General features: G+C 43.3%; 2 protein-coding genes across 3 annotated transcripts; both read left to right on the plus strand.

Annotated features, from left to right (window-relative positions):
* Positions 1–3,021: 3,021 nt before the first annotated feature.
* On the plus strand, positions 3,022–26,454 carry LOC308297942 (coiled-coil domain-containing protein 149-like; the record flags this gene model as incomplete). The annotated part of the gene is made up of 12 exons (XM_080741506.1): positions 3,022–3,137; positions 4,284–4,445; positions 5,512–5,550; positions 7,637–7,744; positions 8,713–8,829; positions 9,726–9,898; positions 10,983–11,055; positions 11,765–11,843; positions 13,950–14,094; positions 16,092–16,168; positions 23,148–23,252; positions 25,862–26,454. Exons 1-12 carry the CDS (start codon positions 3,078–3,080, stop codon positions 26,452–26,454), a joined length of 1,731 nt encoding a protein of 576 aa, XP_080597632.1. The 5' UTR covers positions 3,022–3,077.
* A 14,268-nt stretch (positions 26,455–40,722) lies between these two features.
* Positions 40,723–109,545, plus strand: dhx15 (DEAH (Asp-Glu-Ala-His) box helicase 15). Of its 2 annotated transcripts, none has more exons than XM_080741285.1 (14): positions 40,723–40,850; positions 45,866–46,208; positions 48,077–48,270; positions 48,781–48,940; positions 52,583–52,801; positions 64,004–64,171; positions 78,630–78,716; positions 79,274–79,423; positions 80,900–81,008; positions 97,497–97,688; positions 102,229–102,351; positions 105,094–105,284; positions 108,022–108,191; positions 108,632–109,545. In XM_080741285.1, exons 1-14 carry the CDS (start codon positions 40,846–40,848, stop codon positions 108,747–108,749), a joined length of 2,229 nt encoding a protein of 742 aa, XP_080597411.1. In that variant the 5' UTR covers positions 40,723–40,845; the 3' UTR covers positions 108,750–109,545. The 2 variants fall into 2 exon arrangements, with proteins under 2 accessions (XP_080597411.1, XP_080597410.1); XM_080741284.1 differs by lacking the exon at positions 40,723–40,850 and adding an exon at positions 40,913–41,061.
* The last annotated feature ends 34,634 nt before the right edge of the window (positions 109,546–144,179 follow it).

Below are 144,179 nucleotides of genomic sequence, written 5' to 3' on the forward strand. Positions count from 1 at the left end.
TGATTGTGAACCTGCTTTGAAACGTTTTCCCCTTCCGTCTTACATCTCTTTGAAAGAAATGAATGTTGATATACAAAACTACAAACTGTACATATGTGAAAGACTGAAATGGCACTACCAGATTGTCATTCTGTACCACGCACACGCACACGCGCGCGCACACGCACACACACACACACACACACACACACACACACACACACACACACACACACACACACACACACAAAGAAACAAATATTTGCACTTGACTTTGAAAATATCCCTGCAGCTTGCAAGAGCATGCCCTTCTAAACAGAATGTTCACCATATTGTTTTTTTTTTTTTTTTAGATATGACTAACAAACTGAAGAATTCTCAAAAGTGCTTCTACTTGTTTTGGATGGAAGGTGTTGCCAATCCATAGCTGTCAGGTGGAAACCTTGTATGTCCAAAAAACTCTCCTTTTCATTATTATTATTAATTGTGAAAATAGCTGCATCGTTGCATCGCGATGCATTGCGAGCTTTTTGATCTGCTATTTTCGCTACTTTTGTGCTATAGTCTTATGATGAAGTAGGGCATCAATTTATGAAAAAAAAAAAAAAACATAGTTGATATTTGGAGATCTAAGGTTTCTTCCAGACAGCAACAATATGCAAACTGCATATGAGTCTTTTTTAAATATGCTTTTGCTTTAAAAAAAATATATATATATATTGAATGTTACTCTTAAATTATATTGTAAGCTTATTCCATTGAGTACCAAAATAAAAAGTGTTAAATATATTCAAGATCCAATATTGTTTGTCTCTTTAAGCAGGATATCAGTGAGTCACAGCCCAATCACCAATCCTTTCCTCAATGACTTAGAATTAGAAAATAAAATAAATATCCCAAATCAAGAAAGTAATAACTAGTAACGAAGTACAACATTATATGGTCATTGGCACCAGCTTATTTCATTAAACAGGCAGTCAGTTTCAACTGACACCTTTTAATTTAGTTACATCCATTTGTCATGAATGACATTAAATAGTTGAGAGAAAACCTTTTTTCCTTTGCAGAGTGACTATCCATTATAAAGCAGTTGTTACAGTATAGATCATAGACTGTAAAAGGTAGGCTATAGATGCTGATGTGAACATTAAACTGTAGCTAAATTTTATTTCCCCACATTCCTGCTAATGATTTTGTTATGACCTGGCTTTAGTCATAGATGTGAGACACACTAAGGTTGAGATTTAAACAAAAGAAATGTAAATCTGCTATTCTCTATATAGCAGGGGTCTTCAACGTTTTCAGGCCAAGGACCCCTTAGTTGAGAGAGAGATGAAGCAGGGATCCCCACAACCTTTTCATGGATTCCATACAGTTTCATCGTTTGACAGCACAATTATCAGTATTTTGGTTTCATGTCAATTTGTGTTTTCAGATATTTAATCACTTGAACCGTCAATAATTACTAAACTTGACATTTTACTCTGTTCTTAGTCTGCTCTTTTTCCCCTCTACACCAAACCTCTTTGCCGAAAATAGCCGATCTACAATCTCACAACGCCTCGCGCTGCGAGGCGTTGTGAGCTTGTAGATCTGCTATTTTTGGCTACAGTTCTCAGAATATGGACACTATAGGGTTCAAGTTGTTAATATAAAAAGGATTGGAAGATTTGGAGGACCCCCTGTAGTAACTCTGACTCTGAGGACCCCCTAGGGGTCCCGGACCCCCTGTTGAAGACCCCTGCTATACAGTAATCAGTAACAGGGGTCTCCCCATGTCTGCAGCTCTCTAGTAAAATAACCAGGAGGATACCAATGTTATCCAATCAGGGGAGTAACTCATCAGGATGAACAAGTGAAATTGGAAGTGATGAAACAAATAAAAGCATAGACAAAATTAGAACTGGGAACAATGACATTAAATCAATAATAATAATCATTTCTGTTCACTAAAAACAGCTGGAGACCTCTGTTGCTGAACAAACACTCCATAGCAATGGACCAGAAGGATATTAACATTTTAACAATAAGCTTTTAACCAATTATATCACTTACGGCCTACTATTAACTAATTGCACTATATTGACCATCCTGGTGGGTGATGTGTGGTGAGTGTTTGGTGTGTGTGTATACAGCAAATACCACAACCATGTGCCTGTAGAGAAGAGGTTTAGGTTTGTAGACTAGACAGGACCTATTAAACAGACACTTCTAGTACTAGTATAGGAACACACACGTATAGCCTACCCCAGGTGTTCCAGGTTATACTAATGTGAAAAGAGACAACAGGTGAATCACCCAGCTATAACACAAGATGATAGCAGGGGTCATCACAATTCTGTTGTAGTAGGCTATACATAGGCAGCCGCATAATACATTTGAACAATTATCATGTATTAATCATTTACAACATAATAATTGTACCATATTTTTTCAAATATATATTATGTATGTACAGTAAACCAATATGGCCTAAATAAATACATTGAGGCTACTGGCATTTTGTAACAAAAGCAGCTGATATGCTGACATTTAAAAAAAAATATTATTTCGCAAAATTAGCTTTAAATAAATTAAATACATAGAAAATGGTACAAGTGTCATGCTGTCATCTGGAGGATAGCCTCAGCTGTAGCATAGTGACAGACAGTGGTGTACTCATATTTGTTAGGCTACTTAAGTAAAGGTATCAATACTACAATGCAGAAATACTCTGTTACAAGTATGTCTGGTATTCAGAATTTACTTGAATAAAAGTATAAAAGTATTGGCATCAACATGTAATGTGGAGTAGAAGTAAAAGTACTGGAAATTGGAAATACTCCAGTAGTAAAGTACAAATACCTACAATGTTACTTATAAGTACAGTACTTAAGTAAATGTACTTAGTTACATTACACCACGGTGTAGTGCACGGCACGCCCCCGCAGGCGGCCCGCCCACCTTTTCACACAAACCGCATGAATGACGTTGCCTGCCGAACCAACAGGGATAAACAAACTGTAGGCAACTGGTCTGTCTGTCTGGTGGGAAGAAATAAGAGACGAAAACCCCCATCCTGATCATCCTGACACTGCCTGGAGATCCTCTGTCTTCTGATGACGACGATGGAGTCTTCCAAAAGGAGCGAGAGTGATTGGCAGGGGCTTGTGAGCGAGGTAGGTGCAGCCTGAAAGCATAATGCTGGCTGTTCCATATGGCACAGAGCAGAGAGCTTTCATCTGTTGAGTGCACTGTTTACTTTACACATCCCTGTTTTGACTTATACCCGTGTGTTGTCTGTACTTAATGATTCATAATGACATTACTCTGAACCCGATGCGACTCCCATCCACTTAAACTGTCTAAAAATCCTTTTCCTTTTCTCAGACAATTCCAGATGAGACACCTGTGTGTGCAGCAGCTGCGTCCTCCATAGTGCAGTGTCTGTAGCACAGTTTGCTCGTTGCTTGAGGCCAAATAAATGCAGCTTATTATATCCTACAAGAAGACAATTGCACATGTTCTATAGATAGATGTGGGTTTAATGTTGTGTTTATTGGCTAGTATGACTATGAAGTAGTGTTTCTAACAGCCATGGATGGACTGTCATTCATGCCTATTTATAATTTTAGCCCAGTGTTACTGCTATTTAATTTGGTTATGGTGATCTGGGTTGCTGTTAAGATTCAGCCTGCACCCTGGGCTGTGTGTTAGCTATCTATCTTTACTCTTTCTTTGCACAGCAATCTCCCATTGTTTACTATTCCTACTGGTGGATATGACCTGCACCAAAGGTTGACGCTATACTATGAAGATGAAGAGGCATAGAGAGAGGAGATTGTGCTAATGGAATAGCCTAAGTCTCAAGCCTGTTACTTTTATTAGTTCAGTGACCACTCTGACCACAGCTCATAGCCTATCACAATGTCAGTTGTGATTCCTAGCACTCTCTGCCTGAAGTATTATTGTATTATTGCGATACTGTGGTCTGTCTGTGTGTCTACGTTATTCATTTGATAATACCATAGTCATAGGCTACTATAATATGTTTGGTAGCAAGCAGTAAAAGAACATAAATCATCAATCTGTGATTTTCTATATTATTTTCCTTGCCCTGTGTGCTGTAGCAGACTGGGAGTTGTCCTTGTTTGTCCGTGTCAGCTAATATAATTCTTCATTTGACATAGCCTTCCATTTTGCTCTTGTTCTCTCTCTCTCTCTCTCTCTCTGTGTGTGTGTGTGTGTGTGTGTGTGTGTGTGTGTGTGTGTGTGTGTGTGTGTGTGTGCGTGTGCGTGTGCGTACGTGTGCGTGTGCGTGGTAGTTCTTGGTGTGTAAGCGTAAGCTGGACAGTAAGAAGGAGGCCCTGCTCATCCTCTCCAAGGAGCTGGACACCTGCCAGCAGGAGAGAGATCAGTTCAAGCTGATGGCCAACCAGCTGAGGGAGCGCCACCAGGGACTCAAGAACAAGTACAGGGAACTCATTGTGAGTTGACCACAAACTCTACTTTATCTTTTTGTCAAAGTGACTATGTCGTCCTTTTGCCAGTTCAGTTGTCTGTAGACCCAATGACGTCTGTTGCTGGCTGTACTGTACACTATATTCACCTATACTCAGTTCTCAGATGAAGCACTGAAAGACTGTATACTGTAGGTAGGGGTAGCCAGTAGCCACCTGGATTCAAATGCAGAAAACTGGTCTCTAATCAAATGGTCTTCAACAGGGGGTCCGGGACCCCTAGGGGGTCCTCAGAGTTACTACAGGGGGTCCTCCAAATCTTTGTGTGATAGAAACCTTTTCTTCTCCTTTTTTATATTAATCACTTGAACCCTAACGTCCATATTCTGAGAACTTTAGCCAAAAATAGCAGATTTACAAGCTCACAACACCTCACAATGCGAGGCGTTGTAGATTGGCTATTTTCGGCAAAAAAAAGAGCAGACTAAGTGCAGAGTGAGAGGTCAAGTTTATTAAGAATTGACGTTCAAGTGGTTAAATATCTGAAAACACAAATTGACATGAATCCAAAATGCTGTACACTGATGATTGTGCTGTCAAACTATGAAACTGGGGGTCCCTGCTTCATCTCTTTCTCAGCTAAGGGGTCCTTGGCCTGAAAACGTTGAAGACTCCTGCTCTAATCTACTGGCCAGGGGTGATACTGGGCTTCTGGGATAAACCCTTCATTGTATCTCCATATTTCAACTTTTCATGTTTTTCTCTTTTTTTTTTCTTCCCCCAAACATTTTGAGAGTGAAAGTAAGTAAGTGTCTGGGTTATATAAATATTGAACCAATGAAAAGTATCAGCAAAAGCAGGTGACTAAATAATAACTGCATTAGATCCATTAGAACACAGGTTTTTTTTCCACACTTTTTTCACACCAAGAAGCAACAACGTGTGTGTGTTGACTGGCTGCTTAATCAAACCTGGACTGGCATAGTTTCTTCATCCATGTTGCGGTTGTGTGTTCTAAATAGCACATCTTTATTATGTATGAGTAACCAAAAGGGGTAGCTAATCTGTTTTATGTGAATGTGTAATATTTCAGGATGGTGACCCCTCTTTGCCGCCGGAGAAACGCAATCAGGTAATTCCTTCCTTGTTGAACTTTCAAATCAGTGGCTTATGAATGCATTGTACTGTATACTGTTGATGAAGGAACCATTCTACTCGTAGGGAGATGATTGATTGATTGATTGATTGATTGATTGATTGATTGATTGATTGAAGACTGATTGATTGAAGACTTTATTAGAAGTTTGCATAGGAAAAGGTACAGTTTCATGACGGTACAGTTCACTGGTACAAGGTCTACTAAAAGGAGATCCATGAAAAGACTAAGCTTATTTCCACTGGAAACCATTGAAGTATCTCATATAACATTGAATGACAGACAAATAGAACACAGTACTATGCAGTAGATATGTAAAGAAAAAAAAAAAAAAAACAGTAAGTCTAAATAAACAGTATATACAAAGAAGGGGCAGGGGAGGGTAGGGTTGGGCTAGGTTAGTTTTTTACCAGTTGCGAATGGCTGCTGCCTGTAAGTGATTCTTCAGGGCAATTTTAAAGGATGCTAGTGATCCACACTCCTTTATGACCTTCGGTAAGGCTTTCCACATTTTGGTGGTATAGCAGAAAAAAAGAGTTTGACCCTTTGTTGGTTTTGACTCTGGGTTGAAAGTGATCTGTGGCGCTGCCTCTGGTGTTGTAATTATGGACATCCTTAATGTTTATAAAGTATTTTGACAGGTACTTGGGTATCATAGTGGTATCATATGGTTTTTATTGTTTGCTTTTATTTGCAAACAAAACTATTCTGTGAAGCTAAATGGGAACATCACCTGACAGGCAGTTTACTGGAGGTTTGGACATTTGGTTATTGAATGTGTTAAAAACCGTTTCCCTGTGCCCGGCTGAGTAGTTAATGGTTTGATCAAGATAGTCACTACAGTTGATGTAAAGCATAATGTATCCCATTGATAATTCTATAGAGTATTTCAGTGTTATAGAACTTTTTTATATTATAAACTAAAGTTGTACACCATGGCACATTGATGGCATTTATTAAAAATATATTGAAATTTTAAAAATGTTGCCTTGACAAGATTAGAGACAGGAGAATGATGTAGAAAGAAGAAGATTGTTTTTCTTTCTACATCATTCCCCTGTCTCTAATCTTGTCTAGCCTGGCAACGCCAGCACACACATTTCACTTTGCTGATTGCAAGTCTGGAAAGACTCACAAGGCTGTTTAACCAGCCAGAGCCACAAACCATGTCATGATCTACAACCTGCAGAGTCAATGGGGAAATCAAACTCTTGCCAAACCCAGTTGGAATGCCATCTTTCAGGCTGCAACACTTTTTTTTTTTTTTTTACAAATTGTTTATTAATATGTAATATTCATGTTGTTTAAGATTTGTCGCTGCTCGTAGGTTGTCATCTTTAAGACCCTCAATGGGAATCCAGGTAGGGAAGCCGATCTGTCTTGCTACATTAGCGACTCCTACTCCTACTATCTCATAGTTCAAACTGAGCTTGTGAGATTCCGGATGACTATGCAAGGCTAAAAGAAGTTCTTTCCAAAACAGAGTTTGGCAAGGTAGTAAGAACAAAATTACATCATTGCGGAGTTAATAAACGAATGCAGTGCCTTGCCGAAGTTCGTTTCAGCACTTCTTCTCCAAGATTTCCTAAACGTGTGAACAACAGCATTGAGATTAGTAAGAAACACTAGTACGGTTGTGATTTATTTATTGTTTTGTTTGCTGGCAGGCTGCGTACCATGGATAGTTTTGTAGAAAGGTTTGCTGTTGAGGTTAGGAGGTACTGTATAAGCTATTTGAGGGACTACAAACATAACCAGATGGCAATTAATTAATGGACAGAGATAGCTCACACATTGTCCACTGTGTGCCAGAAATTGAGAAATCTCAGAAACAAGTTATGTCAGATCGGAGGGTGACATACACTAAGAGCGGAGATCCAGGTGTCAAAATCAACCATTACAGCACTTTATACATTGGGAGGCATTCAAAGCAGAACCGCATCAAGTAAAATACTATTTTGTCAGCAGAGAACTTGTTCGGTTTTCAGCAAGCCAACATTTATTTTTTTACTTCATTTGATGCACCCTGCCAGATAATTCTACCACTTCACTTTCTACCCAGGTGAACCTGGCTCAGCTGTTGAGAGACTCGAGGGAGCGAGGAAAACAGCTCGCTGAGGAGGTGAAGGAGCTGAATCAGAGACTGGCTGAGGCCCAGGGGGATAACAAGGTCTGCTGGTGTAACAGGCACATATTACACAATCTAGACATTAGGGCTGGCTGGGCAATTAACTGAACATACTGTATATCAAAATGGACATTTGGAACCAATAGCCTTATACTGTAGGTTAATCGGATAATCGAGAAGTTAGTTTTTGATATATTTTATTTTATTTGGAATACATCAATGTAAATTGTATAATTGATGGTTTATTGCGACCGTAGATCACAGTTAACTGATCTCTATATAATTTTCTATAGCTGACATATGTCATCACATTGTTGTTACATCACATTGTGACATCACATTCCGTCCTTGTCCCTTGTATGCCCATATATGATGTCATCAATATGCTGTCAGACGTCAGTCATATCCATATTTGGGAAAATTCTTAAACAACCAACCGAAACTCGAATCACACTTGCAAATGAGATCTGCTATTTTCACTTTTCTTTATATATTACGCACAAGGCAGAAGTGTTAAATAATCCATATTGATTTGAAGTCATATCACCCAGCCCTACAACACACACAATCCCACCTTGCCTGACGCTTTTGCAAATTTCTCCTTTGAACCGGCCTATCGCTCAGGAGTAAAAAACTAAAGAAATGTACAGTAAAATAACAATGGGGGTTTCAGTGAAGTACTTGCCTGAAGGACACTAACTTATAATGTAACATTGAGAGATAGGTAAAACACAAATCCTTCCCTTTTTAAACTTGCCTGTCTATACAGTAAAAGCAACAGGGTATCTATTCACTGTACAACATGGCTTCAAAACCTTTCAGAAAATGGTCAAATCTCTGTATCAGGCTTTGCGTCTTATGATGGACTGACTGATCTGACAAATTCAAAACAAAACACCCTCCAATTAAATACAGTGGCTGTTACTCTTCACCTCTAACATTGTGGCAAGTATTGCATGTCTGTCTCAGGACAGCATTGAATATAACACATCCTCTACCCTTAAACACAGCTCCTGAGAATGACCATTACCCGACAGAGACTGGGCGATGAAGAGGTTGGGTCACGTCACTTCCCAGCGCACGAGCGAGAGGACTTGGTACGACAGCTAGAGAAGGCAGGATTACAGGTGAGTTAGTTATAAGAGGGTACTAACGGTCTTACATATGACTAGATGGATAGATATATTGATCCCAATTGGTGAGGATTAGTCTTGGTCTGTGGCTGAATGTGCTCCCCCCTATCACATCATAGAAGGGATGAGAGAAGTTCATCAGGACAGAGTACAGCCTCCACCTTGTCCTCCACTCCGCAGCCACCTCCAGATTGTCCGGTTTAACTTCAAGTACGGAACTAGCCTTCCCCACCCAGCTTGTTCAGTTGTTTTAATGTTACCCCCAACAGACCACGGCAAAGAAGAGGACACTGACTAGTCTACTACAGACTGGTAGAACATGTGCAGCAGCCTGGTTCACACATTGACGGACCTGAGTCTCCTTGCGAACAGCTTGCTCTATCCCTTCTTATAGATGGCCAGTTTATTGTTCATGTGTACTCCCAGGAACGTGTAGGTGTCCACCATCTGCACCTCCTCCCCCTAGATTGTGATGGGAGTTGGGGGGCCTCATCGTGAGACCCCAGTAGTCTGCCACCAGCTCTTTGGTATTTCTGAAGTTGAGCTGGAGATGGTTGTTATCATGGCACCCTACAAAGCTCTCCATCAGGCCTCTGTGCACCGGTAACACCCGTGTTATTCACCGGTAACACATGTGTTACTCACCAGCACACCAGCACAATTCTTTGTCGTCGACTTAGACACCCATGACTTTATGCCTTGTTAGAAGAGAAGAACATAAGCCCACAAGGAAGGGTCTATTTTATTGCCTCTTGAAATGTTGGAGAGTACTCCGTAAGCAGCAGTGATGCCCAGAATATTGAGTTAAAAAAAAGGTTTAATGGGTCTCCATTTTCTGTTAGTTTTTCCAGCTACTGTAGCTGTCCGCCCTTTTTTCCCCCCCCCCCAAGATGGAGGAGATGGAGAACACCATAAAAGCTGTGACTGACGAACTACAGGACATGAAGGCAGAAGGTGGCGTGTACAGGGAGAAGGCACACCGCCTCAACCTGGAGCTCAACCACATCCTGGGAGGACACGAAGGGCGCATCATTGACGTGGACGCACTTTGCATGGAGAACAGGTTGGTGGCAAGCTAGTCTCGCGTAGCTAGACAACTATTCCACAATCTCCGAATGCTATATAGAGTCTGGAACTACAGCTCCCGAACATTTAGGTTCACAAAACTATATTTTTAAAATATCATTTCTGATAAGCAGCAAGCTATGTATGCTTAGATAATCTTTTATTTATATTAGGGTAAATGTGCGTGACTGTAAAAATGAAACGGTGGGAAGGAGGCTTCACATCCGCTTTATGGCTTCTTGTGCCGGGTCAACAGTCTGGCCACGCGAGACTTTTGGCAAGCTGAATGGCACTTTTAAAGACAATGCTTTAAGGCAGGGGTCTTCAACAGGGGGCCTGGGACCCCTAGGGGGTCCTCAGAGTTACTACAGGGGGTCCACCAAATCTTTGTGTGATAGGAACTTTTTTTCCCCTGAGAACGTTAGCCAAAAATAGCCGATCTACAAGCTAACGACCCCTCACGCTGCGAGGCGTTGTGAGCTTGTAGATCGGCTATTTTAGGCAAAGGGGTTTAGTGTAGAGGGGAAAAAGAGCAGACTAAGTACAGAGTGAAAGGTCAAGTTTATTTTAGTATTGACGGCTCAAGTGGTTAAATATCTGAAAACACAAATTGACACAAATGAATCCAAAATACACTGATGATGTGCTGTCAAACCATGAAACTATATGGAATCTATGAAAAGGTTTTGGCGGTCCCTGTTTCATCTCTCTCTCAACTAAGGGGTCCTTGGCCTGAAAACATTGAAGACCCCTGCTTTAAGGGATTTCTTCTTTTTAACTGAAGTTGGGACAGTGAAGAGAGAAAGGAAAAGTGAGGATGGAGACAAGTTCCAAACCATCAACCATCAGGGCCGTCCATTGGGCATGTCATAATATGAACATTCTGGGAAAATAGCGGCACTACAAGTGATGCGTTTTGAGCTTGTAGACCTGGTTACTGTTTATACTGTAGGTTAGGTTTGAACTCAATGCAATCACTGTGTCATTCAGTTTAACATTACATCCATATACTGTACTGCTAGCATAGTACACTGTTGATTGTCTTGTAGCTGTCATCTGGTTGTGGTTCTGACCATTGCTAGGTATTTGCATGAACGTTTCAACCAAGTACAAGAGGAGGTCAACCTGCTGAAAGCAAACATCATGAAATACAAGGTAGAGATGGGACCCCTTCATGGCATTGTGGTGTGACAGAGTAAGGGTTAAATCACAACAATAAAGTACTGTAGAGAAACATTTAAGTTAATTATCCCATTTAGGCCTGAACACATTATGACGCAATATTTTATGCTTTAAATATTAAAATAAATAGCAGATATACAAGCTCACAGCGCGGCACCGAGTGCCGCGCTGCGAGCTTGTAGATCTGCTATTTAAATCGTGAAAATTAGAATTTTGACACGATTCTATAAGTGTCTTTTGAATCCTTCTAAGGTTTTTTTGAAAAACCCATGTTTCTATGTCAGCAATCTGGCCAGCCATCGTCAAAGAAAAGGTCCTTTTCACTTAAATGGAGCTCAGTTTGTCTGTTCTTGAGAGACTACTATGTCAGTGGTTCTCAAAACCTTTCATGTGAAGGACCCCCAAAATTATATTTATTTGGCCACGGACCCCCATCTCAAAATATTTAGTTCCAGGGACCACCCAGCAAACGTTCGCTTTGAAAATACATATATTCAAAGATTTGCACACATTTTCATGACTTTTTCAAAAATAGCAGATCTACAAGCTCGCAGCGCGGCACTCGGTGCCGCGCTGTGAGCTTGTATATCTGCTATTTTTCACTGGTTAAAGCATTCAATAATTCTAGGCCTAAATGGGTTAAACATGCAGGCTTTATTTTTTTTATTTTGGCTTCCTACAGACAGCTCTGGAAAGGAAGAAGAATATATATGGAAGCTCCCACAGTCGTGCACTCACTGGAGTCCTGTCTGCCAAACAAGGTGGGAATCTATATAAGAGTTACATTACCTGATCTAGTGGGTGTGTATCTACTAACACATCGGATGCCCACGTGATCTCTGACGTCTTATTTGCTGGTGCCCATGGCAACGCGTCATTTTACCTACCGGCGAGAGTACTGGCGAGAAAAGTAATCCGAGTAAATGTAATCCGAGTATGTCCTGTTTATTTCGCGAAAATCTTTTCTTTCAGTCAGGACCGTTTTTTATCATTTCTAAGCCACAGTGTTTGTGTTACGGCATGTAGAAGAGGCTGCCGTTTTGAGAAAAAAATGAAAAAAGGAAGAGAATCCGGAGAAAACAGCATTTTTGTGCAGCCGGTAAACAGGAAGTCAACGAGCCACACAGCACGTCCGGGTGACGTAATTGCGCGCTGCATGTTGGGAAATGGAGTTGTTTCATCACCGCGGTAGCCAAGTGCAGTAGCTACAGTACAGTATAGTTTACTGTACAACGCGTCAAATGCGTCGTTGGGCACTCGTAAAGATCAAAGAGATTGACGCGTAGACACCACGTGGGCACCCGATGTGTTAAGGAGCATGCTAAACCATTAAAGATGGGGTGCCATGATTTCTTTCCCCCCTAAAACATGATGATAGATAGATACCTTTATTATCCCAAGGGTCATCAGGTATCATGATCAGGTAGGGAGGAAGATTCTTTTCAAAAAAAGGGTACAGAAAGTGTTAAAATTATGTTTTTATGTGGCCACACTCACCAGTTCATTAAATATGCCTGGTTGTCAGGTGGGTGGTGACCCAGCTGAAGTTAGCCACACCCACAGTGTTGGGCTGGGCAAATAGTAAAAGAGGAGGGGATGAGTTTATGATGTCATTAAATCTGTGTTTTTCGACTGGGCCTTTTGACTCTAGAGGCTTTCAGCTTTCAGGAAGAAACCAAAAATAGACAGGGAAGGCACAAACACACCTGGGGGTCTATTAGTGTAATGTTAACTCCATAGACACATAAAAAACAGAAAAAGGACAAAACTATGGCACCACCTCTTTAAAGGTTGACCGCTTTAAGCCTGGCATCCCTATGTCGCATGTCGTTATCAGCTAATAGTTATGGTTATTTTCAGAAGTGCATTAGTAAAAACAGGCCATAAACTATGGGATCGAGTACAATTCAGAGAAATAAATCCTTGGTAACCTTTCATTTTCTCAAGTAACAAGTCACGACACTATGTGACTTGACAATCGATCATGTCACTTTCTGGCATCTGATAATTTTATCACATAATGGTGTGATTTCTCACAATTTATTCACCTACATACTTATCTTAGTAGGTGCATAAAATACCATGCACAATTTCAAGTTTACATGTGGACAGTTTTGTTAATTTGGTCAAAGTTCTCAATTTCCCACCTCCCAATTTCTCACCTCCCATATCTTTACGCATTAAAGTCCATATAAATTATCTTGTGCATAACTTTCAAACCGCCAACAAGGGACACACAATAGGGTAGTAATGAGTGTACAGTACAGTGAGTAGGTGGCATTCTTCCATGTTGACTCACAGTGGCAGGCAGGAGCAGCACAGTATGGTTCAGAGTCAAAGCTGAATAGAGATAAGAATGACATATGCTGTATTTCTCTGTTTCTCCTTAACGCCTCTCATGCTGCGTCTTTTTATTTCACCTCTGTCTTTTATTTCTTTCCTCTGACCCATGCCACCTGCTCCCCATACCACACAAAATAGATTAATACATAATGTATATTGCAGGTGTAGTTTGGCAACTCAAGAGATATACATACACACACTTTTTGTTGTGTGTGTCGTCTGACGTCAGCGCAAATCACCATTGTTATTAGGCAACGCTTTCGGTCGTGTGTGACATCAGACCAGAGCTTGATCAGCGAGAGGGAGAGAGAGAGAGGGAGGGGGAAGATGAGAGAGAGAGGGAGACCCACACAATAACCCGGACAACGTGGGGTACTGTAGCCTGAACACTTGCCCGGCCCTCTAGGCCAGCAAAGGCACCACATTTCCTGTGTGTGTGTGTGTGTGTGTGTGTGTGAGCACGCAAATGTCGCTCTGTCCGACGGCGCTCGTAACTTTCTCCTTGCCTCTTTCTCTTCCCTCAGTCCAGGAGCTGTTGATGGAGGAGCAGGGCTGCAGCCTGCCAGCCACCCCTCAGTCCATCGCTGACCTCAAGTCTCTGGCTACAGCTCTGCTGGAGACCATCCATGAGAAGAACCTGGTCATCCAGCACCAGAGGCACACCAACAGGTGGGACCTGAAGCACATGGACACGCACGCACACACACACACACACACACACACACACACACACACACACACACACACACACACACACACACACACACACACACACGTCACGCACAGACACACACACTCACACACATGCACACACACACGCACACGCACACACACACACACACACACACACACACACACACACACACACACACACACACACACACACACACACACACGTTTGTAATACTTGTGGAAACATGCTGGCCCAAGCCAACCTTAACCACAACCACTCCTAACCCTAACTATATCCCTGAATCCTAACTCCAATCATAACCCCAGTCTGAATGTTTTCATAATTGTGGGCCATAACCATGAAGACGTCCCTTGTCCCCATGGAGAACAGAAAATCACACTCGTGTGAACTGAAACAGCGCCCCTCCCTTAACATGTGTGGTCAGAAAAGGTACTGCAGGCTACATACAGACACGGACGGACGCATACCCACACACACGGCCACGTATAGGAGACGGTGTGACCACCGCTCAAAAAGCTCCCCACCAGATACACCTTGAGGGGATTGAGATCCCATGATGGTGAGGACAGTAATAGATAAACTACACACAAATGATAACGATGATATGGTATAACTCAATTCAAGTCAATATTGTATTTGTCATTGCGACCGTCAGGTCGCAGTTACTATTAAAACCTCCACTGGCTGTCTGTCTGTCAGCCTGTCAGTCACACGTCACGTCACACTTTTGCCCTACTCATATCTCTGCCACGTTGCCCCTATCCATGCCAAACGTTGCACACACACACATTGGTTGCCAAACCACAACCTCCACCCCTCATTTCTCTCATGGCCCTCTTCTAGCGCCACCATGAGGCCGATTCTTGAAAAACAAATTTTTGGACACTGCTCCTAAAATCACGCAAAGCGGTACACTACACACTATCTCTAAAGTCATGCCATCAGCATGGATCTGTCCCATTTCCCATATTCCCTCCTAATTGGCTACCATTGCCTTCTAAAGTTTGTGTATGCGACCTGACAGTCGCTTATCTCCCGATTTAGGGAGTCTTACTGGTATCTCATACAGTGTAAGTACACAGTAACATTCTTGTGTTTCTGGGGGTAGTAGGCGTGCGTGCAACAACCAGGTTTACGAACGCGTTGTTCATAAAGCTGGTTGCCTGGTAGAAGTGTTTGTCTCTAGCCTGCTGCTCCGGGCCTCGAGGCTGTGGAACTGCTTGCCAGACGGTACTAGCAGCTGAAACAGGTGACATCTCGTGTTACGACCACCATTACCACAGCTGGTGCAGGTGGCAGCTAGCTCAGCACATTTCTTCTGTTCCCATTTCCTCGTCTGGCGCATACGTGCATAGCCGATGAACTTTGCAACCTACTGTCTCCTTCCCCATCACAGAGAGTACATTCCTGTAGACCAGGGACGTGCAGAGACTGTTAGAGAGGCAGGGGCTGGAATTTCCAAAAGGGCCTTTTGGTGGAAGCACCGAAAATAGCAGACCTTTCTATTTATTAGAAAATAGCAGACCTTTATTTTCGGTGTGTGAAACCACACTGAACTAAGCATAACCAAGTCAATACTGGAGATGTGGCGTAATGGCATAGATTTCTACACAGAGAGGGCAATTCCTTCAACATAAGATGCTGCATTCAAGTTCAGGAGAGTTTTGACAAGGCAATTCTATTGAATGCTGCCTTCTGGTATGACATGGAAAGAGGGCATTTGCATTTCTTTCACCATAGTAAAAATTGCATAAAAGGGCAGGGGCTCAAGACCCCTTAGATGTCTTTGTGTGTGCCTGCTGTAGACACACTTGAATTATAAAGCCACCCTTTTTAGACTCGCCATCATAATCCCCCGCTAATGTTTATCTACCTGTTGTGAGAATCCTCCTCCGCCTCCAAGTCAAACACTAAGGCACACAACATGCATGCAAACATATTAAGTAACATGAGTTGACGTGTGTCTCCATAGGATTCTCGGAAACCGAGTTGCAGACCTGGAGAAGAAGTTAAAGACCCTGGAGCTGTCAGGCCTGTGGAGTCTTCCAGGTGGGTTTCAGGTGTAGGGTTAGCTCTGTACAGGGGTGTCACAAGCAGATATACAAGCTCACAGCGCAGCACCGAGTGCTGCCCTGCGAGCTTGTAGATCTGCTATTTTTGAGAAATCGTGAAAACGTGTGCAAATCTTTGAATATATGTATTTTTCAAGCGAACATTTGTAACTCAAATTTTGCTCCTGGGGGGGGAGTCTCTGGAACTAAATATTTTGAGATTGGGGGTCTGTGGCCAAATACATATAATTTTGGGGTTCCTTCACATGAGAAAGTTTGAGCACCACTGACATAGAAATATCGTTTTTTCAAAAAAACCTTAGAAGGATTTGAAATATTTAAAGACTTGCACAAATGTCACGTTTTTCAAAAATAGCAGATCTACAAGCTCGCAGCGCGGCACTCGGTGCCGCGCTGTGAGCTTGTATATCTGCTATTTTTCAATAGTTAAAGCACCCAGGGCCCTGAATTCGGTGCGACACCCCTGGCTCTGTAATGCCCAGTAGTAGTGCCCAGACGACTGTGACGCAGTCTCTCTGTCTCCGCCTTGCAAGTCTTTCAAACTTAATTAGAAAAGAATTATAACATGGCAATCTATCCAGTTTATGAACCGGAATTTGGCCATTGCCATTATCATCGTCTACAATCTTGGTTCGCAATCACTTTGAGATGTGTAATAATATGTTAATATGAATACGCTGTCCGTCATCGTAGCGAGACCGTGAGGCTCTAATGAAGAATACGTCAGTTCATTCAATCCCCCTCGTTACGCCCTTGCCATGCGGGGGTGTAATGTGTAGCACGGCCTCTAGGGGCAGCTAAGCAGGGCTTTTACACTGTTAGGCACAAAATAGACCCAGATGACCCATTGCCTGCCTGACAACAGGAGGGCCATAGCACCAAGGGTACTAGACACTAGACAGTGATAAACTTAAAAAAAGTTAATTCTCAGACAGAGCACCGTCACTCCCTCAGTGGATCGCCTCCTCATTTACATTTTGTAATCAAACAACTGTAAGCTATATCCTTGTTTACCCTGTTCTGTGTGCAGCTATGAGTGTGATGCAACATTGTCTTATCAGGATGCCATTTCCTTGTAATGAGACACTGAAAAGAACATGTGACCAACATACCAGTAACAAACATTCGTGTGTTGAGTGTACATGGTTCACAAGGTTTTGCATGAATTAGACCAGTGGTTCTCAAAGTGGATTCCGGGGACTCTGTGGGTTCCTTTAGGGGGGTCTAAATTGACCCATACAAGTCTGTAACTCTGACAGTTTACAAATGGAACCAAATGAACCCTAACGGGTTCCATTTGTACACTGCCAGAGTTAAGGGGAGACCTTGACATTTTAAGGTTTGAGAAACGGTGAATTAGACTAAACAAAATTATCTCCTAAGTACCATTTGAATTTACGTATTAGTAGTAGTAGATTAACATTTCTTTTTACCTTAAAGTTTGAACTGAAAACAGATACTTAGCTTTCTTCGCCAAGTCCTCGTCAAGTTAGTTCAACTGTCGAGTCACACCTGAAAACAATGATTCCTTTTTCTGCCAGCAAATGTCAGATGTTGTGTCATTAACGAGAGTGTGTCTTTTCCCCTCTACGGCTGCGTCTCAGGCTTGACCTACCACATATCTCTGGGAATTGGGAGTATGTGTTCCTCCTGCCCTACTTACCCCATCCATGCCCTCCACTATGTCATGCCAGCACAAACCTGGGCACTCGCCCAGAAAGCGTGCCACCTCATGCCCACCTTTTCCAATGTGTCCACTCCATTGACCACCCATTTGTTTGTGCTCGTGATATCATTTTCTACTCAATAGGCGGACTGCCAACACGGATACTTTCACGGGTTGTAAAATACCTCTTGTACCTCTTATATTGAGAGATTGAGTCAGATGCTATGCTAACTGCTAAATGGGATGAACAATAATCCCAGGCCTTGTGAGATCTAAATGGCATTCTAAAATGCAAATATGCAATACGGCACTTTAATACAACTAGTCCTTACCCGTTCAAAGATATGAGCTCCGAAATGATGTGCAGTGTGTGGGTTATGGGGTGTGCACTGTGCACACAGTATATGAGGGATGGAAAGTAACTTTCTGGTGCTTGCATGATAATATGTAGGAGCATCAATGTAAGAAATACCCGGTTCGTTTAAAGGCTACAGAGATACTGTGTACCGATCTACATGACAACATCTGAAAGAGGGCCAGCCCACCCGCCTGCACACACACCCGCCTGCCTGCACACACACACACACACACACACACACACACACACACACACACACACACACACACACACACACACACACACACACACACACACAGACAACATCTGAAAGAGGGCCAGCCAACCCGCCTGCACACACACCCGCCTGCCTGCACACACACACACACACACACACACACACACACACACACACACACACACACACAGAGCTGGTTAAACATTTTGCCTCATGCTAGATGCAGAATAGATGTGCCTCAAGCTAGATGCAGAATAGATAGTAGATACACCATAAAAATGCTAATATACAGCATACGATTTGTGAAAGTGACAAACGGGCTTCACAGTTATGTCAGGTGTGTTCATATGCTTATGGTGATGCGATTTCAGATCAATTGCTCCAGCCACTGAGGAGAAACGCTGTGACAGACAGACACTCACTCAGACACTCACTCAGACAGACAGACAGACAGACATTCGCAAAATTATAGTATAGATATATTATGTGAATTGAATTAAAGTTATCGTATTAACATATTTAGATAATTACTTACCAAACACTTTCAATGCAGCATCCCCATTCCAGGGAACATTTTCAAATATAGCGAGTCAACAAGCTCATGATTGTGAGCTTGTAGATCGTCTATTTTCACCATGTGACACCATTGAATGACCAAATACAAAATTAATTGGTGGCATTACTGGTGCTGTGTATGTCAGTAGTGATATATGGAAAGCCAAAGCAGGCTATCTCTAAATCTCCAATACGACCCATTAATAATTCTAACTGTTGGGCCCTAAAAAGCATTTCATACAGCTGGCAGAAATAGTCATTTGTAAGTATAATAATCTCCTCAGAGACATACTGATGCCTACTTTAGAGTAGACGGCAGAACAAATTATGGCATAAGTGAGTCAAACAAATGCTGAACCGAAAATGCAAGAAAACTGTCAAGTCACCAAACCTCACTTTCAGCCAGAAAATATCTTCCCACTGAAACAATTGTACCATCTCAAAAATGTTGTTCTCCTCTTGGCCACTGGAGGGCGATGTTACGCTGACAATGAGCCACAGCAGAGAAACGGAGAGGTGGAGGGGCTGCGGCTGGATGGAGGTACCCTGTCATGAGACCGTCATTCTCACAGCCATAAAACTGACAAGCATCCATTACTGAAAATGATTGCCCACATTACAAACACATTTAGGGGAATGTGCCGTTATTAGGGAATTTGTAGACGAGGGCCCAAAGTGCCTCACAACCACGCTGTCCACCAGCGAGAGAAAGAGACAGAGAAAGAGAATGCCAGTCGGCGGCCTTGATGAGATATGGAGTTGTTGGACTGGTTGAAATAAAAGCAAACAGGATGGCACTGAGGGCCATGGTCTATTACTAGAAAGCCAGGATGAGAGAAAACGAGAGAATGTATTGGAGCGGATAACACCGTCAGCTGACTCGGATAGAGTTATGATAGACTTCTATCCTGTCCCCCTGCCAAAGGAGTGTGCGCCGAATGTATAGCGCACTCAAAACCTGTAGGAGCAGACAGAGGCGTGTGGCAGGGCTCACACACGCATGCTGGATACTGAATGCATGTGCGGTACCGGTGGTCAGGGACGTGCTGGCCATTGGGAAAATCGGGACAACTCCCGAACGGCCGGTTCATTCCCGGCCGGTCCAGGCCGGCCATTAGGAAAAAATTAAACTGTTTGCACAAAAGTAAAAATGTAACTGTTTGCACAAAAGTAGTGAAAACAGCAGATCTACAAGCACAGGTTGTGTGCTTGTAGATCGGCTGTTTTTTCGACTAGTTTAAAATCATTTTTATGTGCTTGTAGATCGGCTGTTTTTTCGACTAGTTTAAAATCATTTTTAAAATGATAAATACAAAACAAACGGTTTTGGACATACAAGGTTTCCACCCGACAACGACGAAATAGAACTCATGTAATTGGCCCACTGGCTTGTCACTTTGTCCCAAATCTTTGAGTAGCAGCAGCGCTATAGAGAGAGATCTCTCTCTATAGCGCGCAATGAGGGCCTCTCCAACTCTTTTTCCCGGGCTGAATCAGGGGCCCAGCACGTCCCTGCCGGTGGTTGTATCATTGCAGAGTCTGTTGTGGTCGGATGACGCAGCTTTTGTGTTGTCTTGAACAGTGGACTATAGACACACAGCAGTGCGTGTGAGTGCTTACTCATAACCTGCCACGACGAATAGTTGACAGTTGAGTGTACCTGCTTCCTTTTTGTGTCCTGGGCTTTGTAATGTAAAATATGAGGTTGCGTTTGTGCGTGCGTGCGTGTTCAGTTCCTTCTCACTTTCTGTCAGTATGATGTACCGTGCGTAGGGTTGGGTGAAATGGAAAAATACAATATCACGATATTTTTCCAAGCGGTATCACGATACACAATCTTATCGCGATTCTTTTTCATGTTGGTTTTTATGGTTATTTTTCAAGTTATTACAGTACAACCACCTACAAGGTAAAACAACTAAAAGAAAACAATCCTTTTGTGAGGTCTAAATTGACCCTTACAAGTATGTAACGCGTCCATTTGGTCTGTAGACTGTCAGAGTTAAGGGAGACCTTGACATTGTAAAGTTTGAGAACTACTGATTTAGACCAAAATGCAGATTCAAATGAATTCTGCAATGAAACTCTGAATTAACAATTCAACAGGATTTTTTTATAAGGCTCCCTCATTTTATCACGATATATACGATATCTCTGAAAAGGAATATCGTGGAGACATTGTATCGCCTCAACGATATTTATCACCTTTATCGCCCACCCGTGCGTGTGTGTTTATATTAGTAAACTGTGAGTGTTCAAGAGAAGGCTGGACGTTATGGACTGGCAGCTACCACGCAGCTGGTCTCTGGGCGCTCCTCACGAGCGCTGGGCTGGTTCATGCAGACTTACTGCTGTGCTCAGTCTGCACCCCGCTCTGCATACCTAATCACCGGCACTACCTATAAGCTTTACAGGGCAGGCTGTGGAATTCAACAAACTGTGAGAGCTGGGCCGTGTCTGGAAGAAGGCTTAAAGCTATACAGACAGCGATCTATTTGTTCACCGAGGGAGACGCGCCGAGATTACATCTGAGAGATTTGACATCTGTTTTGAATGCATAGGCCACGATGTATAGACGGCCTGACACTCAGCCTGAATTTTCATTTTCGTTTTCACACGCTAAAATGCACCCTAAACAGAAAGGGTGCTAGATGGCACTAAATGTGGTTCTTTGGCTTGTAATCATAGGTGCTACATAGCACCTTCATCAAATGGTGCTATATATAGAACCAATAGAGGTTTGGAGTCTGCATAGCTGGATAACAGGCAGACATGTCTCCTTTAGGTGCCCTGGAATATTTATTTGGCGGGCAAAAATGTTGAGAACTATTGTTTTAGTGTGCTAACCCCAGGAAATACATACTCTATTTTATTTTAAAAATATATTTCCGCAAATATACTAAACTAAGAGGGCCTCTAAAAAATATGAAGGAGATTAACCGGTTCTTATTAGGGCATTGGTGCTATATGCACAGTACAGTACTGTATATAGCACCCCAGCCACCCTACAGCTGCTGAAGAACCACCATGTTTTGTGTGAAAGGGGGTCATCTTAATCCATCCAACTAAGTATCATGACATGTGAGTAAGGTGACAGTTGTTGTGAATTAATTAACTGTACTTTGAACCATAATGCCAGTCACAGCCACAGGACGAGAGACTGTCGTCTGTGCCAGAGTTATAAACCACTGAATTATACAGCTTTCATTCAGCTTGTCATCTTCTATCATGTCAATGTCAACCAACTTGTGACCTGCATATCAATGGTTACTTATTTAAACAGAAAGGTTTTCAACTTCCAATGATTTAAAAAAAATATTGTCCAGAGGAGTGAGATTGAGCAACCATCAGCTCAATCTGAGATGTACTACTAGCTACACTCCCACCCCCGTGCCTACCAACATTTCTTTGTCAATGTAAGCGCTGTGCATTCATAACTATGTGGCCAGCATTCATAACAATATGGTCTCCATTCACCATTCATGATTTTCACACATTGTGTCATCTAGTCATCCATTTTCTCATTCTTCAGTTTGTGTCTGTGTCTCATGGTTGACTGGTCACAGAAACTGGGGGAGGTTTGCCTATTCACATCATTTGGGAGTGCAAAGTCCTACGTGCATGCTTGCAGGCTTGTGTGTGTGTATGGGAGGCCGTGTGTGTTTTTGGTGTCTAGTATATAGTGCACGGTCCCCTGTGAGTAGCATATGGCGTCAGCCCAGGAGCCGTGCAGCCATCACTAATGAAGACAGATGACAGCGGGCTGCAGCCACTTCCTGTGAGCACTGCTGTGCGCACACGCACGCCTATGTGTGTGTGTGTGTGCGTGCGCTGTTATAGCTAATTTATACTTGGTTGCGCAATGTGACGCACATCGACAATAGACGATCTACAAGCTCACGTGTCGCGCTGTGACACGTCGTGAGCTTGTGATTGTGCTGTTTTTGAAAATAAAGTAGGCTACAGGCCTTGGTTGTCTGTGTGCATGTTTCATGGGCTTGGATTAGTTGGTCTTCATCAAGTAACATGCAACTTGCATTCAGTCATTTCACCACCCACCAACCTCCGAAAGCCACTTTGTGAGACTCTCTCTTTCTTGTGCATTTGTTCACAAAAGTGACGGTGGTCTTTCTTCTTTTGGTTGGGCTGGGCTTATACAGTGGGCCGAGACAGCATCACCCTTACCGAGAACCTGCGGACCGAGCTGCATCCAGCAGGTGCTACACCTCAGCCCCGCGCACAGCCAAGAACGCAGCCAACCAAAGGTGAGTGTGTAATTGCGTGTAACAGGATTCATCGTCAACAGTGCCCACACCCGATGGTGTACACACTGTAATTAGCTGGCGCCCGCTAAACAATTCCCGCCGTCCTCCCTTGTTTTTTGACCCAGGATCCATTTTTCCTCGCTCATCCTCTTGGTCCTGTCGGCTCCTCGGCGGTGCAAGCTGTCCAAATGCCGTGGCATTTTGGAAATGTGAAAGCAAATTCTCGCCCGCTGACATTCAGAAGACTTCTGCCGTGTTCTCTGTTAAAGAGAGGGGGGGGGGGGGGCATAAATATGGATGCTAATTCATACAATGTTTCTCTCTGTTTCTGTGTGTGTGTGTATATTCTGTATGGAAAGGTGGGGTGCTGGGTTTGGTCTATGAGCAGTCTTTAACCTTTTTGGCTCCACATTCACAAATATGGGTCAGTAGTCCCCCAAGTGAGAGCTTATTCCAGCGTGGAGGCAGAACTAAGCTGTTGCCGTCACCAAGATGCGGGGCGTCACGCTTTGTGTCCCCTTGTCTGGGGCGTAGGTGCTATATTTAGCCTGTTGCCATGGAGGCACTTCTGTCATAAAGTAATTGAAGTGACTCTCCGCTCTCAGTGGTCAAATTCCAGAGGAGCAATGTTTTCCCTCTTGCATTAAATCAAATTTCATTTCTCTCGTGATTTAAAGCATGGCTTTGGTGAAGCACATCCAGAGACATTCCGGAGGTACAGTCAAGGCCAACCTCTTCAGAAGAGCTACAGTGTCTTGGATTACCCTGTTTACTGTTTATGGGGTTTATGGAGGTAGCCCCCTTCCCCAAGAATCACCCAGCTAGCATTAAAGACTTTGTGAAATGAAAAATATGTTTTTCACACTTTTAGAGCTTATCCGTGGTACACTAGATGCCCAGAAAATTGAAAATAAACAATTTTTGTGTATTTTTATATCAAAAGTCCCTAAATAGCCCATTCTTAATTATTTCCTTTGAACAGAAACATGCTGCTTGATGACATAGGACAGGTCTTCTTGAATATAAATTAACCTTGATTACATTCACCTGTTTGATTCCCATTGCTGCATATTCCTCCAAACACAGCTGATTTTAATTAGAGCTACTCTGTTTTGAATCTCATTCAAGGTGACGTCCAAAGTTAACTATGTACCGGTATTACTCATTTTGTAAACTTATAAATTATGTGTCTGTAAACATTATAGGTTGGAATAATAAGCAACTTGGTAACAAACGTTCTATACTACTGGCCCACTGGCCGTGTCCCTCTGCCTGCCGTTTGCAGGCTAATGGAAGCTACAAACACAAACATTGGGCATACATGAGCCGTCCCATCGCCTGAAGGGCTGGTCCCTTCTGATTGGTTCAGAAACTGACAGGCTTGCATTTCAGACAATAAAATAAATGCCCCAAAAGGCCATTTCACTAGGTCTTTAACTTCAGCTCTAAGGAAACAGGATAAATAACTGTTTTCCAGTATTGTTTTTGACAGCAAATCTTGATTTAGTTTTAGTCATAGTCTTTTGAATAAAATGTCATTTAGTTTTAGTCATAATTTAGTCACCTGAAAAGTTTTAGTTTTAGTCTAATTTTAGTCGACTAAATATCATAAGTTGACTAAATCTACAGTTGATTTAGTCAACTAAAATGTATTTTGGCAGGCCTTGATGGCATCGTAATGACAGATTTTACACTTGGTTGCATGCTGAAAATAGCCGATCTACAAGCTCACAACGCGTCGCGCTGCGACGCGTTGTGAGCTTGTAGATCGGCTATTTTCAGCAAGCAACACCTGAGAGCAACCAAACATAAAATGACTTTCTCCTCCACTAGTCCCTCCCTAACGTTTTAGTCTAGTTTTTATTTTGTTGACGAAATTGTCAATATATTTAGTCTTAGTTTTAGTCATCACAGCTTAGTTTTTATTTCGTTTTATTTCGTTTTCGTCAGTGAAAAAAAAAACGCAGTCGACACACATTTTTCGTCATAGTTTTAGTCGACGAAATCAACACTGCTGTTTTCCTACAGTATGTGAATGTAGGACTAGGTGAGCTGTAGGACTATTCTGGCGTCTGGACGTTTAGATCGGCTATGATTCACGGAATACTCGACATTAACTGCCAACCATTTTCCAAAGCTTTTATTTTATTTCAGGAGAATCTTGCAGGGACTTAAAACTTGCTTGAGATACACTATAGGTAATCCAAGTATCCAACGACACACAAAGTTTTATTGTGCAATTTGAGTTTGTCAAAGTTATGTTGCCATTGGATTTTTATGCATAGATTTATTTGAAAAGTCTAGCCAAAAATGGTCCCTGGGGGAAAGATTGATTTACAGACGGTATTAAAATGTCCATCACGTGTTAACAGTCAATGTCTCACCAAATTGACTGTAATAATTCAGACAAGTCTGGGAACATTTTAACGACTATGGAGAATACATATACAAACATTAACTACATTTTATAATGTAATGTAATGGGAAAATGGTCTATGTTTACATACAATGTATGACTGTGTGAATAGACAATGACATGTATTGACAATGTCATGGGCCTTTTTAAAATGACCGTGCTCTCTCATCTCCCTTCTCCCTCTTGTATCAAGATGACAGAACAGGAAGCACACATGTGTCGCCTTGGGAACGCAACGCAGCTGGCAGCGGCGCCGGGGCAGATGGCGCCGGCGACGGGGAGGAGGACACACCTGCGCCGTTTGACGAGCCCCGAGAGGGAGCCGAGACGAGCGTGATTGACAGGAGAGGGGCGGAGACGCGCGCGGAGCAGCGGGCGGCTTCGGACCTGTCGCAGGGGCGGAGTCCCGTGGAGGAGGAAGGACACGAGGTGGACGGGGACGAAGACGACGTAGAACTGGGATCCACGGTGGAGGAAGGGGAGGAGGCGGCCTTGGCGCTCGACGCCCCGCCCACAGAGGCGGACATGGCGTGGCTTTCGGTCATGCAGGCCGCGGTCGGTCACTCCCAAGAGACCGGTCCTCTGCCCTGCAACTCGCAGGAGGAAGGGACCGGTCCTGTGCCCTGCCATTCCCAGGAGGAAGGGTCTAATGGCAAACCTGAAGGTAACACGGTCTCAGACTCCTTTCCCGTGCGCCAGACGCCAGACTTTACCAGCACAGAGGGGTGGGACATTCACTGTCAGTCGAGACAAAGTGACAGCTGCCGCGGTGACAACTTTGCGTAGTCACACCACGTTTTACTGAAATATGCTGTTAAATTATTTGAATACTTTTCTATTCCTATTTGGTGATGGCATTGCACTATTGCTTCCCACACATACACACTAGCAATCCAATTAACTTCCAATTAACCTTTTAGCTCAAAACTCAAAAGAGAAATTAGACGTTTGCCCACGGCCCAAACTAGTGAAAACAGCAGATCTACAAGCTCACGTTGCATCGCTTCAATTGAGCTTGTAGATCAGCTACTCAGCTAGAAGATCACTACTTCTATTTTATGGAATTCCTCTGATTTTTCTTTGATTTCTTCATGAAATTACTGAAAGAAATCATGAATTTAGTTTTTAATTCATCACTGAATTTTGTTTTTAATTCATCTTTGAATTTTGTTTTTAATTCATGAAATGGGATTTATTTATTTATTTATTTAATATTTTGAAGAATAATAATTAAAAAACTAAATGTAGGAAACAAAAAACAAAAGGACCCCTTTAAAATCTGTCTGCAACCCACAAATGGGTCCCGACCAGTCCCGGCGTTTGGGAACCAGTGCACTAACACACACCTTGCGACACAGCTCACGCATCCACTGCGGGCAGTTCTGTTTTAGTCAATGTGGTGGATAAAACTCTTTTTCAGCTGCCTTTGACAGAGCCCGAGGTGCACTTTGCATCCAAACAGGCTTGTTGCTGCGCAGACCATCTTGAAATCAATCCAGTTACACGCTTTTGTGCCCTACGGGAGGAGTTTAGCAAATAAAATATCAAATATGGCAGCTTCCACTTGTCCAACCCTGCTCTCTCCCTCTTCCATTCCTCCTGTGATGAGATAATCCCAGTTATTTGCTTTCTGCTTCTACCGAAAGCCACATTTTTACATTATTGTGTAAAGGCTTAGGCTTCTGTGTCTTTGATTACTCTTGTATGGGATCCAAGAAAAAGTTCTTATGAATCTTTTGTGCATGGGTGTGTAGATGTGCCAAATGTCATCAGTTGCGAGTTGCGACCATAATATACCGTGTCCAAAACATTATTTTATTTATTATTGTTGATATTAGAATGTGCCTTATGCATAGACATTTTTGAATCATAAAACGAATACATAAACCTGAAGCAATGTTTGTTCTTTTTATTCTCCAACAAGTGCAACTCCACAGGTAGGATATTCTGCCTAGGGTAGAATCATATCAAATGATGCAGAGACGGTTATTCAGAAAATTAGCATTTCACTCAAGTCAGGAAAAAAAAGGTAGAATAGAGGGATGAGACATAAATTCTAGCTTCTCTTACTAACCTCAACGCAACCTTCCTCACACCCACCCAAAGTTCTATCAATTATTCATCAAAATAATCTGGTCTTCTCCCAAAGCTAGAACTCAGAAACCCAAGACCTGTATCGTTTCTGGTTTCATTAAAAGACGAGGCTGCTCCACTATAGCAATCAATGGGAGGCTGACTTTGAGCACTCATAAAATGTTAGTTAGGAGCTTTCACGCACAAATGGGGTTTATTTACCTGGAACGTTCTGAGACAGAAAATGCGCCCATAAAGCCAGAAAATCACCCTGAACAATGTCATCATGACCAGTGTTCTCAAAGCCATTCTCCCGTTAAGTGTAATTGCAACAGCTCTGGGTTTATTTTTTGGTCATTTGACGACATTATGGATTAAATTGGTTAAACTATTTTTCTTTTCTTTTCTTTTCTTTTCTTTTCTTTTCTTTTCTTTTCTTTTCACCTTGGGCACTGACTAAGATTAAGTAGCCTATGGTGCGGACCAACACAAATTCTCAAGCAGGCCCGGGGTATATTTGCTTTTGACCTATGGGAGTGATAAGTAATTACTTATTGAACAGGAGGGAGGTGCGCTTGTCATCTGTTTCACATTTAATTGCTTTAAATCCACAATTGAGTCCAAAGACTCTTTTGTTTAACTGCACATGCTGGCACTAAAGATTCTCATCTCACTTCCATAACAAAGGGAGTAATGCCTCCCAGAAAAAAAAGCAAAATAAAAAATAAAGTTTGTAGCTTTGTAAAATATATTATACGAATGGACACACCCATTTTGTCTTGTAGCCAAAGTCCTAAACCTGCTGCGTACGGGGAATCAGTGTTGAGCCCTCCACTCCCGCCATGCAGGTGACAGCTGGCCTCTCCAGGCTAACACAACGTCAAAGCCAGAATCCATGAACTGCTTATTCTGCAGAAGGCCACTTGCTATTTTTAATCTTTGACACAAAATAGAGGCAAGGGGGGAGAGAGAGAGGGAAAAAATAACGCTGGGAGGCAGTAGTATACACTGTGTCGGCCCACTGCCAGGCAGCTGATTTGGGCTTTCTGCAATGAGTCTCTCTTTTTTTCTTCAATGAATTTGATAAGTTTATAAAGCAGATGGAATCTGAGTTAATGAAGTTGTAAGGGAACACCATTGTGCCAGTTTGGACACCTCATAAATGTCTAGCCCTGTTAAGTTTTTTTTTTTTGGAGGGGGGGGGGGGGGGGGGGGATGAGCATGAGCGTGAATATTTTCGTCAAATTAGTGAGCTTCGCTTCTCTATCTGAAAAGTCAGGACATGACAGAGAGATGTATTGTGTGATATAGCGGGGTATATGCAGTTTTTCACTGCATTATGCCTGGCAATACAACAGACCGACGCTGTTCTAGAAGCGAACAGGACTGGCTGCCCTCCTGGGGTTGTTTGAGATGTGATATGCATTGAAGTTGACAATTCTTTCTCTCCCTCTCTCTTATTTTTTTTTCCTTTTTTTTTTTTTTGCTCTGTAACAGACTAGCGCAGAATATTTCAGGGATACCTCGAAACCATTCTCTGCTAGGCTGTTTACAGCCTGCCACTTTGCACTGTGGGATGTCAGAGTTCTCTCTTGGTTCAGCCTGATTTTGCTTTATTGTAGGCCAATTAACCACATTCAGCCTGGCATCCCTGTTTTGGGTCATGTCATTAGAGGCAAACGTTTCAAAGAAATGTACATTTAATTTTGTTCTTCCTTTTACAAATTACAATCTAGATGTTTGAGGTAGGTGCTCAACTCCTTATACAGTACAGTACAGTACACACACACGTTTGTGTCAGTGTGCATTAGGGATGGGACGATATGTGATATTATCGTTTATCGTGATAAAAAAACACTCATGCGATAATCGTATCATGGAGATTTTAATTTATTGTGATATCGTCCTCCGTCATGCACTGGGATCAATTCACCTTTTATTTTCCGAGCTGCATATCCGGTACCACTTAAACCCTCCATTAGTAAAACATATTTTTAATATACCGGTATGTACTTGATACAGTCGTTTTTTTTTTCACTCTCTACCTTATCTCTTTGCCAAAAAATAGCCGATCTACAAGTTCACAACGCGTCGCCTCGCGACGCGTTGTGAGCTTGTAGATCTGCTATTTTTTGGCAAATGTTCCGCCCCAGGATAATGGATGTTTTGGGACATTTTGATTATCGCGATAATATTGTAAATCGCAGGTCTCTTTTGTCACATTAATCGTGATATGACATTTTCATATCATCCCATCCCTAGTGTGCGTTTGCATACGGCACATTTCTTTTATGCTCGTCTCTGTGTGTTTAGTAACTGCATTTTTTAGTATTAGCTGGTATCCTTTTATGCGTTACAGTACATCATCCATCTGCTAATCTTATCCTTGGGGCCAGTTTCGCTGTTTAATTCCCAGCCCCCACTCCTCGCGGAGCCATGGATGCGGTGAGACAGCCCGTGCAGGTCACACAGCAGTATCTGCTGACTCTAATAAGTGTGATCAAAGAGCCACGGGGACTGCCAGGTGTGGGACGGTTTGACACCCCATCAGCTCTGGGGTCCTCCGAAAGAATCAAGGGATGGGGTTGAACCGGGGGCACTGGGAGCCACCGGTTTCCAGGCCAACCACTTGGTGAGGTTAATTACTCTACCAACCAGAGTACCCAGCTAGAGGTGACCTGTAACCATCCCCCCCATGACCCACCCTTCAGTCTGTTCCCTTTGCTTTTTACGCTTACCTGAGTTTTATCATGAGGTGTCTCATGGATGCTCAAGTTCACCAAACCCAGCGGGCTTTGCTCTCTTGGCGATGTGATTTTGAGCGCTGTAGCTTTCCACTCCGGTGCGTGACAGGGCTGTTATTATCTCAGATAAGGTGAATACATTTGGCAAAGTGTGTCAGTCATCTTGTTTCCTACCCATTTCTAGTGAAGGTTATAATTTTGATGCATCATGGATGCTCAATGCATGTTCGCATCATTTATTTTTAGTATATACAGGCACCTGGGTTTAATGACATGGCAACTACTTGACTGCTGCACATTTTTTGATCATACATTTTGCATTGGCCTAAACCCATTGCAGATCCTATGAACCAATGGTTCTCAAAATGGATAACCATTTTACTTTCATGCCACTATTAACAACAAATCAAGGTGGCAGGTTTGTAGCGATACAACATAAAGACACAATGTTGATGCAGAGGTTTGTCTAAAAACTGGTTACATAAGGGAATAAAGTATTAATCAACAGAGCAATATATATTATGAATAGATAAATACAATGGGAGAATGTTTCGGTGAGTATCTAAAATCAGTCATAAATGAGCCTCAAGATAAGTGAAATTGCTAGCATCTCTCCATGGTCTTCTCATCAATTAATTAATCAGGAGAGATCTAGAATTGCCACACTTTAAGGGAATGAGAAAACAAATAAACTAATAAAGTGCACAGGCTATTTGTGGTTTGTATATTTTGAGTGTATGAGATCAACATTTCTTAGCATTCATTCAACAGGACTAAAGCCCTGCTGGCACCACTTTGAGGCTGTGCTGAGCCTTATGCACAACCAGACCTAGTGGTGTGAACTGACCAACGTTGCCATCCCTAGAGCCCCATGCTCTCACAAGTAGGGACACAAAGAAAAGAAAGGAAAATGAAGTGTTATAGAGGCAGAGTGGGGTGGACATAATATAGTACGTCGTTGTCGGGTGAAAACCTTGTATGTCCAAAACCGTTCGTTTTGCATTTATCATTTTAAAAATGATTCAAACTAGTGAAAACAGACGATCTACAAGCACACAACGCCGCGAGGCGTTGTGTGCTTGTAGATCGGCTGTTTTCACTACTTTTGTGCGACGGCCTTGTATGATGAAGCAGGGCTTTACTTTGCGAAAGAACGTACACATTTGAAACTTGGATATACAAGGTTTCCACCCGACAACAACGATAAGTACACTGAAGGAGGCACTGGAGGGAAGGCCATGAGGTCACCAAAATCAGTTGGGTTCATCTTCCAGGAAGCACAAAGGAACCGCAAATTCCACGGACGGACGGACGGACGGACGGACCGACATCGCCATCCCATAAAGAGAACCCTTGAAGCAGGTTTCCACGATGGTGCCGACACTGCCACCTAATAGTCCTTTGTCACTTTTGACCTACCTCGGTAGAGTCCAAGTTTAATGGAGGAAAAATGGATCCGGCAACAACACGGGTCCCTGGGCCCCGCGCTGAGAAGCAAGGCCGTTGAAGTCGCATGATGCTGGAGGTGGGAGAGCTTGTGGATGGATGATAAGCAGAAAGGCCATGCTCGGGGTCAGCACGTAGCACATGGCGAACAGTCAGATCTCTATTAAGATAGGAGATGGTGGGCCAGCGTGATAAGAGCAGACAGGGCCTGGTGATATCAGCGATGGGACGGCACAGCAGCAGAGCACGCCGCTGTCCTCTACCAACATGGGGGTTCGGCCTGAACTAAATGTGTTCACAGTGTTGCTACCGTAGATGAGGTGGCCCGCGGTCAACCTGCTAGAAATGCCTCTGTATTTTCCTTTTTGCAATGACAGCCATTTTGCTCGGTTGCTTTAATGCCGTGGTTCTCGAACGTACTATCATCAATGACCACCAAATTAATGTATTTGGTCGTGGCGAAAATAATGTTGTGCCAGGAACCCCCATAATACAAGATCTGTGTTGTTAAAATGTTTCAAACCATATTAAGATTCTTTGAAAATAGCAGATCTACAACGCATGGCGACAAATTATCCAGAAGGGTTATTTTCAAATAGCCAATGCATATGGGTTAAAGTGGTTAAAGCTTGTAGATCTGCTATTTTTGGAAAAGTTGTGAAAATGTGTGCAAATCTTTGAATATATGTGTTTTTAAAGCAAACATTTGTAACTCATATTTTGCTTTTGGGGGGTCCCTGGAACTAAATACTTTGAGATGGGAGGTCCGTGGCCAAATAAATATAATTTTGGAGGGTCCTTCACATGAAAAAGTTTGAGCACCACTGACAAAGAAACATAGGTTTTTCAAAAAACCTTAGAAGGATTTGAAATATTCAAAGGCTTGCACACATTTTCAAGGTTTTTCATTTAGCAGATCTACAAGCTTGCAGCGCTGTGAGCTTGTATAGGCCTATCTGCTATTTTTCAATAGTTAAAGCTCAAAATAATGCATTTTCCCAGTCTAAATGCATGGGTTAAACCCCCTCCCGCTATGAAGAACATTCATGGGGGGCCCGCAGTGAATCCTTGTACCCAGGGCCCAGAATTTGGTACAACACCCCTACTCATTTACACTGGTGAATGATGACTCAGAGGTTTTCTCTTTTGATGTTTTCATCAGTCCTGACCTTTTAAAGCTACCAAATGCAGGTAACTTTGTCATTTGAACTTGCAGATACAGTCAATATAATATCACTTTAACACAAACTCTGCAAGTAAGCATTGTAGCTTACATTTACTTTCAAAGCACCAGAGAATTTGTGCTGATCACATTTCAGTTTGTTTATGTAAATACATAGAGGCATGTTTTAATGAAAAACTTTATTCAGCAACAAGCTGCTTTAATGTTTACGTCAATACGAGGCCAAAGCATCAGACGGATTGACACACATTTTACCAATAATGTGAAGTAGTTTGTCTTTATTTATACAATGCATTATTAATTGCTTGATTTCAGATCAGTATGTTTGCAGATTGGTGCATTAAACTGAAGCGACGGCAGAGAAACACTTAAATTATTTACAATTATTTACCACAAATCTAAGATTAGCAGAAATAGCCAGAAACGATATATGATGAGCACTATAGAGTGTGGAATGGTACAGTATTGTAGCATACAGAAGGTAGATAACAAATGTTGGACAGGTTTAAAGAAGAAGGTGTAGTTATATACACATTCCACAATGCATGAATGAATAAAATGATTGCTCTTGTTTTGAGTACAAATCAAGTATACTACTTCTCACACAGAGGCTATACTATACCAGTATACATTCACTCATACACTTAGTGCTTCCCTCTCATGGAGGACTACTCAATGTCCCGGTGCCCTATACGACTCCTACTGTAACAATTTGTGGACATGGCCATGACAGGAACCAAAGTTGCCCAAATCCCCTGGGTGTTTGGGATGTTGCTGAATTCACAGTCGTAGTTTAAGTGCAGTCACTACCGAAGTGGCCAAACTGGAGGAAGTGGATAGCATTGTGTAAAAATGTCACTGATATGAAAACCTTGGAGTTTGACCATTAATTGCATTTGGTTTTGTGGGTAGCCTTTCTGGAACAGGGCTGTCCACACTGTGGTCTCCATTTATATGCAGTAATTGTAAGATTGAAACAAGCCCAAAAGCTTTCTTGTGGTGTTTATCCTTTACGTTGACTTTGTACCAGTGAACTGTAATGTCCTGTACCTTTTCCTATGCAAACCTCTAAAAGAATCTTCAATCAATCAGCTACGATGGGGAGGAAGTAAAACATATATTGAATTAAGTTTGCAATTTCCAATATTCAGTACTTTTACTTATACTCCATACATCTCTGAGGAAAATATTGTAATTTTACTCCACTACAATTATTTGAAAACTTTATAGTTACTAGTTACTTTATAGATTTTGATTACCCGTAATTGCTGGACTATAAGCCGCACCTGAATATAAGCCGCACCTGCTACATTTAGAACAAAAAACAAATGTTTACATAAGCCGCACCTGACTATAAGCCGCAGGTGTCCTTCCTGCTTCCTGCTAGAGCGCCCCTGGTGGCCGTTAGCTGTAAAAATCTATATATAAATCCTTGTTAAAGACAATTATAAAACTAACTAACTGGCCGTTAGCTGTAAAAATCTCTATATAAGCCGCACCGTTGTATAAGCCGCAGGGTTCAAAACATGGGGAAAAAGCCGCGGCTTATAGTCCGGCAATTACGGTATTATTACAAAACATACATTAATCACTTCAACCATATATACATTTCGGCCATTTGAAAATAGCCAATGTACAAGCTCACAATGCGTCAAATTTTTTATACATTTGAAAACTTGAAATGGGATATAATGATACCAATACTTTTGTACTTTTACTCACTACTAGTAAGACGCCTCAGGGCGACAAGCCCTAAAGGGCGAGGTCATATCTTGTCATTTGCCATGCCATATCTTGGCCATCTGACCAGGGATGTATATCGGACCAGTTATATATGGAGACCCATGGTACCCATATATGGAGATCCATGTCCTGTATATGGAGATATGCTGTGAGAGCCCAAACATGCGTACTAGGTTATTCGTTATGTGAAAGTCCTATGACGCCTATGACATATGACATCATACATACAATCCATTTAATCTCCATACATGGAGATACCTGTCTGTAGAACCAGCCACACAGATATGGGCTGTCTTGGCCATATATGGATTCTGTTAGTGTGGTATGTGGCCGATGTGGCCTCCATATATGGGCATTCCCATATGAAGCTCTGTTAGATATGGGCTTAAACAACTCACTCACAGCCATTTACAATATGCTTGTGCGCCTATACTGCCAGGAATATTATTAATTTTTCAGAGTCACAGTAGATCTCCCTCATATGCATGACATTTTGGTAGGCTGTAGTCTATATAGTGTACACTAGATGTCGCCAACGATTAAGGTCTCTGGCGATTGCTAGAAGGCCTCAAATTAGCAGCCAGACCATCCACTTAGCATTAGCGTTAGCATGGAACAGCGCGGGACCCATGCACGCCATACGCGCGCTTGATGGTCTAAAAAACTTAGCGACTATGTGCCTTAGATGCGCAATAGACGCACAGACACTTCAAACCGGATCAAAATCCGACGTTTTGATGCTGAGATAGAGCGGAGTTGCTGTAATGGCTTCCAATGTAAAAAAATATGGTTGTTTACTTTGGAGAAACGCTCGATTTCCGGTTTCCGGCGATGACGTCATTTCCATCGCAAAATCATTGCTTAAGCTTATATGTTTTTGCTCTAAAAATGTCAAAAAAAAATACCCAAAAAATCAGAAAATGATCAGAAAGGCGAGGTTTGGCGATCTGGCTGCCTCAGCCCCCCCCAAAATGGCGATTTTTGGCGATTTGGCTGTGAATCAGTTAATATTGATGACATCAGGGAACTCCATATATGGGCATAAAAATAATTCTGTTTGTGTGGTTCCCCTGACATCACAGTGATGTCAGAGCGTGATGTCATAGCGGCAAACCCATTCTATTAGAGTGGTTCCCCTGACATCACAGTGATGTCAAAGCATGATGTCAGAGCGGCAAACCCATTCTGTTAGAGTGGTTCCCCTGACATCACAGTGATGTCAAAGCATGATGTCAGAGCGGCAAACCCATTCTGTTAGAGTGGTTCCCCTGACATCACAGTGATGTCAAAGCATGATGTCAGAGCGGCAAACCCATAGACCATAAAAAGGTGTACACGTCTGTCCAGACAGACGGAGTCAGGATGTGCCGTTTCACATACTAAACTGCGACCTGGTCGCAATCAAAACCTGAACCTCGCTAGGATAAAACATGCTGTTGGGTCAAAGAGACTCCAAACTAAGATAAATCAATCAATCCATATTAGTCTTCGCAGCTTCTCACAGTGTGGCGTGCTACTTACAGAGGGCTGCTGAATGATAAGCCTCATAGCCTCTCTCAGCTATGCTGCATTTTTTACATGATCACATACATACAGCCTTGCCTCTCACTGAATTCCCCTCATCCGACCTCAGGGTCGTAACAAGCTGGAATGCAGAGGACTGACATTCTTGTTGTGCGGAAGAAAACTGAATACATGGTTTCTGAAGAGAGTGAAGCAGAACTGGCAGGTATTCAACTGTGGCTTGGGCAAAATATTTGACGAAACTTTCAGCACCATGGACAGCCACCCTCAAGAGGCCTTAACAAGGGGGGGAGTGTGTGTGTGTGTGTGCGTGCGCGTGCGTGCGTGCGTGCGTGCGTGCGTGTGTTTGCGTGTGCGTGCGTGTGTGTGCGTGCGTGCGTGTGTGTGTGCATGTTTGAGAGAGATAGGCAAATGAGATAATAATCAAGAGACAGACAGAAAGAGAGAGAGGGAACAAGCGATTGTAGGGGGTCTAAGAGATAGAAATAAAAAGTATTAAAAGGGGGCGTAAAGCAAGAGGCATAGAGTTCATTGAGTCTGCCTTCACTTTCAAAAGTGAAAGCAGCCGCCTCACGACAGCCCCTCCCCATGCACCCCCCAGTCTACCAGAGATAAAAATAAACTCCCCAAAGTATCAAATGGGGGTCCCGAGGCCTAGTGCATATTAAACTGGTGGTTGAAATGAAAAAAGGTTGCGATTCCCTGAGTTATGCAACACACAGTTGTTTGCATATAACATTACTTTTGGCTTAATTACTGATATCATAGACATTCCCATTGTATTTAACATCATTATTTCTGTTTCATCAGGCACCAATTCACAATGTTATCAAATGAACTTATTTTCATTTATCACATTCCTCCTCTAGAGAACAAAACTCAATGAACCAATGAAGGAGGTATGTATGGACAGCAAAACACTGCTTCTACTTAATATCATTCTCTATAATGAGAATTATAGTATCATAATGCAGTCTTCTAACTTACGTTCATTTTAAACTAGAGACCAAGTTCCAGTTCCTATGTGCAACAATATAAGTGCATAGTCCTTACTGACACACTGTTTGGCAGAGCCATTTCACACACAATTGGACTGTTATTTAATAGCCTGTGAAAGAGAGACAGATAGAAAAAAGGCTGGTATTTTAAATTATCTTTGAATATCAGAGCATTAATATGGCTTTGTTGTACCGCTGACTTCTCCTTAGCCATCACCATCAATCCCTAGCTATAAGCAATGAGCCATTTGCCATTACGCAGCTTGTTAGCAATGTCCAGGCTGTGTAATTACCTGTGTCAATGGCAATGATTGTCTTCAGTGACAGATTATTCATCACATTATAATCGTAGAGGCTGAAAAGGGGGGTTTAAACCATTCCTAGAGCCTTGAATCATCACTTGCAGTCGTATATTCTCTCTGGTATTCTGTAGACCTGGCCAGATACAGGAAGAGTGGGCACATAAAAATTGTGGGAACCTCAAAGTGCCAATTTCTTCCAAAATGTAAAAAAATTAAATAAAGAATTTGGAAAATAGTCTGAAGCAATGCATGATTTGAACATGCATGGACTGGTACATAAACTTGGTTTATACCAAGACATTGGCCTTAAATGTCAACTATTCAAGCATGTTAAAATATCGTCTGACCACTTTACAAATTCTTTATTTTGGAGAAAATAATAATGAATTTAACATAACACACACTCTTCTGGTTATGGCCAGGCCTACCTTTTAACATTTTCAGATTTCTTTAGCTGTACACCATGATAATGAGTAGCGCCGTAATATCAATGACACAGTCATTATGCCATGCACATAAATACCACAACTAAAATGCAGGCTATAGTCCCACATACATTTGTGGAATATTGATACAAATAACAGACTACTATTCATAAGCATACCATTTGACTTTGATTGGAAATGGTGGTCGTTATGTTGCTCAATTAAATCTCTGGCAAGTCTTGTTTTGTTTTTTCTGCCACAATGATATGTATGTGTATGGTCAACATATTCTCACCTCTAAAGCGTCATACAACCCACAGACGCTCACACTCCCAAGACCTAGTGTAAAAGCAAAACACAACACATACATACATCCTACTGCAGTGAAACTGAAGCAGCGAGGCACAGACGTGTGTCCCAGTGTCTGTGTTGATTATCATCCACCAGTGGTGGAAAAGGTACACACATTTACTTAAGTAAAAAGTATCAATACTGCAATGTAGAAGTAATCTGTTACAAGAAAAGGCCTGAATTCAAAATGTAGGCCTACTTGAGAAAAAGTGTGAAAGTGTTGGCATCAAAAAGTACTTAAAGTACCAAAAGTAAAAATACAAAATGTTTGAAAATAGCAGATCTACAAACTAGCCTATATACCAGCCTATTATAATTTATATCTGCAAAGTAACAAGTAACTAAAGTTTTCAAATAGTGAAGAGCTTTGCAGACAGCTTTTAGGGCTAAAAGTATAATATTTGAATCCGAGATGTAGTGGAGTGGAGTAGAAGTAAAAGTATTTCCAATTTTCAATACTTTTACTTCTACTCCACTACACTACTTGCCTGGTGTTGCCAGCCTCTATCACACACTTCGTTTTGGGAAGAGAGTCTGGGATTTCAGGAAGAGCTTTCATTTCTACGTCATTGCCCCAAACCACGTGCCCCAAGCCTATACAGAAACCACGTGCCCCAAGCATACAACCCTGATTGGCCAACCCTTGAAGCTGGTTGAGGAAATAGAATCTCAATCGATTGGTCTGGGTGCCAGACCGTACTACAACACCACTACCGCCAGGGGGTGGTGTTGTGTTCGGTCTGGTTTAACCAGGCAACTACACTACATCTCTGATCCACCAAAGTACCTATGAGTGTGGATTCCCCATTCCGCCAAATTCCAATGCATTTCAATGGGAAGGGGGCGGTTTCATACCACTATAGAGGATTTCTGCAAACAACAGTCCATTCTCAGTGAAATACATTGGCGGAACGGGGATTCCACTCTCATACAGTAGGTACTTTGGTGTGGCTTCACCCCCAAAACATTTTTTTTGAGCGGTGGTCACAACGCTCCTATACGTGGCCGTGTGTGTGGGTCTGTCTGTCTGTCTGTCTCCGTGTCTGTCTGTCTGTCTGTAGCCTGCAGTAACCTTTTCTGACCACACATGTTAAGGGAGGGGCGCTGTTGCACACACACACACACACACACACACACACACACACACACACAGACAGACAGACAGACAGACAGACAGACAGACAGACAGACAGACAGACAGACAGACAGACAGACAGACAGACAGACAGACAGACAGACAGACAGACAGACAGACAGACAGACAGACAGACAGACAGACAGACAGACAGACAGACAGACAGACAGACACACACACACACACACACACACACACACACACACACACACACACACACACACACACACACACACACACACACCACCGCTCAGTTCACACGAGTGTGATTTTTTTCCTATTGATTAGTCACAACATGGAGACTAGAGTTCAATAATATTTTTTTGTATTTGTCGCATTCCTATGACGAAATAAAATGATTATAGTAAATGTACCCCCATTGATTCTGGATGGGGGTACATTTGCATAGGCCTGGATGGGGACCCAAATAATGCCCTGGAGGGGAGGGGGACCCAAATGCATTTGGGTCAGAATCAATGGGGGTAGATTTATTGACCCTTGACCCTAAATTTACCCCCATTGATTCTCACACAAATGCATTTGGGTCCCCATCCAGGCCCATGTATCTGGGTCCCCATCCAGGCCCATGTATCTGGGTCCCCATCCAGGCCCATGCATTTGGGTCCCCATCCAGAATCAATGGGGGTACATTGATTGATTGAAGACTTTATTAGAAGTTTGCATAGAAAAAGGTACAATTTCATGACGGTACAGTTCACTGGTACAAGGTCAACTGAAAAGCACTTGGCTGATTTACACAGGAAACCATTGAAGTATATATAACACTGAATGACAGACGGATAGAACACAGCATGGACATTTACTATAATCGATTTTTTTTATAATAATTGTCTTAGGAATGCGACAAATACAACAAAGTATCAATGAACTCAAGTCTCCTTGGAGTGACTAATCAATAGAACACAATATATTTTGGGGATGAACTACTCCTTTAAGTACAGTAGGCTACTTAAGTAAATGTACTTAGTTACTTAACACCAGACCCGGCAGACCGCCTGCATCATCATCATCATCATCATCACCACCAGCAGCAGCATCCATCCCCAACCCGTGCGTTCAGGAAGGACCACCACGTACATCAGGATGAGGATCATGTGCCGCACACACCAATAACAACAAAGAGACCGCTCTCACGCACGGCGCGCGACAGAGACGTCTCTCTCTCACATCATCATCACAGCTTCTCCGCAGAGACAGTCGTTTTAGCAACAAGAAGGTTAATAATAATAACGATGAGGTAAGAAGAGCTTCCGGTCGCCATTTTGCCGGTGTAGTGTTTTTTAAGCGGGGTGATGAGAGCATAAACTGCATGGTTATTATTCACACAATCAATCATTGTTTATCTTAACACTCCGGTGGAGAGTCGGATGATCGAACATGTCGAAGCGACATCGATTAGATCTGGGCGACGATCACGCGTCGAATAAAAAGAAATCGTCCTCTGACGGGTATGTAATAATAAAGCTCTCTGGAGTGTTTGTTGTTGTAGCCTAGCTCTGGTTCATATTGCGGCTAGCGAGGTCTCTCTGACGCTGTGCCAGGGACGCGGCTCAGATACAGGACAGGGAATACCACGGCTCGACTTCAGTAAGAAGAAATAAACAAAACTACTTCACTACTCGCCTAAACAATGGCAGTCTTGTGTTGTTGAAAGTCTATTCTCCAGGGTGGGAACTGGGAAGCCTCTCGGCACCCCACCTTCTCTATAAAATACACCTTTTGAGCAGAAAATAAATTATGTCCGCCAGACGGAAATTATTCTGTTTACGCCACAGCGCCCCCTACAGACTATGGTCAATGGTAATACACATTGACGGTGTCTCTAGGGGGCGCTGTGTTGCGGTGTGAAGTAAACAAAATAATTTCCGTCTGACAGACATATTTTATTTTCTGCCCAAAGTTTTTATTTTACAGAGAAGGTGGGGTGCTGATAGGCATGCCACCCGGCAGAATAGACTTTCAGCAACGCAAAACTGCCTTTTGTTTAGGTGAGTAGTGCAGTAGTTTTGTTTATTTTTTGTACTAAAGTCAAGCCCTCGTAGGGCAGTGGAATTGCTTGTCCTGTATCTGAGCCTGCTCCCTGGCAGAGCGTTAGAGACCCAGACACCAGAGCTACTGTAGCCTCTGTTGCTTGCCATGCTAGCTGCAGCTATTACCTGGTACTTTAGAGACAACTGACAAGCCACACACACTGCTGTTTAATGTGAACAATAACTACAGTATTAACAATAAAAACACCCAGTGGTTGTTTCAGTTTTTGAGCATTGCACTTGTTGGGATTGGATTAGCATGCTAGCAGCATTGTGGCCGGCCTACACGTGGCTACATGGTAGCCACAAGGCTAACGATGCTAATATGCATGCAGACAGTATAGTGGAAAAAGTACTCGCATTCTTTACTTAGGTAAAAGTATCTGCAATGTAGAAATACTGTTACACGTAGAAGTCTGGTATTCATAATTTACTTAGGTAAAAGGCATTTAAGTGTTGGTATCAAAATGTACTTAAAGTACCAAAATTAAAAGTACTCATTATGCAGAATATCCCATTTTCAAGATTTCAAATGTATAACAATCTTTTGAAAATAGCAGATCTACAGGCTTATGGTGTCGCATCGCGAGCATGTAGATCTGCTATTTTCAAATGGCCAAAATGTAGGCCTATATAGGGCTGAAGTGGTTAATATATGTTTTGTAATAAAAATCTAATTAGTAATATGTGTTGAAATGTAATGTAATGGAGTTAAAGTACAATTTTTGGATCGGAGATGTAGTGGAGTAAAAGTATTGGAAATTGGACGTGCTCCAGTAAAGTACAAATACCTCAAAAATACTACTTTAATAAAGTACTTGAATAAATGTACTTAGTGACTTTCCACCACCGCAGTCTCTTGTGTTATTCAAGTTATTCAGCAAAATCTCAAACATAATTTACGGGTGGAAAAACTGCTGTGTTTTTAAAGTAGTTCCTTCCTTAATCTAGTCCAGTGTTTCTCAAATGGGGTTACGCGGAGGTACTGCAGGGGGTACTCAGAGAAAATGCCCCCAAAAAAGAAAAATAGAAGTAGACCTATAAATCACTGTTATGTTTAATGATGACACTTGGACAAACGTGAGCCTGATCATTTCTAACCCAAATTATGGTACCAGGCAACTGGGATGTGTTTGAATGTAACTTATTGACATGAAAACTGGACTGAAATGATATGGCCACGGTGTTGAAAATAAATCTGTTCAGGAGGCACCATTTGAAACTCTCACCCCCTCTCTTATTTGTGATGGTTTTAATTGCAGTTTCATAAGGAAAACATTTTTGTCGGGTAAAGGGGGTACTTGGATTAAAAAATCTGGGAAAGGGGGTACTCAAGCCAAAAAAGATTGAGAAACACTAGTCTAGCAACAAGCTAAACTAGTTAATGTCAGATTGCTGTGACGTCTGACTGTTTTTAACCAATTAGAAGAATACTGGAATGGCTGTCTTTGACCAATATAAATTGTGTAATATCACAGTCGTTGACCAATCAGAATGCTGGAATGGCTGCTTTTGACCAATCACAATGCTTGGCCGTGGACTACCCCATTGCAGGTTATGGAAAACAACATTTTGCCCAAAATGTAATTTAATAGTTTTTTTCTATATTGAACACCATCAGAGCCAAGAGGGAGTGGTTGTACGTTTATGTAAAGTCTAGGAATAAATAAGACTCTTTTTGACTGTCAAACGTTTGTTAAACTGATCCCAAATATAATGTGACACTACACAAGACAACCTTTCTCATCAGTTCTCTGAACCAGTCCCTAGGGCTGGGTGCAATAGCCGCCATACTGCGGTTGTGTAATGCATACCGCGGTGTTGAGTTGATAACCGCCATTATATCGCGTTTATTTTTTTATTCACATGCATTTCTATTAAAAAATATATCATTCAAAACAACCTTTTTAGGGAGAACGCAATACCGTCGGTAAACAGTGAATTATTACCGCGATAACTGAAAATCCATACCACCACTGCCCTACCTGTCCCCTATGCAATTACCTGACCTTAACACCGAACCTATCATATTTTCTATTAAAAGTTTGAATAGATTTGAAAGTGCATTTATTCCTAATTTCCTATAGCTACACCCGAATTTAGGCTGTTTGTGCAGTAAGTAAGTAGGTCGGAGAGTCTTATTGTTCGTATCAGCCGCGAACAGTGCATGGTAGGAACAATGCTGCTGGTTCAGTATCCAGGCTCAGATGTCACGTTCATTGATTGTATGTTTTAGCATGAAACCAGGATTAGACTTAGTGTCGAAATTGTATAGTCGCATATAGCCTACTACATTGTTACTTTAAAATTAACTTTATTTTGCCCTCTTCTTTGTCACATCATCAAGGAAGTTCTTATAACATCATGGCTTCCCTGTGAATACGACCTTGAGTATAAATGGAAGTTTAAAAAAGTTAAAAAAGAATAGTCACACCATGAGTAATAACTACAAAAGAAATGGGAACTTATTTCCTTAAACCTACTGGCATCGTTCACAAGAAATTTGCGGCTGATCAGTTTGTCTGCAGCTAGACTAGACACACGCATAGGGCTGTCGCAATTATTCAACATAATCGTGATTATATTTCATAATCGTCATAATCGTTTCCATGTAGAAAAACGTTCATATATTTAAAAAAAAAAAATCAAAAATAGTGGAAATAGCAGATCTACAAGCTCGATGCGACGTGTTGTGAGCTTGTAGATCAGCTATTTCCACTATCAATGTTCTTTTTTAAGTATAAAGTAGTCCATTTTTGTTTATTTAGGTTATATGTCATATCTGCCTTGTGCAACTTCAAAGCCTACAAGCCAAACAGAAATGTAATTGTCAACAACAAAAACACAATTAAATCGTTAATCGCAATTATTTGAGTGACAATTAATCGTCATGTTAAAATGTCATATCGTGACAGCCCTGCACACGCATATACGCACATACCTACTCACACCCACCGCAGACTCCTAGAGCTTATTTAAGACGGTTCAGGTTTTGATTAGGTCCTTATCCAATCTGTTGCTCAGAATGCTCACACTTGTTATATTAATATGATGAACAGACCTAAAGGCATGGATTTTAAGAAGTAAAGGTTTCCCTATGCGCTGTCTGGCATAGACTTGTTGTTGGACACTTACATTTAACAGTACAGTATCGGTCAAAATGCATGGCTTTCATGCGGACACTATTGTTGTTGGGTTTCTTTGTTTTCAACACCTGGGGAAAAAGATTGAAGTCCTCATGTGACGTTGTGACAGACAGTGTCCTCAAAGAGAGATATTTATGGTTCAGATCAGTAACGGTTGATGTAAAATGAAGCTTTGTCTACCAGTTGTTATTGATACAGTAGCTTCAGATAACATCATAGATTAGAGGCCTGGTTCTTCTGAGACAGAAAGCTTTCTTATTATAGAGACTGGGAGTAAGAAGTGTTCTTTTTACGTGATTTACATTGTAGACAATTAATTTTGTCTTGACCTTTGTATGCTGCACTTGATTAGGCTCTGTCTTTTCCAGCATGAATAAGGGGATGTGCAGTAACCTTTTCTGTTTGATTTGAAGGCAAGGAATTGACATGGCCTAACATTTGGGTGCAGTCTGCAGTTTGCTGCTTCCTGTTTCCAAAGCAGATTTCCCTATTTTGTCCCCTATTTTTCTATTTTTATTAACATTTTCACATAAAAAATGTCAGGTGAAAAGCCCAGCCCCAGAGTAGTAGTATCTGCTTCCCCGGCTAATGTTCCCCGTCGCCTTGATTAAGTCATGGGCCTTCGAGTTTCATTCATTAAGCAATGTTTTCCTGGGACTATTTTTGTCTGGACTTTTCAATTGAATCAAATCTTGTACCTTCAACTGCATTAAAATGCAACGATAATGTAAGCTCAACTGACTAATAATAGAGGTGTATTTATGGTGTAGTTCACTCTGTTTTGAGAAAGTTTCAGGAATCTACAAGTTTATCTATGCATAAACAACAAAAAAGGTATGCCTTCGGCTTGGCAGTAATGTAAACTATACATGACTTCTAGATAGTCAATGGGCTAAAATATCCCCTCTTAATTGTTCTGCCTTAGTCTTAAGTAGCCTAACCTAGTGTTTCCTTTCCTCTTTGTGTATGTTTTATTGTTGTATACTGACTGACTGCCTGTGTGCCAAAGACACATTTCCATTTCATGTACAATTTGATGGACAATAAAGTTTTCTTATCTTCTTGTCTCATTGCAGGCGTGACCGCGACAGGGACCGAGAGCGTGATGAGCGTCCGAGGGACAGGGACCGAGACAGAGATCGCGACAGGGACAGAGACCGGACCATAAAGCCGCCTGCTGCTGTCACGATGCCCATCAACTCGCCCATGAGTGTCGGAGTGGGCTTCCTAAAGCAGACGGCCATGCAGCAGCAGATCAACCCCTTCACCAACCTGCCGCACACGCCGCGCTACTACGAGATCCTCAAGAAGAGGCTGCAGCTGCCCGTCTGGGAGTACAAGGAGACCTTCAACGAGATCCTGGCACGCAACCAGAGCTTTGTGCTGGTGGGCGAGACGGGCTCCGGGAAGACCACGCAGGTACAAAAGGGACAAAGGGGAGGGCAGTGGTGGTCTGACGGGGCACTTGCCAATAAATTACCTGAAAAATACCTAAAAATGTCTTCTAAATCCTAATGATTTTCTGAAAAACCTATGTTTCTTTATCTGTGGTGCTCAACATTTTTAATGTCAAGGACCCCTAGAATTATATGTATTTATCATGGACCGCCATCTCAAAATATTTTGAGTTAAAAATGTTCGCTTTAAAAGAGTATATATTCAAAGATTTGCTCAAATTGTCATCTTTTTTCCCCAAAATGACAGATATGCAAGCTCATAGCTCAGCACCGAGTGCCGCGCTATGAGCTTGTATATCTGTCCTGTTTTGCAAGTTCAAGCTGGAGTGCTTATTGTTGTGTTTAGGCTAATAAACAAGGCCCTGAGGAAATGCATGTAATAATGTTGTTAATGATGAATTAATGTGAAATATTTGTATCTCCCTGCCGTCACTTAAATCTGATGTTATAGTTTAATTTTGCGTGCTTTCCTCCTGATGGGTTGACGTTCCAAAGACTATGTTATGTTTGCCTTGTACTACTGGCAGTGAACCGTCCATAACCCAAGCCTAATAGCCTGGAAATAAGATTTTTCTCTAACTTTAGACCTAATCAGGCCTGCTCTGCTTTTTAACTGTGAATAAGGGACCCCTGCTGTGTGTGTGATGTCAGGTGGAAAGAGAAAAACTTGCAGATGTGGCTTTAAATAGATGTTGGCTTTGCAATTAGCAAGTAATCTGTGTTTTTATCCACTCATATGCTGTTGGAAGTAGCATATTTGGGGTTTGTGGATTTGTCAGAATCAGATTGAAGTGAAAAGTGATTTCAAAGTTGTGTAACTACAATGTACAGGATATATTGGGAATAGGGTATTTTGATTTAGTTATGGACTCTCTTTGAACTCTTAATCTGCATAGAGATGCTGTTTAAATGCCACTGGGAAAATGAGGTGCTCTCTCCTACCCAACTCCTTGTGCTATACTCGATCCCGGGCAGTGCCAACTCAGTGTATGAGTAGCACAGCACCTTGATGTCTTCATAAATGTGTTATCAAATTGGAAATACTGCTGCTGCCATAAGCCAAACCATGTTGCACAGTGATTGCACACAGTCAGCGGTTTATCCTCCACTTTTTTGTCAGTGACGTAGGTAACATAAAAATCCATGAATTCTGATATATGCTGCGGCAAGGATTGATCCTTCGATATGTGATATGTGACTGTGTGCTCTGCTGGGTGAGCTACCCGGGTCCGCCCCAACACTGTGGACTCGTTTGTTGAAATAGTCTCGCATCACACTCCATTGTGACGTTGGCATCGCGCAACTTGAGGATATGAAACTCCTGTAGCGCACACACAACCAGACGAGTACTCGATTACACCGTTTCGTTTCCCATTTGGAAACCGATAGCTTCTGTAGTTTTTAATTTCAAATTTTCAAATTTGGAAAACAGTTAAGTTTCAGAACGTTTTGAATAGGAAATTCAAAAGTGGAATCCATTTTTGTTCCATTTGTACACTCTCTGAGTTATAGACTGATAAGGGTCCATTTGGTTCCCAACTATCATTTAGCTGGGAACCCCCTGGAACTCCCTCAAGGACCCATTGGGTCCCTGGACCCCACTTTAAGAACCAATACCCTTAGACCAGTGGTTCTCAACCTTTTCAGGCCGCGACCCTCAAAATAATCATATTTTTAACTGGGGACCCCCCCACCCTGACGAGCACCAAGAGTTGAGGTATAGAGTTGAGGGATCCACACCCACAGGTTGAGAACCAATGCCATGGACAGTCAGACATTTTTGCTGTTTTCTGATATATACTGTACCACTGTCTGTATCTGCTTCTTCAGATCCCCCAGTGGTGTGTGGACATGGTGCGGGCCATTCCAGGTCCAAAGAGAGCCGTGGCTTGTACCCAACCCAGGAGAGTGGCAGCCATGAGTGTGGCCCAGAGGGTGGCCGATGAGATGGATGTCATGCTGGGCCAAGAGGTGGGCTACTCCATCAGGTTCGAGGACTGCAGCTCGGCAAAGACCATACTCAAGTAAGGAGAGTCGTCCACTTCCTGTTGTCTCAAACTAGGGCTGGGTGATATGGACAAAATCAAAAGTCGGAATATAAAGTACCTCTATTTCACTATTGTGACGATAATATCATTTTCCCAACAAATTCAGGATTAGCACATCTACGTGCTCACATTGCGATCTTGAAGCTCTGCTATTTTTGACAATGTTTCTTGAATTTTGAAAATATAAATATTGGCGGGATGTCTTGCTCCATTGATTTGTAATGTGTATATATTCCAAAATGTGTATATATTCAAAAAAATGTCTCTTTAACTTGCATTAGACAGTGAAACAGCTGTCAAAGTCACTCTTTTAAAACATGAAAGAGGGAACACAAACGGCACAAAATCCAGTACATTATGAATAATTAAAATGTTTGAATATCGGACCCGTGGATCCAGTCATTCTTCCTAATACGAGTAGACGAATACGAGTGCAGAGATTATATGTGACAAACGTATGATCTGGCTCCTTGCACTGTCAACCAGGTACATGACAGATGGAATGTTGCTGCGTGAGGCCATGAACGACCCGCTGCTTGAGCGCTACGGCGTCATCATCCTGGATGAGGCCCACGAGCGCACGCTCGCCACTGACATCCTCATGGGGGTCCTCAAGGAAGTGGTCCGTCAGAGGTCTGACCTCAAGGTAAACCCTGACGCTTGTCTGTTTTGTCTTTTGTATATTGTCTTGTATGTCTTTTTGTGTGTCTTGTTTAGTCAAGTCAAACTTGCTAGCGGGTCATATCATTTCAAACCTTTATTTAGGCATGTATGTATGAGCAATGAGGTTATGCTCAATGCCTTGTACTGATAGAGCTGGTTTGATTTCTGATTTGTCTGGTGTACAAGCTTAAACCGCTTAGATTTTATATAGATTGACTATTAGTGTGGGGATTTAAGGGGAGCAAATGCTAATTTCGTGCAAATTTGTCTTAAAGCGCACAGTTTTGCACAGATGTAGCCCAGGGCTTGCTCTAATGATTTAGCTAGGGCGCCCGAGCCGACGACCTTCGGGGTCGCCACAGCGGCCAAATCAAGTTGGGCTCCCATTGACTTTCTATACAGGAGGAAAATACCCAGAAAAACCTTTTTTTTTCCGGGGTATTTAAAGACGGGGTGAAATCAAAAACATGTTTTTCACACTTTTAGAGCATATCTGTAGTGATATGGCCATACCTAACACTAGATGCCAAACAAATAGAAAATAAACCATTTTTGTGTATATATATATCAAAGGTCCCTAAATAGGCCATTCTTAATTACTTCCTGTGAACAGAAATTCAAAAAGTGATGACATAGATAGACTTTTTGAATATAAATGAACCTTTGGTTACATTCACCTGTTTGTTTCCCATTGCTGGCTCCCATTACTCCCATTACTCAGATTTTAAATCCCATCGCCTAAAGGGCTGGTCCCCTCGGATAGGTTCAGAAACACACAGGCTTCCTTTTCAAACTGAAACTTCAAAATAAAATACCCAAAATAGTCATTTCATTGGGTCTTTAAGTACGATCTGAGGGGTCTAACTAGGGGTTTGTCATGATGCTGAATCCATTGCAGGCATTTGTTTTGCACAAAAAACATTCCTTGGGCTAGAAATGGCCTCAGAAAACGATGCATGTATGGGTGAGCATTCATGTTAGTCGGAGGCCTTAGGGTTTTTTTTCTCGTGCTAATCAGTCTAAAAGTGCACAATTTTGCACAGATGTAGTAGCCTAGTTCCAGACCCTGAATCGCTAGCCACACCCCTTTAAATTTTTGTTTTGGCGATTCAGGGGTCTAGAATCGCTCTCATTGAAGAGGCCTTCCTCGTTTGAAAATCCGTACGGCGAATCAGCGTCTTGTGATCAGCGTGGGTGGGGGTTTCCCAGAAATCATGTGCGTTTCCAAGTAAACCAGCGCCGCCGTACCGTACCGCGCATCGCGTCGCGGTAAATTGTGGTAAAATGCGATCGCGAACCCTAAGGCCTCCGACTAACATGAATGCTCACCCATACATGCATCGTTTTCTGAGGCTATTTCTAGCCCAAGGAATGTTTTTTGTGCAAAACAAATGCCAACCCCAAGTTAGACCCCTCAGATCCTACTTGAATACCCAGAAAAAAAAAATGTTTTTCTGGTATTTTCCTCCTGTATAGAAAGTCAATGGGAGCCCAACTTTATTTGACCGCTGTGGCGACCCCGAAGGTCGTCGGCTCGGGCGCCCTAGCTAAATCATTAGAGCAAGCCCTGGGCTACATCTGTGCAAAATTTTGCGCTTTAAGACAAATTTGCATGAAATTAGCATTTGCTCCCCTTAAATCCCCACACTATATACTGGTAAACGTTATTATGAGTAGCTGGCAAGTAAAAAATTGTCTACAACAGCAATCTGCATTGTCAACATCGCGTTTACTTACCGACGACACTAAATAAAGCTGTAGAATTAACGGGTCTAGAATACATGGAGAATCAGGGAATTGATACAACTAAATTGGAAGAAAAAGGAATTTTCAGCAAAAATGAAAACACATTTTTGTGCATGTGACTTTCAGTACCCAGTTGGACTTTCTTTTTGTTAAGTTTTTTTCTAATAGTCTAGACACTCTGCTCTAGTTTGCCACTGGTTTCTCCAAATCCAAGCCTCCCTGTAATTGAGTACATTGCAGTGTTTCTCATTCACAACAACCCAGTTCATTCCGACAGAACACATCGTTCTATCCCAAAGTATTACTTCTCCTAGCGTGAACTTTTGACAAACAACGCTGTTGTCGCTCTCCCGTCTCGCCCCCTATTCTTCCGTTCTGTCACCTTTTGCTTACACTCACTCTCTGAGGCTGACGGCCGGGTGTTTGTTTGCGAAAAGATAAACGGTGTCATTCAGCCCGGAGATGCACAGCGAGTCCCCTCGGTGACAGCAGTAGATCCTTGCTCCTGGGGTCAGGCCATTTTAACCCATTTAGGCCTAGGATTATTGACTGCTTTAACTATTGAAAAATAGCAGATATACAAGCTCACAGCGCGGCACCGAGTGCCGCGCTGCGAGCTTGTAGATCTGCTATTTTTGAAAAATCATGATTTTTTTTTTCAAGTCTTTGAATATATCTACTTAAAAGCGAACATTTGTAACTCAAATATTTACTTCTGGGTGGTCCCTGGAACAACATATTTTGAGATGGGGGTCCGTGGCCAAATACCTGTAATTTTGGGGGTCCTTGACATGAAAAGGTTTGAGAACAGCTGATTTAGAGGAAGGATTTAGAAGTCGGGTCAAAGATCGGGTCAAAGATATTCAAAGACTTGCACTCATTTTCACGATTTTTCAAAAATAGCAGATCTACAAGCTCGCAGCGCGGCACTCGGTGCCGCGCTGTGAGCTTGTATATCTGCTATTTTTCTAAAGTTAAAGCATAAAATAATGGTTAAAGTGGTTAAAATCTAACACGACTCGGGCGCGTTCCAGGTGTTTGAGAGTTAAGGCAGCCAGACGGGTCGGGGTAATAAGAGTGTCGTGGCGGGGTGTGCAGAGGCAGGCGTGGCTTTTTATGGGTGGAATGTGCTGACCACAACTCTCATAAAGCAGATGGGCAATGACGGTGTTGTTTGTCAGTGTGGAATCAAAGGTTAGACAGTCATTTCGGGAGGGGAACTGATGAATGTGAGGTTGAGGTTATGGGGAATGATCTCCCCCCCCGTCCACCCCGTCCACCCTCTCCATCGCTCCCTCCTATACAGTACCTCCCCTGCCCTCATTCCTCTTTCCAAATTTGCATGTTTAATTTGCCCTGATTAAGAGCCATTATGATGTCTCTCGGAGCGTTGAGTGAAATGTCGAGACACTGTCCCCTGCGAATGTCCTGAGATAAAATATGAGGGATACGCATCTCGCTTCACAATCCTAATGGGGCCGGGTGGGGGGTTGTGTACCTGACTTCAGCAAGGACTATCATGGTCCTGTATAGGTCAAGGACTCAACGTTTAATGTTAAGTGATACAGTAGTTTGCTCCAGTGCCCCTGTTCTAAACACTTCCTCGCAAGCACAGTGCATTCTTCTTTTACCCTACTTTTGTCATTCCAAACTTGGTTGCACAGTCATTCACGTCTCCTCTCCACTTCCAATGTGCCCTCATCCCCTTTTTAGTGCCACCATCGAGCCGTATCAAATGCCGTCTCATTCCTCACGCCAATGCCCACTCCCATAACACCCGCATTTACCCTTGGCTGTTTGTAGTTTCTTTTTTTTCCTCCTTTCTCACCAGAATAAATAAATGTTCTCTCTCCCTCCCCCCCTGGTTTTGATCCATCAGGTCATTGTAATGAGTGCCACGCTAGACGCTGGTAAGTTTCAGGTGTACTTCGACAGCTGCCCGCTGCTGACCATCCCCGGGCGAACGCATCCCGTGGAGATCTTCTACACGCCGGAGCCCGAGAGGGACTACCTGGAGGCGGCCATACGCACCGTCATCCAGATCCACATGTGCGAGGAGGACGAGGGAGACCTCCTTCTCTTCCTCACCGGACAAGAGGTAACGTTTTTTTTTTTTTTTTTCTTGTTTTTTTTGTCTGTCCGTGCTTTTTGTTGGCCTCCGTCGTCTTGCAGATGCCACCTGGGAGAGGGTTACTTTCTTTTAAAAGTGCTGCTGTTAGCAAAGCATAGATAGTTACTTTGGTTGGGAGGCAGAGTCAGGAGATGATGGTCACTGGAGGAACCTTTCGTTGGTGTTTGTTTAAGGTAGAAGTAATCATACTTGGGTGAATTGATGCTAAGAAAAGAAATACAAAATAACCACTTAAACACTATACTTCTTTGACTGGGGTTGTTCAGGGGTCTATACTTGACAGAAAGGAGGGTGTCACCCTCCTTTTTTCCCCCTCTACACCAAATCTCTTCCTTGAAAATAGCCAATGCAAGTTGCACGTGCCTATTATGCCGTGCCCAGAAAAAGGATGCTAGGGTTAATCTAAATAACTGTAAGTAATTAGGTCGGAGTGGCTTATTGTCGGCATCAGCCACACGAGTGTGCCTATCCCCCATTCAATGCACGATACCCCTGGGAGATGGAATTCTTAGGTGATTTGCTACACCCACCATCAGCTCCCATTTTAGTATTTCAGCCGATTTCAGCATGCTACAACTGGTCATATGATGCAAAATGCATCATATGACCAGTTGTAGCATGCTGAAATACTAACATATCTAAAAACACAGATTGAACACACAAAATTATTCAGGATTGTGTTGATCGTGTCCCACACAACAATAAAATAAGATCTGGTTGTCCCAGAGGTGACCTGGTCCTTTAATGCACAACTTGGTTACCCAAGGAGCTAGGGCTGCACGATATGGACAAAATGTAATATCTCGGTATTCATGCCAAATATTTCGATATAGTTACGATATTACCGTACAAATTTCATATTTATAAAAAAGTGTTGCAACAGTGAAAACTAAGCATTATTCAGTATAATACAGTAATAATAATAACTAGAAAAATATTGTTCCTTCGAAACAATTGTGGGCTCGCTTCAAGCCAGAAAACAATGGCTATAAAAGTACAAAATGTCAAGATCGCAGGCAGTGCTCTCTTTGACGTTACTGACGTCAAAGATTGGTCCATTTTGTTCCAAAAATGTGTTGTGCAAAAGTTGACCCGCTGGTGGCGCTATAACAGGCCAATGTAAGAAGGGTGGTATCTGTTCCTTGACCTATTGGGAATGTGCTTGCAAGATTTCACGCACATTGCAGGCTGTGTTCATGATTTGAGGTGTTTTTGGCTTTGGCCACTTTATCGCTGCTTGCAGCTATATTCATTATTATTATTTTTTTTTGTGTGTGTGCACTTCATAGGCATATTAGATAAAGGTCCTTAGATTGTGTGTAGAATGTTTCATGCAAATTGCAAAAAAAAATCCTAACGGGTTTAAGTGTTTCACAAACTGCTCAAAATGATATAGCGCCCCCCTTTGGCCAATTGGGGTAAGATTGGTTTTAGTGATATTTGGACTAACACTCTACATCTTTGCCAAATGCCATGAACATGTTACTTTGCATGTATGATTTAGAGGCAGAAGAATAATTTGCATAAAACTGCAATATTCATTGAATTTATTTTAAAAAGCATGTTTCAATTTTAAAGAAATCCGATCTGACAGATCTTTAGATATCGGTCCAAAGTTCACGTAAAAAAAGTTTTGTGCACGTGGAGCGAAAATTCCAGAATAAAAGCGGGTTTACGCGTTTTACAAACTGCTCAAAATGGCGGAAAATCAAAGGGCGGAGCTTACTTAACAACGACACAGATGTCTTCCGCTTGAGTCAAAGCACGCGTGTAACAAGTTGCATGTCTTCAAACGAAACGAGTCATGACTTATGCCCGTTTGAAGTTTGAATTTTCAAACGCTTCGTATAGCGCCCCCCTTTGGCCGATTGGAATAAAATTGGTTTCAGTGATACTTTGACTAACCCTCCACATCTTTGCCAAATGCCATGAACGTGTAACTTTGCATGTATGATTTAGAGGCAGAAGAATAATTTGCATGAAACCGCAATATTGATAGAATTATTAAAAAATTATATTTCACTTTAAAAGAAATCCGCCGAGATTAGTTTGACCGTATTGGTCCAAAGTTTATGTGAAAAAAGTTTTGTGCGCGTATCGAAAAAAACCCAGGAGGAGATAGATTTTTACTGTTTTTCATATAATTCCGAATTGTGGGAGACCTAAAGGTCAGAGGTCAAAAGTTAGAGGGTAAAAGTTGTTCGGCATGAGGAGACGCATACGTGTATACAGGTTTCATGACTGTAACTCAAACACAGCATGAGCTATACCTGTTCAAAGTTCGCACTTTCGAAGGCTTCCTACAGCGCCACCATTTGGCCGATTGCTATAGAAAATAATAGCACACTTCGCCACTGTAAACTGAACACATTGATGTTTTTATTTTCATTTTCTCACTAAGTATGTAGGAGTAGAAAGGAACCGAAGTTCCCGTCTACAGTATGATATGACTGATAGATAAATAATGACAACATCTAAAGTGTGCTCGCCTTATAGGCGAGCCCACAATAATAAGTCAATATCACTCTTGATTTTAAGTGCTATTGGGTTCCCACACTTGTTATTTTGATATTCTAAGTGTAGCAAAAGGCAGCGATATGGACAACGATATGGGCGATATGGGCAACGATATAGACGATGTATTGCCCAGGGCGATATACGGCGATATCGTTGCCTTTCGCGATACTGATATTGCGCATTGGTCATTCCTTGATAACAACACGATAACGATATATAGTGTAGCCCTACAAGGAGCTGTGCTACTCATGCTGAGTTGGCCGGGCCCGGGATCAAACCGAGAAGCTTGTGGTTAGGGCTGTCACAATTATTACATAATCGTCTAGCCGTGATTATTTGACATAATCGTGATTATTTTTCATAATCATCATAATGTTTCCAGTCAAAAATAGTGGAAATAGCAGATCTACAAGCTCACAATGCGACGCGTTGTGAGCTTGTAGATCGGCTATTTCCACTATCAATGTTCTTTTTTTAAGTATGTCAAATATGTCAGTAATTTCTTTGTATATTTAGGTTATGTGTCATATCTGCCATGTGAAACTTCAAAGCCTAAAAGCCAAACAGAAATGTAATTGTCAACGACGAATACACAATTAAATCGTCAATCGCAATTATTTGAGTGACAATTAACTCATACAGTGCCAGGCGACTTTTAGAGCAACTTTCTCACTATGGGCTTCCCTGCCAAGCGACTTTGGGCGACTTTTACTTAGAATTTTTTTTTTTTTTTTTTTTTTTGACCCCATTAAATCTAGTAAACATGATTTCAATCGCGATTTTGCATGTTCCACCCCCATACAACCCCATCTTTATACAGGGCAGCCATCTTTGTTTACATAACATGTAAAACATAATGGCTATTATCTCAAGAATGCCTGAACGGATTTCCAATCTTTTTTTTTTGTTTGAAAGCTGTGAACAGCCTGCACAAATATGGTGCATGATCTGTGCATGGATGTGCATGATCTGTGCACTACAAATTACATGGAAGTCTATGGAGAGGGCTGGCACTAATGCCACTCGAGGGCATTTTTAATTGGCAGTAAGTGAGTTAATCGTCATGTAAAATGTCATATCGTGACAGCCCTACTTGTGGTCAAACTGCGAGTGCTCCAAAGACTGAGCTATCTGGACAGTGGACAGTCAAATGAAATTACATCTTGTATTTTCCATATCTTTTATTTTGAGAGATGGGTAGGGGAGATACAGGAGGGAATGCTTTCCGGGCAGGGCAGAATTCAATCCCAGGGCAGGTTGTTGCGCCCATATGTGGGTCCACAGGGAAGAATGACATCATTCTTGTATTGCTATTGGTTTGTTACTTTGTTCTCTGTTTTACTTTAAATAATTCTCCTGAGTAGCGTTCATTACCATACCTACAGTAACACACACACGTACACACACACACACACACACACACACACACACACACACACACACACACACACACACACACACACACACACACACACACACACACACACACACGTACAGTACAGTATAAATTAACAATGGCGAGGTTGATAGAGATGTTTAATGCATGTTTCCATGCCAGCTTGGAAGCCACCAGATTATTTCTTTTCTGACCCAGATCCCCTTCCACATGCGTCCCTGAGATTAAGTCATTTATTATTTTTTCAAAACTCCTGCAAATGTTGTCCACTGATGTGTAATGGAGGGCGAGGTTCAAGCTCAAAATGATGAATTTGGTCGCAGCTGGGCAGGCAGAAATGAACACACACACACACACACACACACACACACACACACACACACACACACACACACACAGCGTACAGAAATGTTTCGGTAGCCTGATCATGGATACTGACAGCTTGTTACACCCATTGGTGCCTGTGTTGGTGTGATTACATTCTCAGGAAATGGTATTTAGGTTGGTTGATTGCTTGCGGTTGAGAAAGAGCCCCACATTGGTGTGAATACCACAAGCCTTATTGCTCCCAGGACCTACCCCACTTGTCGCATTGTTCTTTTCATATTTAGATTTGTTTTCCCCTCATGTTTTTTTCCCCTCACACATGGCTCCTAATTTTATTCAACCACACACAAGCCATCTGTAAAAGGAAACCACATGCTTGCAGCGTGTGCCGCCTCTACCCTATCAGACAATACAGGCTGTCTTATTCATGAGCAGCAATTGCTCGTCCAAGCTCCGACGTCCCGGCAGCAATTGCGCCTGTGCGTATAACATACGTTTTCATTTGCCAATGTGAGATCGATGACTGCGAAAAGGGATGAAGTTAGGGACAGTGTTTTCCTTCGATGGCTTGTGATTGATTTTTCTTTAGTTGTACAGGAACACCTACAGCTTTTTGAATGTTTAGGTTTTTTATGTTTTTCATACGCCTGCGCCTCCTTTCCTCAATAGCGGTTAGAGATGCAGTGATCGGCATTTTTCACTTCCGATCCGATACCAATATGGCAGCATGCCGGATCCAGGGCCATCTATTGGAGAGTTGTGGGGGGCAGAAAACGGCACCCGTCACATGGTTCATATGCCCATAGACTCCAGTGCTGTCCGTGAACTTCCGGTTAGGTGCTTTGTCACTATTCACCGATGGAAGTCTACGTAGAAGACCTGGCCTGATGAAGTGAACGGAACAGAGGTGGTGCAACTCTCCAATAGACGGCTCTGGCTGGATCCAATGTGCAGCTGGATAGAAGTGCTGAAGCAGACCTCTGAAATGAAGTGCATCGGAGCGTTCGATCAGTCATTTTCGCTGCAGTCCGACCCGATCTGTTTTTTGGCTGGTATTGCTTCGATATCCGATAAGAAGATCGGATCGCGGCATCTCTAATAGTGGTGGGTCCGTCGCTTCGAGCGTTCATTAACACGGCCCTAATTGGGTTAACTGAGTTAATGTGGTGTTGAACGGTGTTCAAAGGGTGCTGCAGCACACCCTCGGATGTTTCTTAACCCTTCCACTCTCCTGGCAACTTTGATGTTGGCTAATGATCCAGAGGCAGATCTATGGAACAGCCTTTTCATCCAGCCCTGTTTAACCACATTAACCCTGGCATCCATTTTGGGCACAAATTGCATATCTATAAGCTCACGATGCATCATATCAGCTATTACCACTATTTATCGTATGGCAAGTATGTAGGATTTAAGTGTTTAATAAAATATGGCAGACGAAAGCAAAGGATGGCCAGGGCTCTTTACCTACCCTATACAAACTAGTAGGACGCCTCAGGGCCAGTGATGTATATCGGACCAGTTACCCATATATGGAGATCCATGTACCTATATAGTACCTTTATGGAGATCCCTGTCTGAACCAGCCGCACAGATATGGGCTGTCTTCCTCCTGTTAGACATGGGCTTAATATTGATGGCATCAGAGATCTTCATATATGGGCATTAAATGGATTCTGGGGAATACGCATATATGGACTTTTACATGGGTGATGTCACCTGTGATATCACCTGATATCACCTGTGATATCACATTGATGTGTCAAGGGAACCGACCCATAGACTGTAAAAATGTGTACACACACGGAGACAAGCTGTGACATTTCTCATGGTAAACTGAAACCTTCGGTCACAACAAAACCGATGTGCTCCATAGACGAGAACAAATCCAAACCTATCGCAGCTGTCGAGCTCTGATAAGTCCTAATATTAAGCTGCCCCCACAGCGGCTAACATCAGAACACGGGGATTGGCAGGGGCCGCGCTGCTTGCTAGTTGAGATGTGTAGTCTTCCTTAGCTGTATTTGTGCGGGGCTTGGCTGTAGATTGTTGCTCCCGGGTGTCTCTGCGAACGCCTGTGGACAGGTTGGTTGCCGCCACTGGCCGACTGCCTCTGCTCCTCGCGCTTCCCCCATCTCTCTTCCATCGGGAGGGGGACAGCCAGCCCGCTCGCAGCGCTCTGGCAAAACGGCCCCATTTTTCATGGCAGCTGCTGCATCCAGGGGCTTGATGGGCTATTAATACACAGAGTCATTTTACCAATCCATTCAGATTTGCTCTCTTCCACTCCTGACGACTTGTCAATGTGTTGATTAAGAGGCACATGCCCGTCAGCTGGGTACGAATTAATGCTGTGAACACAGGGACGGTGCCAAACCAGAGGACAGCCGGGAAACGGAGCGCTTTGTACTTTTTGCGTGTTGAGGCAAGTGGATGTTGGCTTCGAGTTGTGCATACAAATTACATAATTTCTCTCTCATACACACACACACACACACGCACACACACACTCTCGCTCGTATACATATATACAGTTTATACTGTATACACCGTCCGCTGCCAGCTAAAAAGTCTAATGCAATCGTTTCGGCGAACGCCAGCAGCAAAATAACAATAAACGGACGATTCGCAAGCTTGTTTATTTCGTTGACACACCGCAGCCCGACAAAGCAGAAAGCAGCCTCTAAACGGGAGCTAGTTGCTGAATGGCTAACCGTGAGGAAACGAAAATAAATAGTTTCGCGGTAAGCCCTGGCCTGGCCAAAGCATCGATTTGTGTGAATAAACGCTATATAGTCGGAGCAGTTCTCAAAGAATATCTATAAATCCACAAATCCCCATACAAAGAGATCCCTGATGTCGTCAATATGCTATTATAATACTGACTACATAGAATAGCCTCACGATAATGCGTATAAAGTGCTCATATATTCAGAGCCACATGACGTCAGATCGTGTGCACTACGCCAGGGGTCCCCAACCTGCAGTCCGTGGACCACTGGAGGCTCATTTGCTGGTGGTCCGCAACGCCAAGGAGTTTTATTTTATATATAAGATTCACGACCAATACATACACATGTATCTGTTGAACAGCCTCCCTCAGTCATCTCTGACTCTTAAGTAAGCCTACTGTTTTGTTGCGAGTAGTTTAGCGAAACAAAAGACGATAGTTAACAGTAACCTAGGGTTGTCATGATTAGGAATTTCTGGAGACGATTAATCGCATACAAAATAATCGCGATTGACGAATATTGTCTTGATCAGTGGTGTAAAGTAACTATTAAGTACATTTACTTGCAAACTTTAGCCCTATTTATACAGTGGTTATTTGAAAATAGCTCATCTACAAGCTCACAACGCGTCGCGTTGGGATGCGAAAATAGCCGATCTACAAAGCTCACAACGTGTCGCGAGGCGTTGTGAAAATAGCCTACAACTGCAAAAAAAGCCGACTAACTGAAAATAGTGACAATAGCCGATAATGTTTATCACGATCTAACATCTATACTCTAGTCGCCATCTGTGTGATCATCATCATCATCATCATCATCATCCCCTCCACAGCAGAATAGCAGCGCTAAGGCATTGACTCCAGTCCTCTGTGTTGAAACGAAAGCGAAAGCCTTTTTCTGTATGTATCAAAAGGAATATAGTCCCGGGAATGCGTATGGTAGGCCAGGCCTACATGTGTCTGTTCCGACCGTCTGGAAAAAGTAATTGATCGGATCGGTTGAAACAAACTTTTTAAGCATGTTTAGTTAGCCAGCCAGCCTGCCTGCTGTGTGACTGCAGTCAGTGCGGCGGAGGAGGAGCGGCCGGGGACGCATGGAGGAGGCGCATTCAAGAATGCAAATGTTGACGACGTGAGGTTTAAGAATGGTTTTATTGTCAAAACACAATACTTTTTTTAATTAAATTGGATAATTGACGATAATCGTGTATATGAAAAATAATCGCGAATATGAAAAATAATCGAGAATAGACGATTATGTATTAATCGTGACTGCCCTACAGTAACCCATTGAAACAAATTTTATGCACCAGTGTTGATTTCTTTGACTAAAACTATGGCGAAAAATGTTTGTCGACTGCGTTTTTTTCACTGAGGAAAACGAAATAAAAACTAAGCTGTGATGACTAAAACTAAGACTAAATATATTGACAATTTCGTAAAAAAAAAAAAAAGAAAAAAAAAAAAAAACGTTTGGGAGGGACTAGTGCTGAAGAGTCATTTTATGTTTGGTTGCTCTCAGGTATTGCCGATCTACAAGCTCATGCGCTGTGAGCTTGTAGATTCAGCACGCAATCAAGTGTATGATGCCATCAAGGCCTGCCAAAATACATTTCAGTTGACTAAATCAACTGTAGATTTAGTCACCTAAAATCTTATGATATTTAGTCGACTAAAATTAGACTAAAACTAAAACTTTTCAGGTGACACAATTATGTCTAAATTACATTTTATTCAAAAGACTATGACTAAATCAAAATTTTCTGTCAAAAACAACACTGGTATGCACCTCCCTCCTCCTCTGTCAGTCAGTCTGTCCGTCCTGTGTCTCAACAGGGTGCTAAATGGTAATATTAAAGTTGTACCATGTAACTTTTTTTATAAAACAAATCTTAAAATTGTCCTAACTGTTAAATCGCTAAAGTTTTAGAACACCCACTCCGTTATTTTCAGCTTCTGAAGCCTTCTCTTTATATGTTTTCTATGATCCTGGCCGTGGACCGGATTTCGCGCAAAATTGACGTAATCTGCATCATCTGTATACGTTGTGTATACGTTGCCCAATCACATCGCCGATCATGCACACATGGTACACTACCGGCCAATCACAGCGCATCTTGAAGTGGGGTCGCCATATTTGTAGTCGCCCGTGTGTCTCTTTACTCAAAAGGTAATCTCGCCTACCAGGCAGGGTGAAGTAGTCCGTTTCTCCGGAATGCCTGAACGCACAGGAACCAGGGACCCCTCCAAAGATAGCTCTCGGCGTTGTGGAGGCAGACGCGGGGGTGTGAAGGTACGAAAAACGGGCGAAAGACGCGAACGCGACCGCGGTTTGCTATAGGGCTACTGACCACTAGTTGAGAATCTTACACAGTATAGCTTTAACATGCGCGGCCACAACAAACTTGTTACAGAATATTACAACGTGCAACCACATCGCCCATCTGTGCATGTCGCTCATATATAGAATATTGGAATATGACAGGTACAATGACCAAATTTAACGGCTGGAAAGTGATATATATATTCATTTCCAAGTCTTCACTCAGCGCGATGGGAGCTATAATTATTCACAGCCGTGCGTAATGGTCACGCCGACTCTGCGCATAATGACACCTTTCCTCTAGTGCCAGTTATGCAATGATTTGTATAAAACCAGAATCAGGCCAATGTGAAGCTGAAAAAAATTAAAATCAACCACATTAAAGCACACATGCCCTTAACGCATGCCTGATTGAGTAGCATTGTGAGGACAGTGATGCAGGATAGGAGAGAAAAGCAACTGAATTTAAGTTGGTGGACAAAGTGGCTGCGTTCAGAGCCAACTGGAGCTGTGGTGGGCGAACAGGGGCATGTTTGATACGTTCCAAACATTAGCAGGGATCCTGTGAGACTGACTGAGACCATCCTTCTCCCAGCTGGTTAGAAGGATGACCGTTTCACTTCCCAACAACCACCACAGACCCACCAAGTGCAGACTTTTTAAATGAAGAAGGGACAAACCAGTGACATTATTTTCTGTTTTTGGAGTTACACAATATAGGCATAAGCATAGAGAAGAAACAAAGTAAAAAGCCAGACAACAGGACAACAATGTAAAATATCCCTATTATAAGTACAAAGAATAGGTACAGCACAATTCTACAGTATATTATATTGTGGGTTAATAAGGAATAGCCATGCAGAGGTCATTTCAGTTGGACCAGCAAAAATATTGACTTCTGAAAAGTGGTCCTTGGTGCAAAACAGTTGGGGACCTCTGCACTACTCCTATTGGCCTGTAGGTGGTGCAACAGTACAGGCTGTGTTCTGGAGCTGATTACAATGGGGCCCTGCTGTGAGGATTTGCATGTCAGTTCAGTCTGGTATCTTTGAAACAGAAAATAGAAAGTTGCGCTTACATTGGTTATTGGAATTGTTTGAAAAATAAAAGGCTTATTTATGTATGTTTTATGTATTTAAAAAAGCCTGACTGAATGTCTTGTGTGAAGTAAGAATAACTCGCGTGTCAGGCTGACTTTTAATACGTTATACTGAGGCCATCTGCGGGGTATGGGTATCTATTTTGTGCCTTTAAAAAATATAAATGTTCTTGTACTGGTTGGCTTCATGGTTGTCATCATGTTTTTCCTCATTCCTGTCGCCTGCTCAGGCCCTCTTGTCTGTCTGCCAGCCCACCGGCTCTAGAACGTTCAGCTTCACTAAACTGATCTGCCATGATTTGCCGGCGGTTATGCATCAGTGCTGCAGTCTCATCTCACATTCCCCCCTTCTTACAATACTGCACTGTGGAATAATGAACCCTGTTTGTGTCTGTCTGGCTGTATGTGTGCGTGTGTGTGAGTGTGTGTGAGAGAGAGAGAGAGTAAGTGCGTGCGCGCGCCGTGTTTTCCATGATTGCTGCATTTGACAACAAAGCCACGGGGAGCTCGGCAAAGCACACTGCAGTCCAGGTTTAATTTCCTCCGTCAGATGGAGCGATAGGCAGAACAAATGTACTGTAGCAGGGAACCACCGCTTCCCTGGCCGCCTCCCACTTCGCTCCCCCCCTGTCATCGAGATTCACCTCCGTTGTTTCTCCATGTGTCGTCTGAAGCTGTTTGCGTTGCGTCGTGCCTAAAGTAACGACCGCAGTTTGCTGACGCCTGGTTATTTATTTTGGTATTTTCTTTTCCTTTTTTTTTTTTGTTTCTTTTAGGAAATTGACGAGGCCTGCAAGCGAATCAAGAGGGAGATCGATGACCTGGGGCCCGACGCGGGCGACATCAAAATCATCCCGCTGTACTCCACGCTGCCTCCTCAACAGCAGCAACGAATCTTTGAGCCGCCGCCGCCCGCCAAACCAAGCGGTGCCATCGGAAGGAAGGTATAAACGAAAACCCTCTTAAAAGTCTGAGTCGTGACTGGAAGTAGGGATGGGTCGGCGGGGCAGGAAGGGACACATTGAGAGTGAGCGACGGACACTAGTCGGTATTCCTAAACTGAACCGGTATCATCAAGTAAACCGATCGAACCGGTAAAACCGGAAACCGTCACAAGGCTAGCGGGGGGGTTGAAAACCTTTCTACCCCCCGTCTCGCCAGCTTTGGCGCAGAACTGACTCATACAACATATGCTGCCTTTGTCAGCATGCGATTCCCTGCTCTAAATTATAACTGGGGTATTACTCACAACCTCTGAGGCTAAGGAGAAGGCACTGCATTCACAGTGGTGTTTTATCTCTCCAGTACTGGCTCTGGCGCAGGCCCTGCTCCCAAGTCACTCGGAAGAGTAGGCCACAGTCCTATTGACTTCTCAAACTCGAGTCTGATTTATACTTGGCTGTGAGTGTTATGCACCGGAAATAGCAGATCTACAAGCTCACAACCTTTGTGTGTGTGTGTGTGGTCTTATGCCTCAGTTTGTAGATTGGCTAATTTCGGTGCATGACAAGATGCACAATCCAAGTACAAATCGGGCATCAATGAACCGTTACGGTCAGTTACGGAACCAAACTGAAAGAGTCTTTGTTTTTGTTTGTTTTTTCGTCCACTGCTGTCAGATGATGGCCAAAGAGCAGAGGGGAACGATCCCCAGTTATTATTACTGACACATGGACTCGTCTGGCTTTTTGTCTGACGACATCTATTCAGATGGTCTCATCACCACGGTGGTGGCGCCACCTGGCCTGCCTTTCAGGTGGCTGGCCTGGGATCAGACAGAATATCAGAGCCCTTCCCCGGCCAACTGAATTAGAAAACATTCACCGCGACAATCTGATATAGGTGATTTGATGAGCGACTCGTCGCCGCCACCATCCTCCCCAACTGTGCATGATCAGGCTGTCACCAGTGCACTGTGTGTGTATATGGTCTTATGCATTAAAACATTGAATGCCAAAAACTTCTACCAAAAGGCTTCTAGATTGGCAATTTTTGGCAAAGACATTTGGTGTAGACTAGAACGGTGGTTCTCAAATTATTGTGGGGGGTCCCCAGATGTGTATAGAGGGTATCTGCATTTCTAAAATGACAATTGAAGGACTTTTTAATACCTCTAAAATGACAAATTAAACATTGGCCAAATTGTCAAATATTGGAGGCAGACATTTTGAAAATGGGTTCTATTTTCACAATAGAACCATGTTATACAAAATGTAGTGCCTCAACTCTTAGTGCTCGTCAGGGTGTGGGGGTCCCCATTTAAAATAAGATTATTTTGGGGGTCGTGGCCTGAAAAGGTTGAGAACCACTCGTGTAAAGTAACTTAGTACATTTACTCAAGTACTATACTTGAGTACAATTTTGAGGTATTTGTACTTGAGTGTTTCCAATTTCCAATACTTTGACTTCTACTCCACTCCACCTCGGATCCAAATGTTGTACTTTTACTCCACTACATTTATTTGAAAACTTTAGTTACTAGTTACTTTGCAGATATGCATTGCTGTGCTGATGCATTGTGGACTTGCAGATCAGGTCTGCTATTTTCTGCGTGCAACACTGGCGTGTAACTAAGTATAAATCAGCCTTAAAGGGAGGGCTCCTGAAAGAATCCGCTGCAAACTGCCGCCACGCATGCTAACGACTGCATTAAGCATCCGTCAATTATCATAACGCACTCATTCGTCATCTCTCCATTTCTCCCTGAAAAAGCCACTGATCTCCCGTTTTCTGAACAGTTTAATGATTTAGAGGCAAAGCTGCAATTCACTGTAATTACTAACAAAGACTATAATCCCTGCTCTGTCGCTTCCTAGCGCATCGCAGATTGTCTCTGACAAATGGGCTTTGTTCGGCAGGCTAGGTTTGTTTTGCGGCATTCTCACGTTTTAGATGCTTCTCCCCCCCCCCAAATGTCAGCGCCGGACCCATCCTGCTATCCATTTCAATGAGAGGCTAATGCGGACTGTTGGAGGCATGCTCTCTCCATTTTTACCAATCAGAGGGGAGGCTTTATTTGTCAACAAGATGTCTCTCACGGCGGGGTGGGTGAAAGATGGCCTGTGTTAGCCATAGTGCCAAGGCCCCCCGCACCCCCCCCAACCCCAAACTGGTTAATAACCCAGAAGTAACGTGCGGAGATGATGCCCTAATGATATTACTGATGAAGAAAGCTATATGCTCACCCGGTACACCAACAGACTGGAAGGAGCCAGCCAGCCAGCCACTGCTCGGTGTAATGGGCCCCAGCCCTGCGTATGCCTTCAGAATCAATGCCGGTCATTGAGCCTCTCTCATATGATAGTGATGAAATGTGAGAGGGGCTGCCATGCGTGGTGTCCGTCAGGGGCATCGGCTGACCCCTCGCACGCAGGACAGTGGCATCTTCCCCACAGCTCCTTTTTTCAATAGGACGGGCGTGCGTCTGTGCCATCTACTCCTCGTGGGCAAATTGTTGGCTCGACTGACAGTGTCTGTTGTGAGACATCACCAGTCTCTTTTTTTTTTGGCCAGTCACTTAGCTTCCAGACTGCGACAGTGTGGCTCATTGACTGCACAAAGATGTGATGATTCCCCCACACCTATGGGCCACTGAGTGTAACTAATAGCCTTCAAGCAAGCGGTTGGCTTTGGTTAAATTCCAATGTTGACCAGGCTGTTTTCTCAGGGTCTCTGCAATATTACTAGTCTTAATCTTCAATGTGAGAGATTGTATTTACATGAATCGCATATAGAAAGAGGGTTGTAGTCAAATTCCATGTAATATAGACCTTGGCAGGGTCTGGAACAGTTTTGCCTGTGTGCTCTACTGACGATATATTTCTATTATGTGGTTTCACATATTAATAAAGTGGAATAAAGTGGCCTGAAATGTGCCTGGAGCAGAGATTTGTGTTATTGATGGGATTTGTGAAAATTTAGAAATGAGTACAAGATGCGTGTATGTGATTCCCAACAAAACATTTTGGAGAGGTAATCGTTTTTGGTTCAAGTAATGGAGCCTCTGCCTGATGACCAAAAGTCTAGTATCTCTCCCGCCCAGGGGGAACTCCCCGCTAGTGGATAAGATTTAGGCTTTATACCCGGGTTCGAATCCCTGGCACCCATCTGCATATGAGCAGTATTACTACAAACCTTTTAGACCACTTTATGTTCGAGAACAAGTCCTTATGTCCCTTGTCTTTAGGCCTTATATCCCTTGTCTTTAGTTAGTCTTTAGTTCCTTTTCTTTAGTTTTGGCCTGTTAAAAACATCATTTAGGATCCTTTTTTTCCCCCCATTGTACTGTGTATAATGACAATAATGTATTCTATTCTTAAGGCCCTGAAACATTAAGAGTATCGGACGTGCGCCATGACAGCAGCCACACTGGAGGCGTCAAGTACACTTGTCAAAACCTGTTGACGTGTCTCTCAGAGCACGGTTCTAATTTTGAAGTGTCGACGCGTGGCACATAGGATTGACCGGAAAACATCAACTACCCAACAGGTCCAAGTTCAACAACTGCACTGATGCACTCTGCACACTGTTTGAGACATACAAATACATAAAGAACACATGTCGATTACACTGCAGTACTTTTTGTAGTTGTATTAAACCTAAAATCAATAACACAATGTAGAAATACTCCATTAGGGCACGGTCACACCAAAGAAAGAGTGGATTCCCGATTCCGATTCCACATAATGCGTTTCAATGAGAATGGAGCGTTTTTTTTCCCCAAATGTATAAGCTTGTAGTTAACCCTAACCCTATTTTGAAACGGCTGAAATGTACAGTATACAGGGCTGAATTAAGAGTAAAAGTGTAATATTTGCCTCTGAGATGTGAAGTAAAAGTACTGAAGACTGGACATACTCAAGTAAAGTAAAAAAATACCTCAATTGTACAGCACTTGAGTACCACCACTGAAAATAGCTACAAGTGTCACCAGCAAAATGGCCCAACTTGACGCGCGTGCGTCAGTGACACTTTACTCTTCTATTCTTGAGACTCGTGAGGCACGCCCGAGTGAGCTGCCAGGTGAGCGAGTACCCGTGCTGAGCACTGGCAATCCGAGTTGGCAAGCCGTGGTGCATGGAATACATTGTATGGACCGACAACAGCAACCTATCTCAGCCAATCACAGCGATTAGGGTGGAACTTTTTGTTGGGAATAGCGCTACAGTACATGTAGGGCTGTCACGATTATGACAATTTACGTGACAATTAATTGTCACTCAAATAATTGCGATTAACTATTTAATTGTGTTTCCGTCGTTGTCAATTACATTTCTGTTTGGCTTGTAGACTTTGAAATTGCACAAGGTAGATATGACACATAACCTAAATATACAAAGAAATTACTTACACTTTTGACAACTTTATACTTAAAAAAGAACACTGATAGTGGAAATAGCAGATCTACAATCTCAAAACGCGCCGCGTATTTCCACAATCATTGAAAATGTTTGAAAATATGAACATTTCAACATGGAAAGGATTATGACGATTATGACGAAATAATTGCGATTATGTCAAATAATTGCGATTAGATGATTATGTAATAATTGCGACAGCCCTAGCTATATGCGTACAAGACTCTATCCCTAATGCCGTTGCAGGCACTGGTCAAATGGTGAGAGAAAGAGCAAGTAGCGATGGTGTAGTGTTTAGTGCCTCAATTTGTCCATAGCTGTCTGTCTTTTTATCGATTTACAAAGTCACACAACATGAAAGAATGTTGGATCAGAGTTACAGTAAGATACTTGATCTCTTCAGTACGGTATTTAGTGAGCTAGTGGCTAATACTGTTCTCATGAAGAATGACACTAAAGACGTTGAACACAGCAGGAGGTTGAAACGTCGACATGGGGCTGAAGCTATGGCACTCTATTGCAAATGTTGTTTTGCTCAGCTCTTGTGATTGGCTAAGGATTAGCTAGGTGTATGCGTATTTCAGTAAATGTCATGGAAGTGAGTGAACATGATGTTCTCACATGTTAAATAAAAACATTACATTTATTATTGTAAAAGTACATTTTTATAATCCAGCGCTCTCAAAGATTATGAACCTACACGATACGGTTTGGCTGTAACTATTCATGTTTTTTGAGCGGTGGTCACAACGCTCCTATACGTGGCCGTGTGTGTGGGTCTGTCTGTCTGTCTGTCTGTCTGTCTGTCTGTATGCGTGTCTGTCTGTATGTTGTATGTAGCCTGTATGTAGTACCTTTTGTGACCACACATGTTAAGGGAGGGGCGCTGTTGTTCAGGCCAGGCCAGGCCAGACGCCCACCCACCCACACACACACACACACACACACACACACACACACAATATATATATATTTGTTTTGCTGTTGCGCAGCCTCCACGACCACCGCTCAGTTCACACGGGTGTGATTTTTTTTTACTATGATGAAAATCACATTGGAAACATTGCACACGTCTGTATTGCTCTTGTCAGTCATTAACTCTTTTACTGCTACATTAAGGATTTAACACATCGGGTGCCCACGATGATTCAGGGTTTACCCTCGCAGGGGCCCATCGTCGCCATGGCAACCTGCCATTTTACGTACTTTCGCGTGGAAAAAGTATCCGTAATATGTTGAGTAAATATAATCCATGTATGTCCAGTTTATTTTCACAATAATCTTTTCTTTCAGTTTGTGTCACGGGCGGTAGAAAGGGCAGCGTTTTGAACATGGTGATTGAAAAAGCTAGATCAGGAGAAGAATCCGCCATTTTACGTACCTCTGCGTTACTGGGAAAATAGTATCCATGATCCGAGTAAATGTAATCCAAGGATAGGATGTCCTGTTTATTTTCACGATCATGTTTTCTTTCAGTCAGGACCACTCTTTACCAAACCTGGGCCACAGCGTTTGTCACGGGCGGTAGAAAAGACCGCGTATTGAACATGGAGGTGATGAAAAACTTAGATCAGACAGGCGAAGAATCCACCAGCGCAAAAATGCTGTCGTGTGAGGGGGGAGAGTGCAAGTCTCAAAAACGCAACTGGGTTAAGGCAGCTTTGCATGGTCTTTCAGTCCGAGTGTATCAAAAATGCAATAGGGTTAAGGCAGCAGAAGCTTGTGATTGGCTGCAGGGAGACTGCACTTCCTGCTCATGTGATACCGCGCTGCATTTTGGGAAATGTAGTGTTTTTCCCATATTGTACAGTAAAGTACAGTCCAGTATAGATACTGTACAACGCGTCAAACGCGTCGTGGGCCTCCAGAGACATCAAAGAGATTGACGCGTTGACATCACATGGGCATTTAATGAGTTAAGGATGTCTTAAACTGCCATCGAAGTAGCTTGAAAGTAGCTAACCTTTGAGATGCAATAGAAAAACGCAATCTTTTGTAAAATACAGGCCTATGTGTCATCGAGCCAAACTGACAGCTGGTAGCAGCCATTTGCAATGAACGAGGCTCGCAAATGTCCCTCGCTCGCACCATTAGTTTAGAGCATAGAAATGGAGAAACTAGATCCAGGCATAGAAAACTTCCAGAAAAGTGATTCCGCCGCCATTGTTGTTTATGGTCGAGATTTGAGACCAGCGTTACGGGAGCGGTTTCTACTGTAGACACCCACGCCACCCCTCATCTGCTCACAGTGCTCAGACAGGGTAAAGAACGAACAAACGGTGGCAGCTCGTTCATGGCTGTGTGCTACTTGAATAATCTGGCGAGCGCGCTAGTTGATAGCAGTAAAAGAGTTAAATAAGTAAAGGATAATGAAAAATTAAATCGCAATATCAATATTCAAAATGCAGTAGACTTCAGCCTTTTTTAAATGCAGTAGTCTCTACTGCATTTTAAACAAAGCTGAAGTCTGAAAGCTGAAGTTGCACAGAATAGAAACTTCCATTTAATTCAGACTGAGCAAGATATGAATGCTATCATTCGCTCTCCCCGAGAAAGAAAGAAATTATGTAGAAGCCATTGGTGTCCTCGTGTCTTTCAGCCCCGCCATCTTCCAATCGCATGTGAGTCCTTTTTGCCATGCCTTCATTTCTCTGCATGAATAAAAAGGATTTTTTTTTTTTTGATGGTTGAATTACAAGAGGTCAAGGGCTGAATAAGGTGGGTGGGGGTAGTGAGAGGGCCATCCTTGGCATTAATAACTAAACAGTCAGGCATTCTCTGGCTGGGGAGAAATCCTCGCTTAAAAAGGTGGGATTTAAAAGTCCCCTGGGCTCACAGCTTCAAGGCGACACAGGAGGCGAGGCTACAAAGGCCAGCGTGCAGAACCGCTTCTGTGGGCCCACGTATGATCAGCCAAGACTACAGAAGCCCGTTTGGGTTTGCACTTCCAAATGTTTAATAATGAGTGCACTGAGAAACCTGGGAGGCTACTGCCAAAACGCTGGCACATTTGACTTTGCACACATAGACAAGACGGTCTTCTCCGGAAACAAATTGCATGCTCAACATTTCTTGCGCGGATCTGTTTCCCCCTCTAAACCCTCCCTGTATGCGTTGAGGGCAAGTGCCTCTTGATACTTCTTTCTTTCTTTCTCTTTTTATTTTTTTGTAACCGCCTACAACTTCTTCCTGTCTTGGCAATTAATGAGCAAGTCAAAGATTGCAAAAGTGCAGTGAGGCATTTTTCATCCGGCTTTGTATAAAAACAGAAAATAACAAACATAAGCCAAGTTGGAAGTGGCAGTTCCCACCACAACAGTGGTCTATTGATGGGACAATATGAAAATTACATGTCATGATTATTGTGTCAAAAATACCTGCCATTAACAATATTATCGCGATAATCAAAATACCGGTATGCTTAAAGCTTAAAATGCCACTTTTGTTTAACCACTTGAGTCCCCAGCATCCCTATTCTGGGGGGAACATTCACCAAAAATAGCCAATCTACAGTGTTGTGAGCTTGTAAATCTGCTATTTTTGACTAAATCGATTTGTGTAGCATGACCGATTGACCGTACCAAATGCGCACTTTGCAGGTCCGTTTTTATCAAGTATAGAGGGCTGAATTTGCAGCTCAACAAAAGCTAATTCATCCTAGTGTACTATGACAGAGGACAATTTCATTATGAATTAAAATCACGCAATACGATTATTATTATAATTCTTTTTAACTCATTTAATGCCAGCCTATCACCACTAGAGGGCGCCCAGTGACCAGAGAATAATAGAGATATGCTGGTAATGCATGCCCAAGCCCTGGAGCCATGACTTGCCAGAACACTTTCCTTTGTGCATGTACAGGAAGAGGATGAAGTTAGCTTGAAGTTAGCTATTGGCTACCAAGCATTTTAGATTTAGATTTTCGTCAACTTAGCCATGATTAAACCTTGCACACCTCATGCATGCAGAAAATGAGCTCTAAAGATCCTGGATTGCATTGGAGTGGATGGTAAATATCAGCAAATATCGGCAAATATCGTCCTCTGTAAACAGAGGACAAAAAAAAAAGAAGGCTCTCGTGTGAGCTTGTACATCTGCTATTTTTGAAAACCGGGAAAGCATCTGTCTCCTCCACACACAGACTTCTATTGGTGAATAGAGACAAAGCGATGAGCCGGAAGTTCAAGGAATGCATTGGAGTCTATGGGCATTTGTCACTATTTCGTGGGTGTCACGATTATGACATTTTACATGATGATTAACACATTCCCCGCCATTTTAACATACCTTCGTACTCAATGTTGCATCTGGTCTCCATAGACTTCCATGTAATTCATAGTGCACGGATCATGCACACCCATGCCTAGATAATGCACCACGTGTGTTCACATTGCTCACAGCTTTCAAACAAAAAAATCCGAATGAAAATCCGTTCAGGCATTCATGAGATACAAGCCATTATGTTTTCCTAAAATGTAAACAAAGATGGCTGCCATGTTTGATAGATGGGGTTGCTATGGGGGTTAAACATGCAATTTCGCGATTTCTATCATGCCTACTACATTTTTTGGGGTCCAAAAAATTTTTTGAAAAAAAAATTTTTTTGAAAAAAAAAAAAAAAAATCTTTTTTTTCAAAATGGCGGAAATTCTCGGGACTATCGGGCCTGGCAGGGAAAGACATTAAAATAATCTCGGGACTATCGGGCCTGGCATGCAATGAGTTAATTGTCACTCAAATAATTGCCATTGACGATTTAGTTGTATTTTTGTCGCATTTCTGTTTGGCTTGTAGGCTTTGAAGTTGCACATGGTAGATATGACACATAACCTGAATATACAAAGAAACTACTGACATATTTGACAACGTTGTACTTAAAAAAGAACATTAATAGCAGAAATAGCCGATATGCAATCTCACAACGCGATGCGTCGGGTTGTGAGCTTGTAGATCTTCTATTTCCACTACTTTTTGAAACTGAAACCATATTAACACTTCTCAACATGGAAACGATTATGACGATTATGCAAAATAATTGCGATTACCTCACATAATTCCGATTAGACGATTATGTTATACCGTAATTGCTGGACTAAGCCGCACCTGAATATAAGCCGCACCAGCTAAATTTAGAACAAAATACAAATGTTTACATATATAAGCCTCACCTGACTATAAGCCGCAGGTGTCCTTCCTGCTAGAGCGCCCCTAGTGGCCGTTAGCTGTAAAAATCTATATATAAATCTTTGTTAAAGACTATTGTAAAACGAACTAACTGGCCGTTAGCTGTAAAAATCTCTCTATAAGCCGCACTGTTGTATAAGCCGCAGGGGTCAAAACATGGGAAAAAAGCCGCGGCTTATAGTCCGGCAATTACGGGTAATTGTGACAGCCCTAACCACCGGCGCTGTTCTCGGCCTCTGCAATGGCGCAACTCTCCAATAGATGGCTCTGGGTTAACCACTTTCAACCTGGCATCCCTATTTTGGTAATTATTGTAAAAATTGTTTCCACACAAATTGCCAAAAAATAAAAAAAATAGCAGATATACAAGCTCACAAGCTTGTAGATCTTGCGTTCATGTAGATACTTTTTTTTTTCCTGCAATAAGGGGGCCCACAGCCAGACGCTATTAGCTATTTGGGTATCATTGCCAAGGAAAAGATTTGGGAACCCCTTATAAGGGAAGCGATAGCCCACCCAGCGGCCATCCCAGCTGTCGTCTTCCCCCTGCCTCTCCCCTCCTTTTTGTCTTCACTCCTCTACTCCCTCTGTTTATGCACAGGCTGAGAGAGAGAGAGAGAGAGAGAGAGAGAGAGACCCAATGGGTGATGTTAGGGCTGTCACGATTATGACATTTTACATGACGATTCATTGTCATTCAAATAATTGCGATTAACGATTTAATTGTGTTACTGCCATTGACAATTACATTTCTGTTTGGCTTTTAGCCTTTAAAGTTGCACATGGCAGATATGACACATAACCTAAATATACAAAGAAATTACTTACATATCTGACAACTTTATACTTGAAAAAGAACCGTGTTCGTGGAAATAGCCGATCTACAAGCTCACAACGCATCGCATCGCGGCGCGTTGTGAGCTTGTAGATCTGCTATTTCCACAATTTTTTTAAATGTTTGAAAATATGATAATTTTTCAACATGTAAACGATTATGACGATTATGACAAAATAATTGCGATTATGTCAAATAATGGCGATTAGACGATTATGTAATAATTGTGACAGCCCTAGGTGATGTGACTCATTTGATTTCTTTGCTCCCATTCAGCTGTCATCTCTCATAGACAGCCTTGCTGTGGGATAATTGTAATAGAAAAAGATCTGGGACTGGGAGAGATGTGCGGGGCTCCGCAGCTTTGTGGCTCGCATCACTTCTACAAACCCCGAATGGCTTTTCATTTCAGCTTTTTTTTCTCTCTCTCTCTCTCTCTCTCTCTCTCTCTCTCTCTCCCCCTCTCTCTCCTTTTGCAGTATTTGTCTGTGCCCTATTAAATTTGATAGAAAATAAATGTTACAGCCAGTCCTGCTGCTTTGATCAGCCCGCGTACCACCCTGACAGCTGAGGAATTGCCCCCCCTCACACACACACACACACACACACACACACACACACACACACTCATGTGCACGTCCGCACACACTTACCCGACATCGCAGCGCGCGCTGGTTGCGCACACCGCAGCACCCTCTGCTTCTCAGAGCTCTGCCTTACCATGTGTTGCTGTTGGTTGAATGTCTGTTCAAGCTGAGCAGTAACGTGTCAAAAAAAGGGACGAGAAAAACAGAATAAAAATAAATTTGCAACAACTCTAGCCTCCCTTTTGAAGCTGACACGGAACGCAACCCACAGCTCTCACCAGCCTCGAGTGGCATTGGTTGTGACATACCACACACACACACACACACACACACACACACACACACACACACACACACACACACACACACACACTGTCACTGAAGAGCGTCTTCATTATAATGCAAGTCATATGTCTCATTATATGTCTCGACTATGAAGATTAACACCGAACCTTCCATAACCTGAAACGTTCCATAACCTGTGTTGTGACTATGGTTTGTTTCCATGTTAACCAGAACAAATCCTGATGAGGGCAGAAATAACTGCATTAAAAAAGGTGTCCTGAGACTGGTTCTAAGAACCGCATCTGAAACCAGGATGCATAATTCAGAAGAACCTGTGAAATACTGTATGTAACCCACAATGGCATGTTCTTGTAGTTGAAAAGAGCGCATTGTTGACCAGCTGGATTTTGAACTGGGGAACTAACAACATTGTCGTCATCCCGATAGCATGATGGCAAAATGTCTTGGTTTTCTTGGGCCTGTGTCGTCATTTATGATGGGTATTTAGGCAGAAGATTTTTTCGTTTTTGTTTGGGCGTTGCGTCATTTCCTTGTTTTGAGTTTGCTGTTGGCACTCGTCAGCATTTACTTTGCTGCAGACACTACTCGGCTGACTTAAGTCGCACCACATCGTTGTGGTTTAAATGCACTGTCACTGCTATTTATTCCATCTTTCACATGTTTAGCGACTCTCTCGCTGATCCCTGGTTATTTAGCAAAATGACTGACCCGGCCAATGTCTGAGGCTCTGCATATCACAAACGCATGTCAGCACAATTTCACTTCTCTTTGTTTAACACTTCTCATCTTAACTCACTTACTGCCAATTTAAAATGCCCCTCGAGTGGCACTAGTGCCAGAAGCCTCCATAGACTCCCATGTAATTTATAGTGCACAGATCATGCACGCCCATGCACAGATCATGCACCATGTTTGTGCAGGCTGTTCACAGCTTTCAAACAAAAAAAAAAGATTGGAAATCCGTTCAGGCATTCATGATTTATCAGCCATAATGTTTTCTTCAGATGTAAACAAAAATGGCTGCCATGTTTGAAAGATGGGGTTGTATGGGGGGTGGAACATGCAAAATCGCGATTGAAATCATGTTTACTAGATTTAATTGGGTCCAAAAAAAAAAAAAAAAAAATTTTTTTTTTTTTTTTTCTAAGTAAAAGTCGCCCAAAGTCGCTTGGCAGGGAACTCCATAGTGAGAAAGTTGCTCTAAAAGTCGCCTGGCACTGTATGAGTTAAACAAATGTCCCGGGTCTTGTCGTGGCCTTCAATTTGAAGAGCTGTGATTACTTTTTATTTTCTTCCGCTAAACGTGTGCCATCTAAGGAGAAACAGTTTTTAGATGCGAGTTTGATGAGCGTTGGGAAGATCTTTTCAGGAGAGAAGCTGCTGTCTCTGTGAGACTAGCACAGATCGGGACGGCCTAGCAAAACAATTTCAGTCCTGAGATTTGTCACGTGGACAGACTGTTGACTCCCCGATTTGGAAATGCTCCCGTCATACAGTCTGGAATAACGTAAGAAGAATGATGAGTAACCGGTTAAAGCCTCCTTCCCACTTCCGTTTTGTTTTCAACATCGTGCACATTTATCATTGTATAAATAAAAATCATCTAAGCTTGCTGCTTAGCAGAAATGACATTTAAAAAAGAAAAAAAAAAAAAAAAGGGTCCTAAGACGGTTTATTTTCGTGAACGGAAATGCCAGCTTCCATTACTCGCCGTTCAGGAGGTGTAGTTCCAGACTCTATATTGCATTCGGAGATTGTGGAATAGACTAGGGGCAGACAGAACAGTCTCTCTTCTCCTCTCTCCTTCCGTCCTTCTAGACTTTCTACCAAAAAGACCAGATCTAATGTATTTGGAAAAGCATATTCGACCCGTTTAACGCAACTGTTGCAGTACTGCTGGCTTGCATTAAGATGACGCAGTGACACATTCTGTACAGCTTGATGCCCTCAAGGAGCTTTTGCCACTAGCTTGGGGGGAGGTGGCTAATGTAATGCTGAGTGAGAACACCTGTGTGTCTGTCTGTGAATACTGGCTGATAGGGGCAAAATCGTATAATTATAAATGTTTTTGACCAAATACCTCAATGACTCTTGAGATTAGATAGTTTTGTGACGATATTATCAGTTTTCTTGAAAATGGCATTGTCAAATGTCATGAAAATAGCAGATCTACAAGCTCGCATGTCACCTTGCGACACATTGTGAGCTTGTAGACTGGTTGTTTTTGACCATTTGATTCAGTATAAAATCAGGTAAAGACGATACTGATGCCATATCACAATATTCCGATATCCACAACCCCCTACATCTAGTCTCATTTCATGACATCAATATAATATTGATATATCACCCTTTCAACTCTTTATCGTTTACATATTTATTTCAAACGGCGGCATTGTTGAGGTTTTGGAAGGTTTTTAACCCATTTAGAACGGGTACACATTATTGTGTATCATTATTTTATGCTTTAACTATTGAAAAATAGCAGACATACAAGCTCACAGTGCGCGCTGCGAGCTTGTAGATCTGCTATTTTTGAAAAAGCGTGAAAATTTGAATTTTGACCCGATTCTATAAGTGTCTTTTGAATCCTTCTAAGATTTTTTGAAAAACCTATGTTTCTATGTCAGCAATCTGGCTTAGCCATCGTCAAAGAAAAGGTCCTTTTCACTTAACTGGAGTTCAGTTATTCTGTTCGTGAGAGACGACTATGTCAGTGGTGCTCAAACCTTTTCATGTGAAGGACCCCCAAACTGATATTTATTTGGCCACGGACCCGCATCTCAAAATATTTAGTTCCAGGGGACCAACCAGAAGCAAAATATAAGATACAAATGTTCGCTTTGAAAAAAATACATACATTCAAAGATTTGCACACATTTTCACAACTTTTTTCAAAAATAGCAGATGTACAAGCTCGCAGCGCGGCACTCGGTGCCGCGCTGTGAGCTTGTATATCTGCTATTTTTCCACTGTTTAAAGCATTCAATAATTCTAGGCCTATACTGTGTGCAGGAATCGCCCACGTGATTCTAAACCTCAACCTCTTTGTACCGAGCCCGGTGCTCCGCCGCCCCGCCGGCTCCCCCCAGGTGGATGTCCTCTGAATCCTGCTGTTCTCATTTCCACAGGTCGTGGTGTCGACCAACATCGCTGAGACCTCCCTGACCATTGACGGCGTGGTGTTTGTAATTGATCCCGGATTTGCCAAGCAAAAGGTTAGCCTCCCCCCACCCCCAACACACACACACCTCCTCCTCCTCCCTCCACCTCCAGCCTCCCCCTCTTTTCCGCACAAACACACACAACCCTCCGTGCCTCTCTCTTTATCTGCTGCGATCATCTGCTTCTGTTGCCTGAGAAGCCCCCCCGATAAACACACAGTGCTGCGCACCTGACAGCAGCAGAGATGGAAAAGCCAGTTATTTATTCCACTGACATTTCTCCAGGCTGCAGCCAAGTCATACACATGGCTCAATCAGGGATGATGTGTGTGTGTGTGTGTGTGTGTGTGTGTGTGTGTGTGTGTGTGTGTGTGTGTGTGTGTGTGTGTGTGTGTGTGTGTGTGTGGCGTGTGGCGCGTGCGGGCGCGTGATGTCTCTGCTGACTACCATCTATGTGTCATTATTGTGTTGATGTCTGCGAAATGTAGCGTCGTTCGGCCGTCGTCTTTTTCTCCTCGTGTGTGCTGTATTCAAATGGCATAATCGTGCCCTTGACAATCTCTCTGGCCAATTTGTTTGACTTTAAATATTTGTCTTCCCTCCCCCGTCAGGTCTATAACCCACGCATCAGAGTGGAGTCACTTTTGGTGACGGCCATTAGCAAAGCTTCAGCCCAGCAGAGGGCTGGACGTGCTGGAAGAACGCGCCCAGGGAAGTGCTTCCGCCTTTACACGGAGAAGGCATACAAGACTGAGATGCAGGTGGGTAACAGCGCCTGAAACGCAACCAAATGAACATTAGCGTCCCTAAACTCTGGGGGCGATCATGCGCCGAAAATAGAATATCTTCAGATAAGGTATTTTCTGAAAAGAGATTTGGTGTAGAGGAAAAAGTAAGGAGGGGGCTTAGTATATAGACTCAAGTCAACCAGGTTGACCGGAGTGTGGAGTTGTGTTTAAAGGATAATATCCCCAATAAAATCTTCGCATATTTACATTTCTTTAAGCACTTTTGTTTTAACTCACATCCTAGCATCTCAATTTTTGGGGCGTGTCATTATAGGCATAAAGAAATGGCTAATGCAACACATTGTGAGCTTGTAGATTGGCTATGTTCATAGAAAGAACACCATAGCACGAGGAAGTAAATTAGGGCTTAAGTCGTTTTAAGTGACACGAGCAATTCATAGGCCCATAGAGCTGCCATAAAAAGCGTGCATGGCCATTTATGTTATACAGTATCTCTACCACAAGCTGTAATTCAGCTGAATGACTGTGTATTTCTGAGCGCTTGCCTGGTTCCCTGCCGCTCAGCCACGGCCCCTTTCTCATAACCTGCACGGCAACACCAGACACTCTGTGACAAATGAACCTGTGGCAGCCCCGGTCCTCCGCTTTTTAACAGGCTAATTCTTTCATGTCACGCTGAATGGCAATGGGGATTTTTTTTTAAACAAGTTAAATAGCCCTTCAAATGCCCTAGACTTCCCTGTCTGTGTTCGCGTTAACTTGAGTGACGCGTGAGGAGATAATAGGATCTCCGACTAACCCGTTTAGAACGGGTACACGTTTTGTGTATCAATTATTTTGTGCTTTAACTATTGAAAAATAGCAGATATACAAGCTCACAGCGCGGCACCGAGTGCCGCGCTGCGAGCTTGTAGATCTGCTATTTTTGAAAAATCGTGAAAATTTGAATTTTGACCCAATTCTATAAGTGTCTTTTGAATCCTAAGACTTTTGGAAAAACCCATGTTTCTATGTCAGCAATCTGGCCAGCCATCGTCAAAGAAAAGGTCCTTTTCACTTAACTGGAGCTCAGTTAGTCTGTTCTTGAGAGACTACTATGTCAGTGTTGCTCAAACCTTTGTCATGTGAAGGACCCCCAAAATGATATGTATTTGGCCACGGACCCCCATCTCAAAATGTTTAGTTCCAGCCTTCCAGGGACCCCCCCAGAAGCAAAATTTGAGTTACAAACGTTCGCTTTAAAAATACATATATTCAAAGATTTGCACACGTTTTCACAACTTTTTCAAAAATAGCAGATCTACAAGCTCGCAGCGCGGCACTCGGTGCCGCGCTGTGAGCTTGTATATCTGCTATTTTTCACTGGTTAAAGCATTCAATAATTCTAGGCCTGAATGGGCTAATTCATTTTGATTTGTTCCCTGGGTTGTTCCCCCCCCCCCCTCTTCCTCTTCCTCCCCCCACCTCTTATCTCCACTCCTGGTGCAGGACAACACGTACCCAGAGATCCTGAGGTCCAACCTGGGCTCGGTGGTGCTGCAGTTGAAGAAATTGGGCATTGATGACTTGGTGCACTTTGACTTCATGGACCCTCCAGGTTGGCTTTCTTTACTCTGCAAAGAATCAATTGACGGCTCCTCTTCATTAAGCTAACGATGGGGTTAAACAAGACTAAAGGCCCTTTTCCCACTGGGCGCGATAGCGATATTATCTCGGCGACGGCGTTCACGTCAATTATGACGGCTTTATCGTTGTGGTGTGGACGCTACCATCCACTTCAATTGAAAAGCGATATTTTTTTTATCGTTGGCGCGCCCAGTGGGAAAGGGCCTTAAAGGAGTAGTTCACCCCCAAAATCACAAATTGATACAATTGATAGTAAATTTACCCCATTGGTTCCGGATGGGGACCCAAATGGATTCGGGTCCCCATCCGGAATCAATGGGGGTATATTTATTGTAATCAAATTATTCTCTTAGGAATGTGACAAAAAACAAAAATTATGATTGAACTCAAGTCTCCATGGCATGAGTAATCAATAGAAAAAAAGTCATTTTGGGGGTGAACTACTCCTTTAAGACTTGTGGATAAAAGTTCTCTATCACCACTCATCAGTCATCTTTTTTAATAAGATTAAAGGGTATTAGCAGAATAGATGTTCTGTTACTTACATTGTAAATTGTAACTTTTAATGGTAGTGAAATTAAATGGTCTAGAATATTTCAGTCTGAATCTGCAATGTCAACAACTGGTTGGCTGTTTGTAGAACAGCAAGAACGGTAGGTTCCGTACGGAACCATTGTTTACTTAGATATGGAAGGATGACCTCCCACTTGGGTAATGACGCCCCCTGGCGATCATTCAGAGAAACTACTTCAGCTCCCGTACTAACGTAGGTAGGAAGGGCCTGTCACTCAAACCGGAGTGACCCGCCTCCAGGCTATATAAGCCCCCGGAGGCGGAAGTAACATCCTCTTAATACCACTCTCTGCCACATTCAGTGAAACAGAGGGGCATTACGTGGGAGGTCATCCTTCCATATCTAAGTAAACAATGGTTCCGTACGGAACCTACCGTTTACTGTCAATATTCCAGGATGACCTCCCACTTGGGATTCTTAAACTCCCCTCTAAGCCACAACCTACTCTCATACCCCCACACACCCCTCATACGGGTGAGCACAGCCCAAACGGGCGTGACCCATCACCCAGAAGGTCCCAGGCCCACCGGACCTGGGTGTGAAGGCATGAGAAAATAAGGAGAGACCCTGACAGACCGAAGTCCGCCTCATTCAACTAAATGAAAAGGACAAGTCCGCCTTATAAGTAAGACACACTATATAAGGAAAACACAGGGTCCCCCCAAAATACCCCAGGTGGCTACATGCCCACCTGTGGGAGGGGAAGATCCGACTCCTCTATGACGTAGAGGAGGCAACTGCACCCAGAACCGAATGCGCTAGCGAAGAGGATTCGATATCCAGGTGATAGTAGGCTGCAAAGGTAGAAGGCGAAGACCAATTCGCCGAAACACAAATCTCCTGAACGGAGACTCCCTTTGCCAGTGCCCACGAAGTAGCCACACCTCTAGTGCTATGGGCTTTAAGTGCCGCCGGCACTTCCACACCCGCACTAGAGTAAGCCAGCCTAATAGCATCCACAATCCACCTCGAAAGAGTGGGTCTAGACACCGGCTTTCTGACAAGAACATTGCCCATTTCCACGAAGAGCTGAGAAGAAGCTCTAGAACCAGCAGTCCTGTCACAGTAGGCCTTCAATGCCCTGACAGGACAAAGGCAATTCAGCCGTTCATCCTCCACCGAGACAAACGGAGGAGGATGAAAAGCCAGAAGAACAACAGGCTCCTTAGGAACCACCATGTTCTTAGGAACAAACTTAAGATGAGGCTTGAGCAACACCTTGAGATCATTGTTCATAAACTGCATGCACTCCGCAGACACCGAGAGAGCTTGCAGGTCACCAACTCTTTTAGCCGTGGCCAAAGCCAGCAAAAGAGCCGTCTTGAAACTCAAAAGTTTCAAAGGCATCCCTACAAGCGGCTCAAAGGGAGCCCGACATAGGCCCCCTAGAACCACCTGCAGATCCCAAACTGGGAACAAAGACCTAGTCACCGGCCTCAAACGTTCAACTCCTTGCATGAACTTGATGACCTCCGGGACTTTAGAAGGTGCCTTGCCCGCCACCCCCAGGTGACAGGCATTAATAGCCGCCAAATACCCCCTAAGGGTAGAAAATGCAAGACCACTTCTCAAGCGGTCCTGCATAAATTCCAGAATTTCCTGGGCTGACGCCACATGGGCCACCACCGGTGGAACACGCGACTCACACCAGTCCTCAAAGGCATTCCACCTTCCATCATAAGACGCCCTCGTAGAAGGCGCCTTAGCACTCTGAATGGTAGCAACCACTTCAGAAGAAAAACCAGCCGCCAGCAGGTTTAACCTTTCACGTGCCAAACCCACAGGTCTAGGACCTGCAGGTCTTGGTGGAAGATCTCCCCCCTGGCCTGACTCAACAGATCCCTGCACTGAGGCAGCTGCCAACCCGGTTCGCAAAGGAGAGGGGCGATCGCCGACCTCCACGTGCCCTTGTAGGGAGCCACCAGGAGCATCTCCAGACCGAACCTCCTGACTCTCTCCAGAGTGGGTCGGATTAAGTCGAAGGGGGGAAACGCGTACAGTAGACCTCTCGGCCACGTGTGCGCTAAGGCGTCCAACCCCAAGTAGTGGAGCGGCGTAGCTCTTGAAACATGACAAATCGTTCAATTTTGCGATAAAAGCGCCAAACTTGGTAGATATGTTGATTGATATATTAGAAACAAATCTGGATATCGGGCCATCAAAAATTTTGATTTTTCAAAATGGCCACTAGCGGTTTGTTAAACCTTCCTAAATCACCCTCTAGAAGCGACAGTTTTTGTGATAGGAAGCTGAAATGTTGCATGCTGTGTGTGCATGTTCATGTCAATTGGTTAAAAGGGGGTGTGGCAATGGGAGTGGCCTATCATAAAAAGGTGCATAACTTTGCTATAGATGCACAGATTTGCACAAAATGTTGTAGAAAGGTTGGTCACGACCCAAATAACAACTGAGTAACTGTTCACACCATCTTCCAAAAAAGGGGTTTGTCATTAGGCCCAGTGTAATACCAGTGTAGTACCAGTACAAAACCAGAAGCTCCCTGCAGTTCAAACACCAGGAGGTCGTAGCGGCACGGGGCAGGGTGGAGGAAGCATGGCTTGGTTTTGCATGTGAGCCTACGGTGGAGAGACGTGGGATACTGAACGAGGCCAAACAGCTTCTCTTCAGTACCTATGATAACATCAAGGGGGAGGAACTGATGGAGAGGGTGCAGAGAGTCCAGCCAGCGCATGGTGAGAGGCAGTATGTATGGAGAAGCCTGGACGACGACGAGGACCAAGGAAGAGGACCAAGGAGGGACAGGTAGAGGGACACACCAGTGAGGAGAGGGTAGCGACCTGGTTCAACCACTTCCGAGGGCTGCTGGGCACAACATCAGATGGAGAGGAGGAAGATATACCATCATTCCTCCAGGACCTCAACATCAAGGATGATCCCTTCACGGTCACTGAGTTTGCCATGGTGAAAAACACTCTGAGATAGGGTAAGAGTGCCGGACGGCATACCCCCAGAGGTCGTAAAGAACTGATGTCTTGACCACATCATCCTACAGTTCTGTAACCTTGCCCTGCTAGGCAACTACCGAGGCATCAGCCTGACCTGTATTGCAGCAAAGGTCTACAACCGGATGATACTAAACCGGATTCGGCATGCCATCGACCCTCACCCGAGGAAAACCAAAATGCCTTTCGAGAGGAGAGAACCACATTATCCCAGATCTTGGCCCTGAGGAGTTGAATTGGGGAGGTGAAGAAGAACAACCTGATGGGAGGGAGCTTCTGGTTTTGTACTGGTACTACACTGGTCCTAATGACAAACCCCTTTTTTAGAAGATGGTGTGAACAGTTACTCAGATGTTATTTGGTTCGTGACCAACCTTTCCACAACATTTTGTGCAAATCTGTGCATCTATATCAAAGTTATGCACCTTTTTATGATAGGCCACTCCCATTGCCACACCCCCTTTTAACCAATTGACATGAACACGCACACACAGCATGCAACATTTCAGCTTCCTATCACAAAAACTGTCGCTCCTAGAGGGTGATTTAGGAAGGTTTAACAAACCGCTAGTGGCCATTTTGAAAAATCAAAATTTTTGATGGCCCGATATCCAGATTTGTTTCTAATATATCAATCAACATATCTACCAAGTTTGGCGCTTTTATCGCAAAATTGAACGATTTTATAGCCACGCCGCCCTACTAAAGGGAGGACTGCCCTTCACCGCGAAGAACAACGGACACTTCGTATTCTCCGCTGACGCAAACAGGTCCGCCACTGGCTGACCGAACTTGCGAAAAATCTGGCTCGCCACCCTGGGGTGGAGAGACCAATCCTCGTAGCGAGAACCTCCCCTGGACAGGAGATCTGCTCCGCTGTTGAGGAGACCTGGGACGTGTAAGGCCCTGATCGACTTGAGGCGCGACAAGCACCAAACCGTCAATTCTCGAGCCAGACGGTCCAGTGGCAACGACGACAGGCCCCCCTGTTTGTTGACATAAAACATGGCCGTCGTATTGTCTGTCCTGACCAGGACGTGACAATGCAAAATCCAAGGCTCGAAATGCTTGAGCGCCAGGAGTATAGCCATCTCCAAATAGTTGATGTGACGACCCCTCATCTCCAGAGGCCAAAGCCCCTGCGCTGTGCGCCCCTCGAAAGTGGCTCCCCATCCACTGAGACTGGCGTCTGTCGTGATCGACTTGCGGGAAACCACCTCGCCAATCGAGACTCCGCTGGTGAGGAACCCCTCCACCAGCCACGGAGACAGGGCGATCGCGCAGGAAGGGGAAACCGTAACCTTCTTGTACTTCAAGGAGGGCGGGATCCCGAGGGATAACATCCATCTTTGAAAAGGTCTCATATGAAACCTGCCCAAACGCAACAGATGTACTGCGGAAGCCATCATTCCCGTCAGTACCATGCAACTCCTGTAAGTGACCTCCAGGCCCACTTGAAAGGAGTCGAGACATTCCCGAAACCTGTCCACCCTCTCCTCTGAGAGACGGGCCGACATGTCGGATGAGTCCAGAAGGACCCCAATGAATGTAAGACGACTTGCTGGAGTCAGCATGCTCTTGCCGTGGTTGACTATGAAACCTAAGGCCTTCAGGTGAGCCAAAACCACTTGTGTGTGACGCGCCACTTCGTGGGCGGAGCTCGCTGAAATCATCCAATCGTCGATGTACGTCGCCAACCTGACGCCCTGCTGTCTCAGCGGGGCGATGGCTGCTTCGGTCACTTTCACGAAAACCCTCGGGCTCAGTGACAGACCGAAAGGGAGTACTGTGTACTCGTACAGGCGACCCTCGAAGGCGAACCGTAGGAATTTCCTGTGTGGGGGATAAATCTGGACGTGCTGATAAGCATCCTTCAGATCCACTGAACAGTGGAAATCCCCTTGCCTGACCGACCGTAACATGGTGGGTACATTTAGCATCCTGAAAACGTATTTCTTCAGGTACACGTTTAGTGCCTTTAGGTCCAGGATGGGACGTAGCCCCCCCCCCTTTTTGGGCACCAGGAAATAACGGCTCCAAAATCCCATGGAGGATTGGGTCCTGTCCAGCTCCACTATAGCACCCTTGCTTAGCAAGGAGCTGATCTCTTCTCTCAAAAGATTTGCTTTTAAACCACGCGCCCTGGTATGAATAACCCTGCTCGAAAGCGGGGGTATGTCTGCGAACTGTAACCTGTAACCCCTGGTTATCGTTCGAAATACCCAATGGCTCGGGTTGCATAACTTCCACTGGCGCGCGCAGCGTGCTAGCGTGTTTTGAGCGAGAGAAACCCCACCACTGTGCTTCCGTGACGGCGGAGCTTTTTGGCGGCCGGACCGGAAGTGGGGAACCTGCGTATCCGTATCCGGAACGACCGGATGCGGAGCGCAAGGGTTCAATAGGCCGCATGGCGGAAACACCTTCTGGTTGTACCGCTTGACTAGCGGAGCTATTTTGCGGCGGGACCGGAAGTGGGGAACCTGCGTATCCGTATCCGGAACACCCGGATGCGGAGCGCAGGGGTTCAATAGGCCGCAAGGCGGGAACACCTTCTGATTGTACCGCTTGACTAGCGGAGCTTTTTTGCGGCCGGACCGGAAGCTGGGAGCTAGCGAATCCGTATCCGGTGAAACCGGAAGTGTTCGGTTTTCGCTCGGTAGAGCAACAGGAAGAGCAAAGCGATTCGACTGATAAACAGACTCGCCCACAACTAAAGCATTCTCCCCTGACAGGAGAGGAACTTTTACGTTTAATACCTGCTCTAAGGCCTTTATGCTTGTCCCTTGACCCGGGCTCATAGTAGGCCGACAGAATTTCTGACTCAAGGTTAAATTCATAGCATCGCTCACGCGAGGGAAAATCCACTCGCGCGCATGAGGAACCACATAATTGTTTGACGTTAACATTACTGGTTGCTGATAAAACCTGTGACTGATTAAAGAGTCCTGACGGGACTCCATCATTCTTACAGGAGGCATGCATAAAGGAGTCATATTGTCGACGCGAGGGATATCCCACTCGCGCGCTTGAGGAACCACATAATTGTTTGACAATAACATTACTGGTTGCTGATAAAACCTGTGATTGATTATCGAGTCCTGACAGGACTTCATCATTACTACAGGAGGCATGCACGATGGGGTCGTCTGTGCTAGTGCGAGAGAGTTGGACAGAGACAGACTTTGCTCTTTCAACATATTTATTGCCGACACAGGAGGCATCAAATTCAACATTTTCATTTCCCCGACACGGGGTACAGAAAAACGCCCTCGTTTGGGGGGAGGGGGACCGAGAGACACCTCGGACCCCCGCCCCAGCACAATCCCCCTCTTCCGAGTGTCATTTGCGCTGTCCCCTACCGCGGCCACCGCGGTAGGAAGACTGCTGCCTGCCATCCTTGGACGGGCGGCGCGGCTGAGCGCGCTCGGGAACCACAACCTTGCTGCGGGGCCTGTCAGGCGCCCTGGCTGCAGAGGCTCCCCTGGAGGAAGACGAGTGCTTCTTAAAAGAAGCAGAGCGGCCCCTTTCTTTGACGCGGGAGGAGCGGGACGCCCTCCTAGCTTGCTGCGGTTCTTCCTGTGGTACTGTGGTGGACTCGACAATGTCCTTAGCAGCCTTAAAGAACGTGACTCTGCCCTGCAGCAGCTCCAAACCGCCGCCCATGAGGGTGGTGGGACTGTTCTCCATGTTGATGAGGGATTTATACATCTCCCCGCGAGGACCCGGAGGCTTCTCGCCCACGTCCCTCTTAGGCTCGAGGTCGACATAGTCGAGCCAGCGGGCTCTCTCAGCTTGGAGGTTATAATCCATGGACCTGCCCATCCACTTGACCGCATGCCAATTGACCTTCAGCATGATGTCGAATAGGGTGTTTAGCTCCGCAGTGTGCTCCACCGTGGGCAGACCTTTGACCAGGTCTTTGGTGGAAGCTAGCAAGAGCTGGATAAGATTAAGGTCCTTAGCAGCCAGAGCAGCGGACCGGTAGGCGTTACGAGCCCTGTCCGACTGCAGCTTGTCCTCCAGGACAGTGAACCCCGGCGGGTTGGTGCCGACGGGGCCGACAAACGGCCCGTTTTTAGCCGTGCCCACATCCTTGTACTGGGGTCTGACGGAACCCAGAAAGGATTGTGCCAACAGGTGGTCCAGGTTAGGGCAGGTGGACATGCCTGCCTCCGCACCGCCAACCAAATCCAACACAGAAAAGGCAGCTTCCTGGGGTCTTTGTGTGTCTTCCATGAGGAATGGAGGGCCTTGGTGAATCCTTTCACCAGCGGCAGCCTGGAGAGGACATACGGGGCGGGAACCGAAGGCTCCTGCCCGGGCATTTCGTCATCATCCTCGGCCTCTTCAGAGGGGAGAGGAGGTGGCAACTCCTCTCCAACTCTGGCAAGAGCTCTCATGTAGACCGTGAGATGATCCAGCATTTCTGCTGCAGAATCGACGTCCTCTGCTCCCGCTTCACCCGCTTGACTGGCGGGTGGAGGGGCAGTGGTGCCTGAGGAGGACTGGGAGCTCCCTGCGGCGTCCAGTTGACGTGCTGGAGCCGCAGGGGCATTACCTTTCACTGTGACCGTGAGTCGAGAACCATCGTCCTCGACGGAGTCCTCCTCCTCCTCGGCCGTGTATCCAGAGTATTCAGAACCAGAACCCTCGCTCTGACAGGAGCTCAGGTCCGACTCTCGCCTGAAAGTCTGGACTGTTTTGGTGATGCTCACGTTGAGGGGAACGTCCCCGACGGTCACATCCGAGCGTTTCTTTTTGGGCACCGCGCCCGAAGGGGAAAAGGCTACCGGAGGGATGTTAGCCTTCTTGGTCGCCTTCTTAGCGGCGACTTCACCAGACCCGCCAGCTCCAGTGACAGTGGAGCTAGCTGCGGTCGGTTGCGCGGCAGGCGGTGTCTCATGTAGCACGGCGCCATCTTGACTTGGAATGGCGCGCTGTTTGCCAAACGGATCTCCGGAAGGCAGCGCCGCACCTTGACCAACGGTGCGGGCCGCCTGGGGAAGGAAAGACTGGGCTGTGGGGTTGAGAGCAGTGGACCCACCTGGTGGAGCGCAGGCCCCGAGGCCTGCCCTGGCTAGGTAGAACCGGTGTACCAGTACATCGTGGTCGTAGGCCACGCAGAAGTCACAGAAGGGTCCTGCTCTCCCCTGAGGACTCAGTGCAGAGAAGGCGTGTGCAACGCCCATGCAGCCGACACAGAGAGGGTGAAGATCCTGTCCGTCGATGAGTCCTGGACAGCCTGGACATTGCCTCGGCAGGAAGGCCAGAGGATCCATGGCGAAGCACTGTAGCTAGAGTTAACAAGAAGCATACAAGCTAACAAGCTAACGGCTAAAGCTAGGCCAAGCTTGATTCGGGCAGGGCCTGAACAAGCGGTAAGCAGTGTAGCTAACGTTAACAAAGAGCAGACGAGCTAACAAGCTAACGGCTAATGCTATGCCACGCTTGCTTCGGCGGAGGCCTGAACAAGCAGTAATAATCCTTTGTTATAGAAGGAAATAACCGTCGTTTTAGGACGGGACAAGAATAAGTATTCTTAAGTACGGGTTAATTCAACACTCGCCGGTGGGCGACTCCAATGCCACCGCTTTAGGCTAATGCGCGAAGAATAATAATACAAAGGCTGAGTTTCAACTTATCTGAATGTGATATCGCAGAGAGTGAAAAGAGGATGTTACTTCCGCCTCCGGGGGCTTATATAGCCTGGAGGCGGGTCACTCCGGTTTGAGTGACAGGCCCTTCCTACCTACGTTAGTACGGGAGCTGAAGTAGTTTCTCTGAATGATCGCCAGGGGGCGTCATTACCCAAGTGGGAGGTCATCCTGGAATATTGACAGTAAACATACTATATGTTTACTATGATAATACCTAAACATAATAATCCTACATATTGTGCTAATAGTTTAGGAAACACAGCGCCAGTGTGGGCAAGCCCTTTCGCACAGATTGGGACGGTCTAGCAAAACAATTTCAGTCCTTAGATTTGTTTTAGCTTTAATCCCTGCTAAGAACCCTGCTATCAGCATTGAGGGGCGTGTTGCTCTTTAGGGTTCATCATGCAATCTGCCTACTTTAGAAATATCGTATGCAAAGTTGACTGGGCTTACAGATGGTGCTAGAGGAAAGGCCATAGGGTACTGTACTTAACTCATATGCTGCCATTTAACAATACCTTCGTACTCTTTAACTGCCATTCGTCTCCATAGACTTCCATGTAATTCATAGTGCACGGATCATGCACACCCATGCCTAGATAATGCACCACGTGTGTCCACATTGCTCACAGCTTTCAAACAAAAAAATCCGAATGGAAATCCGTTCAGGCATTCATGAGATAGCGGCCATTATGTTTTACACTGTTGTGAGCTTGGAGGTCTGCTACCTGAGTTGTATGGGGGTTGTATGGGGGTTAAACAAGCAATTTCGCGATCGCTATCATGCCTACTAACGTTTTTGGGGTCCCAAAACATTTTTTGAAATTTTTTTTTTCAAAATGGCGGAAATTCTCGGGTTCCTCGGGCGTGGCAGGGAGGGACATCGCGAAATTCTCGGGTTCCTCGGGTTTGGCAGGGTATGAGTTAAGGACAATTTTGAGGTATTTGTACTTTACTAGAGTGTTTCCAGTTTGCAATACCTTTACTTCGACTCCACTGCATCTCGGTACCAAATATTGTACTCCACCACCGTACATTTCAAAACTTTAGTTATTAATTAGATTTGTAGATTGGTTCTATTGTTACAAAACCTACATTAACCACTTCAGGCCAGGGGAAGAGTTCCGCCGATTTAAAATGAGCCCAATACGGAACTAAAACTAACTATGATTGGCCGCTAGTTGCGCTGTTTTCCCCCTGGCCGGTTGCAAAAAGAATTGTTCTCCATTGGATCCCATTCATTTTCCCCTTTCGTTTTCTAACCTTAATTAACATTTTCATGAATACTTTATGGTTCCTATCGCTAGTTAAAAATTGCCTTTCAATCACGATGATATGCGTTTTGTGAAAATAAGGTCCCATTTATGTTAAAATTGATGATAAAGTTGCGGGGGGCGTGGCCAACCAAACTGATACAGGCCGGCTGGCTGTGTTCTTCTTCGTGTGCTGTATTTCGGGAGGCGCCGACCACATTCTCCCATGTATCCCTGCGGTTGCACGTGACCGTTGGCAGCCAATAGCCTCCTCTGGTTGCATTTCAATCTATGATGGCAACACCCATGCCAAGGACCCATATTGTGTCATTTGCGCAGCATAGAAACCAATGGCTTCGCTTTGTCCATATCTTTTATACAGTCTACTACTTCTACAGTCTGCTTCAGCCCTATACATGTCGGCCATTTGAAAATAGCCAATCTAAAAGCTCACAATGCGCATTGTGAGCTTGCCGATCTGCTATTTCCCAAAGATGGAAAACTTGAAATGGGAAGTTTCTGCATAATGAGTACTTTTACATTTGGTACTTTTATTTCTACATCGCAGCACTGATACTTTTTTCCACCACTGGTTTCTTAAAATATCTCGCTTGGGTCCGAGGTGTCGGACAGACCGTCGCTGCCATCCTTACAGGCCCAGCTAGCCGGGCTGGGCGTGTGTTTCACCAGGATTTGAACAATAGTACATGGTGATATGTTCACCCTGTGCTCAGTAACACAAAAAGCCTGTGCCATCTGTAACATAGAGAATTGTTGCCAGAGAAAAAATAGAACATAGTATACCTTACTCTTCTGACAAGTCAGTGGTGAAAAAAAGAACTGCCTACATTATAAAGCTTGGGGTGCACTTTGCTGAGCCGCTAACTTGTTTTCGCTACATCAAGAGCTAGACTCAGACATTTCACCCAGTCATGCATCACAGACTAAATGTTGAGATCAGATAGATAATCCACCAGTTGGAGGCATGGTCAGGACATTTAGGCTCCTGGGATGTTGTGGTTAATCTGAGCATCCTGGATCCAGAACTGGAATGTCCCAATTATTTCAAAAAAAGTTAAATTCTCTTTTTCACATCAGTGCGGCAGACGGTGCCCCCGACAGCCTCATGGGAGCTTGGCACTTGTCAAAATAAAAATTATGTATTCTGTACATTTTAACCTATTTCTGTCAAAACAACCAAATATGGCAGAAAGGTGAAAGAAAAGCTAATTGAACTGTGGCAGAGTAGAACGACTGTAATAGCGAGTCCTACTGCATTAAGCTTAGCTGCTAGTGCCACGGAGCTGGGTCAAACACGAGCAATATTTGCATCCTCTATGTCAGTGGTTCCCAACGTTTTAGCTTGAGACCCAAAAGATAAATTAGATGTTTGTGCGCGACTCAAACTAGTCCTGGATAAACAGGTGGTACTAGTAAAGTTTAATTTGTGGAATTCCTTTGATTTTTCTTTGATTTCTTCATGAAATTACTGAAAAACTCATTGAATTTAGTTTTTAATTCATTACATTTTTTGGGGGAAGGTTTTTTGAAAACAAAAAAACAAGGGAACCATACAAATCTGTCTGCGACCCACAAATGGGTCGCGACCCACTGTTTGGGAAACAGTTCTGTTATTATAGCTAGCTATATACAGCTACAGTAGCTTGCAACGAAACTGAAGAACAGAGTTGTCTTGTATAACCTGCAGGGGTAGTTTGATGTAAGTTTAGTAAACAAAAAAAGGGATCTTATATTTTGTACTTTGTGTGTTCAAAAAGCAAGCTCAGTTTAAACTAAGATAATGTGTTTTTCTGTCTGTAACACATCTCAAGACCTGACTAATCTCTGCAAGGCAACAAATGTTCTCTTATTGAGTATTCTCCACTGATACTAAACCACAAGTTCTGTGATTGAACTGGATCCCAGGAGAGACACTGTTAATTCGAATTAAGCAAAAACACCAACTAACACTGCAGCCTTGGTTTGGATAATGGTGTCTCCTTTATGAATAAAAATACAGTCTGCCATTATAAGCCACTATGAAAGTCTACAAATCCCTCATTCAACTGTAGTTGTTTGATGAATAATATCAAATGTGGGTCGGCTGTGTCACTAGGGAGCTTGAGAAAAATGCATGAGCAAAGATAAAATGATGTTGGCATATAGCAAACACTGCATACCAAACGTTAAGGGATTTGACGATAATGGCAGTGAAAGATGAAGACAACGCAGCGCAGCGTTGTGTGCACGCTTTTATATCACCAACCGCACGCACACTTGCATGTGGGGTCTATTGCTAGCTATTCACGGCGGGATGAAAGTCAGTAAGTTGTACGGAGTCACTTCTGGCCGGTCGGTCGATGTATGTTTGGGCTGTCGTCTTGTCACATTCACTCCCTTATTCCCTGTTCATCTGCACTCGGCACTGGAGCCACGCCAAGAAACAGAGGTGCTCTGTCTCGTTCCAAAGTCACACACACAGCTGTAGTGCTGTCTAGCACGCCATGTGTTTCGCTACTCTTTCTCCAAGGAGACACCACTCCCCCCTCCCTCCATTCCTTCCTTTTCCAGTCTTAACCTCCCCCTCCACTCTTTTCTGTCCGTAATATAGTTTTCATCTCACCTCTGAGATTAAACCCATCTCTCCCCATCCGCTGTGGCAAACGCCATTTTGAGAATGAAATTGGTTACATCAATAGCGGCGCTATCACCTCGGCTATTGCCTTCCCTTTATATTCCTCCAGTGAAACGTGACTGACCCTTCCCCTCCCTCCTCCCCCCCACCACCCACATCGCCGCCACTTCCCACCCCACACACTTCTTGCAGAGTGTGGACTTGTGCTCTGTATGGCCAATACCTGTTTTGCTTAACTGGTAATGGTGATTAACCCATTTAGGTCTAGAATTATTTAATGCCTTAACTATTGAAAAATAGCAGATATACAAGCTCACAGACTTTTTTATCGTCTTTTTTTATCGTCTTTGAATATACGGTAACTCAAATATTTGCTTCTGGGTGGTCCCTGGAACAACATATTTTGAGATGGGATAATTTTGGAGGTCCTTGACATGAAAAGGTTTGAGCACCACTGACATAGAAACATAGTTTTTTCAAAAAAAAATAAAAACTTTTGGTCCCCGGAACAACATATTGAGATAGGTGTCCGTAGGTCAAATATCTATAATTTTGGAGGTCCTTGACATGAAAAGGTTTGAGCACCACTGACATAGAAACATAGTTTTTTCAACAAAAAAAAACCTTAGAAGGATTTAGAAGACATTTATAGAATCGCGTCAAGACACGAATGTGCACAAATTTTCAAAAATAGCAGATCTACAAGCTCCCAGCGTGGCACTCGGTGCCACGCTGTGAGCTTGTATATCTGCTATTTTTCAACAGTTAAAGCATAAAATAATGGTTAAATGTGTACCCGGTCTAAATGGCTTAAGAAAAAGGTGGATGATTAGCTTAATTTGCTCACATGTAGAAACGTCTCTCGTCTCCCAGGGGCACAATGAGTCACCCAGAGATACTTCCTCGGCTAAATAGTTACTCGGCTGGAAGCTGGGGCTGATTAGACATAGAGGAATGAAAAGGCTACGAGATTCCTCACTTCCTCCTTCAGGAGCACCTAGTTAAGAGTCGATCAATTTGGCACGCCGTGAAAGGAACACCCTTTGAGGGAATGGACAATGCAGTTGCTGCTGCTGCTGCTGCTGCTTAGGTGCAGAGAAATGGGGGTTGAATTGGATTGTTGTTTTATATTTGGAGTAGTTAAAGATGCCAAATGGCCTGTTCACGTGCCAGATATATTGATGTTTTTTTTGGGGGGGTGCCTACCACCACCACTAGCACACAGTTAACGCTGGGCTCAATTCATTAAAATGTCAATATACATTGGTTTAGGTAGGAGTCGAGTTCCTTGCCACAATTGGCATGCTTCCTCTTGTAAGATATGGTGCTGGTTGGTTATCAGGTTATGGAATCCCAGGGGTCTTAAATCAGCTGAATGTGTGTGTATTGTGTCAAGATACTTTGTCCTCTGATTAAGAGGGCCCCTTCTTATCGACGATCAAAGATAACCCGCCATGAATGTCATTGGCTTCTGGTCTCTTTCATTTGAGCTGATCCATGATCTTAATGGAGAGCCTCGATTCCCTCTTACCTTTGGAATGGCCCATTTTTCTTGGTATACCTCAGCCTCTTGGCTCGATAAGTACAGAAGTCTCTGTGCGAGCAACTAGCTAACCAAATGTACGCATAATCCAAAAGAAATCGGTACCATTTACCAGAGGACTTGGCTGGTTGGGATCCATTTGCCATGTGACATTTCCAGAGAAGTACATTTCAGAGCCAATGTGGTTTAATGCACCTTTAGCCTTTCATCCCATTGATTTGGCCCCTTGGTTAATATATCGGATTCTCGTGCATTGAGGCAGTCAATATTTTCGTTCTGATGAGGTGCATTGTGTATAGATTGCATTTCCCCACTGCTTCATCATGCTAACAGTGCATGGAACTCAGCTTTTCGCCTGCATATCAGCCGTAGTGTAGTAAGTAATGCCTCTTAGCTAGCACTCACTTTGTATAAAAAAGGTACCTTAGATGTGCCAAATCAATATTTTTTCATCATAAGAAAATATCTCCTTGCTGTGTGGAATGGATTTCTTTTTATTTATTTCTGTGGCGGAGGCTGCCCCGGCGCCCACATGAGAGAAATGAAAGCAAACAAAATACCTTTTGCCCAAAGCTGGGAGCTAATTTTCAGTTAACCCATTTAGGCCTAGGATTATTGACTGCTTTAACTATTGAAAAATAGCAGATATACAAGCTCACAGCGCGGCACCGAGTGCCGCGCGGCGAGCTTGTAGATCTGCTTTTTTTGAAAAATCATGATTTTTCAATATATCTACTTAAAAGCGAACATTTTTTGTAACTCAAATATTTACTTCTGGGTGGTCCCTGGGACAACATATTTTGAGATGGGGGGTCCGTGGCCAAATACCTGTAATTTTGGGGGTCCTTGACATGAAACATGGTTTGAGAACAGCATGATTTAGAGGAAGGATTTAGAAGTCGGGTCAAAGATCGTGTCAAAGATATTCAAAGACTTGCAGTCATTTTCACGATTTTTCAAAAATAGCAGATCTACAAGCTCGCAGCGCGGCACTCGGTGCCGCGCTGTGAGCTTGTAGATCTGCTATTTTTCTAAAGTTAAAGCATAAAATAATGGTTAAAGTGGTTCAAATCTTAACGCGACTCGGGCGCGTTCCAGGTATTTGAGAGTTAACATGCAACTGGTCATTAGGCTTCAGCTCGGCAAGAGCCAAAGGTCAATAATTGCATCTAGAGGAAAAATCTTTTAACCAAACGATGGGAGCCTTTTGTGTTGCGCATTAAGCAGAGGGTTCCCCTGTAATTGCATTAGAGTTGTTTTGAATCGCCAGAGCGGAGGATGAAAAATGAGCCACACCACCATGACTACTAAGTCACTCGGCACGCACACACACACACACACACACACACACACACACACACACACACACACACACACACACACACACACACACAGAGCCTCCCATTACTTTGATTCACCTCAGGTTTTTGTGTTCTTGACCTGTCCCAACACAACTTGGCCTCCCAGTGTGCTTTTGCAATAATTTATTATTTTTTTGCATGCTTAGTCGTGCCTTGCCCGTTAGCTCATCCGATTGACTTCACACTTGACGCTGCACTTCCTCGAGTCCTCCGCAAAATACACCCGCCAAGTGTGAAGTGGATCGGATGAGCGGTTCGTGAGATAACGCCTGCCCATTGGGAGCGAGCTAGTTGGAGAACTGCTCATCCATTCGACTTCACACTAGACACTGCACTTCCTTAGGTCCTCAGCAATACACCTGCCAAGTGTCAGGTTGTTGGGATGAACAGTTCTCAACGTATGCAGAGGAAATGCAGACATGGAGAGATTTGCTGAATTTATAGAGAATTTTTTATAATTTGTTTTACTCCAGCCCCAGAGACCCTGATGCGGGCACTGGAGCTGCTCAACTATTTGGCAGCCCTCAACGATGACGGTGACCTGACAGAGCTGGGCTCCATGATGGCAGAGTTTCCCCTGGACCCCCAGCTAGCCAAGATGGTGATCGCCAGCTGTGAGTTCAACTGCTCCAACGAGATTCTCTCCATCACCGCCATGTTGTCAGGTAATGCTCGGGACAGGCCCACCGTGGCAGGTGTTTGAGCTTCACAGAAATGTCTGATTTGCTGTGCTCATAAAGCCTTCGCTGAGAAATGGCTGAATGTGTCCGAAAGGTCCTTTTCTGTAGATATCCTTGTACCGTATGGATGCTGTGTCATGATGTTGTTTTTGTCTGCGGTTGACTGCCAATGTCTTAAACATGGGTCACAAACATATTGAACTGGTGCGAAAATGAGGACTCATGCATGCCTAACGTATAGTCAAGGGTAGTGTACTGCCGTATTGCTAAAATAACTTCCATATGCTAAAATGTTGAATTGCTGTTGGCCCATATTGAACTGTCATTTAAACAGGCCTCAGCCTTTTTAAGCAAGTCACACCACAGAAATTAGAATTTCAGCCTGGTCAGAGGCTAATGGGAACCTGAACTCAACTTGATGCAGCCTAGCAAGAGGAGTGTGGACCTGGGGATGGTGTCGGTTAATATTTGTCAGGCGGGGACAAAAAGTGCGTGTCCGCAGCAAATGAATAGGTATAGTGTGAACAGCACCAATGTGCCGCGGCAGTAATTGCACTTTAGCCTTGCCAAAGCAGAATGCTGCTCGTTGAGATGAATCTGACACACGTGAAGTGGAGTAAGCGAGGCGAGCTCTGTGAAAAAAAGAAAACAGAGGAAAATGGACTTAACTAGCTGTTTTGGACATGGCGTGCTCTTAGAACAGGTGTGTCAGGAAGCGAGGGGTTTTCTGCTGAGTTCATTACCGAGTCAGCAGCAGACGCACAACCAAGCATGTCCCAGGCAGCCACGGCAGCCCGAGCACGAGGCTCGATAAATAACCGTTAAAGCCACAATCCTTAGGATGTTTTGACATGGGGCTGGTCAGAGTCAAGTTGTGGGACAGGAACGATGGGGTCTTTTGAATCCACAGTTGAATCCACAGTTTTACCTTTGCCATGCAATGCCAGTGCATTTCGCAGCTCTCAGAAACAAAAGAGAAACCGTGTGCATTAAAGTTTTGTTGTTAAAGCTGCACCCGAGAGTTTTCACAATCTACCGAATGTACGTTGTTTTGGTTCTACTCTACTACTTGGTTCCACTGATGGATGTAAATCTACAGCATTTTAGATCAGAAGAGATGAGCCGATGTTATACGTTTTCAGTCCCTCGCGTGATTTAGCTTGACGAAACACTTGTGTTTCGGCTTTAAAATATTGCATAATGTAGCATGAAATCCTCAGCACTAATAATTGTGATGATGACTCATCAGAGCGTTAGCGAACTAAGATGGCAGCATTTCTTGCTGTACTACTTTGCCAGCACTCTTGCATCACAGCTGATAGACGGTGGACAGAAGGGACTTGCAGGTTTACTATAGCAGGTGACCATATATACTGTACTGCAGTGTAGAGGGTAGCACGGGTCCAATTGTACCTACCCGAACCTAAATGGACCCGTGAGAAATGTACCCAGACCCGAATGGACCCGCCTATTATTGGGAATATGAGATCCGATACCCGAACGGACCCGTGACAATTAGACCCTACCCTACCCTGACCCGAGGGACAAGTCAATATTTTAGACCCGAACTGGCTCGGTTCTCGGTTCGGGTCTCGGGTAATCGATTCAATATGCAAGAACAGATGATAATATGGATTTGGGAGCATACTTACAATGCATGTCTCATTAAAAACAATATATATTTTAAATTTGAAGGGTAAACACACAATATTTTAAAGCTCGGGTCCTCTTTGATCCTTACGGGTAAATGCATTATTTCGGAATGCCCCGAACGGACATGAGGCAATTAGACCCTACCCTACCCAGGACCCGTGGCGATTAGACCCTACCCTACCCTGCCCCGAGGGACAATATTTTAGACCCGAAACGGCTCGGTTCTCGGTTCGGGTCTCGGGTAATCGGGTCCTGAAAGACCCGTGCTACCCTCTACTGCAGTGGTTCCCAAACTTTTTAGCTCGAGACCCAAAGGAGAGACTAGACCAGGGGTCTTCAACAGGGGGCCCGGGACCCCAGGGGGTCCTCAGAGTTACTACTACAACTAACCAAATCTTTGTCTAATAGGATCATGTTTTTTACATTAACCATTTGAACCCCAGCATTCTGAGTGGAACATTTGCCAAAACTAGCAGATCTACAAGCTTACAACGCCTCGCACTGCGAGGCGCTGTAAGCTTGTAGATCGGCTAGTTTTGGCAAGGAAGTTTGTAGAGGGAAAGGAAGAGCAGACTAAGTATTTGACTGTTCAAGTGGTTAAAAGTCTGAAAATACACATTACTCCAACATGATGACTGTCAATTAAGTCAAAGCTGTCTAATCTATGAACATGACACACTTTTATACAATATGTAGTGGGGGTCCCTGCTTCATCTCTCTCTCAGCTAAGGGGTCCCTGACCTGAACACGTTGAAGACCCCTGGACTAGAAGTTTGCCAGGGAACCAAACTAGTGAAAATAGATCTACAAGCTCACTTCGCGACACGTTGTGAGCTTGTAGATCGTCTATTTTCACTACTTCTTAGACATTTGTTTTCTAATTTATGGAATTTCCTCGATTTTTTCTTTATTTATTAACGATTTTTTTTTCTTTATATAATAATTAAAAACAAAATGTAGGAAACAAAAAATGAAGGGACCCATAAAAATGTGTCCGCGACCCACAAATGGGTGCCGACCCAGTGTTTGGGAAACAGTGCTGTAGTACTGCTGTACTGTATAACCAGTGAACTTCAGCCCTATTTCCACTGACATGGCCCAACACCACACCACTCCACACCGCCCACTCTTGCCAGATTTTCCACTACAAGCACCTGGGTAGAGTGGTGTGAAAGTGGTACTAAACGTGGCACTAAAAAGTATCCAATCAAGAGTAGGTCTGAGCCAAACACTTTATAATGTCAGGGTGAGCCGACCCTGAGTGTTTCCGACCCTTTCAGCCGGTGTATACCCCGGTAACCACAAGCCTCGCGTGGCTTATTGCTTTTCTAAAACTATATATTTGCAACATGAAAATCATAGCATTCCATTATTTAAAGAGAAAAGTACACTTCTCCGCCACCAGGAAGAGACATTTCCTTGTTTACAGCCAGGAACGGAACTACGGAAGCCAGTGTGTGTTTATGAAGTCACGTCATTCTTTTTGCCAAAAATTGGGAAACAACACTTAATGTGTTAGATCAGTCTCATGTTAAGAACCATATTCGATCCATACACATGTTTAATTTCATCCAGATTTAGCTGCTTTGGGGGTGAACATCACATCAAAAACGCTAGCATAGCAACCTAAACTAAACAGCCGAGTATGTGCCTGGAGAATAGAGGGCGCTTGTTGCCTACAAGCCCCGCCCGGAGCCATTCAGTCACTGTCCTATGCATGCGGGCGGTGCTTAGAAACGCCCGCACGGCAGGATTTGAGAGAAAATCAAACGCTCGCTTCTCTAGTTCAGCCTCACTGCACAGTGGAAAGAAATAACGCACCTGGCTTTGATGTAAACTGATTCAAGGTGTGGGTTATAGTCTCATATACCACGGCAACCAGCCAATCAGAATCAAGGAATGGAACTAGCCGTTTTAGAAAGTGTATTATAATTATCATAGTAATACATTATTATAATTTATAGTGTATCCTAATCACAGTTATAATCCATTAGAGTGTATTATAATTTGGAGAGTTGTAATATAAATTTATATTGTATTATAATCACAGTTTAAAGTGTCAATTTGTAGCTTACCGATAAGGGTACTTTTGTGTAATGGAAAATTAAGATATTTATGCGGTGCGGTGTGGTGTAGTGTCATGTTGTGTGGTAGGGCATTCACAAGTAGTGATTTTTAGTATTCGAATTATTCGACCTCAAAGTATTCGAATATTCGACAGGACTGTCCAAACTGTCAAATATTAAGTAAGCAAGAGGCGAACATTGTGAAAATAGCCGATCTACATGCTCACAACGCCTCGCGTTGCGAGGCGTTGCGAGCATGTAGATTGGCTATTTTCACAATATTTATCTGTGGAACCGAGTCACATTAAATGTAATACCTACAATTCCAAGTGCTTGTCAGGGTGGATGTCCCCAGTTCAAATATGTTTATTTTGGGTGTCACAGCCTAAAACGATTTGAGAACCCCTGGTATAGAGCATTAACAAATTCATCCACCAGGGGCATTGACAAAAAAATATATATATATATTCGACTTCGGTGAACAGCGTCAAATAGTGACTTTGATACTCGAATATTCGGTGAATGCCCTATTGTGTGGTGCTAAAGCTGCAGTGGAAAGGGGGCATTAGATACTACCCAATGAACGCAGAGATCTAGCCCCATGTGTTCCGTCCCTCTCCTCTCCTCTCGGGCCGCCCTCCATCATTCATCCCTCTTCCAACATGCACCCTTGGCCATACAAAGTGCCTTGTGGCGTGTGTACTCTGTGCCTCAGTCTGAACCCTGAGGCCTTGTTCCTCTCTGTGGGAATTGCTTAACTCATCCCTATGGGCGGCTGTGTTGGGGCCCATACCAACCTTGTTTAGTCCCACAGTGCTTTGTCCGGCCCACGGAGGCTAAGAAGGCGGCCGACGAGTCCAAGATGCGCTTCGCCCACATCGACGGGGACCACCTGACGCTGCTCAACGTCTACCACGCCTTCAAACAAAGTACGTGGACCCCCCCCTCCCCTCCCGTAATGATGAAAAACCCTTAGTGTGCCACAGGAAGTGGTTGTGGATAGGGATGGGACCAGATGAAAATGTCATGTCACGATTGATGTGACCAAAGAAATTAGCGATTTACGATATTACCACGATAATCCAAATATCCCCCACATCCGTTAACCTGGGGCGGAACATTTGCCAAAAAATAGCCGATCTAGAAGCTCACAACGCGTGGCGTTGCGACGCGTTGTGAGCTTATAGATCGTCTATTTTTTGGCAAAGAGATTTGTTAGAGAGCGGGGGAAAAAAAGACTGTATCAAGTACGTTATTTCCAGGTCTTTTACCAATTATAGAGGGTTTAAATGGCACCAGATATGCAGCTCGGCAAATAAAAGGTGAATTTACTGTATCTCAGTGCACGACGGAGGAGTATTTCACAATAAACTTGAATCTCCAATTCTCCATGATACGATTATTGTGAGTTTTCTTTTATCACAGTAAACGATAATAACGATTATCGTCCCATCCCTAGTTGTGGATGAAACGTAGCTGATATTATATAGTAAGTTCAGCTGTAAATGTAGTGGCTTCTGTCAGGACGGGCATGTACTTACAACAGGCTCAGTGCATAACTGTAGTCCCGGTTTCACAAGGTGGCATAGGGGTGGGCGATATGGTGATAAATATCGTTGAAATGATACAATGTCTCCACGATATGCCTTTTCAGAGATATCGTATACTGTATATCGTGATACAATGAGGAAGCCTTATAAAAAATCCTGATGAATTAATACAGAGATTCATTGCAGAATGCATTTAAACCTGCATTTTTGTCTAAATCAGTTGTTCTCAAACTTTAAAATAAAGTCTCCTCCTTAAAGGCCCTTTCCCACCGGCAGCGATAACGATGACGATAGCCATAAAATATCACAGCGATAATTATGCCTTCACATTGATGTCCGATAAAGTTATCGGACATCAATGTGAAGAGGCGCCAATTAACAGCCCTCGAGCTGTTTGTCAGAGACCCAGTTCCATATCACTGTGATCTTAACCACATCGTTGTTGATCCTAACGATGTAGTTGTCTGCTATCGTTGTCTGTATTGGTGTTGAGTGGATGCTGCCGATCCACTTCAATTGAAAACCCACTTTTTTAAATCGTTATCGTCATCGTTATCGCTGCCAGTGGAAAAGGGCCTTTACTCTGACAGTATACAATTACGGGTCCATTTGGTTTCATTTGTATACTGTCAGAGTTACATACTTGTAAGGATCAATTTAGACTTAACATGAAAAAGAATCGCAATAAGATTGTGTATCGTGATACAGCTTGGAAAAATATCGTGATATGGTATTTTTCCATATCGCCCACCCCTGAGGTGGCATACCCTTTCCCTGTTCCAGTACTGTTTCCCATAGCAGCAGCCGATTGGCTCAGCAACGGAGGAGGTGTCATGTGTTTCTGGTCCAAACCTGCTGCCAAGTCAATTGAGCAACGCTATGGTCAAATGAACTGGAACAGGAAGCCTTTATGTCACCTTCTGAAAACATGGGACTAAACTTTTTTTTTAAATTATTTATTAATTAAGAAATCCACATTACAAAACACCATATAAAAAGGATACATAAAAAACTTCACATCAGATAATATATACAGTACATGGAGATGGGTAATATACAGTACATCCAACAGCCACAATAGATCTGCCCAGGCTTCATTACCTCTAGCCTCATCCACCAAGAGATCCATTTTGATTCTTGCCTTCAATTCGGAATGAAAGACAGACACCCTATCTGCTGTACAGAACCTTTGGTGATCCTTTTACCTTTTCCACATTTTAAAGATGGACAGTTTGGCTATTGTTAAAATCAAATTGATACAATATCTGTCTCTAGGTGTTGTACTGAGACCCAAAATAATGTTTGACAATTCTACTCTAAATGTGACATTAAGCTGAGACATACTGTAAGAGCAGAAACATGGTTCCAAAAGTTACCCAGACAACATGAAACAAACATTGTCGTTGTCGGGTGAAAACCTTGTATGTCCAAAACCTTTTCATTATGCATTTTTCATTTTAAAAATGATTTAAACTAGTGAAAACAGCCGATCTACAAGCACACAACGCCTCGCACCGCGAGGCGGCATGTGCTTGTAGATCTGCTGTTTTCACTACTTTTGTGCGACGGCCTTGTATGATGAAGCAGGGCTTTACTTTGCGAAAGAACACACACATTTGGGACTTGGAGATACAAGGTTTCCACCCGACAGCGACGATATATTCTGTATCTTCTTTTACCAAAAAAACAGCACATAGAGGATCAGGGACTACACTTATGCCCTCAGCCGATTGTGTGCAGAGTGCTGACCGTAGTTTTTTTTTGGAGCGGTGAAAGCGCTCCCAATGAACAGGTATATCCGTGGGTATGTGGCTGGGTGGCTGGCTGGGTGGCTGGCTGGGTGGCTGGCTGGCTGGCTGGCCGTGTCCGTAGCCTGGGCAATACCTTGAGTGGCCACACACAACACACTAGTTAAAGGAGGGGCGCTGTTTTGTGCAGGCCAGGCACACTCACCACTCACTCACAGGCACAGTTTACACTCACTCACTCACTCACATAGGGTACAGCTGCTCAAATTCACCGCTCCACTTCGAACCGAGGTTTGATTTTTTTTTTTATAACTGAGCACACTCACACACTTCATCTGAATGAACCCAATTCCGTCCTCCTCGTCTCACACAGACCACGAGTCGACTCAGTGGTGCTACGACAACTTTGTCAACTACCGGTCGCTGATGTCGGCGGACAACGTGCGCAGCCAGCTGTCCAGGATCATGGACCGCTTCAGCCTGCCGCGCCGCAGCACAGAGTTCAACAGCCGAGACTATTACATCAACATCCGCCGAGCACTGGTCACTGGCTTCTTCATGCAGGTCAGTGGGAGTTACAGTAGCACAGGGGTCTTCGACGGGGGGGTCCGGGATCCCTAGGGGGTCCTCAGAGTTACTACAGGGGGTCCTCCCAAGTCTTTGCGTGATAGAAACCTTTTTCTCCTTTTTGTATATGCATGCACTTGAACCCCAGTGTCCATATTCTGATAACTTTAGCCAAAAATAGCAGCTATTTTCAGCAAAGAGGTTTGGTGTAGAAGGGGAAAAAGAGCAGACCAGGTACAGAGTGAAAGATCAAGTTTATTAAGTATTGACAAATGGTTCAAGTGCTTAAATAAATATCTGAAAACACAAATTGACATGAATCCAAAATACACTGATGATTGTGCTGTCAAACGATTAATCTATATGGTTGTGGGGGTCCCTGCTTCATCTCTCAACTAAGGGGTCCTTGGCCTGAAAACGTTGAAGACCCCTGCATTAGCACCTAAGTGAAGGCGTTTTGCTCACCAAAGCACATATTTCTAGCTACAGTACAGTGTTCACATACAGCTATGGGGAGGCGGATAAAGAAATGGAAGTGAGATTGATCATTCCAAGTCATGTAACGTTTGAGAAATGTATGTGGGACAAAGTGCTCCTCGGGCGTGATGCACATAATCATATTTCCTATATGATGTCTCTAGTAAAGAGTTGGACCTGATTATAATTAAACTTTTTTTCATTGTCTATTTCAGGTTTATCCCCCTGTTACTGTATTGATATATGCGGTAGATCGCTAGATGCACGTTGGCAATCTATATCTTATTATCTTGGTATATGGAGAAGAAATGCGTTTAATATCCAACTACACTGTTGTACGTTTGTCACGCTCACCCGTTTTAAGTATTTGTCCTGGTTTAACTCCATCCATTTCACAAAAGGATCTTATTAGGATAATGTGGTGAATTTATGTTTCTTAATGTGTGCAAAGTATTTGCACCCGCTAAAAAGTCACAGCGAGATGTTCATTGTAACGGATGGCCCCCTCTAATGTGTGGGCTCACACACATACGCACACAAACACACGTGCACAGTTGGTTGCATTTAAACATAGGAAGAAATCAAGTCAATTTGCTACCCACTCAGGGAAATAAATGGCATTTTGTGAGAACCCATTTTCTTGGCGCACCTGAAACAAGCAACCTGACAACTTGAATTACGGCATTAATATTTAAATATTTGTCAACATTAACCTTTATCTTGGTGACAAATTTGCAGCTCATGTTCGAGCTTTCGGGGCGTTTGAGCCTCGCATCTTTGTTTGGAAAGGTCTTTATTGAGACTGATTGCCCTGGTTAATCACAACAGCCCCTGTCCGCTTAAGCAATGTTCTGCAAAGACACAGAGGAAAAATCGCACCTCTCAATGGCCAGTTGAGAACAAGTTTTATGTCTTGGTTTCTAGAAAGTAGTCTCTTGGCTCTGCACCATTAGTGGTTGTGTTGGGTCAACTTAATTAGACAGAATTAGAATACCTACTGCAAGGTTGTTAAAGTGATCTATGACAAAGGCTAGGCACCCCAGTCTAAACTGGAAGTGGATGTGGAATCCACCTTGATGGTAGCCTTTTATTAATTCATCCATAATATTGTAGTTGGACATTTCTGGATTAGACATGAACAAGTCTAGCATGAAATCAAAATCACAAGTCACAATAACAATTAAAACTAATTTTGATAATTTTGAGAAATTGCCCCCGATGACGCAAGTTGCGTGTTGCCGCCAGCGGGACTCAAAGAATACAGGGGGAATAGCGTTTTTACCACATACGCCTATGGGCAATCAATAAGAATTGCTATAACCCCTGACCTATACTTGTACAGTAGGTTATGGTTACTTGCAGTTATTTCATTGTGTACATCAGTTAAAACATGATAATGGTTGTTGCTGTTGACATTCAACAATCAACCACACTCAATTGACCCCTGGGACTCCTGGACAGAATAGAGCAACGACAGAGCAAACCAACATGGCACTCCTCGGTTTGAAGTGGGATTGTGGGTGATAGCAACAAAGATTGTGGGACATCTCAAGCCTTGTGCTTATACACAGGACACTAGGAATGTAAACAGGGAATTGTGCTGTGATCTTTTTATAACTCCACAGTATTTAACATTACTTTTTCTAACTCTGTTTAACATTACCGTACTTACATTAAACTGAGGTGTGGTGAATTGTTGTATGTTTGGTCCTAAATGCGATCTCTAGAAAAGGTATTGTCTGGATATGGAACTTGCTGTGCACTTTTCCCATGACCCCATTCCTTCATGCATAATATCTTAAGATCCAAAACCTGCTAGGTTCATTAATGCTCCCCGGAGGATGAACTCTTAAGCATTTTGATTAGCACCACCCTCAAGCCAAGACACAAGATATCTCAAAATCTAATGATTGCAAGGTGCACCCCACAGACTTTGGTGACATCATGGTCTTTCCTTTGTGCCACCCATATGCCATTTGCAGGGGCGTCACAAGGGGGGAAAAGTGGGACTGAGTTACTACGGCCCACTAGGGGTTTTAAATATATTCAAAGACTTGCACAAATTGTCACGATTTTTCAAAAGTAGAAGATCTACAAGCTCGCAGCCACGCTGTGAGCTTGTATACTGCTATTTTTCAATAGTTAAAGCACAACATGTGAGTGAATCCTTGTACCCAGGGCCCAGAATTTGGTCGACACCCCTGATTACACCTAATCATAGTTTGCCTTTCATCTCCATCTCTCATGCTGTGAGCAGATAGCCCATCTAGAGCGTACGGGACACTACCTGACGGTGAAGGACAACCAGGTGGTGCAACTCCACCCCTCCACAGTTCTGGACCACAAGCCAGAATGGGTCCTCTACAATGAGTTTGTGCTCACCACCAAGAACTACATCCGTACCTGCACGGACATCAAACCAGAGTGGTAAGTTCTTTGTCAAATTAAATATTATTCATGGATTTGCTGTAGGGATGTCCCGATCACGTTTTTTTTATTTTTTTGCTCCCGATCAGATTCTGATCATTTTGAGTACCTGCCGATAGATTTTTCCTGATTTATTTTTTAAATTTTAAACTACAGTATCCATTCTATCTAACATGGATATACCGGTAGCTTTTTTTTCCACTTGGTGCAGCATTGGACGAAAACTAAATAAAAAATGCTTATCAGATTATAATCACCCTGATCACCCGATCTCTCCGATCACTCGATCGGAATTTGCTGCTTGTGCACATTCACCTACCGGTATGTTTGTTTTCTGTGTTTGTGTGTTAATACAGTATGTTAGATGTGGTGGGCCTGTGGTAGTTAATAAACACATACACACACCTTTAAGTCTAATGATTGCTTGCCTCCTTTCTCAGGCTGGTGAAAGTCGCTCCGCAGTACTATGAAATGGGAAACTTCCCCCAGTGCGAGGCAAAGAGACAGCTGGAACGCATCATCGCAAAATTCTCAACCAAGGAATACTCTCAGTACTAAAAAACAAGTGTATAGGGCAGTGTTTCTCAAACTTTCGAATTTCAAGGTCTCCCCTTAACTCTGACAGTGTACAAATGGAATCAAATGAACCCGTTGGGGGTTCATTGGGTTCCATTTGTACACGCTCAGAGTTACAGACTTGTATGGGTCAATTTAGACCCCCCTAAAGGAACCCACAGAGTCCCTAGAATCCACTGGTATAGGGCAACAGCATCGTCATTCTCTGTACAAAAGTTGAATCTGAACTCTTCATCTGAACACTCTTTGATTTATTTTTTCATTTTTGAATTATATTTTTGTCTCACTCTGTATTGCATTATTTTCATAACGACTGATGAAATCTGTCTCCCGTTACTATTAAGGGCCATGTCTTCATGTGAGATTTTGTGTGTGTGTGTGTGTGTGTGTGTGTGTGTGTGTGTGTGTGTGTGTGTGTGTGTGTGTGTGTGTGTGTGTGTGTGTGTGTGTGTGTGTGTGTGTGTGTGTGTGTGTGTGTGTGTGTGTGTGTGTGTGTGTGTGTGTGTGTGTGTGTGTGTTGGGGGGGGGGCACGTTGAGAAGGATGCCATCAGGAACTTGATTGCTCACCATGTCTGTGTAAAGCATGACCATTCATGTAGATATCAACATTCCTCTTGTGAAAATGTTAATATGCTAATTTGAAGAGCAAATATCTGTAATAAACCTTGCCATCACGTCAGTGAATTCACATCTGTTATGCTTACAATTGCTTGAAGTCCAAGCAGGAGGGGCTCTTGAGTGTGATTGGATGTTAATGGTTTTGTATGCATTTTGAGATGTGGGCATTGGTCAGATTTCCTGTCAACCATTGAAATTACATTAAACTGACTTTGTAATAAACAAATGCGTATTCTTTCTAGGGTTTAGAATTATGATTACAGTTACAGTATGTCTGTAATATTGACATCCCCCGGCCCTTGCACACGTTCATCTCACAGTGAGATCATGTCCTCAAGTTAAACAAACTAAATCCTGGTTGTTAAAAGGGGATGGGACTAAGCACATTTTGTAGTTGTTTCCCTGCACACATTTATAATAGAAAGTAAAAAAAAAATGGCAGGCTAGTTAGCATTGTAGGTAATACTATGCATAATGAGTGTTACAGTAGGTGCATTGACGGGAAGTGACAATTAACAGTTAATGTCAATGATTGCGCACCAAAATGTGTTCCAGTACTACTTAGCTATCGTGCTAACGTTGCATGTAATACATGACAAATACGACAGAATCTATTGTTGTATCCTCTCTGTCCAATCTTTATAATCAGCGATAATACGTTACTATTTGCACCAGTCGATGCAGTGTTCATTGGCAAAGTCATACTAATACAGGACAAACAGGATCACATCATCCCCATATTGACAAACTGGCTGCTTGTGGGTATGTCAACTAGTGTGCTGATGGTCTACATCTCCTTTGGCCAAATGGAAATCTTTATAAACAATCTATACTTCACAAGGACAATGTTGGTGTACAGTAACTAAGAGATTCACTGATAATCATTTTAAGAGTTTTCAGGTACATATTGAAGGGATATTTCAAACATTCATTTGTCATTTTATCGTCTACTCGGTTTTCAAATTGTTTGATACAGTAAATGTGATGTTCGTTTAATCAGACGCCACTCTTATCCCCTTCTCTTATGTTATATACAAACCCATTGTAACTTCAAACTCCATTTTAACCATGATAGACTCATCGAAAACACCCTTCATTGGTACTGGTAACTCATAGTCATACTTCCCTCCTAATCAGTGATTAGGAGGGAAGTATCAGTGATACTGTATTTTTTATTGTAAAATATTTAGTTTTTATTTTCAAAGGTCATTGAAAGAACACAGCCCCTCATGCATTCGAAGGACAATATCAGTCACCATAACCGAGGACAGGTTGAATCTATCATGATTAAAAACATTTTTTTAGTTACAATAGGTTTGTATAGGAACGATCATTTGAATATCAAATATTTAAAGTCACTGAATCAAGCAAATTAAAAACTGTCCGGGGTGCTCACAAAACCTTAAAACGAACCTCAAACATGTTTGAAAATTAAATATCCCTTTAACATCAAAACAACACTTTCACTAAAGGCGTTTCCTGGTTGTGCAGAGTCTGCAGGTGGTTCTGTTTCATGACATGCGTTCTATTTACAATATATTATTTGTTTGCAAGCTATTGATGTTATTGGACTACATTTGAGAGCACAGTGATACTAGATAGTGACAAACCCAGGACTGCTTGGCCTTTGTCCATGCCAAAAAATACTTTGTGTACTCCTGCGCTCACGGGCAAAACACTGAACCTGTCAGCACACACTTGGGTTAGCAGTCCAAGACTATAACTTGGCACAGTCCTTAACAGAGAGAAAGTTTGGACGAGCGCTGGCAAAGTTTCTTGGGGAAGATTTCCCCCCTCATTCTATGGGTCAGCAGCCCAAATGAGGCGAGCTGGCAGTGTGTAGCAGAGCATGAGCTCCGGCAGGAATTGAACAACAGGACTCATGAGAAGCGTGAAGATGGGAGCTCTCCCCCTGAGATCAGGTCAGTCTGGGTCTCCAAGAACCAACACAGTTGGGGAGCCTCATCAGAGGGGTCCCTTGTGGCTGCTTGGGTGAATGGTGGTGATGGGTTTCGGGGGACATGGGAAGTCAGGCTACTTAATGGGTGTTCAGACTTTGTCTAACTCTTAGGACTTAGTGACTCACACAAGGCATTGATCTGGGCTAAAACTGATCTCCTAAACTTTTTTTTAATATATTCTATATATATATATATATATATATATATATATATATATATACATACACACACACACACATCCCATGGTGGACTGCTTTCAACAATGTGCCGGTGCTGCATGCATTTGAGTTGTAGCACTTTGAATGCAGACACTGTATAGGTGCAATAGTGAGTGTAAAAGCCTATAGATTGTGTGATATATAGGCCATGCAAGCAGAAAATCAGCATGTGTTGGAATATTGGGTGACAATTCTTCTATATATTATAGGCTAAGTGGATGACTTTGCTCTGCAACATGCAGAGTCATAAAATGGTGCTAGAGAGATTAGTCCTCCAAACCAAAGACAATAGAAAACCCATTAGTTTGAGCTGATCAGGAAATTATATGGAATTGATCCTGAGGTAAGGGCATTTTTTCATGCTCAATACTTCACATCGCACTGCCATAATTACAAAAGAAAATCATTATTTTTCCAATTTGTATATTGTTAGTGAGTGTCTGAAGGGAAGCTACACAGTAAACTGTTATAATTCTTTTGCCCTGTTCTCCATTCCAAATGTCTTTTTGAGTTACACATGTGAAACCTTTTTGCTTTTAATGCTGGCATCTCTATTCTGGGTATGTCAAAATAGTTGAACATTCGGTGAAAATAGGCAAACATTTGTGGAAAACAGAAGATCTACAAGCTCACAATGCACTGCAATGTGACACGTTGCGAACTTGACTCTGCTAGTTTCACAATTTGACGTACAACAACATATTGTGTTTAAATGGTTATTGAACAGAATCCATTGGAATTACATCAAATCTGAGGTAGACGTGCTTTATCCCTTTATCCCCCCCCCCCCTCCCTCCAATCAGCATGTAAATGCCAGGGGTCAGGAGGTCAGGTCACAGGTACTGCTGAGCCACAATAGGCACAACCTCTTCTTGCTGACAGTCATCCAGACCCCCGCTGAGACAAAGGACCATTCTGTGTGGAGAGCTAGCTTTGAACATAACTCACCCAAAACAGCAAATATACCAATATGGCCAAATGTCAGAAGTGCATTGTTCAGCCAGTTGCTAAACACAGCGCAAATCACCACCTCAGAAAGGCAGCGGGCACAATCTTCTACCACCCACGGAGCCCTGGATGGTGCCTTATCATCGTTTCAGGCCTGCAGGTGGGGAAGTTTATTGCCAAACACCTCAACATTCCAGGGAATCCATCCGCCCATATAGCCCACCTACCATCCCACGCCAGCCTGAAACCCCCACCCCTCCAACCCCCCATCAATTGGAGCTCAGACAGGTGTCTTATCTCCATCACGCAGCACAAGCACAGCCAATCTCGCAGGAAGATGGCGACTGGAATGTGACAAATCCATCTGTCCTGGTTTGAATTTGTATGCTAATTTGAAGTAATAGCCCCTCTGGTGACAGTGCAAGGGAACAATTCAATCATGCCATCTCTGACAGTCACTTCTCTGTGATAGGGAGGTATATGCATGAACCGCCTGGGTTAGGCTTGATAGATTGGCTATGTAGGAGAGAGGTGGCATGTAGACTGCATGTTTAAAATTGGCTGCCAGTTTGAAACGAATTGCATAACAACTGAAGGCACCTGTGCAGGAATACGCAGCCTCCACATGCTTATAGGCGGAGAAAAACAACATTTGATTTGACCTAATTTATTTCCCCCACAGATACACACATATGATTGGCTGCTGACCTGAACTTTCACCTGATTTCACTGCCGCATTCCCCTCAAAGATATTTGTGAATGATAGAAATATCCCTACATGAAAATAAACACTGTTGCGCCATTGTTACATTGTCGCATTACATTATCTGTGCCTGTGGATTTGATTCAGGGGAAAGCTTTCATATGTCACTGTGACAGAATAAGCAAAGGCGATCAGACAATGAACGTGGAGGGGATACAGACCGAAGTGAATCTGTACTGTACAGAGCAGAGAAAGAAGAACACAGCTATATGATTCGTGATTCTTCATGTGCGTTGGTTCCCTTGCTCCTCTGTGTGTGCAAATGTATGGCACTTCACAATCTTTAAATTAATCTATAGCGGAGGACACGTTATGGTCGATGGTGACAGTGAGATAAGGCAAGAACAAAACCCGTGGTTCGTTTTTGCTTGAATCATTCCATTTTATTTTTTGCCCACTCCAACATCGGTGTACTTTCTAGTTGGTTTACCACCTATTATTTTTCTCAGATGAAGTTGGTTTTCATTAAAAGAAAATATGCTACAAAATCACAGAGGAAGCTTATCTTTCGATAATAGTTCTTCAGTAGCCCTGGAGTGAGTGCTGTGGTGTGGGAAAAGAACTGATGGCAGTCCTAATGGAAATGTAATGTAGTTGCTATTTCTGCAACAACCAGCATTGAATGGTGATAAATCTATGCCAAGTAACAATATGTGTTGCATCAGTGTATACAGGCATACCAGGTACATAGGGAACCTCTTGTGTCAATCCTAGTCTCTCAATTACTCTCACCACTGAAGTGAATGTTTCACAATTTGTCCAGGAGAGGACATGCACAGTACAGGGCCAATTGACCACAGTTCAAAAGGTAGCAGATCATGCGTGTCGAACATGTCTGATCAAACAAGGAGACCCTTAAAGACAAACTAGTGAATGAAAAGGCCTGTCCTTTGTGGTTCTCTCTCACTGCTATATAATGAGATGTGGTGTGTTGAGACAGCTTTTCAGAGGAGCTCTGCAATGCTAGGAGGCCTCATTGTGCAGTTCATGGAGAATCCTACTACAGGAGCTGTTCTAAATAATGGCAGTGAACTGTTCTATTTAATTACATACATCTATATTTTACACATGGACTTTCCGTGCAGGTTTTGTTATTTACTTTGCTATTTGTTTGGATTCTTGTTTGATCTTCCTATATGACAAATATTCTAATTCTACACTTACCATTCAAAATATACACTACCGTATACACGTTCCCTTCTATGACTGAAGTGCAGGGGTCATTTTGTGTCTTTTAGGCACTCGTAAGAGGAATCTTTGTTTATGGATGTTTCTGTACTGTGGACCCATGTCAGAGCATTTCTTGACACACTTCTGGGTCCTGCCCCACCGATTAGAAACACTGCAGCCTAATAATGAACATTCACTGCTGTCTCCCTTACTGTTCATCCACCCATTATCTAATGTCAGGCAGACCATTGTGCTAAATTACTGGAATAGCTAAATAGGATGATTTTTGGGTGGAAACGGGATATACTTTGAAGCTCAATAATAGCAATCCCAGCCATTCAAAGCTCATCTTGATCTCAGAGTTCAGACAGACAATGACTGAGCTCATGAGTCCAAGGCACAAGACAGCTATGAATTATTCAGTGTATAAAATATTCACTTCCCAGGAAATACTCTGAACAAAATATGATCTTTATTGATTACAGCTTTTAAAGCTACAATATGGAACTTTAATGAATAAAATGTTATGGTAGAAGATTATGCTAATGTAACTAGAACATGGTCTCTCTTTAGACCCTGGTCTCAGGTAGGAGGTGAAAACCTGCAGCTCATGTGTGTCAGTCAGTCACGCCTCATGTCACTCCTCGCCCTATAGGCTGGACTCACACATATGCGTGAAACATCTTCTCCGTATCGTCTGAGAATGGCCACTGGGGGCGCCGTACTAATGCATTGTCAATGGAAGGTTGTTTGTTTTTTTGTCGTTGCCGTGTCTCTAGCTCAACCACAGCCTGTCTTTTGGCCAAGAGACACGGCAACGACAAAACACCAAACAACCTTCCATTGACAATGCATTAGTACGGCGCTCCCAGTGGCCATTCTCAGACGATACAGAGAAGATGTTTCACGCATATGTGTGTGGCGCGCCTTAGAGCGAGGTCGCTTCTTGCCCTTAAGGCGTCTTAGGCTGCAATCAGACATCTTCTCCGTATCGTCTGAGAATGAGGGAGGAAGCCAATGCATTTTCTATTTAAGTCACGTGGTTTCATGTCGTTGCTGTGTTTCTTGCTCAACCGAAGGCTGTCTTTTGGCCAAGAGACATGGCAATGAGAAAAAACCACGTGACCTTCATTGACAATAAATTGGACTCCCCACCTCCCCTCATTCTCAGACGATACGGACACGTTAGCTGTCACAACTGTTTGTAGCGCGCCTTAGGCCTACTGGTTTCTTATTTACATTTTTATTAAAGGAGTTGTTCACCCCCAAAATGACTTATTTCCTATTGATTACTCACGCCATGGAGACTTTTTAATAAAAAAAAAATCTTTATTTATTGCTAATTTCTAAGACAAAAATGTGATTACAATAAAAGTACCCACTTTTATTCCGTATGGGCACCCGGATGGGGAGTAATACATTCCCCATCCGGAATCAATGGGGGTAAATTTATTATAATATTTGATTTTGTCTTAGGAATGCAACAAATACAAAAAATATTATTGAACTCAAGTCTCCATGGCGTGAGTATTAATCAATAGAACACTTTTCATTTTGGGGGTGAACTACTCCTTTAACTTCCATTATAGCATGCCAACTTTCCAGGAATAGAAAGCAAGCCTACCATTGAGGATGTCACTGGTAGACGGGTTTCTGAACTGCCCACAGCCCTCCGCAGACTGATCGACACAGAGGGAGACAAAAATGGCAGACTATCCTATTATGAGCATTAGTGAGGACAATAGGCTATATGTCATGAAAATATAAGTTGAAAATGTGTGAAGTGTCCTTTAAGAATCTGATTTGAAAGCATATTCTGTCTGGAAGGGAAAGTAAAGAATGTTTGGGTCTTTGGGATGAATTAAGTGGCTCGTCAAGGTAGGCTTGGTGCACCTGTTAACGTTCTCAGACAAATACACCACCAGCGCGAGAAAAAACAGTCTCCTCCTGAGTCAGGCTACTAATCTTCACAACCACAACCTTCTTGAAACTTCGGCGGGAAAAGTGAAACAAACAAACAAACAAGCTAACAAACGGAGACGTGGAGTCGTGGACATAAATATACGGTATATGGAAAACCCTGACAGCTTAATTGGTCCATTCGGGGCAGTGGTGTAAAGTAACTAAAAGTAGCTTAATTTTATTGTATTTAAATAACATTTTTGAGGTATTTGTACTGCGATGCGACGCATTGTGTGCTTGTAGATGTTTTTTTTATACATTTGAAAACTTTAAATGGGACATTGTGCTTAACGAGTAGCCTACTTTTACTTTTGGTAGGCCTACTTCAAGTACATTTTGATACCAATACTTTACTCTAGTGAATTTTGAATTCCGGACTTTTACTTCAACAGAGTACTTTTACATTGCAGTAGCCTATTGATACTTTTACTTGAGAACTGTGAGTAGCCTACTACTACTACTTCCACCACTGCTCATCATTCATGGCGGGTTTGGGTGAGGAGTGTAGGAGAGGAGGGAGAGCCCCACCACGTGACGGAGCGAACGGCTCTGTCTGCATGTCTTCCCGTTTTTTTGATACTGTCTGCCGTCTGTCTGCTCTGCTCCGGAGGAAAGATTCCGCACGGCAGCACTCCTTCAGCACAGCGGGGGAGCAGCGCCGAGACTCCGTCTGAGGGAAACACTTCAAACCTCAAAAAGACTTCTCTCCTCCTCCTCCGCCTCCTCCTTCTTCTCCTCCAGCATCATGGACGGGTGCGACGAGCTGTTCTCCTCCTGCCTTCTCAACCTCACCTGGGACGGTCCCTACGAGCAGGTAGGGATGTGACTGTCTGTCTCACTGTCTGTCTCTCTGTCTGATCGCTGTCTGATGTTAACTTGTCGTCGCGGTTCAAGCGACTGACTGATGTCGCTGCTGTCACACACACAGGGGCGTCATTTATTTGGGGCATCAGGGGGGTGGCAGGGAGGGAGGGAATGCCAGTTGCCACCCCCTTGTGTTCACATTTACAAGGGTTATTTTAGGCATCATTTGTTGTTTTGGCAGATGAATCATCACAATTGATGCCTGTCCATATACTGTTTAGGCTACATGTGGCACTTGGTATAATTCTTTATGTGTTTTATTGTATGCAAACATTAATTTATTAACCACTTTCAACATGGCATTCATCCCAATTTTGGGAATGTGATCATAGGAAAGCATAATTTTCTAACATTTTCCCTTTTCGCCCCCAAACAAATAGTGAATACAGTTGTTCTATATCTCAATGTGTCGCTTGGCGATGCGTTGAGACTACTTGTAGATCCACTATTTCACTTATTTTTTGCCACCCCCCTTATTTCTTTCTGAAATTACACCTCTGCAATGTCACTTGCCAATTCCAAAATACCAGATTTACAAGCTATCCACATCCGTGCGATGCCTTGATAGCTTGTAGATCTGTTCTTTTTTGGGAGGAGGAGGGGGAGGGCAAGTGACACCCATTGTAAATTAAGCTTAATAGGCTCCCTTTTTTAAAGTTTCACAGAGCAGAGCAGACAGCCACTCTGTGCCCTTGGAATCAATAATGAATTAACCTGGTGGACAAAATGAATATGATGCCAGGAAAGCTGTCAATACATGAGAGGCAAACAAACAGGAACTTTGCGTTCCTTTTTCTGAAGACACTGAAATGCATTTTGTAAGATGTGATGGGATCCGGGGAGTTGAATGCTACTTTTACAGCCAAATTAAGACCCATTGGTTGCCAGGTGGTTGTTGTAAACAAGTTAAGTTAACTTGGTAATGTGTTGCTGAAGGAGGTTGTGTGTGTGTGTGTGTGTGTGTGTGTGTGTGTGTGTGTGTGTGTGTGTGTGTGTGTGTGTGTGTGTGTGTGTGTGTGTGTGCACCTCTTACAGCAGAACTGTCTGGAGATAATTACCTAATTCATCTCTCTTCCTTCAAAACTTAATCAGTTCTGCCTTTAAAATACACTTATGGAGCTGTATGAAATCCCTCTTAATTTGGCACATTCTAATTTGTGGAATGTGTCAGACTGTAATCATGTGCAACAAGAATGCCAATATAATCATTTCCTATGAATGCAGAGAGGGCTCCGAGCTATTTAGCACTTTATGCACAGTGATTGATGCCAAAATATTTGTACACCAATTTTCATGGTAATTTACTTGAATACCACCATGAGAGATCAGCATATAGCTTATACACTATCTGTCTCCAGGTTGCAGTACTACAGTGGAGGAGGACATTCTAACAATGCATCTCATGTGGTTTAGTTGGCTACTGTTTTTGAATTACAAGTAAAGGCAATTTAAAGAGGATTAGGCCCTTAAAACGCCAGCCTATGAATGCCAATGCTAAGAATTGTGTTGAAACAGAGATTTAGGCGCCTGGAAAACAAAACCCACCCTAAACACTGTTCGCAGTTGCAACTGCAGAACCTCATCGAAAACGAGACGCTACATCTCAAGGGGTTATTCCTAATGGAGAGTTTCAATCATCAACTGCAAGTCCTCGTCAATGGCATTTAAATGTGCAACCAGTTGAGCCTCATCGTCTCTGTTGCTAAATGGACTGTACACTAGAATCCTATAGGACTAACCATGTAGTGTATTTTAAAATGGAATCAAGAATACATTTTGTATGTATACATCTTGGATACATTTACATAGAGCTACGCAGGCACGCGCACCCACCCACGATATCGTCACTGTCGGGCAGAAACCTCGCATCTCCAAGTTTCAAATGTGTACGTTTTTTGGTAAAGCAAAGCCCTGCTTCATCATACAAGACCGTCGCACAAAACTAGTGAAAACGGCAGATCTACAAGCACACAGTTGTGTGCTTGTAGATCAGCTGTTTTCACTATTTTAGTACATTTTTTAGATGATAAATACAAAACAAACGGTTTTGGACATACAAGGTTTCCATCCGACAACGACGATATATAACATTCAGTACTTCCTACTTGGTTCTCCCGTTCTCGTCTATCACACCCTGTCTATGAAAAGCCCAGTCAGTCAATGTACCGTATTTTCCGGACTATAAGGCGCACTTAAAAGCCTTTAATTTTCTCTAAAGACTACAGTGCGCCTTATAGTCCAGTGCGCCTTATATATGGATCATTCATTGACATTGACATTCCGTTTATCACAGCTCCATCTGTTGGATGCATAACGCAACAGTATCGTCTATTATGTGCGCCTTATAGTCCGGTGCGCCTTATATATGAAAACAGTTCGAAAATAGACCATTCATTGACAGTGCGCCTTATAGTCCAGTGCGCCTTATAGTCCGGAAAATACTGTATAAGTGCAAATACAGGTAAATGTGTCAAGTTCAACTATATAATAGGCTAACTAAAGAAGGCCAGTGCAGTGATGACCATAAGTGGCTTTAAATATGCATTGGAGTTAGCATACCTAATATCAGTCACAAGGTATAATAAAACTGTACGTGAGTGTTAATTTAGTGAGCAGTCGGTCTCCAAAATGCATCCCCTGGTGAAGGGAAAAGAAAACCTTGTGGAAAAAAGTGAACATTCAGAAAGCGGGTCACATGCTCGGCCAGCGCGTAGTTAGCCATGCACATCGCCTCGCTTTCCCTTTCTAGCACCTACGGCGGTGGGGGGGAAATAAATAAATAAGGAACGTAAAGGGAAACGTTGACACAGCCTGTCCTTGTGGCCAGATTAGCCACTCATGCTTGAGCATCGGGTAAAGGCCCTACATTATTCAGCCCAAGACGCAGAGACCAGGGGAAAACAGTGGAATAGCTGGGCTCTTGCCGCAGGAGTGTGTGTGTGTGTGTGTGTGTGTGTGTGTGTGTGTGTGTGTGTGTGTGTGTGTGTGTGTGTGTGTGTGTGTGTGTGTGTGTGTGTGTGTGTGTGTGTGTGTGTGTGTGTGTGTGTGTGTGTGTGTGTGTGTGTGTGTGTGTGTGTACAGAGATCAGTGAACTGCACGGGGGAAAAGAGATGATGCATTCACTTAATTACTCAATGAACTCTATGCCTCTAGCTTTACCCCCGTTCTACTATTCTTATTTCTATTTCTGAGACCCCCCCAGTCTCTCATTCTCTCTTGCTGTCTGTCTCTGACGTCAACACACGCACTCACTCACTCACTCACTTAAGGTGGTTGGACACTGCACTGCGTGTTTTCGTTGCGTTTTGGAAATCCGAAATCCAGAGGCCAAGGAGAGAGAGGAGAAAGAGAGAGAGAGCAAGGTACTCCATGGCGACACTGCGAAAATCGGATAAAATCAACCCTGGTCCGAAAATAAATACGAAACCGGCGGCAGTGTGCAAACGTGATTGACATAACGTGAGGTTGATTTTTTTATTCACGCATCCCGAAATTCACTCCGATATTCGGCCCGAAAAACGCAGCAGTGTGCAAAGACCTACACACACACACACACACACACACACACACACACACACACACACAACCCTTTGGTTATGGCTTCCTGGAGGGTGGCTGTCCATGGTGCTGAAAGTGTCATCAAACATTTTAGCATGAGCCTTTTCATGAGTTCCAGACTTGAATTCCATGCCGGGTCTTGCTTCGCTCCCTTCAAAAAGCCATGCATTGGGTTTGTCTGGACACCAAGCATGCCATACCTCTGAATACCAGCTCAGGAAGTGAGGAGGCTTATCATTCACATAGCCTTGAGAAGGCTCCACAGGTAGCACGCCACACCGCGAGAAGCAGTGAGGACTAATATGGATTTATTGATTTATTTAGACCAGGGGTCTTCAACAGGGGGTCCCCAGAGTTACTACAGGGGGTCCTCCAAATCTTTGTGGGATAGAATCTTTTTTTCTACTTTTTTATTTTAGCTACTTGAACCCTAGCGTCCATATTCAGAGAACTTTAGCCAAAAATAGCAGATCTGCAAGCTCACAACACCTCGGACTGCGAAGTGTTGTGAGCTTGTAGATTGTCGATTTTGGCAAAGAGGTTGCGTGTAGGGGGGGAAAAGAACAACTAAGTACAGAGTGAAAGGTCAAGTTTATTAGGTAATGACGGCTCAAGTGGTTAAATATCTGAAAACACACATTAACATCAATCCAAAATACACTGATGATTGTGCTGTCAAACAATGAAACTATATAGAATACATGAAAAGGTTGTGGGGGTCACTTATTCATCGCTCTCTCAACTAAGGGGTCCTTGGCCTGAAAATGTTGAAGACCCCTGATTTAGACTCTTTTTGACCCTACAGCGCGTTTCATCCTAGCAAGGCTCAGGTTCTCATACTATAGTCACAATATATGCCAGTTAAGTGAAAGCTGTTGTTTTTCCTTTACTCATTCTCAGGTACTTATTGTCATATTTCACTGTCCATACAAGATGTGCAACTCTCTGCAGGATTGTATAACAAGTAAACACCTCAAGTTGTTTGACAGAGGTGCACTTTACGCCATAAACATGGTAATAAACTTGACTCCCGCCTTGTAATCATACTGTAGCCAGCCTGTAACCTGCCTGTGGCTTGAGTATAAAATGAGTGAGAACCATGTTGACTCTACCTTGTGGTGTTCATCATTCTTTGTGTTTGCACAGACTGACAGTAGTGCAAACAGCAACCACACACACACACACACACACACACACACACACACACACACACACACACACACACACACACACACACACACACACACACACACACACACACACACACACACACACCAACTCTTCCCATGTCACATGCTTACTGTCCTTGTGTCAGTGTTTTCCACTACTTTAAAATGGCCTCCACTTTTTCATACTCCACTTAAGCCCTTTGCACACAGGCGCGTTTATCCGACACGGATAAAATGCAAATGGTCAATTAATTTAAAAAAAAAAGAAAACGACCTCATGCACACCGGATCCGAATTAGCCGTGCGACGAGTGGCTGCGGCCGTGCGTTTTTTTCTCGATCGAACCCAGTTCGATTTGTGCGTCTTGTCGCATGCGGTAAAAAACTTCACTCCTTTTGGGATCCGCAGCGCCGATTCCGCACAGTATTGCACACCAAATCCAATGCGTTTTATTCATGCAGCAAACTAAAAAAAAACTAAAAGAAATGCAACTGTCCTGTGTGCAAAGGGCTTTACAGTGAGTCGCACCATTTCTTATCAACAAGTACAGTAAGTGGCTGCTGAACGCCATTCTGTTGATGGCAGCCCACAGGAAAAGGGTATGTCGTCAAGGTAATGAGAAACACGCAGTTCCCTTCTAACATATTGCCAAGATATGGATGGCTAATTATCTAATCAAGACTTGGTGAAATTGCCGCCACTTACTCACCACTGACCTGCTAACCGTCTGGCGGCTTCTCTGCCGCGAGTCATGCAGACACTATGCACTGAACATGCTACTAGATAGATATTGCTGTCACTCGGAACACTGTAGGATTAAATAGCAAGATTTAAGTGGTAGAGGACTTCAGGACAATATAGCAGGTCTTTTTAAACGCGTACAATGGAAACCACAATTCTTTTTTATTTAATTTTTATTTACCAGACAAGATTTAAACCTAAATGGATAAAATTATATTTTGTTATATTTTTAGAATAAGATGACAACCTTTCAGGTGAATTGCAGGTGTCATAGATAGCAGTACAGAACACCTAGGATAGTTACTGGCAAGAGTAGAGAGACAAGCTGATACAATAAATATTAATAGACTTTGATAAAGAATCTTGGCCAACCCTTTTCAACCCTTTTTATACCAAGGTCCATTATTTATTCAGCATCTGAGCCACGAACCACCATTTGATGAGATTTAGCCTCTCAGACCCAAAACATTTTGTTGTCATTGAATAAGATTTTTGTCTACAATTCCATGCTGTATATATCGATGTGGTGCCAATGTGCCATAGGACAGATAACAGGCAAATGTAAAAAAAAAAAGAAAAAAAAAAAATCCTTAAATTAAGCAATGCAGATGTTTAGCAATAACTTAAAGGACAACTTAACCACTTTTCAACCTATCTTCATGTAATTGGTCGTCACTAATGTTCATGATAAAATAGCAGAATTCTTTTCCACTTGGTCTGTGTCTCATAGGAGGGCCGTGGGCAGTTAAGAAACCCGCCTACCAGTGACATCATCGATGGGGAATCCAAGCTAATAGAAACTGCAGGCTTTCTATTCCTGAAAAGTTACCATGTTATATCGAAGCCAATGTTCTCGTGATCGCTTAAATCGTTTTAAAAAATATCTGCCTAACGATGATACTGGCAGGCGGGTTTCTGAACTGCCCACAGCCTTCCGAAGAGACACAGACTGAGTAGAAAAACATTGTGCTATTTTATCGTGAACATGAGTGAAGACCAATTATATGAAGATAGGTTGAAAAGTGGTGAAGTCGTCCTTTAACTCTTGAGAGGGGGAAATGGACCCCCAAGGGTCCATTTGGTTTCATTTTACACTCAAGAGTTAAAGATCTATAAGGGTCCATTTGGTTACGAGCTCTCCATCATTTAGCTGGGGACCACCAGGAACCCCCTCAAGGACCACTGGTGGTCACCGGACCACTAGGGATGGGTATCGTTAAGATTTTAGCGATTCCGATTCCGATTCCGGTTCTGCTTATCGATCCGGTTCCTTATCGATTCTCTTATCGATTCTCAGCCCCCTCGCCATGCAGGGGGCTGGTCAGAAATAGTGGCCAATGGTCTTTTCTACCTCCTCCACTCCTTATTCTCCTCCTGTCATTTTCTTCTTTTTCTAGTTTTTATTTATATTTTTCACCCAAAAAAGCTCAATCCAACGTCCCGTTTTTGCAGTGCTCAGAATGTGAAGGCACAACTTATTTTTTTTTACAGTGTAGCCCTAATATGGATATAATATTGATGCCAGCTGATCATTCACTGAAAGGCCTAAAGTTAAAAATACATACTACTGTATATAGCCTATATTTGTAATTGCTGTGCCATTGCTGCTATGTCTGTGTCACTGTTAGAGCTGCATGATTATGGCAAAAACTTTATTTTAAAATTATGGCTACATATTGAGATAATTTATTTCAAATATTATTAAAAATATTATTATTGAATAAATATTGTTTTAAAACGATTGTCTTAAAAGCTAAAATAAATAAGGTTGCATTTGTTGTTTTCAAGGTGAGAAATTTACCTTATGTCACAGTAGTCTGACTCTAGTCTATTCCTTTCAAATATTTAAGGGCAAAATATTACCTCATGACACTGTTCCTGTTGTTTGGGTTGTAAAACCTCTGTAAGGGACTTAAAATGTTAAATAATACATTTCTGTTGCTTAATGTACTTTGTGAAACTATCGGAGGATACTATAACGACTTTTAACGGGCTTCACCTGGACATGCATTGATTAATCCAGCGTGCGGACAGACACACAACGACACCACGCAAAGTGAACTGACTTTTTTTTTTTTCAACAACAGAGAAACGGGAGGTGGTTTTCCTTTGAAACTGGCTAAAATAAAGGGACATTTAGGCTATAGGATGGCTTTTTCTGTACCTTGCAGCCTTGCAAGAGCTTTTGCAAAGCTGTTGCTTTCTGTTAAATGAAAGTGAAAGTAAACTCCTTCTGCATGGACCGTCTGGAGGCAGGAAAGCCTGGTGACACGATGCTTTTTTTTTTCTCTTCTTCTTTTTTGAGACGACATTGACAGACACAGGATTATGGAATATATCCGTACATTGCAAAGGTAACCAGCACCATCTGTATTATGTAGGCTGCCACTATAAAGTAGACTGCCTGCTACTTGTTATGTTTGCTTTAGTTAGTCACAGGACCAGAGCATCAGACAACATGTTGGCTGCTTCTAAACAAGGCAGCGCGTCGCGTGTGTGACGTGATGTCATCGCGCATATGCAGGAATCGATAGCAGAATCGTTAAGGACATTGGCTAACGATTCCATGGAACCGAACCACGGGCAACCGGTTCTCAACAAGAACCGGTTTTCGATACCCATCCCTACGGACCACTGGTGGAAAACCACTGCCCTAGTCAAAAATGGATATGAGACTGATTAGGTACAGTGTCAGCCAGCTGTGGGTACCTGGATAATATGTACAGTCTAGTATATCTACACCAGGGGTAGGCAAGGGGTAGGCACGGGTGCCAATATTGGCACAGGGAAGGGTGATCACCGGCACGCTGGCAGAAGTGTGAGAGAGAGGATTTTTAAAACAAATCTTTTGTTTTTAACGTAGTCAATTACATGAAGTTAGCTAATTTATAGCAAATTTCATCTTGCACAAAATTCTACATTCATTAAAACTCTGACCTCTGACTGGGGAGGGAGTTGATTGAGATAGGTGGATTATTACTCTCTAGTCTAATGATCGTTATTATAACAATGTCCTGCCAGTCAAAATATGTCAAAAATATTTAATGTTTAATGTATATTTAAATGTAGTCAATTAAATGAAGTTGGCTAATTTATAGCAAATGTCATCTTGCACAAAATTCTACATTCATTAAAACTCTGAACTCTGGCTGAGGGGGTAGTCTCTGAGTCTAATTATCGTTATATCAGTGTCCTGCCAATTAAAATATGTCAAAATATTTGTCATTAAAATGTATGTTGACATGGCACACTAACACTCTAGAAAATAAAAACATGGCACTTCATTTCAAAAAGGTTGCTGACCCCTGATCTTCACAGTCTGTCAACAATGAAAGTACAGTATGAGTGAATATACTGTAAGTGAGTCTCACAACAGCTATCCTCAACAGGCATTGGTTCAGTAGTGTATATCCCAGTAGGGGTGCAACAGTTCACCTGAACTGATCAAAAGCGATCGCAAGTGTGCCAGAGACGAGCAGGAGTGAGTGAGTATCCCAAAGAACAGAACTGTAGATACTATATACTGGGGGCCTAGCTTTGTTGTATAATGTTAACGTTAATACAAACTGTTGTTATTTACTTGAATAACTAATTATTTAAGGGAGGGGGGGAATGTGTTTGTATACACACAGACTTGCCTAGTTTCCCTTTAAAAGAATGCCTTTCAGATTTGACTCACCTCTGAAAGATGCAACAGGTTTTGCATTAGTCCCAAAGAGATGTACTGTAGCAGGAAAGAATTTAGGGTTTTATTAGCAGAGATTAGAGCATGGTTTGTAACCCATGCTCTAATGTCAAAATGTCAAAAAAGTGCATGCTAAAGGGTGATTTACAGTATTCCACCAGAGGGAGCACCAAGCTTTGATTCCTTATGAAAATACAAAATTGGTCACATGCAATTTGAATGCCAGGATTTTTAATTGTGGTATGTTTTTTCTCTCTCTGCATAGCATGGTGAAATATGTCACCTGAAAGACATTTCAGAGTGTATACCTAGCATTAAAAATGGCATGTTCAGCATTCATCATACCGTGATTACATGGGTGTGTGTGATAGCAGTGAATTGTGCTGGTACATTTTCAACAGTGTGCTAACCTACCCATGTTGTCTGAATCGGCCTCATGGTTGTATGGGAGCTGTGATATTCTTTTGATTGCGGTTGTGTGGGAAGATGTCTTCTTCCACCCATTGACCATCCGGTGACACCTTAGCAAAATCTAAGATGAAAGCAAGTGCAGCTTAGAGCGTATAGAAGATTCTTGCCTTCTCGGCGGGAGGTAAAATATACTCTCAAACGCGGAATTGTACATCTGAAGTGTTATCAATTCCTCCTGAAAACGGTGGGCCCGGTGGCAACGCTGAGCCTCCGTGCTTTTGATGGTGCCAGGCAGCAGTGCCTGTAAACAAGTATTTTTCCATCTCTCATTCTCTCTCTCCTCACTATCTCTCGCTCCCTGCCTCCCTCTTTCTCCTGGCTGCTCCTCCTCCTCTACCACTAAATTGTCTGGAGGGGGAGGTTCCTTTGATTATCTCTACCGCCGATTAATTGCTTTTCTTAACCTCTGCACAGACGCGCTCCGACGCTGCCCCGGAGCAAGCCACACGTGCTCAGATGGACCCCCGCCGCTCCCAGCCAGGGAGAAAAACAAAATGCATCAGTCCCCCCCCCCCAGCCCCCCTCTACCCACCACCAACCTCCTCCCAATTACTGACCTTCATCCTCTCATTCCGTCCCATCCCTTATCATGGCCATGATCTGTGTATTTACTTTTGTTTGTTTAGCTATAGTTACTTGGTGCACTGCAGCAGCGGCAGCACTCCTACGGGCAGAGTTTTTTGAGGCAGACTTGACAGTGTGTGAGAGGGTTATTAATTTCAGTGGAAGCATCGCAGGACGGGATGCGACGAGTGCGGTGGTCGGCGGGGTTCGAGTGGTAAATGTATTCGGTGTCATAAAGCGAGTCATCTCTGCCAGGCGGTGGGTCACCAAAAGAGGCGGAGGGAGAGAATTTTTATGCAGGAAATATTACCATTGCCACTTCTTGAACTGTCCTTATTCAGTGATTAAATAGATTTTGGCCTTGGGTTCTGCAGGCTAAGCAATTCCTTTGCGTGTTTTTTTTTCTCCTCTCCTTGTTGCCTTTTAGCCACGCGTGTGCATCACGTCATTGTAAAAAGGGTCCAGCCTCCAGCTACTTGTCGGGAGGCGGTTCCATAGCAATGGCTCTCCTCCTCAGACCTTGGCTGTTTTTAAGGACATCCCAGCAACATGTCCAAGGGGGCAATCTCAATGATTTATGCACTGCATCTGAAAAGAGGACCACCCAGTGTTGTTTTTGACAGGAAATTTTGATATAGTTTTAGTCATAGTCTTTTGAATAAAATGTAATTTAGTTGTAGTCATAATTTAGTCACAGCACTTGTTTCAGCACGCAACACCGGTGAGCAACCAAACATAAAATGACTCTCTTCTCCACTATAGTCCCTCCCCAACATTTTAGTCTAGTTTTTATTTTGTTGACGAAATTGTCAATATATTTAGTCTTAGTTTTAGTCATCACAGCTTATTTTTTCGTCATTGTTTTAGTGGACGACATCAACACTGGGACCACCTATACCTTCATTCCTCGGACAGCAGCACGTTTTTCAGAAAGAGTTTGACGGTGACAGGGGTTTAAAAATAATAATACAGTAGATACCTATTTCCTCCCGTGAGGGAAATTCAGTATTTTCACCCCAACCCAGCTAATTCGCTGCCTACAAGGAGCGTGTGAGCAATTAGGGGTTAAGAGTCTTGCTCAGGGACACACATCGATGTTGCTACCCTGGCCAGGAATCGAACCTGGGACAACCAGGAGCTCTGGTTCTCTAACCATTCAGCTATGTCGCCCCCAAATCGATGTTCTTCTTTATTTGGGGGCTGTCCGCTGTTCAACCCATAATTTCAGTGGCTCACTTACTTGACTCAAAGTGAAAGTTGTGTGATGTAAAAAGATTTAGAGTTCTCCGCTTTGCTTTTGCTTTGCTTTTTGTTGGAATAGAGTTGAACTTTAGTGGTCTCTGGCAAGTGGTGGTCACTTGCCAATTACTTCTTTAGTACAGTGTGAATGAATCCAGTCAATCTCGAGAAGAAAGTCTGTATTTTACTTATTAACTTTTGCAGTGACTGTTGACATCAATATGTGTGTGTTGCTTTTTCTGCAAGCGGTCCAGGTGCTTGTTACAGAGCGCTGTGGGGATCCAGTCAATCAGACAGGATAGAAGCTGAGAGGCAAACACACTCGCAAGCGCACACATCCATGCATACACAGGGGCGTCACACCAAATTCTGGGCCCTGGGTACAAGGATTCACTGCGGGGCCCCTGTGCTTTAACTATTGAAAAATAGCAGATATACAAGCTCACAGCTTGTAGATATGCTATTTTAAAAAAATCATGAAAATCTTTGAATATTTCAAATCCTTCTGAGGTTTTTTGAAAAACCTATGTTTCTAGTGGAGCTCAAACCTTTTCATGTGAAGGACCCCCAAAATGGTATGTATTTGGCCACGGAACCCCATCTCAAAATATTGAGTTCCAGGGACCCCCCAGAAGCAAAATTTGAGTTACAAATGTTCGCTTAACAAATACATATATTCAAAGATTTGCACACATTTTCACGACTTTTCAAAAATAGCAGATCTACAAGCTCGCAGCTGTGAGCTTGTGTATCTGCTATTTTTCAATAGCTAAAGTATAAAATAATTAAGGCCCCTCCACCACCTTGGGCCCTAGTAACTCAGTCCCACTTTCCTACCCCTTGTGACGCCCCTGTGCACACACACACACACACACACACACACACACACACACACACACACACACACACACACACACACACACACACACACACACACACACACACACACACACTTGAAAGGCGAGACTCCCTGGACTATAGTGTGGGGTTGCTGATTTCCCCCATCAGCAGAAAGCCTGTATGAGCTGAGCTAATTGAGCTGGGACACCCAGCGCCCCCATAGGGTGTCCCACATGGGCCCCTTCACACTCTTGACTTGTCACTTCCTCTATCCACTGACTACTGCGTCTTTCATCCTATGTTATCTCCAGCGTAAAGTAACTAAAGTACATTTACTTAAGTACTGTACACTTTTGAGTCATTTGTACTTTAATCGAGTGTTTCCAGTTTCCAATACTTTTACTTGTAACGGAGTACATCAACATTGCAGTATTGATACTTTTACTTAAGTAAAGAATGTGAGTACTTTTTCCACCACTGATTATCTACAAGTCTCCTCTCTGTTCTGCACGCAATAACAAAGTTAACACAACCAATTTGAATTGTTGGTTTCAGCAAATCAAACGAATCTATCAATAAGCATTTATCATTTGTGAGGTGCGTAGCCTACTACATTTCCATGGTGTATGACTATATATTATCACTATAAATTGCTTTTTGAAAGTAGGTAATGTACCAAGCGAACTAAGTTTGAGTTGTTTCTACATCAAATGAAACTCCATTATGTTAACAAAGTGTGTGAGGCATCAGGGTCTCTCCTGTGCAAAACCAGTGCAATTTAAGTTTATTTTTGTTTATATTTCTTTTGTAGCTGTCCACACAAGTACAGAATAGCTAGTATAACCGATATGACTAACTATATCACAGCAAACAACAAAAGCACATTATACCTGATCTTTTTTTGTTCCCTCTCAGAGAGAGCCACAACCCTGGTGTCTTGTACCCTTATCAAGAAAAAGAGGAAAAGAGAATAATAATAACAACAATAATAGTAATAATTGCGACCATAGGTCGCAGTTTAAGCTGTTGAGACGGCAACCTGGAGTTGTTTACAGCTTTACCAGCACTTTGGGAATGCTTGCGGCCTACGGAAACAGTATTTACCCAGAAAGTGACTTTAAACGTTGCACGCACATTCCCACTACTAAGCCAAAATAGAATCTCCATTGCAATTTTTTCAAATATCCTCATCGCTACTGTACAACAGCCTGCTTCATGTTTTGGCCTATAACTCTTGAACTTAAATAACATAATTTTTTCCCCCTGGATTCCATAGATCATGACGCAACTTATAGTCACAGTGCGTTTTCTTCAAAACACATTTCTTTCTTACCTGACTCCGCCAGATGGGGGCGGTATTGAGTTCACAAGCTCACAAAACAGCCTCCTTTTGGAATCACTCAGAGATTGGAGCTTACACCGACCCATGCCTGGTTCGAACAAATCAGCAGCAGCTTTGGGCGGGATCTTGGCGATTCCTGGTGTGACGCGATCGAGAAGCGCCTGTTGGACTGTAGTTCTTTGACTACTGCTTTCACTTTCAATATGATTGTTGGATGTAGTTAGCACACCCAGACCATAGAGTTATAAGAAGAATAGAGAGGACACCAGATATCCCCGCCCGTCCACTTGCATTGAGTTGCTCACCCAGCGCATGAGGCGTTTTCACCCCTTCTTCTGGGTAGTAAAACCGTGACGTAGTGGGGCCTATGTGACGCGTTTTGCGTCATAGTTTGTGTTCATGGACGCACTGGAGCTCCAATTCATGAATGAGCACTTCCGGTATGAACGCGCGTCAATACAAAGAAGCCTAGATGCGCGTTCATGTTTCTGGCCCCAACTGCAGTACCTCAAAACGGCCACCATGTCCATGGCGCTTGGCCCAGACGCTGATAGCCTTCTTCAGCGGTTGGGCTTGAGCGATCCCAGATGGAGGCTGCATTGTAAACTTAACTTGTGAACTCAATGCTGCCCCATCTGGCAGAGTCAGGTTAACGTGTTGCTACTACTCCTACAGATTTTGTCCAAAACTTTCAAAAATCGCTACACATTATCTCTGGGGTCATGTGATGAATGATATTTCAGATCCAATTCCAATTGGCTATGACTGCCTTCCAAAGTATGCAGACCCTGAGTTGGCAATCTGGCCTGGCGGAGACCTGTGCTCCGAGGAACACTGTTCTAGTTCCAGTACGTTAATTTGTTTATCTCGCTACAGTATATTATTATCTAGTTTTTGGACTCTTGCCTTCTCCCTGTCTGGATTTGTTTGGTTTGATTTGGGCCGATTTTACATGCTTATTGATCTCACCATAATCTCTCTCTCTCTCTCTCTCTCTCTCTCTCTCTCTCTCTCTCTCTCTCTCTCTCTCTCTCTCTCTCTCTCTCTCTCTCTCTCTTCCCTTTTTTTCCCGATGTCTGGTTTTGTCAGCTCTTACCTGTGCATGACCTCCTTCTCTCCCTGCTTGGATTTGTTTACTTGTTTTCAGATTGTCTAGACTATATATTAGTGCTTCTCAAGTGGGGTCCTTGAGGGGGTTCCAAGTCAGTCTTGTTTTATTTTCAATATTATACTAATATACTAAAACCACACCAGAACACCTGTGATAGGACGCCAAGGCAGCGAAGGAAAAGCATTAGGATAGACTACATCCTATATACTGTCTGGATGATTGATCTGTGATTGGCTAGTTCATTGTCAGGCCAACAGGCCATCCAATGGTTAAATTCACCACTCAGTGACTCAGTCAGAGACATTTGCATTTGTAGGGACAAAAAAAAGGACGGATTGTCCCTGCAAGACGTCCCTTATCGGTGCCTTTGATGCGTGAGTTATGTGTTATTGTTGGAGCTGCTTCATTGCCCATAATCCATTAGCCCTCCCCACCACCACCCCTAATAAAAGTTAAAACATTTGGGCTAAATGATGAATGCTTGATCGCTTTGCATCGTGTTTCTGAAAGGAGTGTGTGTGTGTGTGTGTGTGTGTGTGTGTGTGTGTGTGTGTGTGTGTGTGTGTGTGTGTGTGTGTGTGTGTGTGTGTGTGTGTGTGTGTGTGTGTGTGTGTGTGTGTGTGTGTGTGTGTGTGTTTTGGGGGGGAATTTTACATTATCTGGGAGATAATTACAAAGCAATCATAAGTAAAGTGGTAAACAAGCCAAGGACTTGTGCTCTTTTCCCAAGAATAATTAAAAGTCACAGTGTTTTCGATTCATCAGTGTCCTTGTCTCGACTACTCAATGTCCACCTTTTTTTCTCACTATACCATTGGATGGGTTCCTATACTCATGGCAGTTTTTCAGTCAGTGTTAAGCAAACTCCACCACGCCGACAACCTGTTGTAGATGGTGCCATGTCGTTGGTTTGGGACCTAATAGTCAAACGCCGACCACCGACAGAACCTGCTCGGTCGGGTCCCGACAGGCTAGAGCCCGTCGATTTTGACGAGCTCCATCATTTTGTAGTATTCTGTGAGAAGAGAGATATGAGCAAGATTAAGTCAGTCATTGGTTCTAAATATCAGTTTGTGATATATTTTCAATTAATTGCCCATGGCCCATTTGCCGGTATTCAGAGGATAGACAAGCCAGTGGGCCAATCATGTGATGTCTCTCTGCTCTTTGGGCTGATGCTACTGAAGGATTAGCCCTCTTCACTTAGTGGCCGCCCAGCCCAAACATTATTAGTGTGGTTGCAACACACTTGTCATTTTTTGGAGCTGTGTGAAACACAGGCTCCCTATACGTGGCTGTGTGGGTCTGTCTGTCTGTGTGTGTGTGTGTATGTAGCCTGAACTTCCTAAACTTCGGCACGCTACTAGTCCCACAGTTTTGCCACCACACACTCGCGCCATATGTCAAATCGACCGGCTTACTCGGGAATCGTGGGCTAGTAACTTGCTAAGAGAAAGGTTCAATAGTTTAATTGATATTAATTTATTAGTGAATTAATTTTCCCCATTGACTTATAATGGGAATCGCAAAAACTCACATTCAATTATTTGTCTCTCGCAAACCATAGGGGCTAGAGTTTCAAGACTTGGAGAGGAGGTTCATAATGATTTCAAGGATTAAATAAAAAATAATTGTGTCATTTGGCCGCATGGTGGCGCCATAACACCCCACTTTACGTTTTGGCCTGTAACTCTTGAACCGTAGGTCGGAAAATTATAAATATTTTTTCCCTCGATTCCTTGGGTCATGACGCATCTCCCCATATAGGCCACGCCCATTTGCGCCATGATAGATTTTCCGCCATCTTGAATTTTCTCCAAAACACACTTTTTGCTCCTTTTCCTACATATTTTCTTCAAATGTCACAAAAATCGGTACACATGATCCACACACACACACACACACACACACACACACACACACACACACACACACACACACACACACACACACACACACAGCTCCACTTCACACGGGTGTGATTTTTTCTTTTTACCCACTGGCCCACCGGGCATATCAGTATGCCAGATGCCCATTCCACCCCTGCAGGGGTCTAGTGCATTGTAACGGGGACAGACTCTGTGTGTAACTGGCCGATACCGACAATAAATCTACTTGCTTTGCCCATGGCTCAAGGTTCAATGGTATCTATTGGACTAAATGTGTGAGCTCCCATTAATATTGTTGCGGCAACATAAGCTATGAATAGTGAGCAAATGACAGCAGTACACAGCACTGTTTGGGTTTGATTGTATATATTCAGATGTCACAAACTACCATGCAATTACCGTATGCAGATTGTAATTGGGCATTGATGAATCTAATCAACCCTCATTTCTTTGTAGTTGAAAGGTCTAATTTCAGGATGTGTTTTGAGAGTCTGCTCGCCAGTCAAGCATTTTCAGTCAGGACATTTTTTTTCCTTTATCTTCATGCTTCGTCCATTGCTTTTGACTAGCGAGCCATGTCTGTAGGATGCCTGCAGGCTGCCTCACATCACAGCCCTGACATGTAGTCGTTTCTCCACTTCTAACAACACAGGAATCAGTCAATTATCCATGGAATCGATCAACATAACCCCACCACTTCTCATTTAGAAGGGCCGATCAATCTGCATGAGGGCTTTTTTCTCTATTCTCCTTGCCACACTTAACAGGGGCCTTGCCTGCGAGCATGTGTGAGGCGCTGTAGGTCGGACCATGATGGATCTGCTCGACGGACAACTCGTGGTCTGATTTATGGCTGTTTATCGGTGGAAGAAGACTGGATCTGACCTCTTGTGTGGGTTGTGGCGGGTGCCCCATGATGCTCATGGTGCTGCTCATTCACTTGCAGCATGACTGCTTTGCTGTCCCAACGTCTTGTGGTGAGAAAAATCTTGTCCCATGAACTGCGTTGGAGAGGTTTTAACCCCTCCAGACAATTCTGCTACCTGTTTTTCACCCATATTTTGTCACCAAACTACGTACGGTGTGTGGTAAATGGTGGATTTATGTAGCGCCTTTGTCCAAAGCGCCTTACAGCGTGATTTACATTCACACACAGACGGCTGAGGAAACCAAGCAAGGCTCCAACCTGCTCATCGACAGCAAGTGTCTTGCAAACAGGTAACTGTATGTTTCCCAAGCGGTCACTTCACCTCCTGAGCCATTGCCGCCCTGGTTTGAAATCCTACGCTGTGGCGACCAGGCTTGACTAGGCCAATTATCTTGAAGTCCACGACATCTCAGAGGATGATGTACTCTCCTCCACCTTCACTTATCAATCATCATATCAAATCCAAAAAGTAGAGCCTATATATTTGACAAATAACTAGCAGAGTCACAGTGCCACTGTCCCTTGGACCGATGAGATAATAAAATAATAGATCACTTAACAACATAAATGTTCTAGATGGGTCAGAGTTTGTTGACAGGAAATAAACTTGGACTCAAGCTGTTCACTAGCAATGCAATTCGACATGCAATTTGACAGGCAAGGTGTATAGTACTGTATAATGCTTCAAGAGGAGCTTAAATTGTTGAACTTCCCCCTCAAAATACACTGAATCGGTGTATAGCGCTACGGCACTAGAGAACTGAAAGGCTGAAAAGGGAAAGCCAATGGTGCAGTTGGGCATCCATCACTTGTTTTCGTGAGCTTTTATCATGCATTATTTTCTCTCCTACCCACATTGACATGAACTAGGTACAGCCAGAAACTTCAAGCTGAGTTGATAACTAAATGAGTGTGTGCGTGCGTGCGTGCGTGCGTGCGTGCGTGCGTGCGTGCGTGCGTACGTACGTGCACTGTGCATGTGTGTATAAAAATGGAATAGGGAAGGAAGCTGTATGGGACACCACGTCCTACCTGTTCGATGACATGTCAAGTTTATCACGTTGAGCAGAGAGCATGGTCACCTTACCCCGGGCCTCATTGTGACAGCCAGCCACAAAGTAGGTCGCGTGCGTGCCATTGGAAATCAATAAACACCCCCCCCCCCCCCTTACTCGTTAAAAAAAAGATTCCCATCACATCATCAGTCAGGACAACCTGATGTTGATTTATTTTCTTTTTTACTGTCTTGTGTAGAATGTGCTTGCATGCTGATTATTTGGTAGATTGTGAAACGGGAGCTGGTTTATTTCAGAAGGGGTCAGTGTGGATACTTGCTATGCATAGAGAAACTGTTGCTGGAGCGCCGAGTGTTTTGGGGCGCCTGTACAGCTTTTATGTCAGTGAGCATGTGCCTCCACGGAGGCTGTAATGATGTGTCACATCATTGAGACACACAAGCACTCACCACTGCCCCCTTTTGACTCCAAGACCTCACTGCCTCTCTGGCAGGCCAGGGGGAAAGGCAGTGTGAAGTGTGCAGCCAGGGGCGTCACAAGGGGAAGGAAGGTGGGACTGAGTTACCAGGGCCCAAGGTGGAGGGGCCCTATAGTAACTTTAGCTATTGAAAAATAGCAGATATACAAGCTCACAGCGCGGCACCGAGTGACGCGCTGCGAGCTTGTAGATCTGCTATTTTTGAAAAGTCGTAAAAATGTGCGCAAATCTTTGAATATGTATTTTTTAAGCGAACATTTGTAACTCAAATGTTGCTTCTGGGGGGTCCCTGGAACTCAATATTTTGAGATGGGGTTCCGTGGCCAAATACATACCATTTTGGGGGTCCTTCACATGAAAAGGTTTGAGCTCCACTGACATAGAAACATAGGTTTTTCAAAAAACCTCAGAAGGATTTGAAATATTCAAAGATTTTCATGATTTTTCAAACGGCAGATCTACAAGCTCGTAGCGCGGCACTCGGTGCCGCGCTGTGAGCTTGTATATCTGCTATTTTTCAATAGTTAAAGCACAGGGGCCCCGCAGTGAATCCTTGTACCCAGGGCCCAGAATTTGGTGCGACACCCCTGTGTGCAGCTGTACCCGCCGTCTCTCCCAAACACAGCCAGTGGTGGACAAAGTACTCAACCCCAACAGTACCCCACAGTCACAGTATGGATACTCCTGGTCATGTTACTCTACTGCAAGTACAGCCAGTTTCTCTGTCAAATTTGTACTTTAATTGAATTCAAGTGTAGTACTTGCTTATAGAAATACCAAAAATATCTAAGATTTTCCAGATATTTTTTCAAAAATATCAATAATAATGTTTTGAGTGAGCTTGTCGGTCTGTGATTACCGTATTTTCCGGACTATAAGGCGCACTTAAAAGCCTTTAATTTTCTCAAAAAACTACAGTGCGCCTTATAGTCCAGTGCGCCTTATATATGGATCATTCATTGACATTGACATTCCCTTTAGCACAGCTCCATCTGTTGGATGCATAACGCAACGGTAGCGTCTATTATGTGCGCCTTATAGTCAGGTGCGCCTTATATATGAAAACAGTTTGAAAATAGACCATTCATTGACAGTGCGCCTTATAGTCAGGTGCGCCTTATAGTCCAGAAATTACTGTACACTATCTTTGAAATATGTCTTGGACTTTTTCACTTCCTAGAAATGTAGCGGAGTCAAAAATGCTATATTTTGTCTTAGAAATATAATGGAGTGGAGTGAAAGACATACGTATCCAAAAATAGAAATACTCCAGTAAAGCACAGTTACTAAAACATTTTACTAATAAGTACAGTAAGTACATTTACTTAGTACACTAAGTAAATGTAGTTTGTTATTGTCCACCACTGCCGCACTCCTTTACAGCAGTGGTTCTCAACCTGTGGGTCGGGACCCCCAGAGGGGTCCCCAAATTATTTTGGGGGGTCCCCAGATGATTAACATAATGTTAATGTTCTTTTCTCACTCAACAGTAAGCAGACCAACATAAAGTTGAAGTGTATAGAGGGTATCTGCACATTTCTGAAGTGACAATTTAAGGACTTTTTAATACCTCTAAAATGACAAATTAAACATTGGCCAAATATTAGACGAATAAATTGTGAAAATAGCAGATCTACATGCTCACGTGTTGCGAGGCGTTGTGAGCATGTAGATCGGCTATTTTCACAATAGAACCATGTTATACAAAATATAATTCCTCAACTGGGGATGGTGGGGTCCCTAGTTAAAATATGATTATTTGGGGGGTCACGGCCTGAAAAGGTTGAGGACCACTGCTTTACAGTACCATATTTTGAGCATTTGGTACGGCTGAAAAACACGGGAGCACTTTATCAAACTACAGCCACCTCTCAGATACTTGAACCTAATTCCTTTAAGCCGAAAATCAATAAGCGCTACCTTTCCGCGCATACCATATTTCACATGTGCTTCTTCAAGTGGACCCCTATTAGCATAGCATGTCACCCCGCAGGAGGACTGCAGCTCTGAAACCCTGATTAGGCTCTCTTTGACTAATTAACTGGCTGGGCCACAGTTGGTCATTTGCATCGTCTAATGGAGGTGGCTGAAGGACAGCAGCTGTCCTTCATCTGTCATTCATCTGATTTGTGCCCTTTTTTCACACCACAATTTGCGCCATAAAACGTATAAACAGCCAAAATGAGCGCAGCATTTATTGCCCTCATTAAAGTGCCGGGTAATATGGTGGTGTGGTGGGCGGCGCACCGCATCTCCACATAACCGGCTTCCATTTTAATTACTGTAAAAAAGGAAGAGAGGAGGGAGGGGAGGGGGTGATGTCCTGGAAGCATTCCATTTGTAGTAGGAGAAGGAATTCCTGGTGATTCCTAGAGAGAGGACCCAATTATGACGACCGTTATGGTCTGAAAGTCCGCAAGCAAGCTTGTGGTCGCTCTTAACTTCTCTGTCATCCCTCCTACTTCTTGCTCTCGAGCTATTCAGGGGAACGGGCTGCTTAATTATTTATCCCTATCTCTTACAGCGTTGGAAACCGGGAGGACACCAACTTGCGTACAACAGAAGGAAGCTAATATTTCCGCCATGCGCGTAGACTTTAGCTTTATCCAAATCTTTTTCTGTCAAGTTACATTGGTGACAGGGATGGGGGGGGGGGGGGGGGGGGTGAGCTCGCGGCCAAATCCTGAATTGGCAGCTTAATTTTGTGTTCTACCCACGTATGCACAAACCTACGCACCAACTTGAGTATATTCATGTTGACCACCAAAAACAACGTACAGCCACTACCCACCCGTTTGTTCACATGCCAAGTGCAACTATTGGCCATAAAGACTGTAGGTGCTGCCGTTTCTTCAAAGCCATCATCACACTTTGTTAGAGGCTGCAGGGTCAGTGTTTGGTTATTATAGTTGTTCTTTTAATAGTTTTTGTAAACAAATGAGGATGAAAAATGTGTACAAGCTGTAAACTCTGCCATCACAGTATAGAGATGACTCAGTCAGTGTTAAATGGATTTTACAGTGTACCAATGCTTCATTGCCGTCTCTCTGGGTGTACAGTGTCTGACAATTCTGTGTTGGGTCTTTCTTTCCTCCTTTCTCTAAGCCAGGGGTCTTCAACAGGGGGTCCGGACTAGGGGGTCCTCAGAGTTACTACAGGGGGTCCTCCAAATCTTTGATTGATAGAAACTTTTCTTTTCTCCTTTTTTATATTAACCACTTCAACCCTATAGCGTCCATATTCTGAGAACTTTAGCCAAAAATAGCAGATCTACAAGTTTGCGCTGCGAGGCGTTGTGAGCTTGTAGATCGGCTATTTTTGGCAAAGAGCTTTGGTGTAGAGGGAAAAAAGAGCAGACTAAGTACAGAGTGAAAGGTCAAGTTTGTTAAGTATTGATGGAAAATAATCCAAAATACACTGATGATTGTGCTGTCAAAAGATTGAATGAAACTATGTGGAATCTATGATAAGGTTGTGGGGGTCCTTGCTTCATATCTCTCTCAACTAAGGGGTCCTTGGCCTGAAAACGTTGAAGACCTCTGCTCTAAGCACAGACATGTTTGTCCATTGAACCCTATACTTTATTGACTGCGGTCCTCCAGTGGTCTGTACTTGGTCCCCGTCTTTTTTCGCCTCCACATCAAATCTCGTTGAAAATAGCCGATTGTCTCGCGTTGTTGTGAGCTTGTAGCACTTGTTTTCACTTGTTCTGAATAGCGACGCAAGAGTTCAAGAGTTTATAAATTAGGTGCCCGTGGCGTGGTGGTTTTCTCTCCAGAAACAAACAGTGGCTGCCATTCTCCTCTCACTACACAGTCCCCAAGAGAAGCATATATAGAGTATTTTTTTTAAATGTTATCTCCCAATTGATGTTAACTCCAGGGGATTAAATACTGTGCTTGCTGACTCTTGTGTTTTCCATAACATCGCAAGGCTATATCCTGCAGGATGCAGACCGAGACGATGTACAAAGAAGAAAGAAAAGAAAAGTAAATAAAGTGGTAGTTCCACTTCATCTGGGGGGGGGTTTACATTTTTAGAATCCTCAAAACATACTGTAAAAGCAGCGCCGGGGTGGAGTGAGGTTTCCCAAACCCTGAGTATGAAGCCAAGAAGGCTGTCTAATAACAGCATGGCTTCTATGTGGATCTTGGACGTAGGGCTGTCACTCACGATTATGACATTTTACATGACGATTAATTGTCACTCAAATAATTGCGATTAACGATTTAATTGTGTATTTGTCGTTGACAATTACATTTCTGTTTGGCTTGTAGGCTTTGAAATTGCACATGGCAATCATGACGCATAACTTAAATATACAAAGAAATTACTGACATATTTGACAACTTTATACTTAAAAAATGTAATTGATAGTGGAAATAGCCGATCTACAAGCTCACAACGCGTTGCATCGCGATGCTTTGTGAGCTTGTAGATCTGCTATTTCCACTACTTTGAAAGTGTTTGTAACTATATTAACATTTCTTAACATGGAAATGATTATGACGATTATGCAAAATAATTGCGATTACCTAGAATAATTGCGATTATGTAATAATTGTGACAGCCCTACTTGGACGCCATAATGACTTGACAATCTGGAGTTATTTGTCCTTCTCGAGATATATTCCCCCTCTGGGTTTAGGCGGCGACAAACTATACCTCTCCCAGAAGTAAAATAAAAATGGTTACATACGTAACCTCCGGTTATTTGCCTCAATTGACTTCCAATATAAAACGAATCAAGAACCACACCTTTTGAGAAACGGTTAAAGGTGTTTATTGAACGAATAAGAAGGGACGAGGGGAAGGGGTGTAGGTTTCGGGACGGTTGCTGACCCAGGAGTCTTTGGCGAGGAGGTCTGTGATTGGGGAAAAGAACAGCTATGGGGGTGAATGGGGTGGAGGAGGGTGCGAAAAGCATACCGGCTTCTGCGTGGTTTGGGAAGGGTATAATAGTGCCCATGATCTGTGTATAGGCGGTGCTCAAGGTAGTTCTCCGCCTCCTGAACATATGTTTAACTCCATTTAAAGGTATATTCAGTGATTGTATTTCATTCAAATAAAAATATAATTGGTACATTTTCCATTCATTCTCCTCACTAGAATGTGTGCTGACCATATAAGGACTTCCACCATGGCCCGTGTTGCGAGCATAGCTAGATTCAGTTTTCAGAGGTGGCCAGCCAGTCCTCGACCAATCAGGGTAGAGTATGGCCGTAGTTATGTTAAGATGTTTAGTTATGATGGTCAAAATAAAAGTTTTGAGAACCACATTCGCTCTGAATTAAGATCTGCTAAATGCCTAGATTGTAAACTACTGAACTCATAAAATACCACAGTCTCGTAGTAAATCAGTATCATACATATCCTGAAGCTGGCGACGTAGGCCTACTGATATTCAGTGATTGGGTCTAATGATCAAAACAAGAACATTATAATGGTGTAAAAAATCTATAAAAAGCCAGTAAGGGACAAGATGACCCCCGGCCACTTTCATTATCACTGAATACACCTTTAAAATATATATATTTTTGGGGATTTACTTTGTTGGCATACACGACACATAGACCTTCTTCTAGGCGGCTTACCACATAGTGTAAAAATGGTTACTGACACTGTACATAAAAAGTGTCAGATAAGCACATATGTACGTATTGCCAATTGTATTTGGCAATACGTACGTGTGCTCAATTGAATTCAAACCATAATGGAGAGAGACATCTTTTGTATGCCATGTCATTTTTGGTGTGGGAAAAGCGCAAGTGTGGAAAGGAGGGCCAGGTAAATGGTGTGTGTGGCAGGGGCCGAAAGGAAGCCACATTCGTCTGCTTTCTGTCGGTAGGATTTACAGCGCCAATGTGGCGAGCCATCAATCAAACTTGACAAGCACCAAGGACAACTTTGTCTCTGTGCACCTTGCAAGCTTGTCGAGTGAAATGGATTCCTCAACTTGGTCCAGCTAGCTACCACTGAGTCGAAAAGTAGAACCTGTCTATTTGGAATTCTGTGGTTCTGTAAAAACTGGTGTTAGATCAAACTGTATGACATATTGGTAAAACAAGTAAAACAGAAATATTATACAAAAAGGAGAAAAAAAAGGGTGGACCCAATTGGTGATGTTCCTGATGTTGAAGTAACATTCTGGAAATGTAAAAAAAAATCACAGATTTATTTCACTCAAGCAGATTTCTATCAAAGACTTCTTGTCATAGAGTATCATTAGGCCTACTTGAAGATAAAGATAATGTTTACTACCCAATAAAACGTACGCATTGCCTTCACACCCATAATTCAATTACATAAACTATTGCAGTGTTTCTCAAATGGGGGAACGTGTACCCCTAGGGACACGGGGGTACTGCGGGGGGTACAGGAGAAAATGTGGGAATATGTATTTTACTGTTATGGGTAATGACAAAACATTGTCATTATGTGAACCTGCTAATCTGTAAATTGTTAAACCAAATTGCATCAGTACCTTGACTATACAACTGTTATTGAATAGAAAGCAATGTGTATTTACCATTATGCTGTTTTATTTTAAAACATATTGGCATTGGAACTGGACTTGATGTACATTTTATTAGCAAAATGCTGTAGTCAAGGAAAGGGAAGGGGGTACTCGGCTTCAGAAATCAGTAGAAGGGGGTGCTGCAGCCCAAAAAGTTTGAGAACCAGTGAACTATTGGAATGAATTGTGCCAGCCAGACAATCCAGACATCGGTGTGCACTGTCACACACTGGTGTTGCATTAATGCTCTATCTTGGCGATAAACTTGGCATTTACATGTACTGTGCGAGATTCTTCACTTTTTTGAAAGTCAATAAATTATACGTTTTCGTATTTCTCACCAGGGACGTAAAAAAAAAAAAAAAAAAAACAGCTTTCACTTTGCTAGATAGGAGAGGTGATTGCAAAAACCCGTCCCAATCCATTTGCAGGGAAAGTTGCAACTGCAAGCTCAGGAAGTAAGACTCATACCTCTGCTGTCTCATGGGCAGTGGCAAGTGGACTAATACAATGGTTCTCAACCTGTGGGTTGGGACCCCCAGAAGGGTCCCCAAATTATTTTGGGGGGTCGCCAGATGTCTCACTCAACAGTAAACAAACCAACGTAAAGTTGAAGCTCGCAGCGCGGCACTCGGTGCCGCGCTGTGAGCTTGTATATCTGCTATTTTTCACTGGTTAAAGCATTCAATAATTCTAGGCCTAAAAGTACAACATTTTAGTGCTTTTTCCACCACTGGTGACATGTTGAGGCGGTCATCGGTGGCGAGCTCACCTGCTGTTGTAGCAGCGAGGGGGGGGAAAAAAAGCCCACGGAGAAGGGAGGAAACCCCATCCCAGCAGTTTCCTGCTGAGCACACACTTTGTCTTTTTCCCCCGTCGACTTTGTGGTGATTTGGGACATTTAGCGGACAATGGGAGAGCTATTAAAGAAACAGGCTGTACGGTTGAATAATTGATGCCGGAAATCATGCTCAGCTTTTCAGAATCTATAATGAATAGAACCTGTCCCCCACAAACGTGCATGCACTCGCGCGCACACACACACACACACACTTTATCCGTCTTGCCAAAGCAAACTATGTTCAAGTGCTGTGCCTGTCAAAATGCAGCGGTTAAGGACGGTAGTGTGGAAATAAAGTGTTACCCCCGCCTTAATGCTGCACGATTCACGCTGGATGCGATAAAAATAATTGCATTGCTCTAATTGCAGGAAATTACTATAAACTTTGTTATATTAAAATTTTCATTTGAAGCAAAATCACCTGACTTGAATATTAAAATGTTTCAACTTTGAATTGCTTCGCCCTTAGGTGGGACATATCGCGTCTTTAGATTGACTTAACTCATTTGCTGCTATGG

This window comes from Nannobrachium achirus (genome assembly GCF_963921795.1).
Source record: "Nannobrachium achirus genome assembly, chromosome: 14".
In the NCBI taxonomy this organism is placed as follows: Eukaryota; Metazoa; Chordata; class Actinopteri; order Myctophiformes; family Myctophidae; genus Nannobrachium; species Nannobrachium achirus.

Excerpts from the sequence above, each read along its gene's own strand:
- dhx15 (XM_080741284.1), top strand. The coding sequence starts at position 40,991 with ATGTCGAAGCGACATCGATTAGATCTGGGCGACGATCACGCGTCGAAT. Across the intron at positions 46,209-48,076 it reads GCTCCGGGAAGACCACGCAG|ATCCCCCAGTGGTGTGTGGA; the intron begins GTACAAAAGGGA and ends CTGCTTCTTCAG. Across the intron at positions 48,271-48,780 it reads TCGGCAAAGACCATACTCAA|GTACATGACAGATGGAATGT; the intron begins GTAAGGAGAGTC and ends ACTGTCAACCAG.